This window comes from Ascaphus truei, chromosome 5 (assembly GCF_040206685.1).
Source record: "Ascaphus truei isolate aAscTru1 chromosome 5, aAscTru1.hap1, whole genome shotgun sequence".
In the NCBI taxonomy this organism is placed as follows: domain Eukaryota; kingdom Metazoa; phylum Chordata; class Amphibia; order Anura; family Ascaphidae; genus Ascaphus; species Ascaphus truei.
This window is the reverse complement of record NC_134487.1, coordinates 137,468,313-137,612,491: the sequence shown is the minus strand read 5'-3', so window position 1 is coordinate 137,612,491 and position 144,179 is coordinate 137,468,313. Positions and strand designations below refer to the sequence as shown.

Sequence of the window (144,179 nt, the reverse complement as noted above, 5' to 3'; positions counted from 1 at the left end):
ACCCACTATATCCTTGGGAATCCGTATCCCGTCATTCTATATGCTGCCCTACCTCATCCATAATGATTAGATCAGGGTCCTTCCTGTTTGCCCGATCCAACTATGCTCTGGAGTTTCTATTCTGAGAACTCCTTGCTGAACACTCGCCTGCTCCTCTTCTGGTCAGAGAACAATCTTTGCTGATTACTAGGGACTCTAGCTATAAAGGGCACGTTCCTTAACTGAAAACAATAAAGCTGAAAAGACATCCGTAATACAGTTACTGTACACTTAAACATAACTTACATACATAACTTACTGTCACTTCTCCAGGAACCTGATTCTAGAACACTGGGGGGTGATATACTGTATATATATATATGTGGCCTAAGGGGCAAACTAGGTCTAGTCCAGGGAAGCACAGCTCCCTGGACACTACCTGCTCTGTTGCTGCTCCCCTTCCGACTGGCGTGGTCCCTGCAGCGCATCAAATGTATCCTTATCTTCTGCCGGGGTTCTAGGCGCCCTATTGGCTATATTGCACCACATGTCTGCATCCCCAGTGGCTGCTGGGAACTGTAGTTCCCTTGTGGAGCCTGTTTCTGTAATGGCCGCCGCTTGCGCTATACTGCACATGCACAAGCTGCCTTTGCGCGGCTAATTAAAGATGGCAGAGCCCTTACAGGTGTAACGGTGTTTCTGGCCCGGCCTGACCCACCCAATCTCACATTGGCCCCTGTGGTCTAACCGGACCCCATTACAGTGTAGATATGCCTGATGGTGCACCTGTTGGCTACAGGACTCCTGAGTCTCCCGCATGATGGTGTGTGGGGAGGACCCGTCAGACAGGCAGCTGAGGTAGTGTGCTCACCTAGTTCCAGTGCAGCGCCTCCACCTCACCAGGGTCCCTGCGTCCGCATGGGGATGATCCTGACGAGGAACTCCTCGGTGGTGCAACCTCCTGTGTAATCATTGGACTCTCACACACAGGGGTTTCTCTGATCAGCTCCATCTTTATTGTCACGGTGGGCATAGCTGCCCTCCACAATGGGGTGTATTTAGCCGATCATCTCGCCCGTGCTCCCCTTTGATAGGTATGTCACCTAGATGAGGGATTCACTATTCCCGCAGGAATCACTGCCCTGTGCCAGGTCCCTGGACACAGTCTCCCATGGAGTTACTAGAACATAACTGACACTCTAGCAGAACTTGAACTACTCCTCTTAGCCAAACTCCTTCCTCAACTCAGACTTCAGGTAGAACTTTCCTGCAACTAACTTTTAGACACAGTGCTGTGCCTTATGTAACTTCTGAGGCTGACACACCTCTGACATCACTAACCATGGAGTCAGAGCATGTGACCAGTCCCATCCATACACAGGGCACCCCACCAGGGTGTGAGGGAAAACCTCCATGATTACTGCTGGCATGCCCACACTTACCAGGCCTTGCTGCCAGCAGGAGAGATGACTGTAGGCATTTTACATGACCGCTACACAGGCATTTCACCGAGGAGCTTCGGTGACCACTTGCCACACTACCCCCTGCCGTAGCGCTCCCTGCAACTGTGCCGGGTCCGCCTGCCCCTCCGGCGGCACCCGACGTCTCCCTGCGCATGCTCCGGACTGATAGGTATAGGGGACCAAGGAGGACCTGGCTACATCCAATTGACTGAATCAATCAAAAGTTCATAAAACCCACAAATCCAGCAGCTGCTGTCCATCCACTAGTCATCTGGCGGCCATTTTGAGCTCATTCGTCGACAATGTGAAATCATGTGTTTCAAGGAGGTCATTCAACATCTTGGTATGTCTTGTTAACCTCCCCTATCAGCTTCGTAGAAGCATCTATTGTTTGCCATGGAGATAGTCTGTGTAGTGAAGTAAGGCTGTGGACATGGTGGACGAAGACCGCGCTGTTGCAATGAAGATGTCTTTAGAGTGTGCTCCCATGCGCGTATGTATGCGGGCTGAGCGCGCTAAATGAGAGGGGACAGTTTCAACTGTTTCTGTGCACGCTGGGCTGGTCCCATGACCCAAGACGACCCAATCACTGTGCAGCAGCAGAATTCAAACTGGTAAGTGTACTTGTCAGTTTTTTGTGAAATTGCCAAAGTCAAGTTGTGCCTTCTTTTAGTGCCTGTCTGTTAACCATGGATCCAGCAATGATTGAACAATTGATTACTGAGGTGTTTGTATAGATTCCTTATGGAATCAGCTTTCTAGAACTTATCATGACTGAAATGTTCATGATAAGCTCTGGAAAGAGATAGCGCAGATATTGTGCATAACAAGTTAGTATGTCATGGAACAAGAATCACATCTCTGTTTCACCCCCCTCTTTCCTTGCAGTTTCTGCCTGTCAGTTTCTTATTTTCAGCTGCATGGAGCTTGCATACACACACTGTGCCTGTGTGATATGTTACAATGTTGCATTTCTTGCCTCTAGACACGTAATCAGTGAGTTGCTACTGCAGCTTCTGAGATCCTTCTCAGAATGGGCTAGTCTGCCCTCTCCCCCTCTGCCTTGCTCACAGATGGTCTGATTTGGAAAGGGGGCTGAGTTAATGCTATCGGGGGCTATTCACACATCAAAACGTGACCCTAGCTTCAGAATAGTAGAAAGAAGACCGTGTGCTTTGGGAACACACACAGAGGAGCTGCTACCCACAGCCATTATGCTAAAGGATCAAGCAAGCAGCTTACACAGCAAATAAACAGCAGTCTCTCACCACCACAGTACAAGCATACTGCTCCACATTGCTACACAGAACCACCAGCCTCTATACAGCAAACAACTAGACTTTATGCTAACACAGTAAAGTCTCTGCACACAGCCTGCAGCAGCCTTTCAAACAGCAAGCAGCTTACACTGCACACAAGCCTACAACCTCAGTCAAGGCACCAGCACTACAGTCAGACTGCAATATACACAGAACTTTGATTGTCTTTTCTCTGTTTGAGCCACCCTCTGCACAGCCCCATAGTGAGGAGCTAACATCTCACTTACCCCTGCGCACGTCCTCCCGGCTAGCGCCACCAAGGGCCATGCCACCGGACACCGCCAGGACACGGGTCAGAGCCACCGGACACCTGTGAGTACAGCTACCCCTACGCTGAACGCTGCAGGACACCACTCGGCATCATCTGAAACAGTTGCCCATCGCTGACACAGGTAAAAGACCGCACGCCACACGCACTGGCTAAAGGCCTACACACACCTACAGCATGGCAGAACTCAGAGCCTCACCAGACATCACGCAGGAGAGTGACCACTCAGACACAGAGACCGCTGCGCAACAGCAAAAGGCGCAGGCAGACGCAAGGCCTAAACGGACAGTCACACTGACACAAAAGGCCCGCGAAAAATATGAGACTGACATTGAAGCGCACCGCGCTAAATTAGAGTTGGCCTGGGAAACAACCACACTTGGGATATGCAATATCGCTGGTGCTGGTAACAATGTACAACAGCTCGAGCAGGCAATAACCCAATTGAAGATAGATCACTCGCGCTACCAAGCACTGTCACAGGCATATTTCACCTATCTAACAAGAACTAACACGGAAGATAGCCTGCGAAAACGCGACCTGCAAAAGGCGATCGACCTAGAACGTGATGGCATCGCGCAGACCGCCATCACGGACGCCCAAAGCGAGAGAAAAGAGCTCCTCCTGGAGACCGCATCGCAGCGCTCATGTACATCCAGGCACTCATCAAGGTCAGCAAGATCAGCGCAATCTAACGCGTCCAGCGCAAGCACAAACGCTACCAAGGCGCGAGCCGCCGCAGAGGCCGCACGTGCCAGGGCCGAATTTAGTCAGAGAGAGGCAGCCGTAAGAGCAGGAAGAGCGCGCATAGAAGAGGAGAAGCAGACAGCCGCCGCTAATGCCGCCGCTACCGCCGCCGCTACTGTCGCAGCAACTACGCGTAGGAAAGCCAAATTTGATGCGGAACTAGAGGCACTTAATCAAGAGAAGGAAGCCACCCCCGCTATAGCCCAAGCTGAAGTCCTAGAAGCAGCTGCGCAACAGAACGGCGGGGAGCAACAATACAGACAGATAGCCTTAGAGGATCCAATCCAACTCACTGAAGACTACGTAAGGAGTCTCTTCAGTGTAAACACCAGCGCGCCATCTCAACATGGAGGGAGTGACTCCACAGACACCGAAGACTTGCTAGGTCCACGAGGAGAAGACGCTGCTCCGTCAATGGTGCATGCTGCCTGGGATAGCCAAAGCTGCAACAGTGATCCACACGCCAGCGAGCACACGGATGCACTACAACAGGCTCGCCATCCAGGTACACCCACACGGGAAAACACAGCCCCTCACACCGACCAGCAGTCATCACGCGTCCACGCCAAGGAAGAGGCGACCACACGGACCCTCCCAGCAACTACCTCAGCATGGGACCAACACGCCAATGCCTCAGGCCTGACAGGCATAGCCAAGTACATGATCCGGCGTGACCTGGTGCAAATAGGACTCATCAACTTTGACGACCGTCCTGAGAACTACCGGACGTGGAAGTTCACGTTAAAGGACGCAATCAACAGCCTGGGCTTCTCAGAAAGGGAAGAGGTCAACCTGCTATCCAAATGGCTGGGAAACGAATCCAGGGAGCACACGAGGAGGCTTCGGACGGCAAACGCGAACCACCCCCAAGTAGGTCTTGACCTAGTGTGGGAAAGGCTAGAAGAGTGCTACGGTAGCCCCGAAGCAGTCGAGGATTCGCTCTTCAAAAGAGTCGACAGCTTTCCCAAGATCACAACTAGAGACTACTCAAAGTTACGAGAGCTCGGGGACCTGCTGCAAGAGCTGGAGTTTGCAAGGAAAGACCATTCCTTAACAGGTCTCAATGTCTTGGACTCAGCTCGTGGAGTGAGACCCATCTTGGAGAAGCTACCCTACAATCTCCAAGAAAGATGGATTTCACAAGGCTCCAAGTACAAAAGGGAGAAGCAAGTCGCCTTCCCCCCATTCTCATTCTTCTTGAGCTTCATCCGCGAAGCGGCAAGGACAAGGAACGATCCCAGTTTCATCTTGGGTGCGCAAACCACACACAGTGCAAGCAGCCTGAGGAATGAGAGACCAATGGCGAGATACGGTAACACTCAACTCCCATCTCGGTCCACAGGACGGACGTGCCTCCCACAACCCAAACTATTCCCGATCAGTCAGTCGCCGGAGACGAGGAACCAAGGGACCCAAACAGGGAATGTCCCATAGACAAGAAGCTACACCCACTTAACAAGTGCTTTGGGTTCAGAATGAAGTCCCTAGAGGAACGCAAGAGGTTACTTGGAGAATTCAGAGTCTGCTTCATGTGCTGCGGTTCCACGACTCACCTAGCCAGAGACTGTAAAGAAGAAATCAAATGTACAGTGTGCAAAAGTGACAAGCACGTGACATCTTTACATCCAGAGGCGCTGACACTCCACCAACTCAACAACCCATCCTCCGTAGCGGAGCATTGCGGGGAGGAAGGAGAAGGAGAGCCAACATCCGTCACATCTCAGCGCACTGAGGTTTGCGGAAAAGAAAGTGACAAAATGTCCTGCTCCAAAATATGCCTTGTCGCAGTGCACCCCCAGGGACAACCTGAGAAGGCTATTCAGATGTATGCAATCCTCGACGACCAAAGCAACAGATCATTGGCGAAGACGGAGTTCTTCAACTTATTCAACTGACAAGACAATTCCTCACCCTATACCCTCAGAACCTGTGCAGGGTCAACTGAGACAACAGGGAGAAGAGCAAGCGGTTACGTGATACGTTCAGTGGATAACAGAGTGAAGATAGCTCTCCCCACACTCATCAAGTGCAACCACATGGCCACAAACAGGGACGAGATTCCCACACCAGACATGGCACGCCATTACCCGCACTTCAGAGGAATAGCCAACTACATCCTGCCGGTAGAACAAGGCGCCAAGATCTTGTTGCTGCTCCATAGGGACATCATGAGGATACATAAAGTCCGTAAACAGCATAACAGACCCCACAACGCGCCATACGCCCAAAGACTTGACCTAGGATGGGTGATAGTGGGTAACGCGTGTACTGACAAAGAGAACGGACAAGACTATGTTGACGCCCGCAGAACGGTGGTAACAGAATGTGGACACACATTTCTCGCTGAACCATGTCTTGGCCATCTCCAAGTGACAGAAGGGCCAAGTGAAGAGAAAAGACAAGGTCATACCCCTGAGATCAACAAAAACATCCTCACATCAGGGGGATGTGACAATGGCCTAGGATGCTCAGCAGTCCATACAGCTAAGGATGATGAGTCGATTCCACCGAAGGAAGAAAGTAACCTCCCAAAGGTAACCGACAAAGGGATCGTCCAAAAGACAATAAACAAGCGGACGATCCTCCCGCGAGCAATGGCACGGCTAAGATGTATAGTTGTTCCTCTCCACAGAGTATCAAGCGACAAAGCAGCCAGCTGTCACAGCTGGCATAGCCGCAAAAGATTGCGCCCTGCAGGTAAAACCACAGAGACAAAAGGACTGTTCTTCCATAAGTTTAAAAAGAAACAGTGCCAGAGACTTTCACAGAGAGACATTGTGGTGAACCCAGCTAACCTGGACCAGTTCATCCACCCAACATCCTTTGCTAAAAGACTTTGCCAAGGGATTTCAACGCCAGTGGTACCGGCCGGTATCGCCTCGTTATGTGGCCATGGACTTTGCATTATTATGTTATGTTTGTTTGCATTGCACATATGTTCCACATATTCAAGTTATATAGTGGTATCTCCAGATACCAGACGGGGAGTGTCATGGAACAAGAATCACATCTCTGTTTAACCCCCCTCTTTCCTTGCCGTTTCTGCCTGTCAGTTTCTTATTTTCAGCTGCATGGAGCTTGCATACACACACTGTGCCTGTGTGATAAGTTACAATGTTGCATTTCTTGCCTCTAGACACGTAATCAGTGAGTTGCTACTGCAGCTTCTGAGATCCTTCTCAGAATGGGCTAGTCTGCCCTCTCCCCCTCTGCCTTGCTCACAGATGGTCTGTCCCCAGACTATCTTGTTACCCAGAATACACTGGCACTTCCTTCCACGTTCAACACCGGCTGAGTGAGTACCTCTCTGTTACCCTCCAAAGGCCATTTCTTTCTACCTGCTTCTAACTACAAATCACTACAACACACCATCCACAAGTGCCTGTATTTACTGCTGTTTTCCAATAAAGTGAAGGAAATATTATAGGACTTGGAGTGATTTGGAAAGGGGGCTGAGTTAATGCTATCGGGGGCTATTCACACATCAAAACGTGACCCTAGCTTCAGAATATAGTATATGAATTAAAAATATTTTTAATGTAATTTTTTATTTTAATAATGGAAGTTTTTTTAAAAATATATACAGTATATCCCTCTATAGCGTATTTATGTTCTTGCATTAATGGTTTTTTAGAACCCCCTATAGCATATGCATGTTCTTTCATTAATGGTTTTTTATTACCCCCCCCATAGCGTATTTATGTTCTTGCATTAATAGATTTGTATTACCCCTCTATAGCATATGCATGTTCTTGCATTAATGGTGTTCATATTTATCCAAATGCATGTTCTATATAATTATATAATGAATGTATGTTGTATCTTCAAGATTTCATTTTTTGAAATGTTTATTGATGTACCATGTTTTTGTTTTTTTAGCTGAAGCCGCAAAGGAAAGTGGAAAAACCTGCGGGATTCATTTTGGAGGGAGCTTAAAAAAGTTAAGGAGCCACGCTCAGGGATCCCAGGACCAAGCAACGCGGAATTCTCGCCAGTCTGGCCTTATTTTCGAAACATGACATTTCTCAAAAACTGTATAAAATCTAGAAGAGTCAGGGTGTCAGGAGGAAACCATTGCTGAGTGTTCATTTACTGAAGATGACACTGCATTGAAGTAATCTTTGAAAGAATCACGGATGCATTTGGCGATTTTTCCTGGTGCATTATTTGCTCTATTTCTATGTGGTGAAGTAGAAAGTACAGTTACACGATCCATCATAGAAACATCGTTAGTGCCTTCCAAATCTATAACCACATTAAGTAGTGTAGCCCCTGTAAGTAAGAGCGGGCTACTTATCCTTCTCCTACTGGAATAAGTCCTGGTAAGGGCAGGCGCCAGTAGTAACCATGGGTTTTCCCCCCTCACCAAGCCCTGTCTGGAGTGATAGAGGTAGGCCCCTGACTCTGTAGCAGGCCTGAGACAGAGGGGAGGTTCTGCTGACATCACAAGGGGCAGGGCTGGATCTATTTAGTGGGCTGTCCTGTGTGTGTCTGGGTTCAGTCTGTGGATGTTGGTGTTGGATTTGGAGTGTCTGGCTGGTGTGTCAGAATCTGGAGGGGAGAGTAGCAGTCCTGTATGGTGACAGGAGAAGCCATGCTGAGAGTGCTTGGATGAGATCCTCTGAGCCCCTTTTAGTAGAGCGGACAGAACTATAGAGGTGGACCAATGCCCCTCACCCTGTTCAGGGGGTGAGGGAAAGACATCTAGCCTCACCCAGAGGACCTACCCTTGGGTGGAGGCAGGGGTATTGCAGCCCCAACCAGGCCATCCTGCCGGGTACATTTCTGGAGGAGAATGAGTGGAGGAAAAGACCCTGTCGTGTTCATATATTTGGAGTTACTGCTGCCAATGAACTGCTGCTGTGTGTTTTCTAAGAGACAATAAAGACACTGCTGTTTTACACAAAGAGACTGTGTGAGAGAGCTGGATCATTCGCCCTGGGACCAGGGTTTTCTCTATAAGGGTCCTATCCCACATCCCTGGGACCTATGGAGATGGAGGCGCTGCACAAGAACCACTAAAGATGAAGGCCATTACCCCAGAAGCCTGGTCCTGTTGTCCCCCATACCACTGCGGGAGGCCCTTCTGTTCCAAGCAGGTACGCACCACTATATGCATGTAGTCAGCCCTCAACACACCTTAGAGGCATGATCTGTGTCAGGGGGGGGGGGGGGGGAACATGGGCTACATTTGGCGGCGAGTTGCTGAGATCCAGAACAGGACAGGCTTTCAGCAAGGCAGAGCGGGAAGAGTGAAGTGCACCTTCCGTGCAAGTACTGGAGAGAGTAGGGCATGTCATACCAGGGGTAGTCAGGGGAGCGTGGATTCCCGCACAGTACGCCCTGGGTGCCCTAAGAGGGTGATGTAAGATGGGTGTGAGGCTATTGCTGTCCTAGTCCCTTGAGGCAGATAGTGTGAGGCAACTGGGGGGGTTAGACTGTTAACTAGTCCAGGGACCATGGCCCAGGGCCTGCACTATGAGTGGCCAAAAGTAGGAGATGCCTGTACTTAGGGAGATGCCTGGTACACTAGCCAGCACCCACATAAAACACACCACAGAGTACTTGTAGGAACCGTCAGCGAGTGCGGTGCACAGAGAAGGAGTTCTGCCTAGCCTGGGGTATGCCACATCATACTAGTGGGTAAAGCATGCAGAGAGCATCAGAGAGTGTCAGTGAGTACAGTCAGTGTCTAGGTACGAGTTTTACACTAGACACTGAGAATAGTGAAAATATACATTTGGTGGGCTCATCAAAGATGGCGGCCATCACTACATGTGCTCCGCGGAGCAAGAAAGAGTCCAAAATGGCGACAGCAGCGCCATGCACGGCCCAGCAGTTAGCAGCCGAACTAAAATGGCGATTCCCGCCAATCCTGGAGCGCGCACGTGAATCGTGCAAAGAGACTGTCAGAGAAATGTGGAGGGAGATGTGCAGGGGTTTGGCGCCAAACCCAGATCCCCTGGAAAAAGAGCGGAGTGGCGCGAAAGCCGAAAGCCCACCCACCTGTGCTTTGACTGGCCAACAGACAAGGCCACGTCACACTGAGACAAGGAGTGCCCCTCCTCTTGTTTCCACCAGAGGGAGGGAGCACAAGGAGAGCCAATCAGGAGCGTCCTCCCCAGCGAAGGGAGGGACAGGAAGTGAGAGCGAGGAACTTCACTTCTATCTGGCATTCGAGGAGCAAGGAGCTGAAACATTGAACTGTTCCACCCCTGAGCAAATCATGTCAGAACTGAGCACAACAATCTTCCAACTTCCAGGAGGCTTCCTGGTGGTGGAGATCGAGGGCCGAGAGTACCTCCGGTGCTAGTGCGTCCACTGCAGGACACCCGGGACGGTAGCAAGCACCAAAGCACGATGCCCTCAATGTGACACGTTCTACCTGTGGCCTACCGAGCCATGGCCAATGATCAAGACCCCCGGGGTGCCTCTCCGGGAACACTAACGGAGGTGGCGGAGACGACCGACGAGGCTGCCCTAGTTCCCTGCACCCCTGCTGATATGGGAACCAAGGCCCAGCCAACTACAAAGCCGAGCGGAGATCCGGCGGAGAAGAGCGCGACCGCAGTGGAGGTACCGGAGCGGGCCCGTTTCGTACCACTATCCACTGGCGGGGCCGCAAAAGATCCAGGTGACTCCCTTGCAGAGGATCTGATCAAGTCGTCTTCAGAGGAAGAAGATGGCATCGCATCGGTGGCGATGCGCCTACCTGCGAACCACCCCAGCTGTAACAAAGACGGCAGTCCACTTACCGGAGAGATGGAGCAGACGAGTCCGGTCACCTCTCGACGGTGAGTTCTGGTGCGGCCTGAGGCCCGTAGAAGTCCCACGGCCGTGGTGACTTCCAGTGCGGCGGAGACGGCGTCCAAGACAGCTTCGGAGGAACCAGATGTCGTCCCTCGGCAGCGGAGCGGTAAGGAGACTCCACCACCCCCTTACTCCCGCAAGGCAACGACGGGCCCTGCAGAGAACGAGAGATAGGCTTGCGGCCTACCTGACCGTCCGTGACCGGATGAACCACCACCGCCCCTTCCGGTCCTCTACGCACTTCCAGTGCATGACCACGGAGCGGGTGGAGATTCCGCGGGCACCAGTGATGACGTCACTTCCAGTTCCGGTTGGCACAGAGGCCCAGCGGCCATCTTTGCGGCCCGGGGAGCCGCCATGGCGACTGCACTGGCCACCCTTGACCGCCACGGCGTCCACAGAGGATCAAGGGGCTCAGCGGAGAGAGCAAGCAAGAAACTGCCCACTGGTTGCGGGATTGCCCACTTGCTGGACATTGAAACAGACACTGCTCCAGCCCCAGTCCATAGCGCCCTTGCTCCGGCCCCTGCCCCGTCACGAATATTACCACCAGGACCTAGCGGGGATAAGTCAATAAAATACCCCAAGTACTCCAAGGACTTACGGGATTGGGAGTTAAGTGATGAGGGATCTGATGGGGAGGTACCGTATGATGCTTTGATACGTATACCTAAACATGTACCTTTTTCTCCTGTGTCTAGAGGGAGGGACGGAGGGTCCCATAATACTGCTGAGGTTGAGACTGCAAGCACGGTGGTTTCCAAAATGAACCTTACTAGGTACTTCAACGCCAAAGGGAGAAGAGATTCCTCGCGCTCTACAGAGGCGGGTACGTCCGGTGTCTCATCGCAAGCAGAGTCAGAGGTAAATACTGGTAGTCCCTTATCAGAGTACGAGCACCGTGACAAGTGGTGGGCACCCCTGTTCACTGGGTACCACGAAGGTATGGACCGCACCAGGTTCCTGTTGATCAGGAACAACATAATTGACCATTGGTGGGCGGTAGGTGTCTTTACTCCCCAAGAGGTAGTGGATGAGTTAGAGCACCGTTTCCAAGAGATAGAGCAAGGGATCATCATGCCTAAGGGGCCTAGCATACTGTATGATGATATTGCTCCCATAGAGCCGGAGTTTTGGGTACTGCCAAGCAGGGCGGGTCCCAAGAAACTACCTAAGTTGAGCCGGGCTGACAGAGCCATAGTGTTCAGGTTTAGACAGTCCCATTGGTACGAATATACTTATGTGCCTGAACCCATAATGAGAGAGATTGAACAGAACCGAGACAGTTGGATCCGAGCGGCCGTACAGGAATATTTAAGAACCAAGTTTGGTAAGGCGGATTACCATAACAAGGACCGTATCAGTGAAGTGGTCCGGGCTTGGAGTGTGGGGAGGTGCATATACATGCACAGCGTGATATACCGGCCAGAGTCTGGGTTGGTGCAGCCTTATTATATAATGATCACTGACCATAATGGGAGAAAGGTCAAGAAGCCAGACCCAAAGCACTATCATTAGAGTTCTCCCCGTTGGGAGTGACCGTACATTACTGTTGTTATACGCCACCTGGTGGTTGGCTCAAGAAAAGATTACCTGCCATACAATGTGTTTGTGTTTCCCAGGTTTGTTCTCCGCAGGATGGTGCTGCTAGAAGTAGGTCCAAGTGGGGACCATTGGATTTCACCAGAGGGAGAGTGTAGCCCCTGTAAGTAAGAGCGGGCTACTTATCCTTCTCCTACTGGAATAAGCCCTGGTAAAGGCAGGCGCCAGTAGTAACCATGGGTTTTCCCCCCTCACCAAGCCCTGTCTGGAGTGATAGAGGTAGGCCCCTGACTCTGTAGCAGGCCTGAGACCGAGGGAGGTTCTGCTGACATTACAAGGGGCAGGGCTGGATCTATTTAGTGGGCTGTCCTGTGTGTGTCTGGGTTCAGTCTGTGGATGTTGGTGTTGGAGTGTCTGGCTGGTGTGTCAGAATCTGGAGGGGAGAGTGGCAGTCCTGTATGGTGACAGGAGAAGCCATGCTGAGAGTGCTTCGAAGAGATCCTCTGAGCCCCTTTTAGTAGAGCGGACAGAACTATAGAGGTGGACCAATGCCCCTCACCCTGTTCAGGGGGTGAGGGGAAAGACATCTAGCCTCACCCATAGGACCTACCCTTGGGTGGAGGCAGGGGTATTGCAGCCCCAACCAGGCCATCCTGCCGGGTACATTTCTGGAGGAGAAGGAGTGGAGGAAAAGACCCTGTCGTGTTCATAGATGTGGAGTTACTGCTGCCAATGAACTGCTGCTGTGTGTTTTCTAAGAGACAATAAAGACACTTCTGTTTTACACAAAGAGACTGTGTGTGAGAGCTGGATCATTCGCCCTGGAACCAGGGTTTTCTCTATAAGGGTCCTATCCCACATCCCTGGGACTTATGGAGATGGAGGCGCTGCACAAGAACCACTAAAGATGAAGACATTACCCCAGAAAGCCTGGTCCTGTTGTCCCCACATACCACCGCGGGAGACTCAGGCCCTCCTGTTCCAAGCAGGTACGTACCACCATATGCATGTAGTCAGTCCTCAACACACCTTAGAGGCACGATCTGTGTCTGGGGGGCGGGGGGGACATGGGCTACAGTAGTATAGCCACACATTTTACAATACGGGTTGCATTTGGCACAGACATTTCTATAGCTTTTAATAGTAATCTCCATATCGCTGTCATAATACAAAGGCACACTCCACACACTGTCTGGCTCAGGACAGTCTGTAATTAAAAATATCTGCCTCTTTTGTTAACCCTTTTCTAGAATACGGCTTCATGAGGTATTTCAGCAATGGATAGGCCTCATCGGCTAACAGTACATGAGGTAACTTTTCTCTTGCACTTGATGGCAAGGTTTTAGCAGCAGGGAACAGTCATTTCTTTTGTTCAATAAGCTGATAAAGTGATGATGCTCTAAACACCCCACCATCGCTTTGCTTTCCGTATGCTCCAACATCAATTGCTATAAATCTACACTTTGCGTCAGCAACAGCTTGCAGAACAATTGAATGGAAATGTTTGTAATTGAAAATCATTGTGCCAGATTTTCTGGGGTGCTTTATTCTAATATGTTTGCCATCTATACAGCCAACACAATTTGGAAAATTCCATTTGCACTCAAATTCCCTAGACATATTTTGTAAGCTTTCAACACTTGGAAATGGCATATGTTCAGCTTGCAATGCATTGTAAATTGCCTTTTCCCATCTTGAATGAAAATGCCAAGGCACGAAAGGGTGTTCCAGGCGATAGAAATCTATAAAAATAAATAAATATTAAGTTATTTTATAATGTTAAAATCGATCACTGCAGCACTAATTTTTTTTTAATGTTGCCCTGGTTCCCCCATAACAAAAAAGGGCTAGTGGTGCTGCTGTTACTTGCTGGCTCACAGAAGGCCGTAACCAGTGGGAGCCTGGGGTGATCGGATGTCCGTCTCGGTGCAGCGCCTCCACCTGAAAGGAATCCTGACGCAGCAGGATAAGCCCCTCCCAGGAACAATATCAGTAATACACACATGTATATATAATATATATATATACACACATACACACACACACACACACACACACACACACACACACACACACACACACACACACACACACACACACACACACACACACACACACACACACACACACACATATATATATCCATGTAGATATAAATATACATATATACAGTATACAGTATACTGTACGTACATATATATATATATATATATATATATATATATATATAAAACAACCTTTACTGTACACACCATAAACAGTACCCTGTACCACACAGTATTATAGGCCCCAACTTAGTACCACCAATGAGTGTCCCCAAAGTATATAGGGTGCCACCTATACATACACATATATAAAATACCTACTCCCAATGCCCATCCGAGAGGTCTAACAACCCATCCAGGTCTATTACCCCCTTCACTCCCCCCCTCTCTTCCCAATAAACCTGGTAGTCTGCCTTAACCCCTTCATTGCCTCAGCGGTTAGCCACTAGGGTAATGAAGATGCTTACATTTTATTTTTATTCATATTGTGCGTGATCAGGGGTTCTCCTGAGCTGAACAAAGTTGATTTCAGCCTCGGGGACCCCCTGCTTCTTGAGATACAGGCCCCGTTATGAGGTTCCGGTATCCCCGCCATGTTAAAATCCTCTGCGCACGTGACCGTGACTTTAACATTGCGGGGATACCGGCACCCCATAACGGGGCCTGTATCTCGGGACACAGGGGGTCCCTGAGGCTGAAATCAACTTTGTTCAACTCAGGAGACCTCCTGCTCATGCGCACTATGAATAAAAATAAAATGTAAGCTGCTTCGTTACCTTAGCAGCTATCCGCTAAGGTAATGATTTTTTCTTAGGGGGAGGGGGGAGGGAGTTTGATACTAGTGTGCGGGCGCAGGGGGTCTTCTGAGCTGAACAAGTTGATTTAAGCCTCGAGGGCCTCCTACTTCCCAAGATACAGGCCCCGTTACGGGGTGCCAGTATCTCCTGCAATGTTAAAATCCCACGGTCACATGACCCACAGGATTTTAAGATGGTGGGGATACTGGCACCTCATAAGACGGCCTGAATCTCGGGAAGTAGGGGGTTCCCGGACCTAATATCAATGCGGTTTAGCTACGGAGACCCCCTGCTATAATCATGAAGTGTTAAAATTTAAATAAAACCTCCGCGATCGCCTGTTAGAGGCGAGCAGGTAGTGTGACTGATTCAGCTTCTCTCTTACTGCGCGTCTCTTACAGACAGGTAGACCCCGGTAGGATTAACACAGGGACTATTCATCCCACGGGCAGTACAAAGGACTCGGGGCCATCCCTTAAGGTTGGAGGAAAGGAAATTTCACCAGCAACAAGGGAAAGGGTTCTTTACAGTAAGGGCAGTTAAAATGTGGAATTCATTACCCATGGAGACTGTGATGGCAGATACAATAGATTTGTTCAAAAAAAGGTTGGACATCTTTTTAGATGGGAAAGGTATACAGGGATATACCAAATAAGTATACATGGTAAGGATGTTGATCCAGGGATTAATCCGACTGCCAATTCTTGGAGTCAGGAAGGAATTAATTTTTCCCCTTAATGGGGTTTTTTGTTTGCCTTCCTCTGGATCAATAAGTAAGTATAGATATAGAATAAAATATCTGTTGTCTAAATTTAGCATAGGTTGAACTTGATGGACGTACGTCTTTTTTCAACCTCATCTACTATGTAACTATGTAACTATATGTGTTAATCTGGTGGGTCATTAGCCTGTCGCAGCAAATGTCGAAAGGATCTCAGGGAGATCTCGAAAACTAATTCGAGAAATGGTCGGATAACGGCTGCTGCATCTGTATAATATTTGTATTAAAACATAGACAAATCAATTCTTACTTACATGTATGTTAATAAAGGCTGACTCTGGTCGTGGTCCATAGGTGGATGGCATTCCATCTACCAAGGGTTAGACGGTGACCTTCAGGAATAGCAAGCGGACAACCAAGGAATAGGAAGAGGGGAGCTCAAATGGACTGATGGCGCGAGTAGAGAGTCAAACCTGATGTCTCTTCTACCCAGAATTCCGTATGTGTTTCGGGCTCTGAAGGTACTTTGTCGGTGGGGGGGGGGGGGGAGAGGGGGCTTAGAGAGGCGACAGAGCTTATTTGAAGAGCTTGTTTGATTACAATTGGCTAAACAGTAATTGGCACATTCCAAATCATACAAAATAAAATCTCAATTAGAAATATGAATACAAACATTAAGCATAAAATAAGGAGGGGAAGAGTGTCAATCTATGGAATTTATTCTAGTAGCTTCGATAAGTGACTTATCGAGAATTTTGGGCACTTCTCGAACGCGTTTACAACTGATGCTAATTAGGTAGATATTCAGGTATGCGTTTGGGAGGCCCCACCCTACATAACGATCAGAAACTTTGTGAGTTTGGTGTTCCCCATACAGGTGTGTGGAAACATGTCATGCCACAATCAAAATAAATCTCTGAGGAACTCAGAAAAGCAGTTGTTGATGCCCATTGGTCTAGAAAAGGGTTACAAAACCATTTCTAAGTATTTGGGACTCCACCAGTCCACTGTCAGACAAATGGAGAAAGTTCTAGACCACAGTCACTCTACCAAGGAGCGGTCGTTCTACCAAAATCTTTCCGAGTACAAACCGGCAAATCATCCAGGATGTCACAATGAACCCCAGAGTAACATCCAAGGATCTGCAGGTCCCTCTCGCCTTGGCTAATGTAAGTGTTCATTAATAAACTATCAGAAAAAAACCGGAACAAGGATGGTGTTCATGAAAGGATGGCCCGGAGGAAACCACTACTCTCGAAAAAGAACATTGCTGCCTGTCTGACGTTCACCAAAGAGATAACCATACGGTCAACAGATTAACCCAAAAAAGACCTAACTGCACTCACTATTAACACAAAGTATGGCCGGAAATATTAAATCCATGGGTGCTAATATCCCATAAGTCCACTCACAATGAGTAATGAAAATATTAAAAACAAATTTATTAGGTTAATTAAAAGGTAGGTAACAAACAATTACAAAATAATAAAAAATTGGGGGAGGTCACTAGGGTATGACACCAATGTACACACTATATATAAATAGTGGTATGCATATACAGGGTGACAATGGTAAATGGTGGTGAATATTTACTGTTGCTACACCAAATATAAAAGATAAGTCTTGTCAGACATAAGGTGATTAGGACATACGTTATCCGCACATAATCACAATCTTCCAAGTAGATAACCAGTGGACAGGCAATAGGAGCACATATAGTAGGACAAAATCCTATGTGGATATAAAGCTCAAAACTGCTCCACTTGCTGTGGACTGACTGCAACAATAATATCTAACAATAATGTTGCCCGTTGGTGCATATACACCAGTGAACCGCCGTGTCACAATTCCACGAGATAGTAATGTATCACTGCTGGTTGTAGCTTTCTTGTCTGATGTCTGAGTCAATCGTAGCGTATAACAATTTGTAGCGATCAAGTAATATAGCCATCTTGCTGAGTGACAAGGGTATAAGCGTATGGTATATCCGTTGTATAGAGAGATAGTTTATGAGACATTCCTAACATACAATCTTAGGCTGCGCGTATAGTGCCCGTGTCTGCGACTCGTGATGTCACCCGTAGCCGCTAGCCAAAGTTGTATTTCGCTTTGTGGCGGCATCGTGGGCGACCAGGCCATTGATTGGTTCAGGGGCTGTCACATGAGGCGACAGCCCCTGAAAAATCAAATATTTCCGGCAGCAAAAAATTGCGTTGCCATGTCCCCCTGTTGCTGTCGCTTACTATAAGCGCATGCGGCGGCGACAATGCTTTAGTCCTCGGTGTAAATCACATGGCTGTATCTAAGCAAAGCTGTCAGCACCAAAAGTGTGCTTACTAATCAAAGCAAAAGTATGCAACAGTTGAGTGTCCCACAATAATCAGTGTTCCATGTGGGTATATAGCGTAAGGCAACACTAATATCATAAATCCAAATTTAAACAAATGGATCCACCGTTAGTGTGTCACGGGCGTTTGCAAAATCTATGAGTGTGCCTTAAATATACCTGCTATCAATAAAACACATAGTAATCACTGATAGTTGTTCGTTGTGTTTCTGGTGTTTGTACTTAATTATTTACTGATAAAATGCTGGCTGCATCCATCTACAATAAATCTTTAAAAATAACCTCAAATAATTGGTGTGCATGTGTCCCCTACGCTACTCTGAGATATTCTTGTATTGTAGTGAGTATAGTCGTCACTGCTTGCACCCTATTTTTTTCAATATATGTTGCTGTTTTCCTTGGAGTTCAATATTCTACTAATTCTACAGTAGCGGGTGTGAGAATTGGATGCAGGCTCTGCCCCGTCAAGTTCCAGTTGCCCGATTGGCTCCTGTATGATTCTTGCCTGCTGTGCAGCCCGGAGCCTGATTGGATTAACCTGTTATTTAGGCTCAGCCCTTCTACCAGGAAATTGGCTGAGCATAAACCTTCATGACGTGTGCTGGTCACAAGCATTCTGCCTTGCCTTGTTTTCCTTCGATTTCGTTGCTATCTCCTATCCTTGACCCGGCTTACTCTTGACTACTCCACTCTCTCCAACCCTGGACCCGGATAGTGATCTCTATGACCCATACCTCTCTACCCCTCAACCTCGGCTTGCCTATGACTATCCTGCCTTTTCCTACCCTGATCCGGCTACCCGCAACTATGAGTCCCTAATTCAGAAGCGGCTTCACGGCTTAAAGGTTGGTGTTTATATATCCCACCTCAGCCTTGCGGTTTCGTCCAGTTTGTGATGAGCATCTGTTACAGCGGGTCCTGAAGAGACAGGCCACTGCAGGGTCTTAGTAAAGAGGGATCTTCTTAGTCCAATCCGCAGCAATCTCCATGTCAGGAATCGGCATTCTCCACGCTCCCCACACAGAGCACTCCCTCCCCGCAGGGTGCCCCTGGACACACAAAACAATCCTGCCTTATCGGCCTCCACGGCTCCCCGCCCCTGCCGCCGTCGCGGGATCACTCCCCTCGGCGATTCCTCTGCTCAGCGCCGGGCGCGCCCACGCCCTCCTGCACGCACACCTGCACCATCCACTGTCTCGGTTCACGCGCGTACACGAGTTACAGAGCACGCTCAGTCTGCACACTCTTATTCCCGTCCCCCGGACCTCAGGCTCCGCCCCCGCACACTGCACGGGCATACTCAGGTTACCAACAAGACTCACCTGGCCTGTTATGCCTGCACCAATCTGCAGTGTCTCCCTGTAGCTCTTCCTGTCCCGCCTCCGTTCCTAATTGGATCTTCCTGCTTTATCTAGTTCCTCTCTGCTCTCAGTCTTTGCTCGACATAGTCTCTGTATGGAAGTACTTCTGGATTCTCTCAGTGTTTTCACAGGTTCTGACGCAGCTCGTACGACTACCCCCTCTGGCTCTCGATCTCGGCACTCCTTGGACAACACACACTCTGGTAACCCCTTGAACACGGCTTGGACTACGACCTATCTCCACTCTCCACTCTCCACTCCCTGACTTCGGCAAGGCATCCTTCACTCTATCTCTACAACCGGTACCAGCAAGTATTGTCTACCTTACTACACCTGGCCTGGCAACGCTTCATACCACACTCCGGACACGCTCCCTTTGCTGCGGGTGCGTGTATTACCACTTCCCCCTTCAGCTCAGGGGACGGGTCTGGTCTGCGGGCAGCACCGGCGTAACATTATGTCGAGCCCACAAGACGCAGACCAGACTGAACTTCAACAGTTTCTCTCCAATCTGCTTCAGCAAAACCAGGCCATGGCGGATCAAATTGTGGCAATTACACGCCAGGTCGCAGTACTCTCAGACAGGGTACCGACCGCGACACCGCCAGATGTAATCCCCCACTCCGCAAGCGCAGTTAGCAGCTCAGATGTAAGGATTCCTCCCCCCAAGCCTTATGCAGGTAAACCGCAAGATTGTAGGGGTTTCATAAACCAGTGTGAGGTGTAGTTTGAAATGGCCCCCCATCTCTACAATACTGATCGCAAGAAGGTAGCCTACATTTATAACCTCCTCACTGGCAGCGCCCTGGCTTGGGCTTCCCCGGTTTGGGAGCGACGTTCTGACCTTACCCAAGATTACCCGGCATTTAAAGCCGAATTTCAACGAGTATTCAATTATCCCGCTCGTCGGGAGATGGCATCTGTTTCTCTCCTCCAGATCACTCAGGGATGGCGAATGGTGACACAGTATGCTGTGGAATTCCGGACTCTAGCAGCCGAGACTAACTGGGGACAAGAGGCTCTCGTCTCCGTATTCTGGCAAGGCCTGGCAGATCCCATCAAGGATGAACTCTCTCACCAATCCAGGCCGTATCAATTGGAGGTCCTCATTGATTTGGCTGTCCGAGTGGATCAACGTATCCAGGTACACCGCTCAGAGCGTCAGCGCACTCGCTTCCATAACTTTCAAGTTCCGTTCTCCAGTACTCCCAGCAACACTCCTGCTTCCCCAAGTGCTACCATACCTCTCCATCCTGCACTGGACTTGCCAGAGCCAATGCAATTGGGGGTACAACGTATCCGCACACCGCTACGGCAGTTCCGCCACGCCGGGGGATTGTGTTTCTACTGCGGATCCATGGAACATCTGGTTCGGGAGTGTCCACTGCGTCCGGGAAACGGGAACACCCAGTGAGTACAGAGGGGCTCTCTCTGGGTGTAATGTCTCCACGTCCCCTTTCTAAAGGTGAACTCCCTAAGAAACTTACATTTCCAGTCTCCCTTTCAGGCGATAAGTTCAAGACTTCTATTTCATTGACTCAGGAGCTGGAGGAAACTTCGTGGATCTTGAATTCGCCAGGTTAAACCGCATACCACTCGTGAGAAAGAAGGTTCCCATCGCACTCGTCGGTATCGATGGATGTCCACTTACCCCGGCCCACATCTCCTTAGAGACGGCTCCCTTGCTTCTGTCCTCACATCTGCACAAGGAGATCTTAGTTCTCGATGCCATTCACGCTCCTGGGATACCCATCACCCTTGGTCTTCCTTGGCTACAGCTTAACAATCCTCTCATTGACTGGACTTCCTCTGCTCCCATTTCCTGGAGGCCGAGGTCAGACGAGACTCATCAACTGCTGGCCAATACCTCTGTTCCGGAAGTTATTCTACCTTCCGTTTACCATCAATTCCGGGACGTTTTCAATAAGGTACAGTCAGACCTCTTGCCGCCACACAGGACTTACGATTTTCCGATCGATCTAGTTCCTGGTTACTCCCTACCCAAGTCCACGACCTACCCCTTGTCGTTACCAGAATCTCACGCTATGGATGAATATATATCTCAAGAATCCAAAGAAAGGCTTTATTCGTCACTCCAATTCCCTAGCAGGGGCTAGGTTTTTCTTCGTCAAGAAAAAGGACGGGTCGTTGAGGCCTTGCATCGACTACAGGGGTTTAAACCACATAACTATTAAAAATCGTTACCCCCTTCCCCTTATTACCGAACTGTTCGATAAATTACAGGGGGCCAAGATTTTTTCCAAGTTGGATCTACGTGGTGCCTATAACCTGGTGCGCATCAGGAAGGGGGATGAATGGAAGACGGCCTTCAACACGCATAGCGGACACTACGAGTATCTTGTAATGCCTTACGGCTTATGTAATGCTCCCGCTGTCTTCCAGGATTTCATAAACGACGTCTTTCATAAGGTACAGTACTCAATATTTTTGTTATTGTATACTTGGATGATATACTGATTTTTTCCAAAGATCTCCAGGACCATATATGCCACACCTCCTACGTCCTTTCCCGTCTCCGTGAACACCATTTGTACGCCAAACTGGAGAAGTGCACCTTTCATCAGACCTCTACTCCGTTCCTGGGGTACATCATTTCCGATGAGGGGTTTATGATGGACTCTGGTAAATTTCAAGCAGTCACTGAATGGCCAAGACCCAACTCTCTCAAGGCCATACAATGTTTTTTAGGGTTCGCTAATTATTATCGTAAGTTTATACGGAGTTTTTCTACCATTGTGGCACCCCTTACTGCGCTCACAAAAAAAGGAGCTGATCCTTCTGCTTGGTCACCCGAGGCCATCTCCGCCTTCGAGACACTCAAGGAAGCCTTTATATCCGCACCTATTCTCCGTCATCCCAACATTGAACTTCCCTTCGTCCTGGAGGTCAACGCTTCTGATTGCGGCGCTGGTGCCGTTCTTTCTCAGAGACCCACGCCCCAAGATAAGTTACATCCCAGTGCATATTTTTCCAAGAAATTCTCATCTGCCGAGAGGAACTATAACGTGGGTAACAGGGAACTTCTGGCCATGAAGATGGCTCTTTAAGAGTGAAGACACCTGCTGGAGGGGTCGAAAGAGCCGTTTACTATTCTCACGGACCACAAGAACCTGTACGCTCGACGCCTTGGTCCACGACAGGCTCGTTGGGCTCTTTTTTTTTTCTCGCTTCGATTTTCACCTTTCCTATATCCCCGGGACCAAGAACGTAAAGGTAGACGCACTCTCCCGAATACATTCTTCTGAAGAGAGGCCAGAGGAATCTTTGGAGACTATCCTTCCGCTTGAGAGGATTCTCGCCACGTCTTCTTTCAAGAATCTTGACAAGATTTTGCACTCCCAGAGACGCATTCCCAAGGACTTGGTCGTTCCCGACAACAAACTCTTTGTATCTTCCAAATTTGTTCCAGAGGTCCTGTCTTGGGGTCACTCCTCTAAATCTGCAGGTCATCCAGGTTTTAAGAAGACCACTGATCTCATTCATTGGAATTTCTGGTGGCCAAGGATGTCTCAAGATATTCTGGAGTTTACCCGCGCTTGCCCCACGTGCGCTCAAAGCAAGACTCACCGTCAAAAGCCTCAGGGTTTTCTGTTACCCCTTCCAGTTCCCGACCGCCCCATGTCCCACATTTCGATGGACTTCATCGTGGAGTTGCCCAGGTCCAGAGGAATGAACACTATCTTGGTGGTCGTGGACAGGTTCTCAAAGATGTCCCATTTCATTCCACTTAAAGGATTGCCCACCTCCCCCGCCCTTGCTGATATCTTTACGGAGCAGATTTTCCGGATTCATGGGATGCCAGCGTCAATTGTTTCTGACAGAGGTTTTCAGTTAATATCCAAATTTTGGAGAGAGTTTTCACGAAGAGATTGGGCATCTCTTCTTCTTTCTCTTCCGCCTATCATCCTCAGTCCAATGGACAAACGGAGAGAATCAATCAATCCCTGGAGAAGTACCTGAGATGTTTCATATCCGATTTCCAGGATGATTGGGCTCAACTCCTCTCTTGGGCAGAATATGCCGTCAATTCTGCCAAAAACGAGTCCACCAGTGAGTCGCCCTTCTTTATAAATTATGGGTTCCACCCTCCATGTCTTCCCATCCCCAACATTCCTTCTGGAGTACCAGCATTTCTTCCCTCCAAACCGCATGGTCCAGGATTCAGTCTACCCTTCTCAACTCCTCCCGCAGATCGAAACTACAGGCCGATCGTCGTCGTCGTTCGGCGCCCAGTTACAAACCAGGGGATTTGGTATGGCTCTCCTCTAAGAATATCCACCTCAAGGTACTATCTCCTAAACTGGCACCTAAGTTCCTGGGTCCCTTCCCTATTTGTGAACAAATCAATCCCGTGGCATACCGGCTCCAACTACCACCCAGTATGAAGATTCCCAATGTCTTTCATGTGTCCCTCTTAAAACCATTCATCTCCAGTCACTTCTTTCTGGATCAGACTCGTAAACCGGATCCCATTACTATACAAAATAACGAGGAATACGAAGTTCACTCTCTTTTGGATTCTCGCCTATCCAGGGGTCAGCTCAAGTTCTTGGTGCAATGGAAGGGCTTTGGCCCTGAAGAGAGATCCTGGGTACCTTCAAAGGACATTCATGCCCCGGCCCTTCTTAAGTCCTTCAGGAAAAAGTTTCCAGAGAAACCGTTCTTGGACCGTCCGGAGGCCATTCCTGAAGAGGGGGGTACTGTCAGGAATCGCCGTTCTCCACGCTCCCCACACAGAGCACTCCCTCCCCGCAGGGTGCCCCTGGACACACAAAACAATCCTGCCTTACCGGCCTCCACGGCTCCCGCCCCTGCCGCCGTCGCGGGATCACTCCCCTCGGCGATTCCTCTGCTCAGCGCCGGCGCGCCCACGCTCTCCTGCATGCACACCTGCAGCTCGGTTCGCGCGCGTACACGAGTTACGGAGCACGCTCAGTCTGCACACTCTTATTCCCGTCCCCCGGACCTCAGGCTCCGCCCCCGCACACTGCACGGGCATACTCAGGTTACCAACAAGACTCACCTGGCCTGTTATGCCTGCACCAATCTGCAGTGTCTCCCTGTAGCTCTTCCTGTCCCGCCTCCGTTCCTAATTGGACCTTCCTGCTTTATCTAGCTCCTCTCTGCTCTCAGTCTTTGCTTGACATAGTCTCTGTATGGAAGTACTTCTGGATTCTCTCAGTGTTTTCACAGGTTCTGACGCAGCTCTCGATCTCGGCACTCCTTGGACAACGCACACTCTGGTAACCCCTTGAACACGTCTTGGACTACGACCTATCTCCACTCTCCACTCCCTGACTTCGGCAAGGCATCCTTCACTCTATCTCTACAACCGGTACCGGCAAGTATTGTCTACCTTACTACACCTGACATGGCAACGCTTCATACCACACTCCGGACACGCTCCCTTTGCTGCGGGTGCGTGTATTACCACTTCCCCCTTCAGCTCAGGGGACGGGTCTGGTCTGCGGGCAGCACCGGCGTAACACTCCACTGGTTAACCCTTAAATATCTTAAGCCCCTGGTTAGACAGACTGACTGACCTGGAGAAGTTAGGCTATCTGCACATATGCTGAATAAATCCTCTATACGTTTTAGTTAAATTAATACTTGTATTACCTCCTCGTGCCAAACTGTCCACAACTATGCTGTGAAACTGTAAATCTACCAGTGACTGCACCACAGAACTCCTTCAGGACTACTCCAATTTCGATAGCCATCTGTGGAAAGCGACTACACCCCAGTGCTCTTCACCACAACTAACAAAAACTATATGTATGTATGTACGGTATATCTTTATATAGTGCCATCCATGTATATAGCGCTTGTGATGGAAAGGGACCCAGGGACCAGCATAATAAAGGTTAAGCCCTTCCCTGGCCTGCTCCCATCCTTCCCTGGGGATCATCTGGCCACCAGACCCCAGAGCTACATCGTTTAACTATACCTTTAGCCCCTTGCATACCCTGTAACCGTATTCTTTATTCCTGTGTGATGTAACCGGTACCTAAGTATAAAAATGTGATTGTGCATACATATACAGAATAGCCACGATCTCTGGACATGCACGGCTGAGAAACTCATTGTGCAGCATGCATACGCGGAGAACTGGCTATTGCTGGGACTAGAGGGGAGATGCAGAGGTCAAAAGGTATAGTGGCTTGGTGCAGAGATAGCTGACGGGGGGCCATCTGCCTGAAAAGCAGAGCTTTTGGCTGTTCCCCCAGATGTCGCGGCACCAAGCCCAGCGGGTGATATCCTGCCGGCTGGTGAAGCCGTTACTGAGCTCAATTTGGTAGGCACTGCTCCCATAGCCCATTCGTATTTCCCTCCAAGCCCTTTAACTTGCCTTTGCCAGCAGTGATTGGCCAGTGTCAATGAGCCTTCACGTTCTTATTGGTCCCCGTGCAGCATCTGTGCTGTAATTGGACGCCGCACCATGATTTCCAATGGCAGCGGGGAACCTATGTAAGAGTTTGATCCAGCATGGAGGTGGATTAAGCTCTGTGTTCCAAGGCTGTGCCAGAGACACCTGAAACAAGGCTGGGAGCCTAACCAAGAGGAAGATTTAAAAGTGCTTCTGTGCTGCAGGACTGTGAGTTGACAAAGAAGCAAAGAGCAGGACTTTTAAGCGGGGAATTTGAAAGTGCTCAGTCATGAATTGCACCAGAGGGGTCTGGACAATCCCTACGCCCACAGGAGTAGAAGCAAACCCTGTGCCTGGCACGTAGGTAGCTAGGATCCTCCTAGTATTCCCTTTTTTGGTGAGTGTAAGCTCTGATGGTGATTTTATGCTGTGTTTGCTGGCTCTGGGCAGAATAAATACTCTTTATTTGAACTGCTTTGTCCTGTCTGGTGCCTTACTCCTGGTTTGAAGTTTTAGTGTTCCGTGACAGCGGTCTACTGCAGTATATATTTTTACATTCCTGTCTCACTGCTTGCCATTGAATGCACAAATTTGCCAATAATTCCAGGTTGAGGTCGAACCAGTCCTTTTTGTTATAACTCCAAACCAAGGAAAAACTGCACTAATATCTATACTGGGAAAAATGACAAAATATATAAAATAATATAAATATACCATAAACCTTTTTTACATGGTGTCTAAAGAGTTTTGTTTAGTGTAGCCACACTTTGAATGATGAAGAGCCCTGCCACTGGTCTTTTATGGCAAGTTATACACTGGGAGGAAGGGATGTATCACCCTATTATTAATTTCCTGGAAAGGACATGAGCATTTAACCCCTTATCTGACAGAGGGATGACTGAGTCCCTCATACCAGTGGGGCAATGTGTTGCAGTCTTCCTAGGAACAAAGGGGTTAAATCTCTGAATGATGCTGTTTCATGTGCATTAAAACAAAAAGTACTTATCATTCTGTCCTAATCTCTAGTGTATTTACAATTCATGTTATTCCCAGTCCACGTTTGTTGTGTTGTACTCTATTTGATTGAAAAGTCGCTATACTGTAGTGTACATGAAGAAGATACTCCCTCCCCCCAGCTTCATAACTGGGAGAAAAAAACAGAACCAGCCATGGAAAACAATGACATTGTATTTCTTGTCCTGTTATTATTCCACCAACTTTACAGCTGAGAGACTTTGATAAAAAAGGATCCCCAAATCTTTAAATATCTTTATTAACAACAAATGTAAATTTACACATCCAACATATGAAAAAAAGGTTCACTTTAATGTGCCATTAGTGAGGGATTTAGGTGCTTTCCAGTGAGAACATCCCATGAGGCACCTTGACAAATAATTGTTCACATCACTTTTTTCCATTAAAACACTGATTTTTAGCATCAACTATCTCATAGAATTCAACATTATTCCACTGATAGAAGTCAGTATTTTGTCACAATGTCAGTCGTTGGAGATTGAAGTCTTTGATATGCATACACAACATAATTGGTAATAAATTCTTTCTCATAAAAAAAATTAGCAATTCTAATTAGCTGAAAATTCAAATCATCAACTGCCTCGAATGGCACACCTGTGATCACGTGACTTGTATGTGTGACAAGGGTTAATACACACAGCTATCTAGCTGACACATACTTTCTCTCCGCAGGGTCCCTCAAATGTGTAATATCTCCCCTCAATTCATCACAAATATAACCTGCTGCCACCATCAAAAATAGCATCAAATTCTACTTGCAGAGTTTTTGGTCCCTGTTTACTAAGAAAAATATGTGATTAGAACACAAAAATCTACTGTAGAAAAATGTGTCCGAAAATGCAATTACTCTTCAAAGCGTGAAAGTTCAATAAAAATAACACATGTATTTTTAAACTGTAACTTGTAACTCAAGTGTTTGTGTAACAGATTATTAAAATAGTGAATGTTTTTAAAGACATTATGACATTATCCAATAGGGGTAGTTCAAAACAGAGCACTCACCTCGTCAGAACTAGGTTTAATAGATGCAGCAATTATTACAGTAAGTAGGCACCAGATATATACAGTAGGCCTACCTGCTGAATAGGTATATTTGGACAGTATGCTTGTAATGCAGTCACATTAGTGGGTTAAAGCTGTAATTTAAATGGAAATGTATTTCTGAGCATGTGTAGGTCAAAGTTCCTTGTAGCCGCATTGGCTCCGGAGAAATGCCGATATGTTGTAGGTTGTGATACTTTTTAGTTGAACAATATTAGATGAAATCATAGTATACAGAGCTTTAGAAACCTCACTAAGGCCTGGGACATAGTCCAACAGACCACGCTGAGCCGTGCTGAGCCGCGCTGAGCAGATGAACTTACCCCCTTCAGCTGTGATCAGTGCGGCTTTAGCAGCCGCTTCCACACGCTTCCGCATGCGTGCGGAGGCTCAGAAAATTTCAGCAGACAGGCAAGTTTAAATTACGGCGCTCAGGGGAGCAGAGGAATGGTCACGTGACCGCAAACATCCAATGGGAGCGAGGGACTAGCCCCACCTCCCACCATGCCTCCGCTCTGCCTCCGCCACGCCTCCGCCCCCAATGCGTGCTCACTGCCTCGCCTGCCAGGACACAAAAAAGCACAAGATTGAGCAGGCGAGGCAGAGCAGGAGCACGGCTCAGCGCGGCCCGAGGCACCATGCCCGAGGCCTAATGTATTCTTCAAGTTTAATTTAAGAGGTTTTCGAAAGGCTTTGTACACTAGAATGTTGTCTAAGGGCAGTGGTTGTAGTGTGGTGGTTCTAGGGGGCACAGAGTCAGGGCTGGGAAAATTGCGGGGGTCGGTGCAGGGTAGTGTTGCGGGGCCTCTTACTTCCTCCTACGCGACATACCCATCCCCATTATGTACAGTTACGGAACATATAGAGACACTATTTTATAGATTATCTAGTGACTAAACAGCAACACTGAACACAGATGCTTTCTCATGTATTACATATCCCCCCACTCACTAATTTTATGTTTAGTGATAGATGTTTTAGCAACATTGTAAATACACGTTATATTTTAGTTGTGGTGTGCAGTCAAGTACATTTCTTTGAGGGTCTACTCCAGTGGTTTTCAACCTTTTTTTGGTTAAGGACTCTTTCATCTCATGTCTGAGATCAGATGCATAATGAGGAACCCTAACCCTCTCTAATAGCGCATCTGAGATCAGATTAAATGTAAGGAACCCCAACCCTCTCTAATAGCACGTCTGAGATCAGATGTAGTGTAAGGAACCCCAACCTCTCTAATAGCGCGTCCGAGACCAGATGCAATGTAAGTAACCCCAACCCCCCTAATAGCGCGTCTGAGATCAGATGCATTGTAAATTCTTCTGTATTTGGTACAATTTTCAAATTGCCTGAAAATTGCAGGAAACCATTTAGGGATGTACGGGGAATCCCGGTTAAAAAAAAACATTGGACTGAGAGGTGCATGCGCAGCGGCAAGGGGCATGGAAGCTTCAACTGACAGCTCCACTAAGCCCCAGTGTTTAACAGCAAAGGGAGAACGATACAACCAAACGAAAAAGCTTAAGAATATCAGGCAAAGAAAGACAACACACTAAGGATGACAACAAGGGCTCAAACAAAGTGAAAATTGTCTAATTTAGTGAGCTTCTTCCAAAAGAGGGAATCAGCGCGATCAACAGTAGGAGCGCAGGACCCGGTACATAGTGAGGGCTCCGAGTCTGAGTGGGAAAAGGCAGAAGAAAACATTATGGACATCGTGAAATGAATGGTCACTAAGAATGACATTAAAATATTATTCAGTGACTTAAAATCACTATTCCAGGCAGAGATGCAGGAAATGAGGAGACAAGAAGGGAATAGAAGTGACGAGTTGGTGAAGAAGCCCTGAATAAAAATGAAAAGTCTTCAACTTACCTTAAGGGCCATGTTGCAGTGCTCACCGAGAGACCGGAGGACTCTGAAAATAGAGATCGTCAGAATAACATTAGAATAAGAGGGGTCCCAGAGGCAATCACGTGGTTGATTACGTTGTCTCAAGATGGCTTACCTCTGTGATGCCAGAAAAGACTGAGGCTGAGCTGGAGCTTGAACGATGTCACAGGGCCTAAGGTGTAGGCCTAAGCCTGGGCGATCCCCCAAAAGACATATTAAGATTTCATCACTTTAAAACCAAGGATGGCCTGAGTAAAATCACGAGAAGAACTAACAACATTGTCTTTGAGAAAATACACTTACAAATGTTTCAAGACCTTTCCCCCCATCACCCTTAACAGGCGCCAAAAATTGCAGCCTATAACTAAAGTTTTAAGGGAGAAGGGGATCCGATACCGTTGGATCTTCCCCTTCAGTCATCTGATCATTAGAGAAGGAAAAGCAAATGTCATAAAGGAACTAAAGGAAGGAGATGCCTTTCCAAAGAAATTGGACCCAAATTCTGCCTCAGCTCACCAGGCTTCAGAGAGACTTTAAAGGCATAGAGTGACGATTTTTGCAGCAAACAAGGAGTTTTTACTTACTTTAAGATCTGGACCGAGTTTTTGAGCTTGTTCGGAGCCTCAGAGGTCTATCATTGGCTACCGTGGACGGCTGGAGAGGCAAGACGGCGAAGAAGATGGATCCGGGGACAGAGAGTGTTGGTAGTGAGGACCCGAGGAGGACATCGATTCTACCAGCGGAAACAGACCAGGTCATCATCAGCAGAGGAGGAGGTGTCGGGCGAGCTGTCTTCCTTTCTCTATTCTTGAATCCAGGGAGAGCTGCAGTCTGGATAGAGAGTGGCAGAACCAGTGGAGTTGAGGGATCTATTCTAAGTCGACTGGAGCTGGTGAGTGTCAGGATCGCCGCCAGGCTCCGCCCCTAGCACGCGTCACACGGCTGTACCTCTGACATTCACAGACCACTATCGGTGCGCACGCAGCTGCGCAATGCTTCATCCGCGGAGGCGCGCTCCCGCAGTATCACCACAGCACCCACTCTGCGTCGCACTCCTCATAGGCGAGCACGCCACACGCCAACGAACACTAGCAACATCAGCTGTGTTACACCAGTAGTCAATCCTGCACTACCCTATCGGCTCGTGGCTTATGTGTGAGGTCATCATCTGATAGTTCCTGATTGGTGCTTTCCCCTTTAAATACCTTCCTGTTTCACTTTCACTTTGCTGGACATAAACACTGTTGTGCTGTGCTTGCTGCTTCTTGGATCTTGCCTGTTCCTGTGCCTTGCCTGACTCGTATTGTGACCCCTGCTTGTACCTGGACCTGTCTCTTCTCTACCCCTGGACTTCGGCTTGTTATTGGACCCCCGCTCTCTCCTCTCCTTGATCACGGCTTCGGATAACGACGATTCTTCTCTCTCCAACCCCAGATCACGGCAAGGACCACGGCTTCCCCGAACTCTCCTGCCCCGACCCAGCTCCACGACTATGACAACGCATTCCGGACCTGGCTCCGTGGTTGTAGGGCGGCGGTTATATACATCCCCACCTCAGCCCCGCGGTCTAGTCCTGTTTGTGGTGAGCGCAGCGTGACAGTGAGTAAGCTCTGTGCGGAGAGGGGCCCGGGGAGACAAGGGATGCAGCTCGCTGAGAGGATGACTGTCCCCCTGACCGATGAGTCCACATACTGTTGCTGCGGGAGGGGAATATATAACTTTGCGGGGATGGGGTTGCAGGCTGGGGACGGAAAGGAGTGCTAGCTGTACCCCATTAATGGACTAGCGTCTGCACCCTGCGTGTCTCTGTTACGCCGGGCTCCCTGCTCGCCTTCTCCAGTCATTCTCCACCTGTCCATGGCAAATATAAACATATACCCAAGGCGGCCCTCCCCACGGTCCGTCCCGATGCGAGTGGACACATTCAGACCTCAATTTTCTGAGAGAGGTGGGAGAGGCCAAGGTCCTGGGATACAGACCTCTGGAGCCGATACTTTCTAGTAACTATGTGAACAAGTAGCCACATCCTCATTGCTCGAAGGCCGCAGAGATGCAGTGCGAGCTTTCAGATCCTCAAGGCAGTGAGAGCTGGGGGTCCTTGAAGTGGGGGGCTTGCATGGTACGGGGGAAAGAGCACTATTACGCTTAGGCTGCACTTTATAAAATTAAAGACAGTGGTGATGGGCATATATCCACTTGACAAACATATACTGGACATTCACATGGTAGTTAGGGTTGCTTTGAAGATATAGAACCAGAATGTATTAGACATCCTAGTTGAAGAATACTAAGTGAATCAAAGCTGTATGTTCACTGAAGTGATATCTGTGTCATGAGAACATATGAAGAGGAAAAGATTAGGCCAAATGAAAGTTTAGTTTGATGGTTGTGTTTATTTTTGATGTTTAAAATTGTAAAGTATAAGCTACAAGTGTTATATTATAAGGTTATAAAACTGTGATGAAGTGCGTATAGATGGAAAATGGATAGTACTGCTAGATATATAGGTAATGTGAGAAATCTGGAAGGAAGGTTCTTTCATTATGCTGTATGGATGGACCTACTGCAGTCATTCTCCCTCCACCAGAGGTAAAAGAGACATTTCAACAGGTTAGTGTTAGGACCTGCAAAATTTGGTTAAGCCTTGACATTGTCTTGCAGGCTTTTAACGCTTTTGCCATAGGGTTTAACTAAATGACCCTTTATATATATTATTGAAGTATTTAACTATCTACTAATTACTATATATTTTGTCAAATTGGATGTACCATTGAGCTTTTCTGTCTTTTGGTGTATACATTTGGCCACGCCCAGTAGCACTCCTTTTGACATAAATAAATATATATATGATGTGGTGGGTTTTAGGGTTAGAGCTTGCTGGGGTTGTGTGTCAGATAAGAAAGAACCCAGATATATAAAGGGTCCAAATTAACACAGATACATAAGGTAGCCTTGTATGCTGATTACGTGTTTCTAACTCTGTCTAGGCCCCTTACTTTCCTGCCCAGCCTATTCAGTGTGTTAAGCTTGTTTAATAGGATTTGAGGCTTTAAAATAAATAACGCAAAATCGGAGGCCTTGAATATACATTTACCACAAGACATAGAAAAGTTGATAACAATCAATTTTAATTTTAAATGGCATGCACAGGTTATTAAATATTTGAGGGTCTTGCTTACAAGCAACTACACATCTTTATATCAAGCAAATTACCCTAAATTATTGCAGACTTTGAGGGAAGACATTAGAATCTGGTCCACTTATAACATTTCATGGATTGGAAAGATACATTGTATTAAAATGAATTCACTTCCCCGTATCCTCTATCTTTATCAGACCCTCCTAGTACCGGTCAGACAAAAAGATATCCTTTCCCGTTAGTCCTTAATCACTAAGTTCATTTGGTGCTTGAAAAAGCCAAGAATAAAGGGAAGGGTTATTAAGCGGCTGACTTTGGCAGGTGGATTAGCAGTACCTTGGTTGCTGTCATACTATAGAACTGTGTCAAATTTACCAATGGCATGTAGATCCCAGCCTTAAAAGATGGGTGGCATTAGAAATGGAGGTATGCTTCCCATTGGATCTGAATAATATAATTTCGTCTCCAAAGTCAACAATCAAATTCATTAAATAGCCGCTATCCTCGATTTCCTTAGAAATTTTGGAGACCACTAAACTCAGATGATCGTTAACATCTAGGGGTATGCTGATGAAGCCCTTTTAGACAATCCAGACTTTTCTCCGGGTCTGATCGGTAAAGATTTCACAATTTGAAAACAGAGAGGAATTATCCGTCTCAAAGATTTGGAGGCTAGAAAGAAATAACAAAACCTTTGACCAAATCCAGTCAGAACAAGATTTGCCCCATTCAGAATTTTTTAGATACCTCCAATTAAGAGCATTCTCCAATAAACAGTAACCTTTCCCCCCATTAACACATTTCGAAAGGCTCTGTATTTTAGTAACAGACACATGTGGTCTCACATCTCAGATGTATAAAAAGGTGACCTGTTCAAAATGGGAAGAGGATTTAAGGGAAGTCCTGTAGGCAGAAGAATGGGACGATATATTCATGGCGGCAGCCAAAAGCTCAATATGCACGACGCTCAAGGAGAATGCATATAAAGTTTAAGGGGCCAATGCAGAGAACTGCGAGAATGGCCATTCGCCATTCTTTAAACTCTTCATCTTTTTGGCGGATTCCCCTCGCAGTATGCAGGAAAGTGCGCATATCTGGGAGAGGAATCCAGCAGAGAGATGGCGAGCCCTATAGTGTCATTGCTGTGCATGCCAATAAATATATGAAACTGAAGGGGTTACTGGTGTATTATTTAGTTATTTATATATATATATGTGTATGTGTGTATATATATATAAATATATATATATTGTAGTTAGCAGGGATGGGTGCAGTGTGTAAGAGCCCCCCCTGCAACAATCCGAGCCAGGAAAAGGGACAGATTTTTTTTCTATGTCCCTTTTTGCTGCTCAGCACCACTTTCTTGTTGGCGGAGCGATTTTGAGAAAATCTCTCCATTTTATAGCCGCGATCAGCGCCGAGATGCTGATCGGGTCTACTAGAATACAGCGGGGTTTTAAATTGGCGAGATATTGCATCTCACCACCCGCGCGGCGAGATTTTTTTCACGACAAAAAAAACCGCCGGATTTTCCTCATCTCGCCAGTTTTTCGCCATGTACTGAATTGCTGTAGGCATATTTGGCAAAAAACTGGCGAGATAGGGCTTCTCGCCGCTTTCTGCATTGGCCCCTAAATGCGTTGATATCTCACCTCACTTAAACTTTCAAAATTCATCCCTGGATACTCCCCGCTCTGTCCTAAGCAGTGTGGGGAGCAAGCCGATTTGTTTCACATGCTGTGGTCTTGCCCTGAGGTTGCATCCCTCTGGAAAAAAAGTAAATAATTGGTTACAGAGGATCTTGGGCCTCACAATTCCATTGGACCCTGGCTATTCCTTCTCAATAGACCAATGCTGGGCCTATCCAGAGAGTAAAATAAACTTGTTGCGCATTTCGCAATTGCAACGAGATGCGAGATCGCAGCATTATGGAAACAAAAGGATTCTCCATCAATTTCTAAAATTTGAAACAGAATGTGGTTTGTTTGTCAGATGGAAAAAAGTAAAAGTATGGTGAATGACACCAACTCTAAATTCCAAAAAGTTTGGTCACCATGGCTGGCCCAATCAGATATCACAGGGGTGAGTGAATATGGCCACAATGTTTCTCTTAGGCCCGGGCCATAGAGGGGGGGAGCCGGGCTGCGCCGCGCTGAGGCTCGCCTGCAGAAGCTGTGCGATTCCACGCACATACAGGCGAGCCAGCGTCCGCGATCGGAGGTGGGGGGAGACTGAGGGAGGCGGGGCAGTGACGTCGCAGGGCCAATCGCCCGCGACGCACTGACGTCGACGTCACGGCGCCGTTGACGCAGTCCCACTCTCATTGGAGGTTTTCAGCCGACAGCGCGCTGAAAAACAGCTTGGCGCTCGGCTGAAACCTCCAACTCCTCCGCACGCCTGCGGACGCTCGCGCGAGCCCCCTCTCAAGGCATCCTCATTGAGGATGCAGGGGCTCAGCGCGGAGCGTCAGCACGCCTCAGCACGGCCTGTCCATCTATGGACACGGCCTTATAGTGATAGGTGCATTCTCTTTGGGCGGAAGGCAGAGAGAGCGAAAAGAGAGACGTGCGGGGTCTGGTGGGTGGAGTAGTAGTTGGCCCGGGACAGAGAAAGGGAGGGGGGGGCAGAGAGGGAGTGGGAGAGAATGAACATACAAAAACAAATTTGATTTGGAGTGAGGGTCCCACGTGTCCCTTACCCCCATCTCCACCCCCAAGTTGTGACTTATATTTGAAATATGCTTTCTTTATTAGAATTCATGTTATAAAAAATGAATGATATTGTATTTATGATGTACAAACCTGAAATAAAATGTAAGTTACAAAAAAAAAAAAACCCCTTTGGATTACTCAATAGTGTCTTTTCTTGTCAATTACCAATTCATAGCACTGCGCCCATAAAGTAATCACATTGCTTCTTTTCAAGTAGTTATTAAGTTGATCAACTTTTTCTGTTCTTTTTTTTTAGCAGATACAGTACTATTAGTTTCTTTTAAGTCTCTCAGACCACGGTGTAAGAATAAACTCTATACAAGTGCACTGCTAATACTATTAGCATACTGACTCCTCTGCCCACAGCTAACAGCCATGGCTGGAGTTGGCACTAGCCCTGGTGTGTGACACACTCTGTGCGCACAGCACATGTACAGTACACGTGTCCGGCAGCTCACACACGACTCCACCCATGTGGGTGTCTTTACATCACGTGCTAAGGACGTCCCCCCCACCGTGCGGGGCGGCCCTATGACAGCTGCTACCTCCTTCCCGGGTCCCCGCTCAGCCCGCCCTGATCACTGATGATCTACAGTACAGCGGAGGACCGGCTGCAACGAGCCAGGTGAGTACCGGGGGGGCGGGGGGGTACATGGCACAGGCGGAGTGGTCTCATAACTCTCACTGCAGACCCGGGAACTCTGTGCAACAGGGTGACGAGTGGGTGCATGTGACATGTGTGACAATGATAGGGGGGCGGGGAGTGTATCTGAACATGATGCTGCTCCCTGCCCAGCATCTCTATTTTGGGGAGCATCATACTTGACACCGAGTTGATAGCAGCAGGTGGTGTCCCAGCTCCCGGGTGCCTTATTGCCTTGGCAGTGACATTGCTCATTGCATCAGTTACTCAGAGAAAACTTTACTTGGGAAGTGCAGCACTTGGTACATGCACACAGCATCCCACGCTGACATGTGACAGGGGGTTATCATGATCGCTGGTTTTTACTGACTGTTTTCCTAAATACAGACCTGGTTTAACGTCACCAATCCCTTTTGTTTGTTGAGTGTAAAATGTAGTACACATTTCTGTCTAAAAACTATTCCTTTCCCCTGATATCTGAGTCCCGTTATTCTTGTAATATCACTTGGTAACTATGCACAACTTAAGTATTGGTGTCCCTATATTTCACACCTGGTTAGAGAAGCACAGTTTTTGAAGTTGTATTAAAGAATAATGCAGCAATGTCTCTGATCAAACTTTGCGTACACAAGTTCAGTGTCGTTCCCTGTTTGCTTTTCAAATGCACCTGTCTGGAGCTGACTGAGCAGGATGGGCAGTGTCACTCCCAAGAATCAATGCTAAGCTACAAGTCTGCTGGCATTCACTTGTATGTCTCCCTGTGTGCCACATTCAATATACTAGGTAGGATGCACAGGGACTGTCTCGGAGCCAGCAACTTGGGATGCCCCTAGCAGGGGTTGAAGGGTTAAAGCATAGTAAAGCTGGGTGCTAGGACAAGAAAGTATCTGAACAGACACAAAACTAATAAATCAGTGGTGGCCAAGCACACCAAAAATAAAAAAAATAAAATGAATGAAAGAAAGGTTATTTAATGACGAAACAGTCATCCAAGCATCCAACGTTTCGGTGCAGGCACCTTCACCCCTGATGAAGGTGCCCTGCACATTCAATATACTGCCATAGAGATGTATGTTAGATGTGTATTAGTTATATTGGTGGCTGTGCAGTTGTACTGTATGCATCAACTTTTTAAGAGCCAGAGAGGCTCGTCAATGTGCAATGACCTACAACCGAAAGGAAATATTTGTTGTATAAAGCATGACCATAGCGAGCAGTGTTGTTATCTCTGAAAGGTAACATGGGTTTTATGTTTCAAGCAATCTTCTGATCATTCTCACATTTATGAATACAAACCACGTAGCTCAAAATAGGGACCCTGTTTACAGTAAATGATTGGGCCAGGTGAGGAATGAGAAGGATGTGTCAATCATTGTGACGGGAGAGGTGTGAGGAGGAAATGGGAGACTGCTATTGGCGATTTGCAAAATTGGCAAAGTTTGGGCTTTCATGGCCTCAGAAAAAGCGTTCAGTTGCACTAACTTAGCGAGAAATAGAAATGCCACCTTAAAGTCGTTCAAAATATTTTTGCCCCATTTTTGCAAAGTTTTTGCAAGACAGTTGGGAAAGTATGGACATTCTGCCTAAATCTGGTTATGCTAATTCAGAAAAATGTAAAGCAAACTTTTCTCTGCAATAAGTTACACAAACTTTTTCACCACCTCGTGATCTTATCAATACATTTGCATGACTCATGAACATTCAATAAACAGACCAAGACAGCTTTGTACACCTCCTAATTAGCATGCTTCAAACACTTACAATGTAATGAGATTCTTTATGTAAGCCTATGAATTGCTTGGTTGTAGGTTTTACAGCTTGTTGCCACTTGCTGAATTTAATTAGGTCACTGCTGCAGATTTAAGAAATTAAAAGTGCATATTCTTTAATAATAGGTTGGAGCAAAATTGGATTCTTCACCTAGATAATAAGTGCTGGGCAAATGTAACCCTTTTGCTGCCGGAGGGTCCTGCAACACATTGCTTCGTATGGCACCCTAAGGCTGCGCTTATAGTGTCGTCGACGGTGACAGCGACGCGACATCGCGGCGAAACAAATGCATTGCCGCCGTCGCGTGCGCTTATAGTAAGCGCAACGTGACAGAGCGACGGATTGGTCGCGTTCGCTTAAAGTAATCTATATTTGATTTCCCAGCGACAGTCACCTGACCGGCGTGTCGCCGTCACTATAAGCGTAGCCTAAGGAACACCATGTACTGTAGTGCCTTTCAACCAACAATATACACAATGCAATATGATAATGTGAAATGATGTGTTCAAGTAACCCACATCACACCCGTTTCCAGTGTGCAGTAATATATGTGCGATGCCACACAAAGAGGGTTGGTACCGAGTATTACTATTTTTATATGTCAATCCTTCTTATGAATATAAAGCGATATACTGTATTTTTAGAGGATCTTGACCCTTTCTATTTTGATACAGTAGCATAAGACATTTTAATATGCTTTTCTTTGCTTGCAGGTACTGTATCTTCTTAAATTAGGATGTCCCCATTGACCTAGATCCCCATTCTCTATAAAACTGGGATAGTACTAAAAGAAAGTCTTCATGAGTGCAGGAAACGCCACTCCACGTCCTCCAGATTCGCAGCCGGTGAACGAGTTACATCACTTTTATTTAGCAGTTAATAAGCAGCACAGCTAAACCTTTCTCTGTGCTGTGAGAGGAGGGAGAAATATGAGAAGGAATAACTGTGGTAACTACTAATGTTGGCTTGATATTATTGCATTTTTAATTCTTGTTCAGACCAGTGGGATTAACCATTTATTGTAGCATATTCTAGCTGCACATTTGTCCTTGTAAGAGCACACAGTTTGACATGGTCATAAGTCACAGAATAACATTTGACAAGTAGCTGTATTCTGTATCACAAATCATAGTTTAAACAGCGTTTATAAAAAGTTATAAACCGCACAGTTAGGCCTTGTTCAGGGTGCCAGCTGCAGGAGTTGGAGGGAGGGTGGGAGGGTGGGAGGGAGAGAGGGCGGCAGTTTGCTGGGCGATGTGTGTTCATCCCCAGCAGACTGTTTCAGGAGTTGAGGAGGGGGCGGGGCTACAGACGGCAGCTTAGGGATCCAAGTTGCAGTCATGAAATCATTCTCAAGAATGATTTCATTGGCTGCCGAGGTCCCAGTGACGCTGCTCAAAAAACGAAATTTTCATTTATTGAAACTGTAGCCAGCTTCAACTCCTGGCTTCGGAGACAGGGCAGCTGCTACCCTGACAACCAGTATTCAATTTGAATACTTTGTGTCCCACGGCAGCACGCCCTCCCTCCGAAGCCTTGCACCCTGAACGAGGCCTTAAACAGCCAATCCGCATGGATTACACAGGACTTTGTTGGAGAGGGACATACTTTAAGTGGAGTCTCAAGTTGTATATACAGTATATCAATTCAAACAACATAGGGAGAGATGTGCTCCAAAAGCACATCTGAGGTACCTGGGATATATGCTAATAAGCTGTGCAAAGTATATTTAAATGAGTCAAACGCCACACCTCCATAAAATATTTACATAAAGTCCAGATGCTGAGAAACATCACAGTCACATATTATTTATTTATACAATGTTTTACCAGGAAGTAATACATTGAGAGTTATCTCTTGTTTTCAAGTAGGTCATGGGTACAGAGTTATGATGAGAATATATGGTTACATTAAATGAGCAGAGGTTATAAATTCAATTTACAGACATTTCATGAACAGTTAGAGATGAAATGATTGTGGGCGTATGTAACAATTTAAAATGTGAAACAGCTGAAGTATTGAAAGAACTTAGACTGGTGTCAACTTTGAGAGTCTCTGATAGGTTGTTCCAGTTGTGAGGTGCACGTTAACAGGAGGACCAAACGGATTCCTTCTTGAACATTGTGACTGTGAATAGTCTTTTGGAGGTGATAAGTGCTGCGTGTGGTAGGGGTGAGGAGCTTGTTCAGATAGGTGGATAGCTTGCCCTGAAAGTATTTCAAGGCAAGACAGGAAAAATTTACCTTGAGCCTGGGCTCAATGCACAGCCAATCTAGTTCTTGGAACATTTCGCAGTGATGTGTGTTGTAGTTACAGTACATTGTAGGACAAAGCTGCATATTGAGTTGTAGAGAGTGTCTAGTTTGTTAACATCTTCCAGGTATCTCAGATGGATTCCTTTTTGTGCACAAGGCACATTGAACTGAAAACCAGGAAGTGGTCTCCTTTTAAAGGAACCCACAGGAATGGGGCTACTGGTGTGAGCAGTGAGAAGTAGAGCTTAAAAGTTTGCTGTGACAGTGTGATACCCATCAGCTGGTTTACCTCACACTATTAGTGCTGCTCACAGAATAACAGAGGATGTGGGTTCTGATCCTGTTGGTTATAACACCAGTTCCCCCTTCATCACATGGGGCCTTGGGCCAGATCCCCGCTGGCTACTGCAGCGCCAACTGTGGCAGACGCTGAGGGACAAGATCCGCCCCACAATGGGGCCGGGCCTGCTGCGAGGGGGGGCCGCCGCGCTGCGCCGACAGAAACTCCTGCTCTCGAGTCGCGACGGAGCGATAGGCCTCGCCCCCCCCGGCGGTTCAGCCAATGTGGGCGTACCTCCCGGGTGACGTCACGACCGCGCCCCGTCACTCCCCCATCACGCCCCCCTGTCTTTCCCCCTGCAGCTCTCTGCAGACCGGGGGACTCGGCTGCAGGCGCGTGTGCTGCGCAGGCAGCGTGGCCGCAGCCTTAGTTTTGTCAGTATTGGTCTGATGGAAATATTTTATGAGGTATAGGTGTGACTCATTTAAATATACTTTTGCATATGTCAGCTTATATCACTGGAACCTTACGTATGCTCCTTTTTGAGCATAGATGTTATGTTATGTTTTGAGCATAGGAGCCCTATGTTATTTAAAGGAATGTGTTTCTCACCCCCATCTCTCTCCCTCCCCTCCTGCTTTCCCCTCTCCTTTTCCAACTTTCCCTCTCCTTTTCCCTCTCCTCCTCCTTTTCCCATTTCCCCTCCCTGCTCTCCCCTTTCATCTCTCCCCCTCTCTCTGTCCCTTTCTCCTCCTCTCTCCCCTCTCTCTCCTCCCCTTTCTCTTTCCCATCTTTCTATTTCCCCTCTCTCTCTCCCCTGCCTCTCTCTCCTCACTATCTCCCCCTCTCTCTCCCCCTCTCTTACTCTCTCTTTTCTCTCTACCCGCCCTCTCTCCACCTCTCTCCCCCTTTGTCTTCCTCCTCTCTGCCCCTCTCTCTCCCCCTCTCTGCTTCTTCCCCCCTCTCTTTCTCCACCTTCTCTCTCTCCCTCTCTCTCCCCATCTCCTCAATCTCTCTCCCCTCCTCTATCTACACCCTCTCTCTCTTCCCCCTCCCCCTCTCTCTCCCTCCCCTTCCCTCTCCCCCTACTCTCAACCCCCCTCCACTCTCAACCTCTCTCTCTCCACCTCGTTCTTTCTCCCCACCTCTCTCCCCCACCTCTTTCTCCCCCAATCTGTCTCCCCCAATCTGTCTCCCCCTTCTCCCCTTCCTCTCTCCCCTCCCTCTCTCCCCCTCCTATCTCCACCCTTGCCTCTCTCTCTCTCCTCCATCTGTTTTTCTCCCCCCCTCTCTCCCCTTCTCCTCCACCCTCTCTCTCCACTCTCTCTTCCCCCTGTCTGCACCCTCTCTCTCCCTCCCTCCCCCTCTTTCTATCTCTCCCTCCTCTCTCTCTTCCTCTCTTTCCCCCATCTCCCCACTTTCTCTTCTCTCTCTCCCCCATCTCTATATCTCCCCTCTCTCTCTCCTCTCTCGCACCCCCTCCTCCATCCTCTCCCCGCCCCTCTCTCTCTCCTCTCTTGCTCTCCTCCCCTATCTCTCTCTCCCTCTCGCTCCCCCTCTCTCTTTCTCCTACCCTCCCTCTCTCTCTCTTTCTCCTTCCCTTACCTCTATTTCCATCTATCTCTCTCTCTCTCCCCACTCTCGCTCTCTCTTTCCTTCTCCCTCCCTCTCTTTTTCTCCCGCCCTCTCTCTCTTCCCCCCTCTCTTTCTGCATGGTTTAGACATGAGAGAAGGGCTTACAGAATAACCAAAGGGCTCTTTCTACACTGATATGAACAACTCACAGCTACAGTACTAGAATATGCCCCATGTCACTTTTGCAGAGCTTGTCTCTTACACTGGCGACACACTTTATTCGAGCTCGGCTAGTCCCACGAATTCGGGTATACCCGGGTGTATTGAGGTTTGTGACTGTTTTCTGCCCGAGTGCATTGGGTTATTTTCCAGGCAGGGATTGAAGCATTTTATTCCCGCTGGCTGCAATACTGCACAGTATATATATATATACTGCATTACAATTCAGGAATTTATGCCATCTGGTAGACACGCAAAGCATTGCAGCCTATTAAATCCTAATCATTATCATTTAACAGATCAGCCGCCCGTCAGCCAGGCATGAACCATGGCTGGGAAGGCAAACGCAACGGGGCTTGTCAGAGGTGAGGAGCGGCGCATTCCAGGTATCTGCCAGGTACATACTGGGTATTTGCTCGAATAAAGTGTGTCGGTGCAGTACATATGGTTGTGATGGAAATGAAGCACCGTGAGTGTGTGTTTGCCATCAGATCCTCTCCCCAGCTAGTTTGCTAACTGAGTTTCATAACTCAGGGATTATGGAAATAATGAAATTAGATATCTCCAGTAATTGACAAGCATCCAGCGTAAATACCACGTTTCTTATTTGTATGATTTGTTGTTGGCCTGATTATTTTTATATTAGGCTAGTTTTCCTTTTAGGCTGAGATAATAGTCCGCACTGGTGCGCGTCCGAGAGCTCATCACATCGCGGGCGCCTCTTGCCTGAGTGATATGTGAATTCTGATGGAAGCGATTGGGGAAGCGTGGCGGGCGTGTCACGAGGCTGGTTCGCCATGATTGGCTGAACCGCTCATGTGATGCGGCCGTCACTTGGAAAGACAAAAAAATTTGTCTTTTCAAAGCGCGCTCGCGCCATCGCAGCTCCGTCGAGCACGCACACACCCGCACTAGGGGCAGCCTCATAGGCATTCAACTATTTGTTGTTGCCTGAGCGCCATCGCACAGAGTATAATTATTGCGGCCTTAAGAAGAATCTATGTTTGTTTGCAAACGCATCCTTTCCATATACAGTACTTGTAACCCTTTTGTTGCACTACACTGGCTCTGCAGTGTGTTGGAAATGTGCTGGCACACACATCATTATTTTGTTTTAAGCATATTTTTTTTTAAGGGTGGAGTCCTAATTTTGAAGTACTGCTATAAAGATAAGAAAACTGCATTCTGTGTGTATGCAAGATCTTCAAAATATCTTACATGGAACTCATGCAAACAAGGGTCATAGTTACTAGAGATGGGCAAACTGGTCCAAGTCCCTTTCCTGAATTTTTTTAAATCAAATCCGATCCTCCCCCACCAATATCCGCCTGCGAATTGGGTACTAAAAAAGCCAAGAGGATTAATCCGAATCCACCATTGGATACAATCCAGGTGGATTTTTAAGGAGAGAGTGAGACTTTCAATGTAGCAGTTGTGTATGTACTGTATGTCCCCTCAACCCTTCTTCCAAATAAAGGGAGATATGCCTGTGCTGAAAAAGGAGCAGACCTGAGGTACCCGGCAGGTATATATGCTAATGGTATGCAAACTATATTAAAATGAGTCCCATCCCACACTTCGTAGAAGGATTTCCATACCAACTATAAAGCGTTGACGAGCCTAAGGTACCAACCTAATGACTGGAATGGTGTCAGACCCAACAGAACTAGAACCCACAACCACTGCTTTTCTAGGCCAGGGGTGCGCACACCGGTGGGTGCGCCCCCCAGGGAGGGTGCGAGATTCACTGAAGGGGAGGGGTGGGGGGCGGAGGGTGATCAGGGGTTACAGAGGCCCTGCGCGCTTCCCGAAGGCATTTAAATTAAATGCCGGGGGAAGCAGCGATTGCCTCTGTAATTCTCTCTTACCTTAGTTCAGACGTCTTCCACGGATCGTGACGTCACGACGCCAGAACGTCAGAGCCTCGGTAAGGAGGGGGCACGAGGAGAAGGGGACAGCCGGCAGGGGGCCCAGGGGAAAAAGATTGCGTTCTCCGGTTCTAGGCCGCAGCTGTAATGTGAGCTAAACCAGCTGATGAGTAGTATCACTGGAACATCCTACTTTTGAGCTGCTCACTACTCACACTAATAGCTGGATTAGCTACATGTGCATATCACAGTTATCTCAGGCGTGCTCCACAAGGAAAATTAAACGTAACCATTAAGTGGAAGTGGACGGCTTTTAAAGTAAGCCATGGGGGGAGGGAGCTACTACAGGTACTGTATATGCACTTATTGTGGTGCTATATGAAGGATATGCACAAAGGTGGCTACGGTATAAAAGAACAGGGACAAAAATATTCACTGTGCCATCTGCCAGAGTGCCAGACACACACTGAATTTAAATACGGTATTTTATTTTAAAATAGATAAAACTCAACAAACTACAGGAAGTGATTCCGCTGGCTTCCCACGGCACACACAGTGTTAATGAGTTAACAAGTGTAAAGCACCTTATGAGGAATGGAGTATGGTGTCAGACCCAACAGGATCAGAAGTTGTACCCACACAACCTCTATTATTCAGTGTGAGCTAAACCTAGCACCACTGTCACTGCATACTTTTGAGCTCTACTTGTTATTGAGTGCTCATACCTGTACAAAGCACTTTAACCTCTTCTGAAATAGAGCACCATATCTAATAAGTAGCCCTCTGCCATGAGACACCTTCTGACACAGGAAGACACCTTCCAGTCCATTTATTTCAATAGACTAATGCAGCGTTTCCCAAATGGTGGGTCGCGACCCGGCATCGGGCCACGGCACCAAAATTGCCGGGTCGCAGCGAGGCTGGCCGCGCGGTGTCTCCTCCCAGCCCCCCGTCCCGCCGCTCGAGTTAAAAAAAATAGCAGCGATTCCCCCTGCGGTCCCGCGCGCATGCGCAGGGCAAGCAGGGACCGCTCCCTTCCTCCCCCCCGCTCCCAACGTGGGACGGAGGCGGAAGTACTATCTCCTCTGCGGCCCGCTTCCTCCCGCGACCCGCTTCCAGAGCTCACCTCCCGTGGCACCCCCTCCCGAGCCCACCTCCCGTGGCACCCCCTCCCGAGCCCACCTCCCGGGGCACCCCCTCCCGAGCCCACCTCCCGGGGCACCCCCTCCCGAGCCCACCTCCCGTGCCACCCCCTCCCGAGCCCACCTCCCGTGCCCCCAAGCCCACCTCCCGTCCTGGGCAGCAGGGGATATCGGGGGGAAGCGGGAAAGCGTCCGGCCTCAAGGTAAGTCACCCCACCCAGTCACTGTCACCCACCCAGTCACTGTCACCCACCCAGTCACTGTCACCCACCCAGTCACTGTCACCCACCCAGTCACTGTCACCCACCCATCCAGTCACTGTCACCCACCCACCCAGTCACTGTCACCCACCCAGTCACTGTCACCCACCCAGTCACTGTCACCCACCCACCCACCCAGTCACTGTTACCCACCCAGTCACTGTCACCCACCCACCCAGTCACTGTCACCCACCCACCCAGTCACTGTCACCCACCCACCCAGTCACTGTCACCCACCCAGTCACTGTCACCCACCCAGTCACTGTCACCCACCCACCCACCCACCCAGTCACTGTCACCCACCCAGTCACTGTCACCCTAGTCACTGTCACCCACCCACCCAGTCACTGTCACCCAGTCACTGTCACCCACCCACCCAGTCACTGTCACCCACCCAGTCACTGTCACCCACCCACCCACTGTCACCCACCCTGTCACCCACCCACCCACCCACTGTCACCCACCCACTGTCACCCACCCACCCACTGTCACCCACCCAGTCACTGTCAAGTCACTGTCACCCACCTAGTCACTTTCACCCACCCACCCAGTCACTGTCACCCACCCAGTCACTGTCACCCACCCAGTCACTGTCACCCACCCACCCACTGTCACCCACCCACCCAGTCACTGTCAAGTCACTGTCACCCACCCAGTCACTGTCACCCACCCACCCAGTCACTGTCACCCACCCAGTCACTGTCACCCACCCACCCAGTCACTGTCACCCACCCAGTCACTGTCACCCACCCAGTCACTGTCACCCACCCACCCAGTCACTGTCACCCACCCAGTCACTGTCACCCACCCACCCAGTCACTGTCACCCACCCAGTCACTGTCAAAGTCACTGTCACCCACCCAATCACTGTCACTGTCACCCACCCAGTCACTGTCACCCACCCACCGTCTCCCACCCACCCAGTCACTCACCCACCGTCTCCCACACACCCACCCAGTCACTGCCTCCCACCCAAGTGTCCCAGTCCCCCCTGAGTGTGTGTGTATCAGTGGCTGTGTGTGTGTGTGTATATATCAGTGTGTGTGTTTGTGTGTGTGTGTATCAGTATCAGTGTGTGTGTGTGTATCAGTGTCTGTGTATCAGTGTCTGTGTATCAGTGTCTGTGTATCAGTGTGTGTGTATCAGTGTGTGTGTATCAGTGTCTGTGTGTGTGTGTGTGTAGCAGTGTCTCTGTGTGTGTAGCAGTGTGTGTGTGTGTAGCAGTGTCTCTGTGTGGCTGCGTGTGTGTGTGTCAGTGGCTGCGTGTGTGTGTTTATCAGTGGCTGTGTGTGTATCAGTGTGTGTGTGTCAGTGGCTGCGTGTGTCAGTGGCTGCGTGTGTATCAGTGGCTGTGTGTGTGTGTATCAGTGGCTGTGTGTGTGTCTGTGCAGGCCCTATAGGCCAGTATAGGCGATAAATTTTTTAGTGGGTCACGAAGGAGAAGTTCAAAAATAACCGGGTCACGGAAAAAAAAGTTTGGGAAACCCTGGACTAATGTATTCCTGCACCTATGGAGCCTTAGGCTAAGGTCCCGTTGCACGCGTCCGCACGGCTGGCTTGCTTGCCGGCGGCGCGTGCAACTCGCTGTACCGCGATCTGCGGTCTACAGGATGCTTTTCTCGGAGCGGGGGGGGCGTGGCCAAACGGGTCGGGGGGGGCGCGGCCATGACGTGAGGGGGCGCAGCCATGACGTGAGGGCCCGGAGCGGGAGGTGGGAGGATTGACTGGGAGGATTGACTGGGAGGATTGACAGGGAGGGGGGGCGTGGCTTGAGCGGAGGGACCCGCTACTCTTCCCCCCCCTCCCTCCACGGGCTGCCACGGGCTGCAGGTAAGTAAAAAAAACACACACACGCAGGCACTCATACATACACACACACACACACACACACACACACACACACACACACACACACACACACACACACACACACACACACACACACACACACACACACACACACACACACACACACACACAGGCAGGCACTCACGCACTCATACACACACACACAGACAGAGACAGGCACGCACACAGTCAGGCACACACATACACACACTCATACACACACACACACACACACACAGACAGGCACTCAGGCACACACATACACACACACACAGGCACTCAGGCACACACATATACAGACAGGCACTCACCTGCTTTCACTCCACACTCCTCCCCGCTCCCCGAAGCCTCTCCTCCCGCAGCCTCCCCTCCCCATTGGCTCACAGCCACACCACGTGACGCGTCGAAGCTAGGAAACACCATTCTGTGGTGTCTCCTAGCGGCTGACGCGCCACAGCGTGTGATCAGCTGTGCAGCCAGTGGGGACCGGGACCGACTCGCGAGGATTCCCCTGCTGGTGGGGAACTCGCTACATTGCCGCCCGCGCCAACGAGCGCAGCGGGTCCCAGGCCTTATGTCAGAGCACTGCTTAGACAGAGCACTGCTTAAATATGACAGTGGTGCACTGCAAGCTTTGCATTAGCTGGTTTAGCTCACACTGCTAAAGCTGCTACTTAGAAAAGCAGCGGTTGTGGGTTTTAGTCCTGTTGGGTCTGACACCAGTATACTATTTCAGTCATTAGATGTCTTAGACTTTTCAACTCTATATGGTTGGTATGAAAATCCTTTTAGGAAGTGTGGGATTGGACTCATTTAAATATACTTTGCAGAGCATTAACATATCTCCCAGAGTACCTCAGTTGTGCTCCGTTTTCAGCACAAGCATATCTCCCTAATTTATTTAGAGGGAGGTTTGATATATACAATCTTTTCTTCCCCCCTCCCCAATCAATGGCAGATTCAAATTTGCAAATAAAAGTGCCCAACTCTGATAGTTACTTGACGGTGCCTTTATAGCTTAGTAAAGATGGCCAGTGGAGATCTCAAACCATTGGCCAGGAGTCACCCAAGCGTGATGCAGTGTATTATTTCCAATCTGGCGGTAACTGTCATTTAAGTCAATGACAGTAACTGTGCAGATCGAACGTGATATCCCTCATCATGTTGAGTTCCGGCAATTGTGATGCGTTTATATTTACTCCACAAGTTCAACACATTAGAATTCTTGTTGGTCGAGACTTTCTGTATGTTTTGATGAGAGCTAATGATATAAAGTAGAGGTGAGCTGCTGTTTATTCTATTTTTGATCTAATAATGCCTAGTACGTGGAACAGGTAAGGTGGAACAGGTAAGCACCTTTCTTGCCCTTCCTATGCAGAAGGCAAGCCTGTTTTTTTAAACTTTTTAACTGCTGTAGCTCTTGGTTGCACAAACTGTTGTGCCAAACCTTATAACACTGGTTATCAGTTTTAGCAAATATTTGGTCTGCTGTAACAGGGCCTTTCCCTCTCTGCCAAACATATGGGCTATGACAGGGGTGAGCAAACTCCCTGCGCTGCACCCCCCCTCCCCGCCTGCTCTCCTCGGTCGAGCCCCCCCTCACCTCTAATGTTGCGTCATTTGACGTCACATCTCCATGGTAACAGGTGTTATTTGACGCCGCGTTGCCATATAGACGCGTGACTGAAGCCGGGTAAGTAAGTTTACAGAGGCCTCGCACTCTCAGCGCGGAGCCTCTGTAAACGCAGCACCCCCCCAGAAAAGTCTCCCCCCAGTTTGCGCACCCCTGGTCTACGATATGGAGGCTGAGTCCTCAACTCTGAGCACACACTCTCTGGGAGTTCACTGTAGGGTACAAGGCTGCAGCATGGCTAAGGGACAATAGAGCAGTTTCCTGCATTACGTATTTAGTGGTCCACTGTGACCTGCGATACATTAGAAGTGGCCGAGTGAGGCAGAGCCACATGGCTTTTAAAGAACATTACAAATGGAAATGAAAATAAACTAATACGGTTTCCATTTCCGCACTTGCTCAGAGTAGTAAAGTTCTCCTGATCCCACTAGTTGAATGCCAGCTCTCTCTGCTACAGTAATACATGGTGATGGTACATGATGTGGTATTATTATTATTATTATTATTATTATTATTACTACACAAGTTGTCTGTATTCCAACAATCATTAAAAGCAGAGGTGAATTTAAACAAAACAAAAATCCTGCTTTGTGTTAAAGTGACATCCACCCCGCAGAAGCCTTTATGAGTTTAACTCATATAATGTTAGTATCTTGCCTACTGAACATGTTCTGCTCTTTTAAAAATATATATATATTTTAATTGTTCAAATTGTTGATTTTCCAAATCTATTGTGTCGGAGGTTACCATGGTAACCTTTAAAGTTCCCTGGGCTCTGAGGAGAGCTCCATTTTTCCTATGTAATATTTCACATAATTATATCTCCCGAACAAAGCATCGGATTTTCAAAATGAAAAAAAAAACCCCCCACTCAGTGGTGTAACTAGACATGTGCGGTCCTCCGGGCAAAAACATTTCAGGACCCCCTCATGTCTCTTTCTCTCTCTTTTCTGCCCCTCAAGTCTCGCTCTTTCTTTGCTCTCTCTTTACTCTCTCGCCTCTATCTCTCTATCTCTCTTTGCGCTCTCTCCTCTTTGCGCTCTCTCCTCTTTGCTCTCTCTCCTCTTTGCTCTCTCTTTACTCTCTTTTTTCTCTCTCTTTGCTCTCTCTTTGCTCTCTCTCTCTCTTTGCTCTCTCTATCTCTCTTTACTCTCTCTTTCTTTCTGCTCTCTCTCTTTGCTCTCTCTCTCTCCCTCTTATGTATTGCTCTCTTGTACTTCATTTTCTCTTTGTGTCTTTTCCTTCCTGTATCCTTTCCTTTTCTTCTCTGTTTTTACCCCTGTGATTTAATCCTTCCCTTCTCCCTCCCCTCTCCCCCCCTCCCCCCTCCCCCCCATGATTGGTCAGTTATGCCCCGTTCTTCTGGGATTATTACTTAATTAAACTTTATTATGCTAATTTATTTTTTACCTGGTTGCAAAAATATAGCAAACTGAGTGACTTCTGCACAGTGATACAGAGTTGTTTAATATGACAACGTTTTGTAATGTTGTGCTTTTTACCATGAACATACTGGTAGACTTGGTATTACTAGTGTATACCCATTAAAACCAGTGACAAAACAATTGCAAGTATTGTTAAGCCATTTTTTCTATCTTGCCAGTTATCCGTGCTGAGGATACTTTTTGCAGGTAAGATATAGGAACCCCCTTGCAACAGCCTGAGTTTGACAATAAAATGTATATATAAATGTATGTGTGGGTATGATAATAATTGTATGTATATATACATACATACACACGATCAGTGCAGCTCCCTCCTCCTGTCAGAAGTTGAGAGCGACTTCCGGCGCCGATAGGAGCAAGGAGGAAGGATCACAGTGACCAGGCAGCTGCTGCTGCTGAGCTAGGAAGCCGCCGGGTCATTGCTGCGTGGGGTGTCGCCACACTGCCGGTCCTGGGACAGCTGTGAGAGTTGTCCCAGCTCTCCCCCCTGGTGGCCACGGAACCCCTGAGGGGTGCTAACAGAACCCCGGTGGAAAATGACTGGTCTAGATTGTAGCTGAGTTAATAATTTACGCACTTAAGATATATACATATATACTCGTATAGTTACATATCTAACTACTTGGAGAACTTGTGTCAATTACGGACAGATAATTCCTGTGACCGTTCTCTTTACATCTCAAATAGTGATGTACCGAGTACCCGGAATTACCCTTTACCCTGCGTTACCCAGCAGGTTTTCAGCTACCTGGACATTACTCGGACCCGGCAACTGAGAAGTGGGCCTGGCGCCGGGTAATACCTGGCGTCGGGTAATGTCAGGGTAGCTGAAAAATACATCATTACTTACCTGCTGTCAGCGACGGAAGGCGAGGAAGACCCGTGAGGAAGACGGCGGCGACATCAAGGAAGGTCAGCAGAGGTCCTGTGGCGGTGGCAGCATCAGCAGTGTGTGTTCAGCCGGCTGTCCAATAGGAACGCTTCTGTTCTTGCTCCGGTTACATGGTTCCCCAGCTCATAGTGCTATGGAGTCCTGCAGCTCCCGCGCGGGCTGAACACACACTGCTGATGCTGCCACTGCCACAGGACCTGTGCTGACCTTCCTAGATGTCGCTGCTGTCTTCCTCCACCCCCAGGTAAGTGCCAACTGGGTACTCGACCAGGTAGATCATTTAATTTTGGCCGGGTACCCGTTACCCGTTTTTTTTTTTTTAAGTAGGACCCGGTCCAACACTTGTCTCAAAGGCAGCTCCTACTGCAATGTTGAAGGAGTGAAGACAAAGATCACAGGGTAAGCGAAGAGATAGAGTGTAAAGATATTAATATATCCCCGGTGACAGGTTAAATATACCTCCAAATCCACCCCCCCTGTGCTGTTGTAACACCGAGACACCCCCCCTTCTATCTTCCAGGGACAATCAGAGCTACGTGAATATCTGTGCTCCCGGCACAATATCCTTTCTACTGTGTTAGTTAATAACTGAGCTACATTCTAGACATTATAAAGGGTTCAACTTTATGGAACCATCCCTCCTATCAACCTAGTGACTGTCTCCCAGTACAAATACAGTACAGGCTATTGTACCTAAACAGTGGGTTTATTTAAAACTCCTTTTCTAGACTTGTGAGCATTAGTTTGACTCTACTGACTGTTGCTTAAAGACCAGGTTTTTAGTTAGTTTGTCCTTGTTGTGTCCTGTGTACTGTTCTCATATATTTTTGTGTATTTATTTGAAATTATTATAATAAAACAAATTATTTTTAACCTTTGAAAGCACTTCAAACCCAGATTAGGATTTTGAGTGCAATCAGAGCAGTGATCTTTCTTCTCTGTTTCCGATACCTTTTGCAGGTAAGGATTTGACTGTGCTTTCTTAAGGTCCTATACATTTTGTAAAAACCGGCAGGGATTTTTTTTAGATGCAGGGGTGGTAGTTCACCAGTACTTAAGTGTAAGATCTCAACCCCTAACCTAGTGAGACACAACCTACTGTACATGAGTGGAGACCTGTATGTCTTGACAGTAAAAGAGATGAAAATATGACCGGTATCCATCTGGTGCTGTTGTTACTGATTGCTGTCCGGACATTCAATTGAGTACAGGTATATTGTTTTTTCCCCCACTGTCCTGCTTTTGGATCGTGCACTTAGCGTAGCAAAACTTCTTTAGACCGACTTAGCTTTTTGGATCACACATCAAAGCAGAGAACAAGTACAAGAATTTCAGGTTTGTATATCCTTCTCAAACACTTTCAGTTCCTTCTGGGATTAAGGTTGGATTGCAGTTTGTGACCCTGGAGGTAAAATACACACCTGTTGGGTAATAATTTAAGGAGAACAAATAAACACATTATTCAAGTTAGCAGAAAAGGTCATGTTTCTTAAATATGACCTGTTATTCACTGATCATGTGTACCGTGGCACGTTATCAATTATTCTTATTATTAGCGCTTAATTGTACAGATATTTTCAGTTGGAGGATAAATGCTGGGATTAGGAATGACATATAATATCAAACAGGGGATTTAATTCAGTACACACACTAATAAAAAGAAGTATGCCTGTGGTTGCCGTGATAATGCCATATAGTATGATATTACATGTAAGCATTAAAGCAGCAATCCCCACACAATGTTTTATTTTTTACCTTGCCTGATTAAGGGGGTCCTTTAACCACTGGGGATCATGTGGTTTTCTGTAAACGAGATTTTTTTTTTTGTAGTCACCAATAGAAATTTGCAACGTTGTCTCCCAATGACTGTGCATCTTTCTATGAGTCACCGGAGTGAGCCTTGATGCCACCATTTTGTGTTTGGTGGGCAACTGCTGTTTACTTAGCAGAGACACGGGGACATTGGCCCTCCTTGCACTTTCTGCTGTTTTTACTCGCTGAACTTTATCCTGTTTGTTTTTTTTGTGTGAGACTCAATGGATATTTCACGTTACCATTTTTTTAATTTAAAGGTTGATGTTTAGATGACAATGCCTGGATTCAGTGAAGGTCAATGTAGAATAGCTTTTTTTGTTTTGTTTTTAAATGGTTGTTATTAAAAATGGTATTGTGGCAATATTTCTTAGGGTTACCGTTGTATTCACTAAGAAGTATTTATTCATAAATGGGTAGTTATATATTGCTACAGTATTCTCCAGACACACAAAATGTGTTAATTCGGTGTTAAATAGCCATGGCAATGCAACTGTGGAGGGGTGGGAGATATCCTACTTTTCTACAATAGGGTTACTTGCAAACCCAATGGCAAAAACATATTTATTTATCTATGCCTGAGGCTATCAATGCATTGCAAAGGAATGCCTTCAGGTACCAGAAGGGTTAACATACATTATAAACAAAAAATAGAGGAAGTGGAAGGTGGAACACAACGAATGAAGGGAAGGGCTGGAGGCAAAATATTAAAATAGACTATTTATTAGGCACGAGAGCCAAAAATACAGACACACATTTAAAACACTCTGACGCGTTTCCCGCCGTGGAGGCGCTTTATGAAAGAGTAACACACGCTTCATTGAACACTGTTTAAGTAATGGTCAGTCAGAAAGTAACGACCCCTGAAGAGAATTAATTATGCAAACATAATCACACAGACGTGAGGGACAAAACGCCTATTGGATAAACCAAATACAAACAACTGACCAATACAACAGAGTTTGGTGAGATATATTAAAAAACGGATAGTCCCGCCCACTAGCCAATCACTAGTGACTATTCCAGGAAGTGGTGAATTAACCAACCATCCAATCGGAACCAAGTAGGGGTATATATATGGACAATGAAGCGTTATGCTACATTTCGGACTCCTGACGAAGCTGCCACGCCAGCGAAACGCGTTGAGTGAACTAGTAGCAGTCCAGAAGTGTGCCCCGAATGCCCCAGAGCTTGTGTGGATCCATTCTGTGATCGATCACGAAACCGGAAGTGATGCGACGGGCCGGACCGGAAGTGACGCGACGCGACCTCGGTAGTGGGGTGGACGGTGTACACTGATGCTGCGCATTGATTTTTACGTTTCTATGCACATGGTGCTCATGTAAGTGCAATAACAATTGCTTTTTTGAATATACTGATAGTGAACATACAATGTTGCACTAGAGTTGTCTTTTTTTCAATCGAGGGTTTGTTCTGCTGACACCAGGGAGTGTATACTAAGCAAGACCCCCCTGCAAACTGCTGAGTCTACATATTGCATTTATTGCTATTCAATGCTGTATTTCAACTGGGAGAATGTGAGTTCCCAATCATGATTCCTGTATAGATTGCTATATTTGTTTAGACATACTGTACCACACTATTTTATACTTTCTTCCTTATATATGGTGAAACCTGCGCTCCCCACAAGCTTCTCCCCACCATTCAAGAGAGGAGAAACTGGATCTTCTCCCAAGAGGGTTGAGCAGCGAAGTTCGCCATTCTTATTATTATTATTTATGAGCACTTGTGATTATTGATATTAATCACTAATCACTATATACTTATTTATTTATTTATATATTCACTACACCTTTATTAGAAGCGCCTCACATTTTTTGTTTTACACTTATAATTTTATTTGTCAGATCCGTTATTAATTTTACCTTGGCCTTCTTTCTGTGGGATGCAATTGATATAAAAGTTCCCCTGATTGCTGCCTTATGGGCTTCCCACAGTACCGCCGGAGATTCGACTGTACCTACATTGAGAGCGAAATACTCCCTAAGAGCCGCTTTAATTTCTTTTTCTACTGCCGGATGGTTCGGTAGGGAGTCATTCAGCTTCCAAGTGTAGGAGGTCAATTTTTGAAATGGGGTTGAAAGAGTTAGTGTGATAGGGCCATGATCTGACCAAGTAATGGGGCCTACATCCGAATTGGTGGAGGCTTCCAGGACATTTTTGGTAGCAAAAAAATTGTCTATACGACAGTATGATTGGTGTGGCGCTGAATAGAAGGTGTAGTCTCTTTGGCCCTGGTGTTGGATTCTCCAAATGTCCATTAAGGAGTATTCCCTAGTGATCGCTTTGAATTGTCTCTCCATTTTCTGGGAGGAAGCTCTTTGTGAGCGATTTAGAGTTGAGACTCTATCCTCAGTGGAGTTTATCACCATATTAAATTCCCCACCTATAATCAAAGAGGATAGTAGTTAGGATCAATCTTCTCTAACACTGTTTTTAGGAATTCTGTTTGATTTTCATTTGGCGCATAGATGTTGACCAGAGCGGTCGCCGTACCCGCAAGTGAGCCATATACCATTAGAAATCTACCCTCTGGATCTGAAGCTGTTTTGTTAATATTGAATGGGGTTCCTTGTCTGAGTAGGATAGCTACTCCACGTTTTTTTACTATTAAATGATGAGAAGAAACCCGTCGGGAATACATTGCTAATTAATTTGGGCAGCTCTTTAGATGCAAAGTGCGTCTCCTGGAGGAAGATGATATCTCCCTTAGACCTTTTCAGCTCCTGGAGCGCTAGTCTTCTTTTTCTGTTATTGTTCAAACCTCAGCGGCCGTTATTTTAAGGCATCACAGCGCCGTTTTCGTGTGCGCTGCTGTACTCCACACGGCATGAGCGCGGCCAATCACCCCAGGCACACGTGTTTATCGTGGTTGTTTTGTTTGAATTTCATGGATTGTGTGCAATTATATGCAATGAAATGAATGAATTCTAATGTGTACAGTACTGTGCTACTGTGTCAATTTCAGGTGTTTAAAAGCCAGAACATTAAAATGCCATTCTCTGCACTCGCCTGCACTCGCGTCTTTAGGCGATACGGTTCGAAGTAATCCCGCGCCATGACATGGGTATTCCGCGGTATACACCGCATGATTTGTTAAAATAAGGCCGCTACATCTGTATTTTAATTTTTTAGCTCCAGCCCTTCCCTTCAATCCTTGTACTGTACCTTCCACTTCCTCTATTTTTTGTATACCTATTGGCAGTGCTCGACAAACCTATACATTTGCTCGCCCCGGGCGAGTGGATTTAACCCCCGGGCGAGTAAATATTGGCCCAAGCAGCACACGTTTGGTACTAGGTGGCGAGTAGATTTTTTTGTGTGGCGAGTAGATTTTTTGGTGATTTGTCAACCACTGCCTATTGGTATTGAAGCACACCCTCCGGAATCCAGGCACACAGCTGCCTATTTGCATTGTGAGTGTTCTCTCTGCAGCAGTGTTCCGGTCCTTCTCTGCCAGTGTGGTCACGGCACCCCACTCACCAGCAGCGGTACTGCGGGATGTGACAAAGGCGCCCGATGTGAGGGGATCTGTAGCTCTGTTACCACAGGACTCAGCTCATGGGTGCACGAATCATCTTGTGTTTCCCTGCTGTTTGCTACCTCCGGACGGAGTTCAGGTGAGGTGGTTGCGACATTACCCCACACACAATGGGCTTATTGAATGGACTTATACTGCCTTAGCTATCATGATTCCGGTTTTCTCTTTATGATTATATCTCAGCGGTTTCTTCTTTTATGATGGATATATGGACATTGTTAGACACATCAAATGTTTGTAGCACCAATTAGGGCTTATCCCACTTTTTTCTACTATACATACTATATCATACTACATCATTAACACCCTACAAATACAACACAACAAATATTCATAAGTGCACATTTTAAGCCTTTAGTAGCCCAAAAGGCCAGCTAGTGATGGTTTGACCATGAACAGCTACTTTGACTACTAAGAGTTAATAGATCAATATGTTCTACAATGTTACAGTTATGTATTTTTATCACCTATTCTAGGTTGACTGGTATTATCTTGCCTATGGCTTTAGTGGCTATTATAGCATATTCAAGATATGTCTAATGCCATTCTGGGGTAGGTGATAAAAACTGGCAATATTTCTTGGCGGTCGCCCGATATCTCTATGTATTGGAGTTTAGTGAATAGCCTATGATTAAGTAATTTGGTGTTAGTTATGTAACCCCCTCAACTTTTAGCTCTCAGACTGCAGTTGAGGCTGAGGCCTGAGACCCTGTTAATTTTTTACTGGGCCACACGTGGACAACAGTCAGACGGCAGGAAGAATACAGACACAGTATGGGTGATACAACTAGTTTACTTATATCTTACTAACTCTGGTACCTTGTGATCCTCTGCCGAGCATCAGTACACACAATACACAAATACAACACAATCCCCAATAACGCTGCGCGGGTGTGAATCAGTGTCAGTGGTGTAGTAGCCACCAAATCCTGGGTAGGTTGGCTTGTGATGGTGCCGACACACCATAGGAGCTTGTTGTGTATTAACTGTTGCAGTTCTGTACTTTGAAGAGATGCTTCGGTACCACTGTGCTATATAGCTGTTGAAGAACCCCTCCGGCGGTGGTTGATCTCTGGTCCACATCTGGGACTGTAGCTCTCCGCTCCTGCTGCCACATGTACACGTACACTCTCTGCAATCCTCGACCGAACCTGATAGCACTCAGGTCTGCGGAGATCTGACTCAACATGGGTTTCCCCCCCCCTCCTTTTTTTAAAAGCTCCTCTCATTACTTATGTGAATGCTCATTTGCAATACAGTACACGTAGTCCACATTTTTCGCAGCAATTAAATATATAGTATTGCTGTGTTACTAAGCACTACAGCTTTAGTGCATACAGCGTTACATTTAACACTGATTTTTGGGGAATATTGCACATCAATAGCAATATTGACATTGCGTGAATCTAGACCAGTGTGCCTTCCTTTACTTGTGCATTGCATGAAGTGATGTTTAGGAACTTCTTTTCATGGATCATGAAAACGTTATTGAACTACAATTTGCAAATTGCCTTGATATCCTGGCCCACGTGCAGTTACGTATAGACTGAAAGAGTAGGGGAGCACATGGTCAGATCATAAAACAGATGGTATATACACACAGGATATACTTATGATAAATAAACAACAGGATATCCAACAGGATATCACAAATCTCTGTGATATCCTGTTGTTTATTTATCATATGTAATCTGTGATATCCTGTTTATTTATCATACGTATATTCTGTGTGTATATATCATCGGCTTTATGATCTGACCCTGTGCTCCCCTATTCCTTCTGTCTATACATTTGTAAGGATCCACAATAGATCCTATTGGGTTGAGCTGCAGGAATCTGACTCTCCATAAGTGGCTGCATTATTGGGGTGCACATAGGGGACTTCTGTGCGGTAGTATTGGTTATTATTATTCCAATCTCATTTAAGTTTACCTTTTTGAGTTAGCGCCCTAGTTCTTTTGACCACGTGTAGTTACGCCAATGTTTTCTGTTGCAGTCTAATGTAAAAGAAAAAAATATATAGGAGTCTAAAAATACTAAAAATTCACAGGTCTTATACTGGCTCCCCAAACATGTTCCAACCCTATAAACATCACACTGAGTTTAAAGTGCAAGTCCACGTAACCAGTCAGAAAACAACTTTTTGGAAGAATGTAACAGTCAAATTAGCTTCCCAAAACAAATGGAAAATATAGTAATAGCTAACATTTGGCAGCTTAAATGAAAATAAATAATAATGACAAATGTAATTTATTAGGGGCCCCTTTAAAAAGGCACATTTTGGGCAATCATGTGGTTCCCTTATCCTTAGTCCACCCTGTCCTTCTCAGAGATCCAGTACAGATCAGGGGAAGGGTAGCGTGGGGACTCTGGCTGTACAAGCACTTGCTGAACAGACAATGATATCGCTAAAAAAGAAGCAACAAGAGGAAACCAAACCCCTGGTCTTATCTCACCATGCGTACAAACTGCACAGGGCGAGCTATTTAAAAATACTTATACTGTAAGTGTCAAATTTGGGTAAAAAAAAGGCACCCGTTATCCAGATGTACCACCCTAGCCATGTCACTGCCATTCGTTTACTTCTGGTCCTTGTAGGGATTGCCCCTCTTAGGCCTGGGACATAGTGTGTTGGGAGTGCGCTGAGGCGCGCTCCTGCTCTGCCTCGCCTGCTGAAAATGGGACTTTCCCTGTCCTTGCAGGCGAGGCAGTGAGCGCGCTCAGAGGGCGGGGCGTGCCTGGAGGCGGAGCGGGAGGCAGAGCTAGTCCCCTGCTCCCATTGGATGGGAGCGGTCACGTGACCGCTCCTCCGCTTCCCCGAGCGGCAAATTTCAAACCTGCCTGTCTCTGGGAAGTTTCTCAGCCTCCGCACGCATCAGCGCGCATGCGGAGGGAGAAACTATAGCTGCGCTGATTACAGATGCAGGGGCTTTGTGCATCTGTTCAGCGCGGCTCAGCGACGCTTGGGCTCACTATGTCCCAGGCCTAACGCTTTGAGTGCCCTGTGGCTGCAGTATTTCTTGGACTGTTTTAGCTTGTTTGCTAGACGAGATCTGGCACGCGGGAGAACGTAAGAGGAGTTCTCCTGCTCCATTTCCCTAATCAGTGACCGAGCGATCAGGCCGTAGGTCTGAGGAGCGGTCAAGTGATCACCATGTGCTTTTACATTCCAAGGGTTAAGCTCCAGTTATCATGATATTAGACTTACCTTAGATAGTGTCACTTTCTGCTTCCTCCTGTCTCATGGATATACCTAAAACGTTAGTCTGTTATATTTTACAGCTTGTACAGCTACAGAAATACAACAGGACACGTTTTTTTCATAGACTGTATTTCCAGGCATTATTTACAGTGTTTACAAGTGAGTCATTCTCAAAAATGTATGTTCAAGGGACTCATCTGTCAAATCATCCATAAAGAGAACCTGGGAGTTTTTTGTGGGTTAACAAAATGTGGAAGAAATGTACTTATGAAAGGGATTTCTTGGTTCTAACCCAGCGTTTTGAAACCTTTTCCTCGGGACACCCCAGCCCACATTCTGTGGCATTCATTTAATCTCAAATTCAAGTCAAGCTAACACCAAAATCTGTATATGTTGCCACATATGTTTGTTTAGTAGGATTGGAACATTTCTTTGATTTGACTGGATAAAATCCCAGTTGGGAATTATTTTTCAAACAAAGGGCTTTCTGTCAGTGTTGTGTGAAGGAGTGTTTCATTGCGCATAAGAGATTTTCTTGTGGAGCAGGTATAAAAAGACCCAGTATAAGCAGATAGCTAAACATCATAGAAAAGTGTATCATTTACTTCATGTTACTGCTGCTGACGTTTAGACTTCTGGGAGCCGGTAAACAAACAGAAGGTGTCATGCTGTATATGCTCAGAGTTTTTGGCAGGCATAAAAAATAAACAGGACTAAAGAGGGGAAAAACAGTGCAACACAACAAAAAAAATCCAAATGTAGCGGTAGAAAAAGCCCAAATCAGACTCACATGGTATGTATTAAAGTAAGGCGATGAATACATAACTTTTTCACATGTCACTGTGTTGGTTGAATAGTATTTTAATTTACAAGTGAAATTTGTGCTTTAACTGCTTGACTTATGTTCAATAAAAAATAAACGCAAGGCGTCTTGGTGCAGGCATTATTGGGATCCGTCTAATGCAGGGGTGCGCAAAGTGGGGGGCGCGGGCGGTTGCATCGGAAATGCCCGGTGGCCGCGTGAGGCCTCTGCAACCTCAACTTACCGGGATTCAGACGGCTTCTGGGTGCATCACCATGGCAACGCAGGGTCAAATGACGCCGCAGGGTCATGTGACGTGACACATCACAATGGCAACGCGTGTCGAATGACGCTGTGGGGTCACGTGATGTCACATGACCCGCAACTTCATTTGACACCGGTTTACCGGCAAGGGGGGGGGGGGGGCATGAGCGCTGTGGTTGCCAGGCAGAGGGGGGGTGGGGCGCAGTGCAGAAACTTTGCGCACCCCTGCTCTCATGTTCAAGTTATAGGTAAAAAGTCATATTTAGGAGAGTTTGTCAATGATTATTTCCTATATTTCAGCAGAGTCTATGAACTGTACAACATATTTCCATTTTTTATTCTTTTGATACTTTCCATTTGGAACAGAGCAAATACTTGTATTTTTTTCAGAGCAAGCAATGGTTAGAGGATCTTTATATGCAGGATTTCACAATCTGACTGCAAGTAGGAAAGAGACTTATGCATTGTCCATAACTGCAGCACCTGTATTAGTGAGGGTCACGTTGGCTGTTCAGCTTAATCATTTTTGCCATATAATAAGGTTTGAAAAATGCTATAAATATAAAAGCAAAGCATAAAGGAATCTGCATGAATTGCAAGCGTTGTAGCTTTAATGATGGTGTGCCTTGCTATTTGTATGTTGGGTCATACACCAGTAAGTAAATAGAAAGAGATAAATGAAATAAAGCTGTGACTTTTTAAATGCATATCATTAATATAATTTATTTCTAATGTGCTCAGAACAATGCAGTGAAAGACAAAATTAAGCATAAAAAAAGAGATTAATATCAGTTTACACATGATAATTAAAACTACACTTGCCTAGGCAAGAAAGAGGACCCCTTTACAACAAGCACTCGTATCGTGATTGACGTGAGGAAATAAAATAAACCTTTATTAATATTTAAGGGTAAAAAAAGTGAAGGGATAGACACACAACAAAAATTAAAAAAGTATTAAACAAATACTTTATCAGTCCTGTTTATTGGACTGGTTTGAATATAGGGAACCTTCTAAGGTCTGGCACATGCAGGATAGATGTATAGCTTGTGCCGCAGTGTGGTATAGATGTTAGCTCCGTTATAATATCTGTCAATGATGTACCGGATAGATAGTTGTATATATATAACACCACAACTGATTCAATTGTTACTCTAGAGGAGTACACATTAATGACTAGGGAGTAGTCCGTGCACACTATCTCAGACTCACATACTGGTTATTTCAGAAAATTGTTGTATCCAGAAAAAGTACTCAGTATATTATAGAGTAAACAAAATAAATAATAATAATTAAAAAAGTCCCTATTGACGACGCATAATATTAAAAATGGAACACTAGAGCTACTGTTCATTAATACACCATGCCGGGTGGTAGCTCTGCTAGTACTAACTGACCGATGCAACGGCTCGCTGCTATTCAAAATAGATCCCCCTCCACCCGGCTAGTTAATGTTCTGTGGTGTTCACTAATACGCCACGCCGGGAGGAAGCTCTGTTAGTTTCATTTGATTAATGCAACGTTGCCTCACGGGATTCGGTCCCAGTCACTTAGGTACTATCTACCTTGGTACACTCTAAATCTGAGTATATTGCAGATCTCCAATTGTTATACCTATACTGCATATATGGCTAATAGATAAATAGTGACCTATATGGGTGTATTTGGGCGAATAGATTGTAATACACTATTGATACACTACCATTTGTGTTCACGCCCACTCAATATTTGGGCGGCACCAAGGGGACACATATACCCTATATATTGGTCACAGTTACTATTTGACTCTGAGGTATCACTTTGACACATCGGTTGATACACCAGCAAATACACTGAGTTACATACTTACCTTTATTGCTCCATATGTGCTGTTTCCACGGAGGTTCCTGAGAAGCAGTTAACAATTTATCGTGTACTATATATATGTTTTACTGCTTCCCCACAGGCTCAGGCACTTTATGGCAGCTATTAATCACTGTTAATGTGCCTTTTCAGGGAGTTTCTGTATATCTTATACCATAACCTAAGGCTCCCTGTTTTGAAGCCTGATCTCCCTAGCTACACAGTAGCTCTAGTGTTCCATTTTTAATATTATGCGTCGCCAATAGGGACCTTTTTAATTATTATTATTTATTTTGTTTACTCTATAATATACTGATTACTTTTTCTGGATACAACAATTTTCTGAAATAACCAGTATGTGAGTCTGAGATAGTGTGCACGGACTACTCCCTAGTCATTAATGTGTACTCCTCTAGAGTAACAATTTAATCAGTTGTGGTGTTATATATATATATATACAACTATCTATCCGGTACATCATTGACATATATTATAACTGAGCTAACATCTATACCACACTGCGGCACAAGCTATACATCTATCCTGCATGTGCCAGACCTTAGAAGGTTCCCTATATTCAAACCAGTCCAATAAACAGGACTGATAAGTATTTGTTTAATACTTTTTTAATTTTAATGTGTGTCTATCCCTTCACTTTTTTTACCCTTAAATATTAATAAAGGTTTATTTCCTCACGTCAATCACGATACGAGTGCTTGTTGTAAAGGGGTCCTCTTTCTTGCATAGGCAAGTGTATTTTTTGTTACCAATTCTTTACCCCTGGCACCGTCCTTTAGACAGTAGCTTGAGCTATTACCACACTCCCCTTCCCCTCACTTATTACACATGATAATACAAAAGGTCAGGAGCTTTGTGCTCCAAGGAGCTTACAATGTAAAAGATAAATGGGTATAGAGTGCCAATAATGCGTTAATTCTGTCAAACAAAGCTACTTCATCCACTTGCTATCTATTAGCCTTCAGTAATAGAGAAACCATTCAATACAGGTTTCTACATGGTACTGTATTTCTACAGGGTCTAGCTGACAGGGTAGTGTGATTATGAGATAGGCCAAATACATTTTGGGTATATGTAGGTACAGGTAAACCCCGTTATAACGCGGTCCTCGGGGTCCACCCCGAGACCACCGCGTTAGTAACGGGGTCGCGCTAATTTAAAAAAAAAATGGCCGCCGCATTAGCGCATATTCACCCCGCGGGACAGGAGATGGGAGGGGGGATGTCCCTCCGGTCCCGGCTTCCCCCTGTCACCGCGGGACAGGAGATGGGAGGGGGGATGTCCCTCCGGTCCCGGCTTCGGCTTCCCCCTGTCACCGCGGGACAGGAGATGGGAGGGGGGATGCCCCTCCGGTCCCGGCTTCGGCTTCCCCCTGTCACCGCGGGACAGGAGATGGGAGGGGGGATGCCCCTCCGGTCCCGGCTTCAGCTTCCCCCTATCACCGCGGGACAGGAGATGGGAGGGGGGATGCCCCTCCGGTCCCGGCTTTGGCTTCCCCCTGTCCAGTACAGTCTCCGGAAGACCGCTCACCCCCCCCGCCGCAGCACAGGGCCCTCGCGCCGCAGTACAGGGCCCCCTGGCCCCGCCGTAGCGCAGGGTCATCCTGCCACCCCCCCATGCCCCCCGGCGCTGCACCGGGCCATTCCACCAGCCCCCGCAGCATCGGGGGCCCCCGCAGCCATCATCCCCCTCCACCGCAGCACCACCCCCACCGGCACGCAGCGCCCTCCCCCCCCCCCTGCAGCCACATGCCTCACCAATCATCCCCAAGGTAAGGCTGATTTATGTATATGTGTATTGGGAGGGTGTGTGTGTGTGTGTGTGCAGTGTGCAGTGTGTGTCAGTGTGAGCAGTGTGTGTGCAGTGTGTGCAGTGTGAGCAATGAGCAGTGTGTGCAGTGTGAGCAATGAGCAGTGTGTGTGCAGTGTGTCAGTGTGAGCAGTGTGTGTGCAGTGTACAGTGTGTGTCAGTGTGAGCAATGAGCAGTGTGTGTCAGTGTGAGCAGTGTGTGTGCAGTGTGTGTCAGTGTGTGTCAGTGTGAGCAGTGTGTGCAGTGTGTGCAGTGTGTGCAGTGTGCAGTGTGAGCAATGAGCAGTGTGTCAGTGTGTGCAGTGTGAGCAATGAGCAGTGTGTGTCAGTGTGAGCAGTGAGTGTGCAGTGTGTGTCAGTGTGAGCAATGAGCAGTGTGTGTCAGTGTGTGTCAGTGTGAGCAGTGTGTGCAGTGTGAGCAATGAGCAGTGTGTCAGTGTGTGCAGTGTGAGCAATGAGCAGTGTGTGTCAGTGTGAGCAGTGTGTGTAGTGTGAGCAATGAGCAGTATGTGGGCAGTGAGCAGTGTGTGCAGTGAGAGTGTGTGCAGTGAGTGCAGTGTGCAAAAAAATAATAATTTTTTTTTTAAATTTAATTTTTTTTTAAAAAAAACATAAAAAACGGGAGCCACGGGAAAACCGCGTTATAACCGAATCGCGTTATAACGGCGTTTACCTGTATTAGGCAAATCTTACTAAATCTTTTTTTTAGGGCAATTAAGAATAGCTAATATTTTTTGAGTACGTAGTCTATATGATTTAGCCATGGTTTCCAGCTACTGTACTTTGGGGATCTGTACCCCTAAAAGTAAGTCTTGTTTAACAAAAGGTATTAAAACAAAATCTGTGTTGCTGTAATTGTCACCATATTTATGAAGGTTTTACTACTTCGCATTACGTACTGTACTGGCACCATTACTTTTAGTGTTCATTGTTCATGCAGGAGAAAGACCAGGAAAGTGAGAAAAAAAACATATATTCTCAGAAGCACAATATAAAATATCATGAAGAGTGAAACTGTTTAAATGTTTCTTATTATTGCACTAAATTTTGATCATGTTTGTGAAGAAGCTTTTATTTTTTTCATTCTTATTTATTTTATTTGTAGCCTAGACTCCGGCCGCTACTTATTTTTCTTTGCCCTACCAGTGTAAGTCCTGTTAGGTACAGGCAGAGAAAGTGTTAATTCCCCCAGAGGGCCTTGTTTGCTATTGCAGCCTTAGATTCAGTAACTGTATCTAAGGGCGGGCCTAGCAACAGCCAGAGGTACTGGCTGGGTGTCATGCTGGATTGTGATAACCTGTCAGTATCAGACCTGCCCTGTTATGGGGCAGGGTTGCAAGCCCAACCACAGAGTATACATACTGTCTCTCTCCCAAAAGTGGGTGTGTCTCTTTCCTCCCTCTATGGAGTGAGCAACAACTTTCCAATGTCCCATTAGGGGGCATTAGGAGGAGCACCATGCAGGAGAAAACTTGTATGGGCCTCAAGCTTTGAAGTGACTTCTTAGGGGAAGCAAGGAAAGGGATGTACCTTCTGTGTAAGATCCCAAACACTGCAATAAATACCACGGAACCATATACCAGTGTGATTCACTGTCTTGGGCTAAAGAAAGATGTCCGTCTGGACCATCTTACTATCCAGAGGATCCACGCTGACTGGAGGCGCTGCAACCAATGAAAAAGGTACCCTGTAAATCCCGTCCTGATGATTCCCCCACACCACAGCGGAAGTGCTCATCCCTCCTGTTACCTCACAGGTATGCACCATTCTACACCAAAGACACTAGTAGCTGACCAAATCTCACTTAGGGTGGGGGTAAAGTATAAGCAGATTAACCCTTTCCACGCATTACACTTTCCATTAATTTTGGATTAGAGAGTTGGAATTCAAAATATGAGTATATACAGTAAGTACACATCATCTTTCCATATGGCTTAAATCTACATCGCAATCATGTTTCAGTTCACAGAATTCTATCCAATGTGTCAGGTTTGTAGTTGCATTTAGGTTTTTTATAAATGAGATAAACCTGTATACTATATGTCAGTGATTTTCAACAGGGGTTCTGAAGCAGCCAGGTGGGAGAGCTGGGACAATTGCCCCAGCTGTCTTGGCCCGGCAGAGCAGTGGCCCCCCACGCAGCAGTGACCCGGAGGCTCGCGAGCTCAGCAGCAGCTACCCGGTCACTACGAGCTTTCCTCTCTGGAGCTCCCGATAGGAGCAGGGATCAGCGCAGCACCGCAGGCCTCAAGGTAAGAGCGTGCGCTCTATCTACAGTTATCACGCCGGCAGCTCCCTTTAAAAAATGTTTTCTTTTTAAATCATGTTTGTGTGTAGAAGGGGGGGGTAAGAGTGTGTGTGTGTGTGTGTGTGTGTGTGTGTAGAAGAGAGGGGGAGAGTGTGTGTGTAGCAGAGAGAGGAGGAGAGTGTGTGTGTGTGGAAAGAGTGACAGTGTGTGTAGAAGGGGGAATGCGTGACAGAGGCAGAGCGCGTGAGAGAGGGAGAGCCTGAGAGGGACAGTTAGAGAGAGACTGAGAGGGAGAGCGCAAGAGCCTGAGAGGGAGAGCGAGGGACCCTGAGAGGGAGAGAGTCTGAGCCTGAGAAGGAGAGAGTCTGAGCCTGAGAGGGTGAGCCTGAGAGGGAGAGAGTCTGAGAGGGAAAGAGCCTGAGAGGGAAAAAGCGAGAGCCTGAGAGGGAGAGTGCCTGACTCTGACAGGGAGAGCCTGAGAGGGAGAGAGCATGAGCCTGAGAGGGAGAGAGCATGATCCTGAGAAGGTGAGTCTGAGACGGAGAGAGCATGAGCCTGAGAGGGAGAGCCTGAGAGGGAGAGAGTCTGAGTCTGGGAGGGTGAGCCAGAGAGGGAGAGAGTCTGCGAGGGAAAGAGCCTGAGAGGGAAAAAGCGAGAGCCTGAGAGGGAGAGAGTCTGAGTCTGAGAGGGAGAGAGTCTGAGTCTGAGAGGGAGAGAGTCTGAGAGGGAAAGAGCGAGCCTGAGAGGGAGAGAGTCTGAGAGGGAGAGCCAGGGAGGGTGCGCCGGAGAGGGAGAGAGTCTGAGATGTAGATGGAGAGAGTCTGAGATGGAGAGGGAGAGAGCCTGAGAGGGAGAGAGTCTGAGTGAGAGAGTGAGAGCGTCTGAGAGGGAGAGAGTGAGAGCCTGAGAGGGAGAGAGCCTGAGAGTGAGAGCCTGAGAGGGAGGGAGTCTGAGAGGGAGAGAGTGAGAGCCTGAGAGGGAGAGAGCCTGAGAGGGAGAGCCAGAGTGGGTGAGTGTGAGAGGGAGAGTGTAAAAGGGGAAGAGTGTGTTTGTAGAAGAGAGAGGGAGCGTAAGGGGGAAAGTGTGAGAGGGGTAGAGGGAGCGTAAGGGGGAGAGTGAAGGGGAAGGAGAAGAGCTGGTCTAAGTCTGGGGTTCCTTAGCCAAAAAAAGGCTGAATATCACTGCTATATGTCTTACCCTCAAATTAAGACTTCTGAGTTAAGTTAGACTTTTCAATTCAGATGCTTCCCAAGCATAACTGAAACCACTACCTAGAAAGTTTGTGTAATCTTCTTTCCTTTCTGGTTTAATAACTAAAAGTTTCAGAAAACTATGCAAGTTACAGAGCACAGCAAAACATTAATTTCAGTCTAATGTGTAATACAGCTTGTGCAGTGTTATGAATAAGCCCTTAAAAATCATGTTCATTTAAGTTATTTAACAGTTGCTATGGTTGGTTAGTGTATAAGAGTCGTTCGGAAAGGCTCTTTTAATAAACGTTAAGGAACATGTTCTTGTGCAGTGTTTTTCAACCTTTTTTTGATTAGGGAACCCAGAATTCGAATGTGAAATTCTGGGGAACCCCAACCCTCGACCCCCCTCTCGTCACCCCTCCCTCTCGTCGCCCCCATATGCTTCCTCTCTCTTACACACACACTCCTCCTCTCACAAACACACACACTCTCCCCGTCACTTACACACACAAACACGCACTTTAAGGGAGCTGCCGGTGTTGACAGAGTGCTCTCACCTTATCCTTCCTCTCTCGCCTGTCAGCCGGAAGTTGACGCGCCGTTGGAGCAGGGAGAGGAAGCAGTGACCGGGCGACTGCTGCTGAGCTTGGGAGCTGCCGGGTCACTTCTACGTGGGGTGCCGCGGGGCCTGGGACAGCCGGGAGAGTTGTCCCAGCTCTCCCCCCTTGGTGGTCATGAAACCCCTGAGTTGTGCTCGTGGAACCCCGGTTGAAAATCACTGTTCTAGTGTAACAATGTATTATAGTGAATGGTTTGGTATTCAGTTGCCATTTACTAAGGAGTGATATTTGTAGAACATAGCCACACACATCAGAACTCGTACCTACCTTATTTGATACTTCAATGACTTTATAAAATCTCTACATAGACAGGAACTACAGATATGCTGTGTCATATAGCAGACCTTATTGAAGGTGGGGGAGATGTGTAATGGAGACACGTTCTAGAGCCTGGTGTGTTTAGAATTAAGAAAAACAGTACTTTCGTGGATCAGCATAATAATGAACATCCGTACTACTTTTTATCTCAAAAAGCTTCTTCTTTTAATGTACAAAAAGTATTAGCAATTATACAAAAATACTCAGAAAAGTGGATAAGCCGACACATACTGTTACAAAAACATCTACTGCACCGACACACTTTATTCGAGCAAATACCCAGTATGTACCTGGCAGATACCTGGAATGCGCCGCTCCTCACCTCAGACAAGCCCCGTTGCGTTTGCCTTCCCAGCCTGGGTTCATGCCTGGCTGACGGGCGGCTGATCTGTTAAATGATAATGATAAGGATTTAATAGGCTGCAATGCTTCGCGTGTCTACCAGATGGCATAAATTCATGAATTGTAATGCAGTATATATATATATACTGTGCAGTATTGCAGCCAGTGGGAATAAAATGCTTAAATCCCTGCATGGAAAATACCTCAATGCACTCGGGCAGAAAACAGTCACAAACCTCAATACACCCGGGTATACCCGAATTCGTGGGACTAGCCAAGCTCGAATAAAGTGTGTCGCCAGTGTAGCAACGTTTCAAGGCCCCCTGGTTTCTTCGTCAGGCTTTCGAGTTTATCATTATCTTTATCCATTTGAGTGCTGATCCATTGTGGTATTTTCTATTAAGTTGTTTGTACCTAGCAATGTGGGTACAGGATCTGAGCACCTGAACACAAGACGTTTGGGACCACTGAGGAAGAGGACTGGGTTAGTGCAAGTTCAACACATTTTATTGTAGAATTAGGCAAGCCATAGTTTGACCCATTTGGATTTAGATACCGTTTGTGCATAAACCCTATTTTGAAAGAATAAGTGCTAGACGCTAACCCAGTGCCTAGTCACTGTTCTGAAATGGTTTTATCCATTGCATCATTTAACTTCATTTTCCTTCTAAAGCAATAACTTATTTGTTCATTGTTCATTCATTATGTTAGCAGGTACTCACCTAGGAAATGCACAAAGTATGTTAAGGACGCCTTCAATTACTGAAATTAGTGTACTGTGTTTGCAGGAAAGTAATGGATGCTAGGTAACATTACATACTCGGGCCATAAGAGTCTGTAAGTATGTACAGTATGCGTATCATATCTGCCTATACTACAAAAGCACTTTAGGAACGTAAAAATAGTGCTATCCTTGCCAACATGGGATGTGCCAAATGGTTGTTTATAAATCAGATACTAAATGACTCTGTTTAAGCACACCAGCATCCATTCAATTGTATTATTATTTGATTTGTTAGCTAATGACATAATGCTTTTGTATTCTGGTTTTTATCTTATATACTGTAGCAGCACAATATTCACTATCCTTTAGAACGGCATTTAGTCATTACGCTATGTAAACAACCTTTCAAAAAGACGCATTTGATTCAATCAAGAGTGTATATAGTGAGTTGCAGAAGTGAGTTACAAGCAAAAGAAAGCTTCATTAATAATGTATATTTGGAAAGTTCAAAGCACATTGTACAATCAAAGTTCTCCATAAAAGAATGCTACATGCTACAAATCTAATAATGGAGACGGAATAATTTCCTCTTCTGTTTTTATAAGAGCTAATTTTATAACAATGTGGCTGCAAAGTTCGAGGCCGTAATATTGTGTCTCACAAAGAGAGAGGTACATTTTTCATAAACTAGTCTAAACAACTGCCTTCTCCAGCTTCATAGTGTTTGCCATGTTCACACAGTTCATGTGGTCTCCTTCCTCATTTCAATACAAATGCTTTTTTGGTAAATGTGCCACTGTCTTGATTAGTACAGCATTAGTAATACTGTACATTCTGGGAAAGGAAAGCAATGCAGCAACAGGAAAACACGCTGTGCCTATGTACTAACATGTTTTTCAAAGGTTTGTTGCATCAAAAATGCCAGTGCTAAAACAAATACAACCCTTTATAAAATGTGTGAGATATATATATATATATATATCTTTTGACATATGACACATTCATTGTGTTGTTTGAAATAATTTGTTCTGAATACCTGATTGATACAATTTACATTAAAACAGAATTATGTGTATTTATTATTTATTTAAAACTAATATTATTCAATCAATTATTAGTGCAATATTATTTAGAATAGCGATTCTGTGAAAATACTACATTTTTTTGACCTATATAGTGAAACATTCATGCAGTGTTAAGTCATTTTTTGGTGGGTTGATAGATAGCAACTTCCATCAGCGCGAACACTAAGAAGAGTCTTTTTAGTGTTTGCGCTTAGTTGAACTTGGTGAATGATTTTGATGTACTTTTAATTGGGTTTGTGATGGAAAGAAATATTCTTTATTTAGTACATTTCTGCGTGCCAACAAATGAAAAAAAAATGTTTTTCATCCTTAATAATTTTTGATGCACCCTATGCTAATGGAGAAATTTGAGGTTAGCAAGTGTAATTTAAATTGGGTTTGACATGCCAATTTATAAGACATTTTTTTATTCCAAGTGTAAGCTTCTAAAACAATTGTGTTATTGCAGCTGCAATGGATGATTCACCTATATACTTCATTCGTCAGACATGCATACCTAAATAAGGATAGACTAATGTATCAATTATGTAGATAGTTACATGTATTTCATTTCACAAATTGCATGACAAAAGATAGAGAGAGAAATGATTGCCACGTTGCAATTTTGTACATAATTATAACGGTATAATATGGACGCTTTGTTACTTCTCACTTACTTCTTATATGTGATATACCAGAGGTTCCCAGCGGTTTTTACATTGTGCTCCCCCTGATTGAAAATATTTGTTCTATGTACCTCCAATTAATAAATGTTATTGCCTACTCATCAGACTATTGCTAACAAAACTACAGTATTTGACTGATCCCAGGCAGTATAGTATAGTATCCTGAGCATGTGGCCAGGAACACACGCTTAATATGGCCCCAAACTGCACCTCAGTGTGTGCAAACAGCATGGTTGGAATAGCTGTCAATGACTGCGTGAGCTTCCAAAGTCATGCCCCACAATAGTGTGCCGCAGTGGATACAATGCATTGTGGGGAGCGACTTTGGAAGCTAAGGTGCTGTCCCCACATGGGCTCAGGAACCGACTATACGGCCTTGCATTCACCATTGAATTAATTTTGTTAGCAAACCCCTTGGAGACACCTCATGAATCCCTTGGGGAACTCCCTGTTGGGAATCATTGTGCTATACAGTAGCTCCCTAATTCAGGGTGGGCAAAAAATATAAACAACTTAGGAGCCGGCCAAAATTTGTAGGAGCCAGAGTTTTGTAAAAGAAAATACAAATAAAGGGTGGCTGTCATGGCATTCCCCTCCCCCTGTCTGTAGCTCTGAGTGTCTGAGTGTGTGTGTGTGTGTGTGACAGGTCAGTCAGCACTGAACTGCACCGCAACACAAGGGTTAGGAGTATATTGTTAGGTGCCCGGGCATCCAGGCGCCAGGGTTTTTCCATGCCTGCCCCTAATTCACAGAGGAATGAACACTGAACATTAAAATATCGTCTTTTTATCAAGGCAAAGAAAGGTTTGTACTGATACTGCAGGAAAGCCAGTTATGGGAACGTGGATGACGACCCACAGTCTGAAGAGAGGCAACAACCCACAATATATATTACAGGGAAAATGTATTCATTGGATATACTCGTCAAGACAATTTTTTTTAACCTATTTTTCCTCTGTCCTGAATTTCCTCTTACCTCTTCCATTGTACTTTGTGTCTCGTTTGCTAACACCTCCTCCTCTGTCGATCTCTCTCTCTGGGCATACGCCAGGGTTCTGTCTAGGGACCTCTTCTCTTTTCTCTTTACACTCTCTCTCTAGGTGACCTTATTACATCTCTTGGGTTCAAATATTACCTGTATGCTGATGACACACAAATTCACTTTTTAACCCCTGACATTACACCTGCTGTACAGACCAAAGTTTCTAAATGTCTATCTGCTATATCATCCTGGATGGCCCTTCGCGGACTCAAACTTAAGATGTCAAAACAGAGCTCCTCATACTTCCTCCCAAGCCTGGCCCTGCTGCCCCCTTCTACATTACTGTTGCCAACACTATCATACAACCAGTATCACAAAAACACTGCCTAGGTATCAAATTTGACTCCTCCCTCACATGCACAATGTAGTTTTTTCCTCCATAATATTGCTGAAATCCCTCTCCTGGCTTCCTATTAAATCCTGTATAATTTACAAAATTCTCAACCTCTCTTTTAAGGCTATAAACTCTTTTGCCGCTCCTTATATCTCAGTCCTAATTTCTCACAATGCACCATCCCGACTCTTGCGATTTGCTCAAAGACGTCTTCTGCCTACTCCTTTTGTAGCCAAAGCCCTCTCCTGCTTAAAACCTTTCTCACTGACTGACCCACAACTCTGGAATGCCCTTTCCTTCAATATCCGACTAGCACCCTCTCTCTACACTTTAAACACCCATCTTTAAACATACCTCTTTAACTAAGCATATGGGTAGCTCCATACTGCTGCGGCCGAGTTTATTTGAGCATTTGCCCGTTCTCGGCCGCAGCAGTAACCTGGCGCGCGCCAGAGGGTACCGGGCGCGCGCCGAAGACACGGAGGAGCGTCCTCCGATCGGGGCTTTCTCCCGCTGCCGGGTCCGCCGGGTCCCCCGGACCCTCCTGCCGCCGTCCCCCACATCGCGGGACACCAGGGCTCCCTCGGGGAGCCCTGGACGCGCGTGCAGGGGGCGCAGGCTCCCGATGACGCGCGGCACGCCGAGGGAGTGCGGCTAGCATGCCGGGGCATCCCCAGGCTTGCGGAGCTAGCCGCACTCAAATAAAGTGTGCCGGTAGTGTAGCTTGGACCCTTGCAGACGCACTTATCAGAACAGTCTTACTGTCTCTGAACGTACTTCCTATGTATCACTTAGATTGTAAGCTCTTCGGGGCAGGGACTCCTTTTTGTATTGTTACTTTTATGTCTGAAGTGCTTATTCCCATGATGTGTTATATTATGTCACATGGATTACTGTTGTGAAGTGCTATGTACATACAGTAGATGGTGCTATATAAATAAAGATATACATAGATACATACTGCTGCGACACACTTTATTCGAGCAAATACCCAGTATGTACCTGGCAGATACCTGGAATGCGCCGCTCCTCACCTCTGACAAGCCCCGTTGCATTTGCCTTCCCAGCCTGGGTTCATGCCTGGCTGACGGGCGGCTGATCTGTTAAATGATAATGATTAGGATTTAATAGGCTGCAATGCTTCGCGTGTCTACCAGATGGCATAAATTCATGAATTGTAATGCAGTATATATATATATACTGTGCAGTATTGCAGCCAGCGGGAATAAAATGCTTCAATCCCTGCCTGGAAAATAACTCAATGCACTCGGGCAGAAAACAGTCACAAACCTCAATACACCCGGGTATACCCGTATTCGTGGGACTAGCCGAGCTCGAATAAAATGTGTCTCCAGTGTACATGTTATGGGCTTTTAGCATCAAATGTTTTTTAGTAAATTGGCACATACAAGTGTGATACCCATGATGCACAGGTGTAAATGGTATGTCCAGAAAGTGTATAGGTGCGCGGTGGTGACTGACAGGTTAGTCACTGCTAAGTGGGGAGTGTAGAGAGAAGGTAGGAGCGAGGGGTGGGGGAGTTAGCAAGGTGGAGAGCTCCAGGACTTTGACCAACCTCTGCTTTTAATTGAGGCAGTGTCAGTATGCTCTGTGTGACAGTGGGTCAGTGTGTGTTGATAATTACCTATCAAATATTTGAAGCAGCCACAAGAACAATATATAAGAAAAAAACTGCAATGTGGGAAAGAGAGAATTGGGAATTGGATTGGGACAAAATAGAATCCAATATTTGAATATCTTCATCTTTCTGTTTATTAGGAAACCCGAACAACATCAGCATGGAAACAGAGGCTAATGAAGATACCAAACCCATCCACAGGGGTTATGGTGCTCACCCTCCTGGGACCATACTTCTGGACGAGATGGAGAAGAAGACCACCAGATTAAAGACTCGCTTAACTGAGAAGATCAAGAAAAATTGTAGCTGCTCTCTTGCTAAAACCAAAGACTTCTTCTTCAGTTTCTTCCCTGTTCTACAGTGGCTGCCCAAATACAAGCTGAAGGAATACCTTTTGGGTGATGTAATGTCTGGGTTGATTGTGGGCATTCTGCTGGTCCCTCAGTCCATTGCTTATTCACTCTTGGCAGGACAGGAACCAATCTATGGCCTTTACACCTCATTTTTCGCCTGCATTATTTATTTCCTTATGGGAACCTCTAAACATATTCATGTTGGTATCTTTGGAGTGTTGTGCTTGATGGTGGGAGAAGTGGTGGATCAGGAGCTACAAGCAGCAGGGTACGACACGCTGGACAGCCACCTTTCCTCAGTTGCAGATGTACTTGGTGGAAACAGCACACACAGCCCACTTGATGTAAATCAGACATCAGGGATGACATGCGACAGGAGCTGCTATGCCATCACAGTCGGTGCCACTGTTACCTTCATGGCTGGAGTGTATCAGGTATGTTATGGGTAGGGGAAATGGGCAGTAAATAATATTTAAAAGGATCTGACAACATTTAAAACGGATCTTGGCAATGACTAGGAGAGGTAGGACAATCAGCTCATATCTGTTCAGCAGACAATATTTAGCCTATAGTGTAGAAGATATTGTAGGCACTGAAGAGAGCCCTCGCATCGACTTGCTTCACATACTGTGGTTTAATATTTACAGATCAACATTTCAGTCCAAACCGAAACTTCGATCTGTAAATAATAAAGCACTGTTTCTATTTTAAACAAGTCCTCATGAGTGCTGTCTTCTGTACCTACAGTATGTTCTACAGTTCGCCGGTATCCTTCTTGCTTCAGACTGAACCCGTAGCAATACAGCAAAAGTGTGAGTGCTCCTTCTTGCAACTATATTTATCCTGTGATACGCAAACAGGTCTTTGTGAGTGAATTAATGTTACCTGTGAGCTATGTTGAAGGCAACAAAAATATAACAAATGGGAGAAAAGCAGCACATGTTAATAAAGACGCAGAAGAAATGATACTGTGTATAATATTCTGTGGGTGCAAGCAAAGAGTAATAACATTCTGCGTGTGCAAGCAAAGAGTAATCACATTCTGCATGTGCAAGCAAAGAGTAATAACATTCTGTGGGTGCAGGCAAAGAGTAATCACATTCTGCGTGTGCAAGCAAAGAGTAATAACATTCTGTGTGTGCAAGCAAAGAGTAATAACATTCTGTGTGTGCAAGCAAAGAGTCATAATATTCTGTGGGTGCAGGCAAAGAGTTATAACATTCTGTGGGTGCAGGCAAAGAGTTATAACATTCTATTTATTTATAAAAATGTTTTACCAGGAAGTAGTGCATTGAGAGTTACATCTTGTTTTCAAGTATGTCCTGGGCACACAGTTATAACAATACATGGTTACATTAAAAGAACAGAGGTTAAAGCATCAATTCACAGACATTTCATGGACAGATAGAGTTGGAAAATTGGGTACAGGGGATAAAGGCCTGGTGAGCTTCAGATTGAAATAGAGAAGCTTTAACATCACCAAACATCAGCAAATGACTCATACCCGTTGGCTGCCCTTCAGCTGTGCCAAAGGCTGTCCGCCTTTGGGGCCATGCAGATGTACACTGAAGGGGTTCAGATTGAATGCAGCTGCAAATGCAAAGTTCTTTGTCCTCTTGGCTCATTAACATTCCAGTGGGTAGGGTTGACGTTCCACAAAGTACAAGCAAATGTTAACCATTAGCACGCTGGTCCTGTGGAGAGAGGAGCAGCTATTGGGGAGCCCCATCAGGCGTCCGCCTATGGTGCAGTGCAGAGGTACAGTGAAGGGGTTCAGATTGAATGCAGATGCATTCTTTGGGTGCAGACAAAGAGTAATAATTTTCTGTGGGTGCAGGCAAAGAGTAATAACTTTCTGTGGGTGCAGGCAAAGAGTAATAACTTTCTGTGGGTGCAGGTAAAGAGTGATACAATTTGCTCTGTTGACAATCTGCTGCACATTAGCAAAAAAAAATGAAGATGCATTTAATATTATTTGCATACATCCCATTAATGTAATTGTGATAATAAGGTAATATTTTATATATTCGGGGCAAACATTTCTACCATTTCTACACCAGTGTTCTTTTTCACAATAAGGACTTTCTTTGCTGTTTTGCTTTATTCTTTACGTATTCCTTGATCTTTGCACAGTCTGATTGTCCCATTTCCATCACAGCAGGGCCCAACAAGAAAGAGTTAGTCATCAGTCCTTTCAAATAAACAAGAGATGGGACTAATTAGTGGTTTATTTAGACCTCACTTTAACATCATCAGTTGCTTTGTTTCTACAACATCTGTTATGAAAATATAGCACTATAAACATCACATTTGTATAAGTAATACTGTTTTCATTGTTATCTCTCAGAGAACATTTAACTTTGGATTTTACTTATTAGGAAATTGCCCTCTATCTTATTTTAATCTAGTGAGCAGACAAATCCTTACATGCAAGCATGGTTTTCCACCACAAGGGGGAGCCCTGGGAAATGAGAACTCAAGGGAAACAAGCACACATTTGTACAGCACGCATATTTCTCTTCATATACTGTATTTGCCAGCTGAGAACGCAGTACTTTCCAGGTTGGACATTAAGATAAAGTAGAAATATCATAAACAATGGGTAAGGGAACTTAAGATGTACTGTGAGAAAGCGAGGAGTACTGTAAATAATTAATTCAACAACAAAATTAATATCTTTTCAATAATGCATAATTTTGTTCTATAAACATGTAAAGATAAACAAATAACTGTCAAGTAAAAAATGTATATTTTGGAGTGATTTCTTTTTGCCTGGAAGGCACTGTTCAAACTGCTTGGAGGAGTTACAATGTATGCACATTTGAGACCACAGACCCACAAGCCACATGTTCTCTCTCATTTAGAAAACCCTTTCTAACATAAAATGCTTCAAAAATGGAAATAAACATTTCAAGCAGCAATATGGATTGTTTTTCTCTAACAAAAGTATTGCTTTCCACTTTTCAGAAAATGTACAATATTTTCATGCTTTCCAGTGTAAAATATTTTATTTACTTTATTTATTAATTGCTTTATTATACCCATTTTACAAGGAAAGTTATTAGTGATGCAGTCTGGTTTCAAAGTTTGTCCCGGGATAGAGAGAATAGAAACTGTAGGCAGGACCGCCAATAGAAATCTTGGGGCCCAGGACAAATTAAAAGGGCAGGGCCTCCCCTGATTAACCCCCCCCCCCATCTTCCCATGGTAATCCCCACATCTCCTTCCCCCCCCCCCCCTCGCCATTAATCCCCACATCTCAACAGCGTATTGCGTGTTCCTTAGGGGTGGGAGAACGAGATATGGGGAGAGGGGAAGGAAGGAGAGAAGGGGGATAGAGAGGGGGAAGGGAGGGAAGGGGTGGTGGAAGGGTGAGAGAGGGGGAAGAGAAGGGGGAAGGAGAGGGAGAGGGGGGAAGGAGAGAGGCGGGGAAGGAAAGAGAGGTAGAGAGAAGGGAGGGTGGAGCGTGGGAGGAAAGAGATGGGGAAGGAAAGAGGAGGGAAAAAGAGGGGGAAGGAAAAGGAGAGAGGGGTAGAGAGCGGGAGAGGTGGGTGGAAGCAAGAGAGAGGTGGGAAGAGAGGAGTGAGGGTGAGAGACAGGGGACAGGGATATTGGAAGAGAAGATCTGAGTGTGCCTCACTGCCTACCGGCTGCCCTGGGGGATTGAGGGGCCATGTTAGAGCCCTGTGGAGTGGGCCTGCCGAGCTGCCTGCTGAAAGCTGCCCATGGAGGTGCCTGCCAGGTAAACCTCCCTTCTACCAGTCTACAGCATGCTGCCTGGACAGGCGCCACCAAGGACACCTTCCAGCAGGCCACCTCTGCGGATCAGGCCGGATTAACTTTGCCGGCATGGGGCCCGGGCCCCTTTGCTCCCTGGCCCGGGACAGGAGTCCTAGCGGTCACCCCCTCTCGGCGGCCCTGACAGTAGGAAAGGAAATAATAAATCATTACACACCTGTTTGAAGTGTGATAGTGATTGCAGGTTGTCAAACCCAGAAATCAGGGGCCCAGTAACAGAATGTGGAACATTCAAACCCATGGGACAGTAAGTAAGTACCACTGTTCCACAATGCCCATCCTTAGTGACTGTCAATTCTATCAACTATTCTTGTTACTCAAGTCTTTACATCCTCATTTCACTATAAATCTCGTTTTTATTGGAAGAGAAAGAAAATAGAAAAGCAACATGTTACCGTATGTGCACATCCAACATTGATTCTCTGGCAATTCTGTTTAACCCTTTGGGTGTCTTAAGACAGGGGTGCGCAAACTTTGTGCGCTGCGCCCCCCCTGCCTGCCAGCCAGTCATTTGACGCCGCGTTGCCATGACGACGCGTCGCCGAAGACAAGGTAGGACACTGCAGAGGCCTCACGCGATCCCCCAGTTTGTGTACGCCTGCCTTAAGGCAGCGGTGCGCAAACTGGGGGGCGCTCGCCCCAGGGGGGGGCGGGAGATTTGTGGGGGCGCGGGTGGTTGCAGGGGTCCCGCGTTCCTCCCCAAGGCATTTAAATGAAATGCTGGGGATCGCGTGAGGCCTCTGCAACAGTAGCACTTACCGGGATTCAGATGCGTCTCCATGGCATTTGACGCAGCGGGTCATGTGACTTGACGTCACCGGCGTCAAATGACGCAGTGGATCATGTGACCCCGGAGCATCATTTGACGCAGCTGGCAGGTAGGAGAGTGGGCGCGAGACCGAGGGAGGCCAGGCAGGGGGGCGCAGCTTCAAAAGTTTGTGCTCCCCTACCTTAAGGTGTAGTCACAACGTCATGAGCTAAGTCATGTCCAAAGAAAGCTTTATTTTTATTTTATTTTGGGGCTTGGATCTCACTCAAAGGGTTAATTGAGTTCTCATTGCCCTTTGTATCGTCTGTTCTTGTTTGTTCTTTCTTAGTATGTAATTCTGCTTATGAAATGTATATAATTGTGTTCCCCCATTGTACCAGAATATGTTGTCGCTTTATCAATAAACGGTGTGTTAGCAAATATTATATAGTTACAGTACTATTAACAAATGAGTGACTGTTGCACATTAGTAAATACTCTATGCCCCTAAGAATTAAATGATTACAATAAAGATGGTCACAGACAATAGAAGTACTTGTATAAAATAGGTGTTAAAAACCTTTCAATGACTCTTGCAATGCTGGTATAAACACACTGATTTATATTTGTAAAAAGTGAGGTGTGAGATCATCAGGACAAGCCAATGTCAATGCTTTTTGATGACTTAGTAGACAGAAGAAATGCATTTGGAAGCAAGTTGAGTTGGCTTAAAGCTGTTTGGTTTTCTGTAGACGTGACACTGTTTTGGCATACACAATAGTTATACAGTATAAACAGCTTTGACTAAATAATCTATCATTACAGTGGGGCAGTAGGGTCATTGTGGTTACCCAACCCAAGCCAGCAGACAAATTGATGTAGTTGTTTGTTTGGGGATAGTGAGAACCTTGGCCGTGACACACCTGTGTGACTGCATTCTGTGCTTTTCCAATTGTGGTGAACACACGAGGAGCCCTCTTTAGTTTTGTATGGGGAAGTATCTGAGAATATTGCTCTCGTACCGTACTGTGTAATCCCCCTGCAGCCGCAGAGTGACCTTGTAATGAAAGCCGTCCAGCTCTGACCCAGCATTCCCCTATTGCTAACAGATGCAAATCCCCTGCTTCGCTTTTATTCAAGTACTAGTTTAATCAGTATAATCTGGTGATTACAGAACTGGCCCCTAAGCGTCAGGCTCGAGGGAACCACATTCACGTCACTGGATTTGCAACCTAGAGCCTGCCCTAAATTATCCTTCATACTTCACAGTGTTAGGGATAGGATTGGTTTTGACATGGCAGAAAGATTTCAACATGCTGTACATGCAGTGGTGATAATCACACACCCATAAACACATTCCCAGATCCACAAATACTACTATTCATATGAATGGGTAGCTGAGGAGTACTAAGGGCCTTAGCATTGTTAATCATTAAAAGGTGCTAGTATCCATCAGCAAAGGAGTAACGCTGCAGGGGATCCCATTGAGAGGGATGGACCCCCAACCCCCACTCCTCCCGCATTGACATCGCGACAGACACTGTCCCCAGCACTGCAGACTTTTGCTTGTTCATCTGCGGCGCTGGAGACAGTAAGTCTTACTATATCTGTAAGTTTTTGAGACCGCTGAGGTCTCTTTATCAGTTGTGTAATGATTGGTAATCACATACACTGCAGGGGTCCTCAACTCCTGTGCTCAAGACCCTCCGACAGATCAGGTTTTCATATCCCAGCTTCAGCAGGGATATTGACTGAGCCACCTGTGCTAAAGCTGGGATATCCTTAAAACCTGACCTGCTGGAGGGTCTTGAGGACTGGAGTTAAGAACCCCTGTATACCAGTGTTTTTTTTTTTCCCCCCCTAAAATATTTTGATTTCAGATGCAAACCCCTTTGAAAATCTATTGTTTGTATAATGAACAAAAATAGATGATTTAACCTCCCTTCCACACTGGGGATGCTTGTAATTGTACCAAACTCTGCACACTAACTTGTTCACTCATCCTTAGACTGTTTTCCTTTCACGCCATAGAACAAATAGTCAACCATACAGCGAACACCCCCTGTATAGGGGCCTTTCATGGCCAAAGACATATTGGGAAAATATATTTTTTGGTGATTTGTCGACTACTGTATATATATATATAATCACCACGACTATTAAGGTTATGGTGGGTAAAAAAAGTGACTAAAACCCTCCACAGTAAAGCATAAAGCAACTGTAAATATTCCTGCTGTGTTTAAAGCAGCATGCATTGACTAAGGGTTGCTCATGTAATGTGAGCATGAGATAAAAAGTGGCACTGTGTGCTCATTTGCATGTCATTTCCCAGAATCCCTTGCTGCAGTGGAAGTGCTGTTTGCTGGGTGATAATGGTGAAAGACAGGGTTGCAGACCTGTCTAAGACATGCAAATGAATATACAGGAATATTTACAGTTGCTATATATATATATGTATATATATATATATAATACACCAACAACCCCTATACCCCCCTAACATACAGTACATATATGCACAGCAATGATACTATAGGCCGGCGGTGGCCTTCGGGTTTTCCCCACAGGTGTCCCCGCGGGCCTGCAGTACCAATTCTGTGCCCCCCCAAAATAATTAAAAAACACAAATACTTTTAAATAAATACACCCCCCCCCCAACACATACAGTATAGTAATGGGCAAAATTACTATTATCCACATATGGATAATAGTGCATTTGCCCATTTCAAATACATAAAGCACAATAAATACATATTGCACTCACCCTTGTCCAGCTGCCACGATGAAGGCCATACTCATCTTCATCCCCATCCATGCCCCCCTCCGATGCTGCAAAACATAAACAAGAATAATAAAAGCCAATGTAATTTCCCCTAACCCCTTAATCACCTTAGCGGTTATTAACCGCTATAGTCATTAAGGGGTTAACCCACCCTCACCCACCACTCGGGAGGCCTATACACCCTCCCCCCTTAACCACCCCATGAGGCCTAACCACCCTCAACCACTACCCACTTGGAGGCCTACCCACCCTGGCAAGGGGACAATACCCCCTTCACCCACCCCCGCTACCCACAATAAACAGGACTATATTTAATAAAAAATACATAACCCACCCCTGTGCCCCCCCATAAATACAAGGTTTATTCTTTTACATACAAGGCTAATACCCCAGGCCCACGGAAGTCCCTGGTGGTCCTGGCGGGTGTCCGCCGGCCGCACAGTGGCCCAGCAAAGGGTTTCACACAGGGTCTGGAGGCCTACGGGTGGTCCCCGTCAGGCGCCGTGTCTCTCCAGGTGGTCTTCGCGGGTCACCGCGATCCCCAAATGGGGTCTCCACGGGTAGGCTCGCAGGTGTCTAGGGGGCCCCGGGTCAGTCCCACAGGTGTCTGAGGGTCCTCGGGTGGTTCCCACGGGGGTCTGGGGGCCCTCGGGGGGTCTCTATGGGTCTGCGGGGCCCCCACAGATGTGGGGCCCCTGGTCCTTCCCCGTAGGTGTTCCCCGTGGACCCGGCAGCCTTGTAACCGTGAGCGTCCGAGGAGACCTCAGGTTGTCTCCAGAGTCCCTGCAGACCTAAGGAACCAAATCTGTATGTAAAAAAAATAAACCTATCCTATACATTTAAATAAATACCACCCCCCCCCCAAACACATACAGTAATGTGCAAAATAACTATTATCCAGATATGGATAATAGCTTTTTTGTCCATTATTAAACACATTAACTCGGATAATAAAATAAATATAGTTCTACTTACCTCATCAATATGAAGCCCCTTCGCCAGCAAGAGCCCTCTGTCCTCCGTTGCCAAAAAAATACATAGCAAATACATTCTGTATCAGTTAACCCCTTAATCACCTTATCGGTTAATAGCCGCAAAGGTAATTAAGGGGTTAAGCCACACTGCCCCGATACCCATCCTTCACCCATTCATTTGTACAGTGGCTTCATCATGCCTATATATGTATGTGTGTATGTATATATATATTATGTGTGTATGTATGTGTTATATATACATATATACACATGATTAAGTAGATAGGCCTGTAACTCGGGAAATCAATGCGGTTCAGCTCAGGGGACCCCCTGCTCCCGTACACTATTATTAAAAATACATTAATGCTGCTTCATTACCATAGCGGATAGCCGCTATGGTAATGAATTAATGTTTATTGATATGGGTGTTTTACTCATAGTGTAGATGTGCAGAGGGTCTCCGGAGCTGAACCGCTTTGGTTTTAGGTCCGGGGACCCCTGCTTCCCGAGATACAGCCCCCTTTATGGGGTGCCGGTATCCCTCTGCTTTGTTTACATTCCGCGGTCACGTGATCGGGACTTTTAAATGCAGAGGGATACCGGCACCTCATAAGGGGGCCTGTATCTCGGGAAGCAGGGGGACCCCAGACCTGAAACCAATGCGGTTCAGCTCCAGAGACCCCACATGTACATTTACACTATGAATAAAATTTTATTACAAATATTTTGATTTGGCCGAGGTTTGCGCCGAGAGAGTGGCGGATCTCTCTCTGCTGCAGACAGATCTCGGCAGGGGATGGCTTATCGGCAGCTTATCGGCAGGCAGACTATCTCGCCACCGTCTAATTGCCATGTTTTGAAATGTTGCTCTTGCTGTGATTCGCCAGGGATTCGGCCCTTTCTGCATACTGCAAGGGAAATACGCACAAAACATGGCGAGTTCAAACCCCTGGCGAATGCAATTTTTTCGCTGCTTAGTGCATGACGCCCTCAGTGTCCAATTTTTTAAAATTCCATCGTGAATCTGACCCCAAACTTTTAAAATATATAGGTAGTGAGCAAGTGCCCATCGATTGGAGAGGGGGCAACTGCTTGATCCAATTAGCCAGAAGAGAAACATTCTGGATTCACAGATTGCAAACACTAGTGCCTAAGGCAGGGGAGCGCAAACTTTTGCAGCTGCACCCCCCTGCCTTCCCTCCACGGGTGCTCGCGGGGCCTCCCTTACCTTGATGTGGCGTCAAATTAAGCCGCATCACGTCACGTGACCCACAGCGTCATTGGACACGAGTGATGACGCCGGCAGGGTCAAGGTAAGTAATAGCGTTGCAGAGGCCTCACGCGATCCCCCGACATTTAATTTTAAGGCCTTGTGGAAGAGCGCTGGCCACCTGCAACTACCCGTGCCCCCCCCCCCCCTGCCCAGAAAAATCTCCCGCCCCCCACTTGGCGCACTGCTGGCCTAAGGGGCTAAATGTCGATATAGACATTGGTGCTTTTTTGAACTGATTCACCTATGTATCTTTATTCATTATTCCCTGTCTCTCTTTTAGGCATTGTGTCCTTTTTATGTGTGTATTTTTTTTAGTTTTTTTTATATATTGTATATTTTATCATATTTTGAATTCATTAATAAATGTATAAAATTAATTATGCTTGCCAGATATGTTATATCACAGCAGTATTTACGTCACTACTGATCACACGATCCTTTGGGGATAGTACTATGTATTGAGTGATATCCATTAATTATTCATTCAATTAGTTAATTAATTATATGGGGTATATATTGTGATACCATCACTGTCCTGTAGGAGCTGAATAGGGCAGCTATAGGACTTTTGCAGCACACAGAGTTAATCTTCCCTAGAGAAAAGCAGTTAAAAACTCTGAGCTCGTCCCAACTGGAAAACCATAGAGGTCTTGTCCCCTTGTCTTGCTGGCAGCATACAGTCCTTCTGTGTGCATCAAGACATCTTCTTTTCCCTTGTTCAGCCCAGGTGTGGGCTAAGGAATCTCTCTCCTGAAACAGGAGGCTTTTCTAAGAAACTTAATTGGCCAGGTAGAGTCAGGTTAATTGCCTGCTGCACTTAACAGATCGCTGCTGGATTTTGAGAGAGTTTCTTCAACAGGGATAAGTCCCTGTTACATACCTCCCCTGTTTGTGGGAAGGGCGGGTTTACCACGGCCGAAGCCCATCCTTCCACTCTCACTTAAGATATCTCTGCGGCTGCAATGAGAGTGGATGGAGGAAGAGAACCCTCAGTCTCATGGAGATTGGAGCCCTTTCTCCAGGTTATTAGTGTCTCCTCCAGAAGGTGCTTGAGATCAGCACTCCTCAGTCGCTTGAGGAGGACTTTTCCCAAGAACACTCTTTCTACTGACCGCGTGGTCGTGAGATTTCCCTTGCTCAGGTCTTGCAAAGCCTCTGTCAGCTTACTTTTGAATTCTGTCTGATGTCCGGAATCTATTTCTACTATCCTAGACTCGTGCCATTTCATGGTATCACTTAAAGAGTATTCAAGAATAGCTATTTGAGTTTTCAGATCTTGAAGCTGTCCTTCTGCACTTCTTTTTACACTCAATGCAGTTGTCAGTTCAGCTTCTTTGGAATTGAGATGCAATTCCACATCCATTTCCAGAGAATGTCCTATCTTTTCAGCTTCATCAGATAAGGATTCTTCTGCTTTGATTCTGCACTCATACCTTTGTTTGTTGCCTGTTGGGCAGCTGAAGGTTTAGCTAGTGCTTGCTCAGACGGTTCAAACTTTGCAATCTCGTTTTGCAGTTGAGTGGTGTCCCCAGCTCTCATTGTACCCTTGTTTTCATGGGCTTTAGTCGCAGTGGGATACCGACGCTTGGGCAGGGCCAAAACCTTTTCCTGTAGTGGAGACACCTGTACTTTACTGGTCCGCAGAGCCCCACTCTGTTTTAATTCTGTAACCTTTTTCTCCAACTTCATCTTTCTCTGAGCTTGCTTCCATGTATCCTTCATTATATTGTGGAGCACTGTGAATTTCTTCGTTAGGGCTGCAGCTGCTTGCCTCAGTTTCTGGACCTTCTTGTGCTCCCTCATGTACTGAGTCACCTGGCCTCTAAGCTTGGCCTCTAGCAATGCTCTGGTGATGCTCAGGGTAGCCTTCAGTTTCTCATGCTGCTCTGCGGGGACACACTGGGTAATCAGATGTTCCGGCAGCACTTGTACTTCTTTAGCAGCCTGCAGATTTTCTTCCTGCAGAGATCGCTGCTTCTCCTCGGAATTCTAGAGGTGCGTACGCAGACGTTGCAGTTGGTTCTGCAAAAGGTGCTCTGCTCGTGTGTGTTGCTTCAAACTTTTCATCTTTCAATAGTTTCTTTAATTTTTGTAGCTGGTGCAGCTTTTCCTTCTTTTCATTGATGTGGTCTGTCAAATCAGAATTTTCTTCTTTCAGCCTTGTATTTTCTCTTTTTGCAGTCTTTATAATATTCAGGGCCTCCTTGTAGTCCTCCTTCCATTTACGCACTTCTGATTTGAGACTTCCGTTCTCCTGGCGTGAGACTTCTATCTCTAGGTTGAGGGTCTGAAGCTCCTTCTGAGTGACTTTGACATCCATTTTAAGACTGAGGATAGCTTTTTGAGAGATGTCCAGCACCTCAGCGAGATTGTGAAGTTCCTTTTTAGAGACTTTCAGTTCTGTAAGGCAACTGCTGATCTTTGTGTGAAGCATCTAGTGCTATGCGGAGAGTATGAACCTCATTCTGGGATATGTTCAACTCTGTCCGGACACTGTTGACCTTCTGGTGTGAGGCATTCAGTTCTATGCGGAGAGAGTGAACCTCATTCTGAGAGACTTCCACCTTTCTATGGCAATTGTGAACCTCTTGCTGAGAGACTCATTTCTTTCAGTGCCTCCTCATACTTCTGTTTCCGGTTAGCAATCATTTTGTTAGATTTGCTCTGTTTTTCCACCATGGTCATGGTGGCATTAGTAGTGCTTGCTGTATCTAGCACAGTCTTGAGATCCTCCAATTCTGTCCTGGCCAAAAAATAAATTGCAAGCACATTCTTCTTTAGCTCTGCGTTATTTTTCTGTAGCTCTAAATAATAATTTATGTTCAGTTTCAATTGTTCACGGAGCATATCACAGTCATGCCTGGCAGTTTGCAGGGCATCTTCAGGGCTGGTCCAAGGATCATCACTTATTGGTTCCGGCTCCGCTTCCCTGGTATAGTTTGAGTGTTTCTCACTGTTAGCACTGGACAGAAACTTTATTGGGGTACACGACCACTGCTTTGGGTACTCTGGATATTCTGTCATCCGCGGGATGAATTCTCGATTTGCTCTTGGCTGCAGGGCATCTCAGACCCCCTTTTTCTCTGCGGGATCGGCAGATGTGTCTGTTCCTTCTACGGTAAGTGAAGAACCGCTTTTCTTCTTTTTTTGCCTCTTTGTTTTGGACAACTCCGTCCCATCAGGGATACTGGTGTCTCCTCCTTTATTTTAACTTTCCGTAGTTTCACTGTATCCGTCAGGCTTTTCTTGCAGTTGCGTTAGCTGGCGTAGATATTCAGTGATCTGCTGCTCCCACTCTTGCTCCTGCTGATCACATTCGCCATCATAGAGAGCAGTCTTTTCGGTACCTACCGAGTTCAGGCATCCCCAGCATTCTTGGGATGTTTTGTGGGTGTGACTCTGTTCGGGTTCCCCATAAGAGATGTCTTTATCCTCATCCATAACTTTATATGACCGGAAGGGCCACTCTTCCGTGGGGTAGGGTTCATTAAAGGAATGCCACATCTTGACCTCCATTTTGGAGGTATCAGGTGTATTTTCCTTCCTGACCTTGGAGGCACTATTGCAGCTGTTTTCTCTGTATTTCGCTAGAACCCCAATTTGTGGTTGTCTTACTGATGGGCAGACTTTGCATGTAGAGTTCGTAGCTCTCACAGGCGTCTCTGTAGACTTTTTCTTCTTTACTTTGGTATGTTTTAAAACACAACCGGTACTGTGCACACATTCTTTCTCATCAGTGATACTGGATGTGCACTTGCTAAGTAAAACATCTGTCCCTTCCTTGTGTCCACAGCACATTGTTTGCTGCTGCAGTTCCTTGGCTCATTGAAAAAAACATTCCTCTGGCTGCTTACCTTTTTTTGGGGCCACGTAGAGGTCATCCTCATCGTCCGAATAAGGCCTGAAGAGACACTGCTCTGTGTGGCTTGGCTGTTTACACCAGGAACACATTTTCTTCCCCATTCTTCCAGTCTATATTTGACTTCAGCTGGGCGGCCATTTTAAATTCCCAGGTTTTTTTTCCTTTTCTTTCAACAGTGGTGGGGTAGACTCTGGTCACAGCATCAGTACCTTGTTTGGGTCACCGTCTATCGCAGTCCTCCCAGTCCAACTGTGGCATTGTGGCTTTCTCCAGTGCAGTGTAGTTTTCCTGTCTGGGTGTGTAGCCCTTTAATTCTGGTCACTGCTGCATGCGATTCTTTGTTTTATTGCTCAGGCTGTTTGCAGGAACTTAAGCAGGCAAAAGCACAAAAAAAATTCACAGGCAGTCTCCGGGGCCCCTTTAAACTTCAAGGCCACCTCTCATCTCAACTTCTGACACCATATGTAAGAGATGTGTGCAGAGGTATGCAATGGAGACTGTTTTAAGGTGAAATTAAAATAAGACTTTATTGCGCCTGTTCCTTTAAACACTGCAAACACCAAACCTACTCCACCTTGGGGAGAAATCGCTAAACATTTTACTACAGCCCCATCTTGCTGGGTGGGTAGCTAATCTGCTTTCCACCCCAAATATGTGTGTGTGTGTGTGTTTGTAGAAAAAAAGAGGAAAGCGCCCGATCCTAGTGCATTAAGTCTAAAAATGCTCTGGTGATGCTCAGGGTAGCCTTCAGTTTCTCATGCTGCTCTGCGGGGACACACTGGGTAATCAGATGTTCCGGCAGCACTTGTACTTCTTTAGCAGCCTGCAGATTTTCTTCCTGCAGAGATCGCTGCTTTTCCTCGGAATTCTAGAGGTGCGTACGCAGACGTTGCAGTTGGTTCTGCAAAAGGTGCTCTGCTCGTGTGTGTTGCTTCAAACTTTTCATCTTTCAATAGTTTCTTTAATTTTTGTAGCTGGTGCAGCTTTTCCTTCTTTTCATTGATGTGGTCTGTCAAATCAGAATTTTCTTCTTTCAGCCTTGTATTTTCTCTTTTTGCAGTCTTTATAATATTCAGGGCCTCCTTGTAGTCCTCCTTCCATTTACGCACTTCTGATTTGAGACTTCCGTTCTCCTGGCGTGAGACTTCTATCTCTAGGTTGAGGGTCTGAAGCTCCTTCTGAGTGACTTTGACATCCATATTAAGACTGAGGATAGCTTTTTGAGAGATGTCCAGCACCTCAGCGAGATTGTGAAGTTCCTTTTTAGAGACTTTCAGTTCTGTGAGGCAACTGCTGATCTTTGTGTGAAGCATCTAGTGCTATGCGGAGAGTATGAACCTCATTCTGGGATATGTTCAACTCTGTCCGGACACTGTTGACCTTCTGGTGTGAGGCATTCAGTTCTATGCGGAGAGAGTGAACCTCATTCTGAGAGACTTCCACCTTTCTATGGCAATTGTGAACCTCTTGCTGAGAGACTCATTTCTTTCAGTGCCTCCTCATACTTCTGTTTCCGGTTAGCAATCATTTTGTTAGATTTGCTCTGTTTTTCCACCATGGTCATGGTGGCATTAGTAGTGCTTGCTGTATCTAGCACAGTCTTGAGATCCTCCAATTCTGTCCTGGCCAAAAAATAAATTGCAAGCACATTCTTCTTTAGCTCTGCGTTATTTTTCTGTAGCTCTAAATAATAATTTATGTTCAGTTTCAATTGTTCACGGAGCATATCACAGTCATGCCTGGCAGTTTGCAGGGCATCTTCAGGGCTGGTCCAAGGATCGTCACTTATTGGTTCCGGCTCCGCTTCCCTGGTATAGTTTGAGTGTTTCTCACTGTTAGCACTGGACAGAAACTTTATTGGGGTGCACGACCACTGCCTTGGGTACTCTGGATATTCTGTCATCCGCGGGATGAATTCTCGATTTGCTCTTGGCTGCAGGGCATCTCAGACCCCCTTTTTCTCTGCGGGATCGGCAGATGTGTCTGTTCCTTCTACGGTAAGTGAAGAACCGCTTTTCTTCTTTTTTTGCCTCTTTGTTTTGGACAACTCCGTCCCATCAGGGATACTGGTGTCTCCTCCTTTATTTTAACTTTCCGTAGTTTCACTATATCCGTCAGGCTTTTCTTGCAGTTGCGTTAGCTGGCGTAGATATTCAGTGATCTGCTGCTCCCACTCTTGCTCCTGCTGATCACATTCGCCATCATAGAGAGCAGTCTTTTCGGTACCTACCGAGTTCAGGCATCCCCAGCATTCTTGGGATGTTTTGTGGGTGTGACTCTGTTCGGGTTCCCCATAAGAGATGTCTTTATCCTCATCCATAACTTTATATGACCGGAAGGGCCACTCTTCCGTGGGGTAGGGTTCATTAAAGGAATGCCACATCTTGACCTCCATTTTGGAGGTATCAGGTGTATTTTCCTTCCTGACCTTGGAGGCACTATTGCAGCTGTTTTCTTTGTATTTCGCTAGAACCCCAATTTGTGGTTGTCTTACTGATGGGCAGACTTTGCATGTAGAGTTCGTAGCTCTCACAGGCGTCTCTGTAGACTTTTTCTTCTTTACTTTGGTATGTTTTAAAACACAACCGGTACTGTGCACACATTCTTTCTCATCAGTGATACTGGATGTGCACTTGCTAAGTAAAACATCTGTCCCTTCCTTGTGTCCACAGCACATTGTTTGCTGCTGCAGTTCCTTGGCTCATTGAAAAAAACATTCCTCTGGCTGCTTACCTTTTTTTGGGGCCACGTAGAGGTCATCCTCATCGTCCGAATAAGGCCTGAAGAGACACTGCTCTGTGTGGCTTGGCTGTTTACACCAGGAACACATTTTCTTCCCCATTCTTCCAGTCTATATTTGACTTCAGCTGGGCGGCCATTTTAAATTCCCAGGTTTTTTTTCCTTTTCTTTCAACAGTGGTGGGGTAGACTCTGGTCACAGCATCAGTACCTTGTTTGGGTCACCGTCTTTCGCAGTCCTCCCAGTCCAACTGTGGCATTGTGGCTTTCTCCAGTGCAGTGTAGTTTTCCTGTCTGGGTGTGTAGCCCTTTAATTCTGGTCACTGCTGCATGCGATTCTTTGTTTTATTGCTCAGGCTGTTTGCAGGAACTTAAGCAGGCAAAAGCACAAAAAAAATTCACAGGCAGTCTCCGGGGCCCCTTTAAACTTCAAGGCCACCTCTCATCTCAACTTCTGACACCATATGTAAGAGATGTGTGCAGAGGTATGCAATGGAGACTGTTTTAAGGTGAAATTAAAATAAGACTTTATTGCGCCTGTTCCTTTAAACACTGCAAACACCAAACCTACTCCACCTTGGGGAGAAATCGCTAAACATTTTACTACAGCCCCATCTTGCTGGGTGGGTAGCTAATCTGCTTTCCACCCCAAATATGTGTGTGTGTGTGTGTGTGTGTTTGTAGAAAAAAAGAGGAAAGCGCCCGATCCTAGTGCATTAAGTCTAAAAATGCTCTGGTGATGCTCAGGGTAGCCTTCAGTTTCTCATGCTGCTCTGCGGGGACACACTGGGTAATCAGATGTTCCGGCAGCACTTGTACTTCTTTAGCAGCCTGCAGATTTTCTTCCTGCAGAGATCGCTGCTTCTCCTCGGAATTCTAGAGGTGCGTACGCAGACGTTGCAGTTGGTTCTGCAAAAGGTGCTCTGCTCGTGTGTGTTGCTTCAAACTTTTCATCTTTCAATAGTTTCTTTAATTTTTGTAGCTGGTGCAGCTTTTCCTTCTTTTCATTGATGTGGTCTGTCAAATCAGAATTTTCTTCTTTCAGCCTTGTATTTTCTCTTTTTGCAGTCTTTATAATATTCAGGGCCTCCTTGTAGTCCTCCTTCCATTTACGCACTTCTGATTTGAGACTTCCGTTCTCCTGGCGTGAGACTTCTATCTCTAGGTTGAGGGTCTGAAGCTCCTTCTGAGTGACTTTGACATCCATTTTAAGACTGAGGATAGCTTTTTGAGAGATGTCCAGCACCTCAGCGAGATTGTGAAGTTCCTTTTTAGAGACTTTCAGTTCTGTAAGGCAACTGCTGATCTTTGTGTGAAGCATCTAGTGCTATGCGGAGAGTATGAACCTCATTCTGGGATATGTTCAACTCTGTCCGGACACTGTTGACCTTCTGGTGTGAGGCATTCAGTTCTATGCGGAGAGAGTGAACCTCATTCTGAGAGACTTCCACCTTTCTATGGCAATTGTGAACCTCTTGCTGAGAGACTCATTTCTTTCAGTGCCTCCTCATACTTCTGTTTCCGGTTAGCAATCATTTTGTTAGATTTGCTCTGTTTTTCCACCATGGTCATGGTGGCATTAGTAGTGCTTGCTGTATCTAGCACAGTCTTGAGATCCTCCAATTCTGTCCTGGCCAAAAAATAAATTGCAAGCACATTCTTCTTTAGCTCTGCGTTATTTTTCTGTAGCTCTAAATAATAATTTATGTTCAGTTTCAATTGTTCACGGAGCATATCACAGTCATGCCTGGCAGTTTGCAGGGCATCTTCAGGGCTGGTCCAAGGATCGTCACTTATTGGTTCCGGCTCCGCTTCCCTGGTATAGTTTGAGTGTTTCTCACTGTTAGCACTGGACAGAAACTTTATTGGGGTACACGACCACTGCCTTGGGTACTCTGGATATTCTGTCATCCGCGGGATGAATTCTCGATTTGCTCTTGGCTGCAGGGCATCTCAGACCCCCTTTTTCTCTGCGGGATCGGCAGATGTGTCTGTTCCTTCTACGGTAAGTGAAGAACCGCTTTTCTTCTTTTTTTGCCTCTTTGTTTTGGACAACTCCGTCCCATCAGGGATACTGGTGTCTCCTCCTTTATTTTAACTTTCCGTAGTTTCACTGTATCCGTCAGGCTTTTCTTGCAGTTGCGTTAGCTGGCGTAGATATTCAGTGATCTGCTGCTCCCACTCTTGCTCCTGCTGATCACATTCGCCATCATAGAGAGCAGTCTTTTCGGTACCTACCGAGTTCAGGCATCCCCAGCATTCTTGGGATGTTTTGTGGGTGTGACTCTGTTCGGGTTCCCCATAAGAGATGTCTTTATCCTCATCCATAACTTTATATGACCGGAAGGGCCACTCTTCCGTGGGGTAGGGTTCATTAAAGGAATGCCACATCTTGACCTCCATTTTGGAGGTATCAGGTGTATTTTCCTTCCTGACCTTGGAGGCACTATTGCAGCTGTTTTCTCTGTATTTCGCTAGAACCCCAATTTGTGGTTGTCTTACTGATGGGCAGACTTTGCATGTAGAGTTCGTAGCTCTCACAGGCGTCTCTGTAGACTTTTTCTTCTTTACTTTGGTATGTTTTAAAACACAACCGGTACTGTGCACACATTCTTTCTCATCAGTGATACTGGATGTGCACTTGCTAAGTAAAACATCTGTCCCTTCCTTGTGTCCACAGCACATTGTTTGCTGCTGCAGTTCCTTGGCTCATTGAAAAAAACATTCCTCTGGCTGCTTACCTTTTTTTGGGGCCACGTAGAGGTCATCCTCATCGTCCGAATAAGGCCTGAAGAGACACTGCTCTGTGTGGCTTGGCTGTTTACACCAGGAACACATTTTCTTCCCCATTCTTCCAGTCTATATTTGACTTCAGCTGGGCGGCCATTTTAAATTCCCAGGTTTTTTTTCCTTTTCTTTCAACAGTGGTGGGATAGACTCTGGTCACAGCATCAGTACCTTGTTTGGGTCACCGTCTATCGCAGTCCTCCCAGTCCAACTGTGGCATTGTGGCTTTCTCCAGTGCAGTGTAGTTTTCCTGTCTGGGTGTGTAGCCCTTTAATTCTGGTCACTGCTGCATGCGATTCTTTGTTTTATTGCTCAGGCTGTTTGCAGGAACTTAAGCAGGCAAAAGCACAAAAAAAATTCACAGGCAGTCTCCGGGGCCCCTTTAAACTTCAAGGCCACCTCTCATCTCAACTTCTGACACCATATGTAAGAGATGTGTGCAGAGGTATGCAATGGAGACTGTTTTAAGGTGAAATTAAAATAAGACTTTATTGCGCCTGTTCCTTTAAACACTGCAAACACCAAACCTACTCCACCTTGGGGAGAAATCGCTAAACATTTTACTACAGCCCCATCTTGCTGGGTGGGTAGCTAAGCTGCTTTCCACCCCAAATATGTGTGTGTGTGTGTGTGTGTGTTTGTAGAAAAAAAGAGGAAAGCGCCCGATCCTAGTGCATTAAGTCTAAAAATACATTTAATAATTCCAAAGCTTTACAAATTAAAACTCACAAACGACAAAAGTATTAGAGCGTGTTATGAGATTTATACTCATGCTCCTCCGGCACTACTGTAGAACTCCGCTCCTCCGTTTCTCCGACTTGTCTGTCCAGACTCATCCCTCTGAGCCTCCGTCCAGCAGGAACTCAAAGTGCAACACAGCCGTCGGCGAAATCCTCCGGAAACACACCTCCGATGTAGCTTGGTTCCATGCAGGGAGCGAATTAGATGTGACCATCGATGTCCTTAGTTTAGGCAGTAGGTAACTTCGTATATACGCCCTTTGCTTAGCAGCACAGTGTTAACCCAACGCGTTTCTTCACAGTAAGTGATTTATATATATACGTGAAAGAACAAAAAGCGCTACAATTTATAATCACTCACAATGTGGTAAACAATAATAATACACACTCTATAATACACACAATATAATGGAGAGAGATGTACTCTATATTAAATGTATACTTTCCCTATTCTTTGCTGCCAGTAAGATCCACGACCACACAAGTGCCGAGAAAATTCATACGTTGCAGAAGGTGACCTAGGCGCACAAGAAAAGGAAAAAAGAGGAAAATGGGGGAACACACATAGAGTAGTATGTCTGTGCAATTGGAAATAAGGTGCTTAGATTGCACTTGCACGAAGAAGAGTATGTTTAGAACATTTATCCAAAATTGTGGATCAGGAACACTTTCAGGAATATCTTTCTCAGGCGTCCTAATAAACCCAATTTCTTGTTCTTGGGTCTTCTTATAAGTAGCAAGAAAAAAAGGGACAAGAAAAAAAGGGGGGATGGGGGAGCACTGGTGGAAGGCTGGTGTATGACCTAAATTGGTTGTATAATGCTCTATTACAAAGTGGAGGGTTTTGTAAGTGTAAAATATTTTTAACACTCACACGGCCTTGTGCGAATGCTGTCGCATCAAGGTATCTTTTGGACTCCTTTTTCTTTCTTTTTTTCTCTCTTCTTTCGTCACCTTTCTGTCTTCTGGATTCTTTCGCCGCCTTGCGTCTGCGTTCTTCTTCTCCTGCTTCTTTGATATTTGTCTCACCCTCGGAATAAATATATACACAAAATATATGAGCAATCTGTGATTATATCAGGAAGGTGTCAGGATATATAATAGGAATATAAATAAAACACTCACACGGGCATGTGTGCGTGCGCTTTAAGGGATGGTATCTTGGTCTCTAAGGGGCAGTCCCACTTCTTAATGTAAAGTTGAAGCTCTAAAAACAGAAAATCAAAAGCCACACCTTAGTACAAAGGTAGAAACAAAAATAAAATGTTACTACTCACACGGCCAAGTGTGAGTGCACACTTGGATATGGTATCTTTTTTTTTTGCTCCTTCTGTGGTCCCAGCTGGGAGAGGTCCACTGGTGCTGAACGTGAGTCCTCACCCCCCCCAATGGGTAAAAAAGTTCTGAGCCCGAAAAATTCAAGGCCAAGGTCTTTATTAAATGAACAATAAAACAACAGAACACAGCTAACTCAGCCCGTGAGTTACTCTGTGAAAAGGTAAAAAAAGCCAGTCTATAGGGAATTGAGCAGGACTTGTGGTACTGCAGCTGAACTCCCTCCGCGTCCGGATGTAGCGCTGCACGTCCGCGTGTCCTGCTCCCTACGGTGGCTTGATAGGATCAAAATTGCTGGGGGATTTTGAGCTACGCGTTTCGCCCTATGGGCTTCCTCAGGCTCCGTAGTTAGAACGAATTTTTCGGGCTCAGAACACCTAAGCACCTAATCTTGTTAACAGACTAACAGGAGACTGTTTCAATATCCATTAATAGCATTCTGTTGGGTTTGAGATTGTGTTGATCAGAGATTCCAATCAGTGTGTTATACCTAGAATATTCCATTTTATTCTCACCTAATAGTGAGGTTTTTTATTACACCAAATAGGTGTTTTTTTTCTTAAAATAAATAGTATTATACTAACCATCCTTGCTCAGTATTAAATTAGAAGATTTTTTATTTGGAAATTCGAGTATCCCAAAGATCCTGATCTACTTATAAGAAGACCCAAGAACAATAAATTGGGTTTATTAGGACGCCTGAGAAAAATATCCCTGAAAGTGTTCCTGATCCACAATTTTGGATAAATGTTCTAAATATACTCATCTTTGTGTAAGTGCAATCTAAGCACCTTATTTTCAATTGCACAGACATACTACTCTGTGTGTTCTCCCCTTCCCCCCCTTTTTCCTTTTCTCATGTGCCTAGGTCACCTTCTACAACATATATATATATATATATATATATATATATATATATATATATATATATATACAGTGTTCGACAAATCACCCAAAAATCTACTCGCCCAACCAGAAAATCTACTCGACACCTAGTCCCGCCCCTAGTCCCGCCCCCAACCCCACCCCTAGTCCCGCCCCCAACCCCGCTTTAAAATAAAATATATAAATAAAATACATTTAATAAATTCCTAGTCAGAACAACATTCGTTTTTGACAAATGTATTTATTGTATTACATTATACTACAATTAGTCCTTGTTACGTGTGTGTGTGTGTGTGTGTGTGTGTGTGTGTGTAAATGTCGGATCTAGAATTAAAAGCCAGGTGTGAATGACTAGTTTCCTGAACCCCTTAACCAGTGTCTGGATGCCCCCGCTTCACAATATCTAAAGCAGCAATCCCACCTGGGATCTTACCTGATCCCCTGAAGAAGTCAGTTAATCTGACGAAACGCGTAGGGAAGGTGTGCAGTGGACTTTCACAAACGCTTGCCACTGAACTGCTACGAATTTCTACCGATCCGGTGTCCAGTACAACTCCCGTGACGTCATCCGCTGGTCCGCGGCATCTACCGTCCCCGGTGGGAACCAAGGAGCATCTGGTGGTGTGTACCCGGTGAGAAACCATCGCGGAGTGCCTGATACGTCAGTTCCTGCAGGCGGTGAACAACGGAGGCAGCATTCTGATCCAGTGGAGTCACGGAGTGATTACAGCAGCAGAGCAGTAGCAGAGCAGCGTTTCCTGGTCCTAGGAGCATGAGTATATCTCATACAATGCTTTTAATTGTTTTATGTTTGTGAGTTCATTTTTATTGAGATTTTTGGGAATTAAATATATCGATTTTTGCACAGTAATGCACTAGGATTTGGCGCTTTTTTTCTTCTTTTATTTTTCTATGCAGGTGGAGAGGGAGTTTGTTGTGCCCTTTAAAAGAAGCTGCCTGTCTGTCCTATTAGTGCTACTGTTACTCCCCAATCATTGGACTTAATTTGTATGGACTCCATAGGACTATCTGCATCTAGCAGATTAAGGAAAGTTCACAGCACCACACAAATATATTTTTTTGTTTAAATTGTATTTAGTAGCTGTTTTTTATTAGACATTGACTGTTATGCAATATTGGTATATCAATTTCATTTTTTAAGGATATATTGGAATAATTTTTTATTTTTATATATTATATTTATTTAGCATTTAGATACCAATATATTTCTGGTTATTCATACACTAGCGCAGACCACTATTGTAAATATTATATATATATATATATATATATATATACAGTGTTCGACAAATCACCCAAAAATCTACTCGCCCAACCAGAAAATCTACTCGACACCTAGTCCCGCCCCTAGTCCCGCCCCCAACCCCACCCCTAGTCCCGCCCCCAACCCCGCTTTAAAATAAAATATATAAATAAAATACATTTAATAAATTCCTAGTCAGAACAACATTCGTTTTTGACAAATGTATTTATTGTATTACATTATACTACAATTAGTCCTTGTTACGTGTGTGTGTGTGTGTGTGTGTGTGTGTGTAAATGTCGGATCTAGAATTAAAAGCCAGGTGTGAATGACTAGTTTCCTGAACCCCTTAACCAGTGTCTGGATGCCCCCGCTTCACAATATCTAAAGCAGCAATCCCACCTGGGATCTTACCTGATCCGCAGTCCCTCAATGTCCAGGTACCCTCATTCCCGCAATGTTATACATTGGAGGGGAGGTGTTCCCTACCTGTCTTCTGGGTTAGGGGGGGTTCCGATGTCTTCCGTGTGAAGCTTGAGTCAGATCTGGAAGAAAGCAGTATAGGGCAGTTAAGATTTCGGTGTAGTATAGGGCAGTTAAGATATATAGGGTAAATAGGAGATCCAGATCCAGAGTGTGAGTGACAGAGAGAGAGAGGGTGGGGGAGAGAGAGAGAGAGTGTGGGGAGAGAGAGAGAGAGAGAGTGGGGGAGAGAGAGAGAGTGTAGGGGAGAGAGAATGTGGGAGAGAGAGAGAGTGTGGGGGAGAGAGAGAGTGTAGGGGAGAGAGAGAGAGAGAGAGTGTAGGGGAGAGAGAGAGTGTGGGGGGGAGAGAGAGAGAGAGTGTGGGGGAGAGAGAGAGAGTGTGGGGGAGAGAGAGAGAGTGTGGGGGAGAGAGAGAGAGTGTGGGGGAGAGAGAGAGTGTGGGGGAGAGAGAGAGAGTGTGGGAGAGAGAGAGAGTGTGGGGGAGAGAGAGTGTGGGGGAGAGAGAGTGTGGGGGAGAGAGTGTGGGGGAGAGAGAGAGAGTGTGTGGGGGAGAGAGAGAGTGTGGGAGAGAGAGAGAGAGTGTGGGGGAGAGAGAGAGAGAGAGTGTGGGGGAGAGGAGAGAGAGTGTGGGGGAGTGTGGGGGAGAGGGAGAGAGAGTGTGGGGGAGAGAGAGAGAGAGTGTGGGGGGAGAGAGAGAGTGTGTGGGGGGAGAGAGAGAGAGAGTGTGGGGGGAGAGAGAGAGTGTGGGGGGAGAGAGAGTGTGGGGGAGAGAGAGAGAGTGTGGGGGGGGAGAGAGAGAGTGTGGAGGGAGAGAGTTTGGGGGGAGAGAGAGTGTGGGGCAGACAGAGGAGAGAAACGGTGGGTGACACACAGAGAGAGAGAGGCTGGGTGAGTGACTGGCTGGGTGAGTGGCTGGCTGGGTGAGTGGCTGGCTGGGTGAGGCAGGGGTGACTGGGTGGGTGGGTGTGTGACTGACACTGACTGGGGCAGGGGTGACTGACACTGACTGGGGCAGGGGTGACTGACACTGACTGGGGCAGGGGTGACTGACACTGACTGGGGCAGGGGTGACAGACACTGACTGGGGCAGGGGTAACTGACACTGACTGAGGGTGGGGGGTGACTGACACTGACTGGGGGTGGGGGTGACTTACACTCACTGGGGGTGGGGGGTGACTAACACTGACTGGGGGGTGACTGATTGGGGGAGTACCTCTGGTGTGTCACACATTCTCCCATACACACAGACACACAGACACACACAGGGGGGGGAGGAAAGGCCGCGACCAGCACCACCACCACCACGCTCCTCCCCCACCCACCCGCGCCCATCTCCCGCTCGTGGGAGGAGGGGGGGGCAGGCCGACATCCCTCCCCCCCCATACCTCACGCGGTCGTAGTTTGGGGAGGTGGCAGGCACGTTGCGATGTGTCCCCCAGCGGGCGCCCCAGGGGACAGTCAGCCCCGCCGTGGCTGCCACTGCCCTGCTCCCCTCGCCGGCATGAAGCTTGTGGTCGAGCGGGCAGACGGCGCCCCCCCCACACCTTATGCTGCGCCGTCATGAAGATAGCTGGGCACACTCTCCCATGCACACACACCCATGCATACACACAGACACACACCCATGCATACACGCAGACACACACGACAGGGGGAAGAAGAGGAAAGGCTGCGCGACCACCACCACTACTGTCCCGCTCATTTCCCCCCCCCCCCCCCCGTGACCATATCCAACCCCGCGCGGGGATTGGCAGGAAGTCGAGGTAAGCAGGGACAGGGACAGAAGGGGGGACACCCCACTACCATCTCATGCCCCGCGCGGGGATCAGCAGGAAGTCGGGGTAAGCGGGGACAGGGACAGAAGGGGGGACACCCCCCTATCATCTCCTGCCCCGCGCGGGGATCAGCAGGAAGACGGGGTAAACGGGGACAGGGACAGAAGGGGGGACACCCCCCTACCATCTCCTGCCCCGCGCGGGAAGCGGGGAGGAGGCTTGCAGGAGGCAGGGAAGGATCAGAAGGGCCGCAGCATGCAGAGATTGGAGAGTACTTACTCTCCTATAGATCTCCGGCCAGAAACAATGGCCGCTCGTTGGGGGTAGGCTCATATAGAGCCTGGCCGCGCGCCTACAAAGCCTGGGAGGGCACGCCAATTAGCAATCAGGTAGGTGGAGTTTTTATTTTTCAGCGCGAGCAGGGAAAATTTCAGCGCGAGCAGGGAAATTTAAAAAAACAAGCACGTGTTCTGCTTGGGCCAATATTTACTCGCCCGGGGGTTAAATCCACACGCCCCGGGCGTGTAAATGTATAGGATTGTCGAACACTGTATATACAGTATATATATATATATATGCAAATATAACTGTATGCTCATCTGCATGTCTTAGGCAGGTCTGCAACCCCGCCTTTCCCCATTATCACCCAGCATACAGCACTTCCACTGCAGCAAGGGATTCTGGGAAATGACATGCAAATGAGCACACAGTGTCACTTTTTGCCTCAATAACCATTTTTAACATGGTTCACTATAGGCTTAAGCTTGCTGCATGGTCACAGCTTTGAGCACAGCCAGGGTTAAGGTGCATACCCAGAAAACCACCCACAGACAGCTGTTTCGACCTTGATGGGTCTCATCAGTGTGGGGTTGATTTTACTGGGAATGCAAGAGAGGCTATGGGATAGGCTAAACCATAATACTGAGTTAAGTTATGGTGAGTAAAAAAAGTGACAAAAACCCTCCACAGGAAAGAATGCACCTTAACCCTGGCTGTGCTCAAAGCTGTGACCATGCAGCAAGCTTAAGCTTATATATTACACGCAACAGTCCAAAAAGAAAGTCTTATCTGTATCTGGGGTTTCTGTAGGGGAAGGCCTCTCTGTTCTCCTGGGTCAGCATCCTTGTGTGATATGGCACTCTCTGTGTCCAGGTTTAGAGGTCTTGTCCCCTTGTCTTGCTGGCAGCATACAGTCCTTCTGTGTGCGTCAAGACATCTTCTTTTCCTTAGTTCAGCCCAGGTGTGGGCTAAGGAATCTGCAGTCTTTCTTTTCCTTGGTCAGCTCCCTGTGAGCTAAGGAATCTCTCTCCTGTTAGAAACAGGAGGCTTTTCTAAGAAACTTAATTGGCCAGGTGGAGTCTGGTTAATTGCCTGCTGCACTTAACCAGATCCCTGCTGGATTTTAGAGAGAGTTTCTTTAATAGGGATAAGTCCCTGTTACAAGCCGCCTGCAAAAAAAGGGGTGGGGCTAACGCGTTATTGCAAGTACATTAAAGCAGCCGTTCAAGCAATATCCTACATGTGTGTTTTTTTTAAATAAATCAGTTCTGTTCTATGAAAATACTTGTAGCATTTAAAAAAAAATGTTTTAAAGACATTTTTAATGTTTATAATTTAGGAAGCATTTCCAAAGTGACAGCTCCCTTCCCCTTCTGATAAACTCTAAAAGGCACAACAAAGACTCTGAGCCTGGCATGCTTTGGAATATTTGAGTTGTAGCAGGAGATGGAAAGGAGCTCGGTATTATGTCGACAAATAGTGCTTCAAAGCTGTCCTAAGTTACTCACAGTAATACATTCCCTGAGCGAGTTTTGTGGGAAAACTAACAGTTGAGACATAGCATAAAGGGATTCACTTCTTTAGCAACAGTGACATTTGAAGGGCTTTAGTAGTCTGCTGGTTAGGTGTAGTGTGAAACAAAGCAGAGAGCATAAGATATTATAACAGATCCTTCATGATCATATAATTGTATTTATCTTTCTTATATAGTGCTGACAGTTTACGCAGGGCTGTATAGTATATAGAACTTTACCAACATAATGCATCTGTCCTGTGGAGCTTACAATCTATTTGTGGGAGATAAAGTCACTTTTGACCATGGTCACAAGGAGAGCTGACACTGAGACATCACCACTGAGCTGCTGCTTTAGCTTTTTTGATGACCTGAGCTAAATGGGTTTTTATCGCTGTTATAAATTGGACATTATTAATGTGTACTTACAGTTTGTGCAGTAAGTTCTGTGTGGAAAGTACATGTAAAATACATGTGTTATTTGATGTAATACCATTTACTTGTCTGCATCAAATGTTAGAGGCATTCTTAACTATGATGCACATTGTTAATCAGGAATATTTTTGCCACATGCTCCAGAGTGGGTTATCCGAGCTCGATTCTGGATTAACTGCTATTCAAATCGATGGCAGGTAACGTGGGATCAGCTCTAAAATCTAATCATTTTGTGAATCTCAGTGTGAAAATCAAGACAAAGAAAAGTGCCTTTTTCCACCCCGCACCGTTTATTAGACAGAGAAATGTGCACAACCTGGTATAGTTTTTGAAAAAAACAATAGAGCATAGGAAGAAACCTAGTAGCCGCCTTTCAATGAATCGTTCAGTCAGTAGAATGCAACAGCTACAATAAAACGTTCAATTACTAAGGGTAACATTGTCTATTGTTACAGCTTTCAACTCCGCCTCAGTCTCCTACTGGAAACACTGTAGCAGATCTGTTTGTGATCATTTGTTACCAAAGCTGTTGCAATGCTGAGCTCAAAAAGAGGTGTGCCAGAGTCTGTAATAGCAACCAAAGGAAAGGACGCTCAGTACATAAAAGGGGTAATCCAAGGTTTTTTGTTGTTTTTTTTCCTACATTTATTATGCGTGCAACGCAGGGGCTTTAAACTTTAAAAACCCAGCTAGGTCAGCCGGAGCGGCTACAGCCACCTACGGAGGTAAGTATCTCTGGAAGCAGGGGGTCCCCGGAGCTGAACTGAATGGGGTTCAGCTCCGGAGACCCCCTTCTTCAATCCAGTGTAAAAAAAAATTTGCTCCTATAAAACTCATAAAAAATAGCATTGAGTTGGAAAAAAATAAATGCTGTAAGTATTTCCTAATACTACAGAACTGATTTATAATTAAAAAAAAAAATGATGTCTGTAATGCTCCTTTAAATACATGCACAATGAAAATGCCTCTCTTTTTGCCAGTGTTTCTGCAAAATTAACTTAGACCTCTTCGAAAAAGTTGAAAACAGAGAATGGACAGATTCCTAGTTTAATACATCCTAATATAATATGTACATACTGTAGCTCCTCTCCAAGTCCTATTGTAGATATTCATTAAATTGCAATCTGACATACATGGTCAAAATACTGCAGGTGCAACAGATATCTAAGAGATGCAGAGTAGCAGATTGTGACAATGTGCTTCCAAAGTTATAAAGAGAATGACGCACACGTTTGTGGAATCTTCTCTTTGGAGAAAAAGACACAAAAATATTATTACTTTCAGGTTAAAAATTAGAACTTTTACTCCACATTCTCATCACTTTCTGCCCTGTTAGACCTTTGCCCACGGATGGAAAAATCCCCCAAATATTGCCCCTGGTGCCATGCCCGATAACAGTGTACCCCTATCTTGCTTTGCTAGCACAGAGCAAGATCAGGCATGCTGAGATCTGCTGTGGCAAACAGGTAAGTCAGCGCTGCACTGGTTAGTGTGGGGAACGGGCAGCATTAAGAGCGGGTAGGAACAAGGCACAAAGGGTAGCGGAGGGGGCGGGAAAGGGGCACTCCAAGACTCTGCCCACACCTACTCTTAATTATAGACAGTGTGTTAGTGGAGAGAGGAGTGTCCGTGTGTGTCTACGTCAGTGTGTTTCAGATATAGAAAGAGCCGGCAACGGGCAGGGGAGCAGAGAGAGCCGGAACAGCCCCCCTATCCGATCCTGACGCTCAACAAATCTTTGGCTCCTAATAACTTTGGCTGGCTCTTAAGTTTTTTTATTTTTTTTTAATTCCCACCCCTGCAGCTTTACTTTCTCTAAGTGTCAATAGAAAAAAAAACACACTGTACACAGTGACTACAGTACCATTACTTATTATTTTTGGTAAAAGGAAGGCAGGGAAGGACAACACACAAAATAACAATTATTTTGTGGTTTCAGGCGGTATATGTAAATAATGTAAATATGTATATGTAAATAATCCGTAGAATTAAAAAGTGTAGCATACCTGCGTTAGGTTTATTTTTAAAATGCACTGATTAAATTTGGAAACGCCTCTGTGTACCCAGTTTATCTAATAATCCATACAATGTCAAGTCTGATCATCCCCTACAATTTAACTGTTCCCAGTAATGAGAAAGTTCAGTGAATTTGTATGGCAAAACAAAGGCAAACTCTCTGGAATCTTTAGGTACTGTATGTTCATGTATAGTCTGTTTAATCTTCCATGTGACTGTGGCATAAAAAGGCTTTGGCAGTCCTGCGATCCTTGTGCCACGGCTGTACCATGAGGTTATTTATAGTTAACTTGACTTGCTGGAAGAGAAGGATCGCAACTGAACGTGATGCTAGAAAATAGTTAAATAGCCACATGTGTATGTATCAAGACAACTATGTAGAAAAACTTGCGTATTTTCTTATTGTTTCTACATATTTAATGTAGGTACTTTATTCCAGTATACAAAACTGGTTCTTATTGTAAAGTATATTTGAAGCAATATTGAAACAATTTTGCAATACTTCAAAGTATGTTTTCCTTTGTACACAGACCACACTTCATTTGTATATCTAGTACTTACGTTACTGATTACCATTTTTTTTTAAATGTTGTGATTAACCTATGCTTCAGAGATATTTGTTTCAAACAAGGTACTGTTGTTTCTTAGGCTGCGCTTATAGTGCCGGCGACGCTGCGTCAAAACAAATGCATTGTCGCTGTCATCAGCGCTTATAGTGCACGCAATGGTGACTTCGCGACCAAGTGACAGCACTACCAAAAATCTGGTAGGCACTGTTATTTGATTTTTTCGGCGACGGGCTCTCCTTATGGCCAATCAGAGACCTTCTCTGTCCCTCTGCCTTCCCCTTTTATGACGTCACTGGCTTTGTAGCCAGCGACGTTGTTTAAGCTTGACTTACAACTATCGCAATGGCGACGGGTGATGTCATCTGTCACGTTGCCGGCACTATAAGCGCAGCCTTATGGTGATCAAGTAAAGGAACATGATACTTTTGCAATCTGGCTAAATTGATTTGTTCTTCTATTTATAGCCTACAGATCATCTAGTCAACACTGCATCTGATGGTCTTAACAGTTTAATAGTTTGTGTATAGCTGTAGTGCTTAATTTCAGTTCACATGACACAAAGAATAGGAATTGTATTGTATGTCTTTATTTATATAGCGCCATTAATGTACATAGCGCTTCACAGCAGTAATATACGTGACAATCATATACATATCAAATAATATAAATAACACATAAAGGGGAGAAGTGCTTCAGACATAAAAGTAACATTTAGGAAATGGAGTCCCTTCTTCCGAAGAGCTTACAATGTAATTTGTTGGTAGGAAGAACGTACAGAGACAGTAGGAGGGTGTTCTGGTAAGTGTGTCTGCAAGTGGTCATGTTAATGTATGAGGTGTTAATTATCAACCATGGAGCTACTCATGTTTCCTCAAGCAGGTTTGTTTTGAGGTGGGTCTTAAATGTGGATAGAGAGGTTGCTAGTCGGATATTGAGGGGAAGGGCATTCCAGAGGTGTGGGGCCTTCAGTGAGAAGGGTTTAAGGAATAACAACCTTTTGTGAAGGCTCTTATTTATATGCATGTAGAGTATAATTGCAATTAAAACTTAATAAAAGCCCATTTTTTCTTTAGTGTTGAGACTGCAACTTAAGGCAGCGGTGCGCAAACTGGGGGGCACAAGATTATTTAGGGGGGGGCGCGGGCTGCGTGCGGGGAAACCTGGGGGCGGGCAGAGCTGTGCACGGGTGGCCAGAAGCTCCGTGCTGAGTCTGCTTCTCTGCGTCTTGCAGAGGGGGCGGGGCCTTGCTGCGGGGGCAGGGCTTTCCTTACCTGCACACAGACATCCCCTCCTCCTTCTGTGTTACCTGTCCCAGTTTTCAGCAGCATGGAGGACAGGAGCAGGCTTACAGTAGTACTTCCTCCCGAGGTGAAAGTGTCTGACTTATGATTGTGTGTTGTGTCTGTTTGTCTGTCTGTGTTGTGATTGTGTGTGTGTGTTGTGATTGAGTGATTGTGTTGTGCCTGTGTTGGTTGTGATTGAGTGTATGTGTGTCTGTGTTGGTTGTGATTGTGTGTGTGTGTTGTGCCTGTGTTGGTTGTGATTGCGTGTGTTGTGATTGAGTGTATGTGTGTGTGGTTGGGATTGATTGTGTGGTGTGTGTGTTGTGAGTATGTGTGTGTAGTGAGTGTGTGTGTTGTGTCTGTGTTGGTTGTGATTGAGTGTGGGGGGAGTGTGTGTGTGTTGTGATGGAGTGTGTGTGGTGGTTGTGATTGATTGTGTGTTGTGTGTGTTGTGTCTGTGTTGGTTGTGATTGAGTGTGTGTGTGTGTTGTGTTGTGTGTGTTGTGATATTAGTGTGTGTTGTGATAGAGTATGTGTGCTGTGTCTGTGTTGTGATTGTGTGTATGTGTGTTGTGATTAAATGCAGCGGTGCACAAACTGGGGGGTGTACGGTGTCCAAAGCTTGATGCTTCGGGAGACAAACAAAATTGACTTTGAAGCTCGCTCAGCAGCAGTCAATGCACGCACACACACAGCCACACAAACACACACAAAAATAGCCCCAACCATGCCCGCCCGCTCGTGCTTGCAAAATTATGCAGGACACCCTGTGCTCATGCTTGGAGAGTTGGTGATGTCACCGCTCTCAGCGGCAGCATGGACGCAGGCTAATTTTGCAAGCGCGAGCTGTTGACAAGTATTTAGACATATTTGTATTTACATTGTATACCGTTTAATAAAGGTTTTTTTTTTTTTTTTCATGTGATTTATTGATTGATTGACAGGGGGGGCCTGAGAAATTTCATGGATGCAAAGGGGGGCTCAGCATAAAAAGTTTGCTCACCCCTGACTTAAGGAGTACTACATAGTAATGATATTGGAAGCTCTGTAAAGGAGAAGCCTTGTGCTTGTGGTCGGTGCAAGAAGCCTGGACTTTAAGTAGATTATACTGGGAAAAAAGAAAATAATTTACTGACAAATAAGAAGGCATACAAATGCATTACATTTTGCATTTCATGGGCAATTAACTTTGTAGGAATGCTGATTACCAACTTTTTTTTATATTACTGACTCACATTAGTCTCTACTACCACTGTTGGGAGACTGCTCTACAAATTCACCAGCCATTCTGTGAAGAAATACAGTACTGCCTCACATTTCCAGTCACCCACCCTCCAGCTTCATTGCATGACCTCTTGTTCTAACTTTCTGCTGGCTTTCCCAATTGCTCTGTTACTTTGCTTGATTACATTTAAATCAGATGAAATAATGGCTCCAAGGTCCCTTTCCTCTATAGTGGATGACATTATAGTGCCATTAAGCCTGTACTCTGGCTTTGAATTTTTGTGACCAAAGTGCATGATTTTATACTTTTTGCAGCTAAATTGTAGTTCCGAAACTCTTAACCAGTCCTCTAATCTGCCTAAACCTGTAATCCTTTTGTTTACCCCCCGGAAGTGGCAACCCTGTTACAGATCTTTGTGTCAACAAAAAAAAAAAGCCACAAATTCCCATTCCAGACCATTTGGCTGTCACTATCAAATATATTAAAGGTCATCTTCCCGTCCTGTGATTGGACAATTTACCACAACTCTGCCGCCTATCCTTTAACCAATGTGTTATTCATAAAACCATTTTAGGATCCAATCCCAAGTACTACAACTTATTTATCAGTCATCTAAAATCTATGTACAGTAGGCTACATTAACTGTTCCACCTTGATTTATCACCTTGTTCAACCTGCCAGAAAATTGTATTTATTTGACATAATCTCATTCCAGTAATTCCATGCTACCTGGAATCTTGAACATCTCTGGACGTTAGATACCCAAGAATTCTATATTTTATCAGTGTTTACATTAATTTCCCCACTACTGACGTCTGACTAACCTGGTGTGTAGTTACCTGCCTCCTGCCTACTTCCAACCTGGTGACTTTTCCTATCATCTGGAATTACACCCTTTAATATTGGCAGGTTTAATCATTTTCTTTATGGTGTTACTACTGTAGCAGCCCTTTTAGCTCTTTAATATCCTTGGATGTATCCTGTTGGCCCCATTGATTTGTCCACTTTCAGCTTTAAAAATTCCATTATGATTTTCTCCACGGCAAATGGACTTGTGTTCAACTCGGTTCCATGTATTTTCTGGTTCCCTAATTGTGGTCTCTATTTTTGCTGTGAAGACTGACACAAATAATTATTAAGGTTGTCTGTTATATCTTTGTCGTCCTCAATGTGACAGTCTTTTACCGTCTTTAATCCTTCTGTTCCTCCTTTTGTTGTTCTTTCATTTATATACCTAAACAGGTTTTGTCCCGCCTTCCTTACTGACTGGGCTATTTCCCCGTCTGTTTGGGCCTTTGCACATTTGTTACTTGCTTAGCCTTCGTCTTCCTAACCTGACATAGTTCTCTATCTTCCATCTTCTGATTTCCTTTGAAAACTATATTGGCGTTCCCCTCCTTGTGCTTTTGCTAAACTGCCTGATACAGAGATTGTTTGTTTGCTCCTAGTATGGCATTCTTTATTTTTTCCCACTGCTCTTGTAGTCCACTCAAATACCTCTACCCTGCCAAAGAATCCCTTAAATATTTCCCCATCTCTGAAAAGTAAACACTCCTAAAATCTAAACCTTAGTTTGTGTGGTAGGACTCAACCGCTGTATTTATACTACACCGCGCTGGTTCATAATGGACAAATTAGATGGGTGACTAAGTGGTACATATCTGCAGTCAAATGCTACTGTATATTTCTGAGTGGATATGCTTCACATATTGGGCAACCATTTAATATTTGCAGGTATTTCTGTTTCTAAGTTGAGAACACATAGTAAATGTAAACAATAGGCAATACACAATCCTTCTGTGCATTCATTCCCTTGTGCACTACTGTATATAGGATTACATGTTATTATTTATTTTGTTTATAAAATATTTTACCAGGAAAAAATAAATTGAAAGTTTGTTACCTCTAGTTTTCAAGTATGTCCTAGGCATAAAGTAAAGTTGGCATTAAAATTTACGGTTTAAAATGGGAAACAGGTAAAGTCTTAAAGGAATTTAGATAGGAAGCTGATTCGAGGGTAAATTGTTTAAGCAGTGCAGTGATCGAAACAAGGAGGAAGAGCGGCGAGAGTCTTTATTGAACCTTGAACATATAAGCAGGTTTCTGGAGGCGAATCTAAGGAGATAAGTGCTGGGTAAGTAGGTCTGAGAATCTTGCTCAGATAATTGGGTAACTTATCCAGAAAGTATTTAAAGGTACTGTAAGACGGGAAAGATGTACAAGTTCCCAGTGCTGCACCCAACTGGATTAATCACTGTATAATATTTTCCCCCTTTTACATACGGCCTAATTTATGCGATGTCTGTGATTTGATTTTCTTCTGGTTTTGTGAAAGTTTAATGAACATTTTTTAGCACATTCCTATTGATGAACATGCATGCTTTAATTAAATGGGATATAGTTTGGGGTATGCTCACTTTGTTTTCTTTTCATTTGCTCTGCAGGTGGCAATGGGATTTCTTCAAGTTGGTTTTGTTTCCGTGTACCTCTCTGATTCATTGCTCAGTGGATTTGCCACAGGTGCCTCTTTCACCATCCTTACTTCCCAAGTGAAATATCTTCTAGGCCTAAGTATACCACGTGCCAATGGGATCGGCTCATCCATCTACACTTGGTTCTACATCTTCCAGAGCATTCACTTGACTAACATTTGTGACCTCATCACCAGCACATTGTGCCTTCTTGTCCTGATTCCAGCCAAAGAAATCAACGAATGCTATAAATCCAAACTCAAGGCTCCAATTCCAATTGAACTGTTTGTAGTTGTTGGTGCAACTCTCGCATCTCACTTTGGTCACCTGAAAGATAAATATGGCTCCAGCATAGCAGGGACAATTCCTACTGGGTTCCTAATGCCCAAATCACCAGAGTGGAGCCTAATTCCTAACATTGCTTTAGGGGCTTTCTCTATTGCCATAATTGGATTTGCAATCACGGTGTCCCTCTCTGAGATGTTTGCTAAAAAACATGGCTATGAGGTCAAAGCCAATCAGGAAATGTATGCCATTGGTTTCTGCAACATTATCCCAGCTTTTTTTTACTGCTTCACAACTAGTGCGGCCCTTGCGAAAACACTCGTTAAAGAATCCACAGGATGCAAGACCCAAGTCTCAGGCATCATGACATCCTTGGTCATTCTGTTGGTTTTACTGGTGATAGCTCCCCTATTTTTTTCCCTTCAAAAATGCGTCCTTGGAGTTATAACCATTGTGAACCTAAGAGGTGCCTTTTTGAAATTTTTTGATTTGCCCAAGATGTGGAAGGTTAATAAAGTGGACACTGTTATCTGGTTAGTTACCATGTTTTCTTCAGCACTGATTAGTACAGAGCTTGGCCTTCTTATTGGCATTGCATTCTCTATGCTTTGTGTCATTGTGAGGTCTCAGAGGCCACGGTCAACTCTGCTAGGCAGGGTGGAAAATTCAGAAATCTATGAGTCCATGTCCGCATACAAGAACCTGAACACCACACAAGGCATCACGATCTTTCGCTTTGAGGCTTCTCTTTATTACGTGAACAAGATGTGCTTTAAATCAGCCTTGTACAAACACTCTGGTGTAAACCCCATATCAGTGTCAGCAGCAGAAAGGAAGAAGGCCAAGAAGAAGCAGAAACAGCATAAGCAAGACGGTATAATAGACATCAACATTACTCAGGGAGAAACTGTGCAGCAGCTCTACAAGGAGCAACAGCCTATTCATACACTTGTTATTGACTGCAGTGTCATGCAGTTTCTAGATACAGCAGGACTCAACACCTTAAAAGAGGTTCTGAAAGATTATAGTGACATTGGTATTCATGTGTTGCTGGCTCAGTGTAATGTTTCTGTGAGGAATTCCCTTCGGAATGGGGACTATTTTAAAAGAGGAGAAAGCAGCATGCTGTTTCACAGTGTGCATCAAGCGGTACAGTTTGCACTATATGAAAAGGAGCAAGAGGATGCCTATATTAATGGATCTATACTCTAACAAGGGGATAGTTAGGGACATGCACAGTAGTATGTACTGTATGCACTAATATTCCTTAATGCACTACCATCCAAGAACAAAGCTATACCTCTGAAATCTAGTATCTTAGCCTGATATACACCAGCAAAAACATAATATTATACCAGTATGCACCAATAGTCCCCATGGAAGTTAATTGATTTGGCCAACTGCATAACAATCTGTATGTTATTGTTTGTAAATCCTCTGTTAGTGAAAAATGGGTGTCATATTGTCCGGTATGAAAAACTTTTCTTGAATCTATAAAGTGCAGATTAGAATCTGTGTATTCCTCTTGCTAAAATAATAGTTTGAGAAGTGCGTGGAAGTAATTAAGTTCCTTTTGGTTACTTGCCAAGCACTGTGTTGCTGAGTAGAATTTAATTTTAATGTATCATTATTGCTTTTATTCATAACTCATAAAATGCATGTAGAATTATAATTCCTCATGGTTTCCCATGCTCCTGGTGTTATGAAAAACCCTTTTAATGTACTGTCTAAGTTTGATTTGTTATCTTAAATCAACAATGATGTCCTTTGGCATATTTTCACAGGAGTGTCACTGCCTCAACCACTTTACAACATCCAGTATGAGAGGCAGGATATTTTGATTATTCAAGTAAAGTAAGCCAAAATGATATTGTACAGAAATACGTTTAATGTGTTTTAATGTTCAGAAAATGTTTGTGTGCTTACAGTACATACACTGGCGACACACTTTATTCGAGCTCGGCTAGTCCCACGAATTCGGGTATACCCGGGTGTATTGAGGTTTGTGACTGTTTTCTGCCCGAGTGCATTGGGTTATTTTCCAGACAGGGATTGAAGCATTTTATTCCCGCTGGCTGCAATACTGCACAGTATATATATATATACTGCATTACAATTCATGAATTTATGCCATCTGGTAGACACGCGAAGCATTGCAGCCTATTAAATCCTAATCATTATCATTTAACAGATCAGCCGCCTGTCAGCCAGGCATGAACCCAGGCTGCGAAGGCAAATGCAACGGGGCTTGTCAGAGGTGAGGAGCGGCGCATTCCAGGTATCTGCCAGGTACATACTGGGTATTTGCTCGAATAAAGTGTGTCGGTGCAGTAGCAGAATATGTACGTAGTGATTGTGGGTGTATATGAAAAGTTGTAGTGTAAATATACTAGGAGCACCTAGGATGTGCATTTCTACAAGACTACATTATTACCCTGATGGTCTGGGTTTGAGTCTTTCCACATGCCAAAATATTTGTCTTCACATAATCATAAAACTGGTGTTTTGAAGCCTAATGCCAGGTCCCCAGTGGCCGCTGCGGTGCGTTCTGTGGCGTGCGTGCCACACTCCACAGCACAGCCCTCTATGGGGGAGGCCCCAGTGGCTGTATGCGCGGGCGTGCAAAGCGCTGTGACGCGTACGCTGGCAGGGAAGAAAAGAATTTTGTCTTCCCGTGCCACGATTCGGTCACATGCTCGGCGGGCAGCCAGTGCAAGGGCAGATGCACCCCCCGCCATGGCCGCACCCCCTCGCGCATGCCATCGCTCCCCTACAGACAGCAGATCGCGTCTGTAATCTGCACGCACCGCCAGGCGCGTGTGCAGAGCAGGGAGCACTGGGGCCGTAGCCTCAGTAAGAAAAACACTGTAAATAATACATTAAACCATTGTATAGGATAACACTTCTAAAATGATGGTGTTTCAGTAGTTTACAAACAGGTGTGTAGAATAGTGGGCTGGCAAGAAGTTGCCACAGGAAAACATTTATATTGTATGAGACTGTTAGGGTGATTTTTCTTCAATCATTAAGCTTGCTGTATTGGTAGGTGTACGGCAATATATAAGTGACAGAGAAAAAAGAAACGCTTACATCCAATTCCTATTCGTGACTAATTTTCAACACAGTTTAGTATGAATCTTAATAATATTCTGCTGGAATATCTAATGTCCACGTGCAACGTGATAGATCTTATATTAAAAAACATACAGGTGAGGCCTCAGGACGTCCCAAACCCTTTGATAATAGAGTATCTCAAAGTTCTCCAATCCTGTGCTGTAAAGCTGCAGAAAAAGACATCATCTGGCACATGGATCAGGGGAGAAATGAAGGAAAAACAATAGTGTGATATTATTAAGGAAAAAATGTGAGTGTAACTCCATTCCTCACTCTATTTTTATCTGGTTTCAAACAATATCACACTATTGTTTTTTTTCTTTTTCTTAATTTCTCCCCTGATCCATGCACCAGAGGATTTATTTTTCTGTAAGGCAATATATAACTTTGTTTCTCTATGTACTGTGTGTCAATTTGCAAAGTGGGTAATGTCAGTAGGAATAGTTAGAGATTATATGACATACGAAATATAAGAGTAGGGGATAACCTTGCTCAACCACACAGTAGAATGAATAGAGGGTGCTGCCCAGCATGGGTTTACTATGTAACCAAATGTAAGTACAAGCACAAAAGGAGAAAAATCCTTGCAATGGCACACACCTCAATAAAGATAAATGAAAAAAGTATATAAAAAATAACCTTTATTGCGTAATTAAAAAAAAGGGACAGGTACAAGCAATTGCTGTAACTGTCCGTTTAAAAAAAATATGCAATAAAGGTTATTTTTTATATACTTTTTTAATTTATCATTATTGAGGTGTGCACCATTGCAAGGATTTTTATTCTTTTATTCTTGCACTAACATTTGGTTACATTATATGAAATACAGCTGATAATGAAATTAATCAAATTCTGCATCTCTATTTTTAGTGTGCCTTTTTTTTTGTTTACGAAATCCTCCAGGTCTGAGATGATGTTAACCTTTATGGCTGACGCTAGCGTAACATGTAAACAATTTGATTAATGCTAAGCTTCTTACATTTGGTACAGGCAGCAGTAGAAACAGAAGCCCTCTCCTTTTCTGTGCTGTTTAGGCCTTTCAACCTTTAAGAACTGAAATGTAAACATTATTTGACTTGTGACTAAAGAAGAAAGTGGCCCTGTACACATGCAACCACCACACCTATGGCCCTCCTTTTAGCCTACAGGTGCGACTACGAGTATTCTAAAACTTGCCTCGGAAATGCTGGGGCAATATCCACTTAATGCTGCCAACATTTCTGTGAAATTTCTGCAGACAGACTAATGGCCCATCGGATTAACACAGCAGGGGTCCCAGGCAGTACCATTCAATTTGAATGGGACTGCCAGGGACCCCTGCTGTGTTAATCCATTAGTTTTTCTGCAGAAATGTCAGAGAAATGTTGCAGCATTAGTGGGGTATTGTTGGTGATTGCCCCAGATTTTCCAAGGCAAGTTTTAGAATACTCGTGGTCGCACCTGTAGGTGTTCCACAGTTGTCATAAAGATAAGTAAATATTACCATAAATAAGCTAATGATTTCTAATACAGCAAAAAGCTGGATGAATTGAAAGTAAGTGATGAAATGTGACGGGTTTTGTAACACAGAGGGAAAAAATTTTCCTAACACTTAGTAGCCTATTCATTAAACTGAGAATTTTGCCATGCAAAACAGCTCGAAAACAAAGTACAATTTGATGTAATAGAAATCTAGCGTTTTGCCGTATTCTTTAAGAATTATCTTTGCAGACAAATCAAGTCAAAAGACCTCTAATTTGCATGCACTTTTGCACAAAGTGTATCTAACAAGATTTTTTTTGAATGCCTCAGGAAGTCGAGCTTTGATGCTGTGACTTTCTGTGCGATACGTTATCTCGCAGCTCAGCCCATGAATACCTACAGTATATTAGTCATATTGCTTCATTTGCATACACAATTTGCATGTCCCACGGAATTGGACTGCTAGACGTAGTTATATGTGAGACCTGTTTAATGAATGCGGTGAGATGCTGTTTTCGCATGGAAATTACATTATTGTACTTTAATGGCTAGTCTCCTGAGTATGTTTGCCTGCTTATCTGTCACCTGCTCGCCTGTTCTTCATCAACCTTCTGTAGTAATCTGGGACAATTGTTCTTAATTTCAGAAGTGCAGCACTTTGTGTGCTTTAATAAATCCAGAATGCGACTAAACTATGGAGCACTTACTGCAACAAGTTTTTAAGGCAATTACAGAATAGCAAACTCCCGTTTAAATGAAAACCAAGAGCATATTTAATTTATCATGAAATGTCACTAATGTTGCATGTTAGAGAAGTACAGTACTGTACTGAAGGAATGAGCAGCATTTGCCTATGCTCTATTACTTCAAATTGCTTAAATTATACTATATTCTGTTTGGATACAACAATACAGTTTTAACAATTAATAACTCATACCAAAGTTAGATAACGTTCATTTTAAGAGTTTGGTACAATATGATGTTCCCTTCTTTTGAGGAAGAGTGGTGTTTGGGATTTAACTCTTTATTTGCTGTTAGGTTCCTATGATATATTTAGCTGTATACACTCATCTACTGTAAAATTAAAGCGTTTGAAACAGTGCCTTACATTGAAGAATAATGTAATATTAAAAATAACTCAGGGAAAGATCAGATGCATCCTTCTCAATTTAGGTTTGGCATTGTGTGTTTTATGCATATTTGTTTGTAAATATGGCTACATATGCAAGAATAGTGAAATTTTATGCTTAATTCCAGTAGAGTGCTGCCTGTGTCATTTGACTTCCATGCAGTTCTTCAAAGCCTGAATATGGCTCTTTTAATGCAGACAAGGCTTAACCTCACTTGCTCTTGCGGTGTCCATCTAAGCGTCACTCCTCAATGCTTTCTTGCAACTTTTGTAAGCAACAGTAGTAATCTTCAAAAACATCTGATTGTAGCACTTTGCTTTCATCTCTTTGCAAAATAGCTCTTAAAATACAGTTAACAATGATACATTTGTTAGAATGATAAATATTCCAGGGTAACCACATTATAGGATGTATTGCTCGCTTGGTATATCCAAGTAAGGAATCTCAGACAGAGCTTTACATTTGATGTCTAAAATTACATAGCTATATGTATGATACAACCTGTATAAATACACTCCAATCAGTGAATACGAATCCTGCACAATAAACATTTGTTTTAGTACTTACAGTGGGCAGGTAGTTTAAGAGATGACCAGAAGTAAAATGCACCCACCGTATTTTTTTACAAGGTCCAACTCCTAAGAGAGATGCTTCATTTTACTTTACAGCTGTAAATCATGTGGCCCACTCTGAGTACTGCATTTTACACTCTGTATTACTGGCAATTATGTATTTTAATTATCCTTCAATTTCTAAATTGATTGACATTTATTTTTATGGTGAGGTTCTAAATGATAAAGGGAGGGAATGTTTGATAGGGTTAAGAATGATTTGTGTGGGTTTATTTATTTTTGTTGTTAGCACTAACATGGTGGCTATTTTTCCACTTATAACTTTGATTTCTCTTCTGTTTATTATTTGATTATCAATAGTCATTTTTTGTTTATTGAGAGACTAATTTATAAATTATTGTGTATTGAACTTTTGGTTGCATGGGTGGATTGTGTTGCAAAGGAGTATTCATGATGCAGTCTGATGTCAGTGTCATTTTCAATATTAATGTCCATGCCTTGATATGTGAAATAAAGCATGCATAGGAGAGAAAGGGAAACGACTGTAGGAATATGTAGACAATTTGTGTCATAACATCCTTGAATAGAGAGACTAATGGTGGAAGAGAACAATTAGGGTCCTATTCTTCTCCACTATTACTAGAAAACTTTATAAGACTCGTATGCATTCATATTTCCTCCTTGTTGATCTCACACTGTATGCTTTACTTCCTGATAGCAATGCAATGTGCCTGGCAATTAAAACCAGATTTGATATTGATCAAGCTATTCTGTTTTTAGATTCAGTGCATCAAGTGATGGACACAATCAGAATAGAAGTAGGGTTCATAGTCCTCCATTTTGTCTGGCATGATTTGTGCCGGAAAATGCCCCACAATAGGAAACAGCTCGCTTTCTCTATGCTTTAGTGAGAGGTCAATGTGGACAAGAGATGAAAAATGTAATAATGAAAGAGAAAGTGAAAGAAAGACGGGCCAACTGGTTGACTCTCTTTAAAGAGGTTAAAGAGTGGTGATTGCAGGGAAAATGTGCTGTAGCCATTACCACTTTGCCAGTCATATCTAAATAGTTGGAATCAAGTGTCCATGTTTCACTTGTTTGAAAGTTGGTGACTCTACATAGAAAACAACCAAGACAAATGTAGGATTACTACTGACTAGTAAAGACTGCTGCTTTAATTGCCATAACTTTTATATAGTCCAAGTTAAAAAAAAAGTACTGTATACTTGTGGAATATGTTTTGTTGAATCAGCTTTTGTAAAACCAGTGCACTTGGCAAGAAGATAATAGTGCTGATTGTAAACATTTTAATTTGTTATGGAAAAAATACCTGCTTGAAAGGAAAGCAATATACTTTAAATAAACTTTAAAAACGTACCACAAACACAGTCATTTTGCTTATAGTGTAGCGTCACCTTATTTAAAAACAAATAGCAATATTTGGCAACTAAGCACTTACGTTATCAAAATGACATATGGACGGGATTCGTTTTTTAAAATTCTTTGTATTGTGAATTGAATTTTGCTGTCAGAACTGTGTACATTCTGACTGAGAAACAGAAATATGGCTAGAGAGTATTATAAGTAAAGAATCTGACTCTGAATATGATATCAGGAAATATGCACGATTGCTAACTTTACTCCCAGACAGATTGATGATAATAGTGTTTCAACCCAATGTTGTGAATTAGGCATTCCATCTACATCTGTTAAGGTGTAATATAATCTCCTTCTTTCAATAACTCATACACTCTTACACTTTCTCTGCTATTTTATAGCTTTTAGAGGCAACCTGTCAGCACTCTAACTCTCTAACTTGTTCTAAACAAATGTACAACGTATTTCTTCAGTAGCAACTTTTTGACCATCATGGTTTCTTTGTGGAAACCATAAATGCTTTGACGGCTTAAACAATAATGTCTGTGTATAGTGTAAGATCAGAGAATCCTATTTAATCCGGTTCTTGTACTTGTGTTGCTGGTTGACATAGGGGAACTGTAAGCTTTTTTTTGTTGATGTAGTAGCTTGCAGTGCATTGCTCCCACATTTAAGGTTCTTCTGCAGTGTATTTTCATACTATATTAAATATAATCTAGTATATTTTAGAGCTAAAATATATTTAACAAATATTATATTTCTAAGTAAATAGACTTGCTATTAATATAAAAAGGTTGGTAATAACAAGGTATTTTGTAGTGTTTTTAGTGCAGTATAATTGTTTTGAATAGATGTGAAACATCCTGAAACAGGTCATTAGAATATGCAGTTTGGGTGCATTAAGTCTCTTATTTCTTAGTAATAGTTTGGCCCAACAAAAGAAATGTTCCAGGTTGGCAAATTATTTCCCAATAACTATTAGCACTGCTGTGCAGAAAATATAATACATACTGATAATGGATACTGGAAAGTAGTTATCAGGTAAATGCAACATTCCAGCTTGGAAAGGCACTTCTTACTTGAAGGGGTGAATTTGTTTTTATTTTTTTATCGCTAATGCGTCGATTTCATCTGTCAAAATAGGTATTTTCAATTTCTTCTTATATATTTGAATGAGTACATCTTTTATAGAAATGTGTTGCTACAGAGTATACCAATGCTGCTTAGATATTAATGTTACAAAATGTGCACTCTGAATCTGCAATACTTTTTATATGCTATTTGTTTCAATTTTTGTGTCACATGCGCCTTAATGAATAAATACTTTCCTGTTTTGCCACGTATGTTTATTGTGTTATTTTTTACAGTACATGCTGCTGTAACACCAACTCTGCCAATCTCAGAGGGAGATCCGTTACAAAAGTCTGTTATCACTTTTGGATCATTGCTCGGGAAAATGAAAATGCAATATTTAGTAATATGTTACCGACTGAATGAAACATACCTTATCTTGTGAACACAGATAGACATACACAATCTCAGCAAGCTCAAAACCCAGATCCACAATATTATATATTTATATATGTGTGTCAATTGAAGTGCCACTGGGAAACAATAATATAGCCAACAGCATGGGATGCATGACATGTATTCGGTGCCTAAGGGGTTAAAATTTAGGAGCACTATATGAGGTACAGTACAGTTAAAAACCAGGAGTGCCCTAGTGAATATAGTGAAAAAAATAAAGTGCAACAAAATGTATACTTCCCACGCTTATTGCTCTAGAAAAGGTCTCAAGACCTATCCCCTGGGGAAGAAATCTCTCAATAGACTACTACATTCATTAGACAAGGCAGTGGGAATGAGCACCGCAATCAAGATCAGGCTGGGGGCAAGTGCTAATCAAAAAAAAACTTTATTACGGCATATAAGCCAGAAAAGGTAAAATTACATGAGGAGGATGTAAGGAATCCACACCTCAGTTTACTGCTTACCTTGCCTCACAGACCTGTGCAGTCCTGGAACACTCCCTCTGGTATCTACTGCAGCTGTGCAACCTATCACTGCAACCTAGCCTTGTATTCACTCATTGGAGCAGTGCCTTCACACCCCCCTCCGGGGATTGGCCCGCTGGCCTTTAAGTACTGCATCCCCACAATCCTCCCCTGCCGAGCATAGTCCTTCCTGGATGTCACAAGTGTTCTGCCACAAGCCCGAAGGCTTGGCTCTGTTGTGTACTAATCTCTCTAGTTCTATTCCCTAGTTCACGCAGAGTTCTGTTCCTGTCTCCTGTGCTGAAGCGGAGTACTCTCCTTGTTGACTTCAGCTCCCTGTTTCCTGAGACCGGCTGCTAGTGTCACGCAGCGGTCTGTTCCTGTCTCCTGTGCTGAAGCGGAGTACTCTCCTTGTTTACTTCAGCTCCTTGTTTCCTGAGACCGACTGCTAGTGTCATGCAGCGGTCTGTTCCTGTCTCCTGTGCTGAAGTGGAGGTTTCCCCAGTGTTGTCTTCAGCTCCCTGGTTCCTGGGGCCTGCTGCTCATTCTCTATTGCAGAGGCCGTGTCCTGGTTCCTGCGCTGAAGCGGAGGATTCTCCAGCCCGCTCAGGACTCTTGCGCTGAAGCACTGATCTACTACTGCTGCCTGACGGTGTGCCCACTTCGGTCTACCTATCACTTCCTGAGACCAATACCATGGGCCATGGTCGCCGCACGTGCAAAGTCCACTCCTGCGCTTCTTTGCTAAAGCGGGGAACTACTGACTACCTGTTGCCGAACTCCTCCTTGAACAACGTTTACCCTGATGTCTCCAGTCCTGACCAAGGCTTATCCACTGACGATGCTGGCTTCTCCAGTCCTGACCCTGCTACGTACGACTACGAACTGCGCAATCCGGATCAGCCTGCGCGGTCTAAGGTTGGTGCTTTTACAACCCCACCTCAGCCACGCGGTCCGACCCAGGTTTGTGGCGAGCACAACCGTAACAGAGGATCCTCTGACGTGTTTCGTCCACAGGGGGACTTTATCAAAGAGTGATCTATGGTAGCTGAACACCGCTATATATAGCCTCTCTTCCTCACGCGCAGGAGCGTAGCACCTCCCCTCTCCACCAATACAACAGCTGATGCATACCTATACTAATCTCCTCTTGAGGGGGAGCGTCACGCACCCACGCGCCGTATGTGAGCAACAAACACCTTTCCAATATCAACATGTGATACATTCCCCAATCACAGTGCCCTGATGCTATGGGCCACATTAAATAAAACATATATAAGGTGCAGTGTCCTCCCATTCAACACATAATGACAGGAAAATATCATATTATTAAAAGAGAAATAGCGTGTCCAGTCTACCCCATCAAACTGATACAAGTAAACAACATTTAATACTATTACAACAAAAATAAACAGTTAACCAAGAAAAAATATATATAACAAACCTATTTGTCAACGGATGTATACAGGTACCACATAATAGATCAGAATCATTTTCAAAGAGGATAAATCTATATACATACGCCTAAAACATTCTAATGAGGATATATAATCCCCAATGTGAGACATATAACGTATGCCACCCCAAAAGGAATACACAAGTTCATAACTAAAAACTTAACATTAACTTAAAAACAAAAAAAAAGAAGAAAAGGAAAAGGAATTTTTCCAAAAATGACGTAAATTAATATAGAAAAAACCGTAATCCATAAAACCAAAAACCTCCTATGCCAAAGAATAAAATAACAAATATATCATAAAAATTAAATAAGGAAGCAGAATTAATCCGGATGTATATGCTCGATCACTCAGTATAACGTAGCCAAGACTATGTGTTAAATCAAATGAGTCTCTCTATATCATCCATTTAGCAAGAAAGAACAAATTAATAAAATCTATACCACATAAGTCGCAATGAACACTAAACACAGAGCAGTATACATTCTAGTAAAGAGAGTTCACATATAATAACCTTGTTAGCAATCATGGAAGGAAAGGACCAACTAATGAAATGTTAAATCTACACAAATCTATAGAGCATCCTGCAGCAATGTGCAACTATTCTCAGAGGAAACCTTACATTAGGGATAATACCATAATCTATACTATGCATCATAAAGGTTATATATATAACATTCCACATCATATATTAAAAAATCATTATATGTACACACATATATATATATACATGTGTCACTTTTAAATTTATATTTATAAAAAATGGTCCAGTTCCCAGTCCACATTAATACCGAATGGATGGAGACTATCCATACAGAAGATCCAGGACATCTCTCGCTTATTGAGGAGGTTAAGTCTATCTCCCCCCCTCATGGCTGCTGGTATATGCTCAAGGCCTGAAAAAGAGAAGCCCTGGATCCCTCCCATAGGGCAAATGGAAAAATGCCTCGGGACTGGGTGTTTTTCTTAATTAAATGAACATGCTCTTGGATTCTGTGTTTTAGAGGCCTGATAGTCCGGCCAATGTAGACCTTTTTACATCCACATCTAAGTACATATAACACGTGGCTGGTATTGCAGTTAATAAATGTATAGTTTTGTATGTCTTAGGTTTGAAATACAAATGTAGGTCCCCTATCCGTGATAGTCTTCAAGCCCACATCTAATTTCAATGTGTCCCAATGTTTTGCAACAATAGATCGTATGGTGTTGGATTGTCCACTCTTTTGTGTAATAAAGAGCGGTATGGGTCTCGATCCTTTTTTATCCCATTGTCCTTTTCTAGAAATATTCATAGAAAGGAGATCTTCCCTTTCATAGATTTTACTAAAGTTAATGTCTCTGTGAGGTCCCTATCCTTGTATCCCCTTTCACGAAATCTCGTGATAAGTTTCTGAGCATATACATCGAAATTATACTCATTGGTATTTAAGGTCTGAATAAATTTATCCAAAGTAAGTGCATCACCCTCCCAAATAAAGATTAAGTCAACGATATAGCGTCGATAAAAAATAATGTGTTTCCTAAATAAATTACGATCACCATAGATGAAAAGTGATTCCCATAGTCCCATAAATTGGCGTACGAAGGTGCAAAAGATGTGCCCATAGCGGTGCCTATAAGTTGTAAATAAAATTGTGCATCATAGCAAAAATAATTATGTGTAAGTAGAAAAGTGATTGACTCTATAAGAAAAGTGCAAAGTGCTGGGGAAAGACTCGAGACATTCAAAAAATGCTGTCACGCACGCCACGGAGCAGGGTCCACCCCAACTCACAGCACACCGGAGAAGAAAAGCCGGTAGTGTAAGTATACTTTTCATACACAGGATGTCCTAAAGTGTGGAGGATACGTGCTGCCACGGGAGACTTTGGAAACCCGCCCAGAGAGTGACTGCCGGACGGAGTGGAAGCTCACCGGACAGGTTAGAAGGTTTTTTACCCGACATGTTGGAGCTCGCTATCACACATCACCTTCGTTTATAAATGTTGGGATACCCGGTATGTTCAAAGACTGTCATTATGTTTATTGGGGGATTGGAACCCTGCTCATATTTTATAATACAAGGACATTGATTACTCCACAGCACCACCGGTATTTAGAGCACCCAATAAGGGAGTTTTCCTTACTTACCTTGTTACTACATTCAGTACTTGGACCAGTCAATGAAATAGAGGTAGGGTGAGTGAGTTTAAACTAAGGAGGAGGACCCATAAACCTCCTAAACTATTTACAATAAGACATTCACAATCTTAGCAACCTCAAAACCCAGAGCCACAATATTATATGTTTATATGTGTCATATCTCCATCCACTCTTATCAAAAGGGAAAGAGCTGAACTTTTTTTTCATAAGAAGTAGATATTTTTTTCATTATATTCCATTAAAAGGACACATTGGTTTAAAAACATTTTCTGGACATCTTTCCATGACAGCACATACACAAAGGGATAAAGCCCCAGCTTGTTGGGAGTAGGACAACACATGTGGTTCCATCACTCGCTACAAGAAGTCCCTTGATGCCACGATACGTTTGTTTGGCTAGTGGGAAGCAAGCAGCCTAGCCATTGTGCTAAAAATGAATTTCCCCTGAATTTGTGGTATTCAGCAGCAGTCTATGCCCATCTTCTTACCTGAAGAAAATGTTGTTCCTGCTACGCATATCTGGTTGTGAGGGCCACAGGTATAAAAACTGGGGTTCCGCCTTGTATATAAGGCTTCTATATAATCTTTTAAGTTCTTGTGCTGTAGCAGGATATAAAGTTGTGTGTGATTCAGAAAGCAGGTAAGTGCCTTATTTAGTTTTCTTTTGGGCTTTTGTTGTTCTTGCCGTGTATTATTTAGGCCTTCACCCTGCCAGAGAGCTCAGCTATGAGCCCTGGTAAAGCCGCATGGCTCTCTGTAAAACCACATGACTGTGTGAAGCCGCATGCTTTTGATCGAAGCTGCTACTCTGTCTTTTGCTTGATGCTGCTTTTCCTCACTTGCTCCGAAGTACCTCTATCGGGTTTGGGTCATATACTTTCAGGAGTGTTGCCCTGTAGGGCTTCGTTTCAGAACTGTGAACTTTGGACCTATCTGTCACCATCCAAACAATTTCCAGATAACTATTTGGATTGCGTCCTTACAGAGAAATTCTATCCCAGGAGGTTGTGAAGACTTTTCTCTGCCAGAAGAGATCAAAGCTATTTGGTACCTCCCTGCAGCTTAGTACCCACCAGACGGTGGCCAGAGTTGTCCTATGAGGGACTTTGGACGCAGGGTACCCAATCGTCCTAAGTGTAGCGCATTCAACAAAATGAAATAAAAAGTGAGCTTAAGAAAGAATGTAGATTTTGAGTCTATGGACACAGGCACTAAGCCGAATAACGCTGTCACTAATAGCAGGTATCCTTATGTGAGGAGAATATAATGGTGTGTACCCTAGAGTAGGATTCACAGAAAGCCCCACCTAGTTTGCACTATTTGCCATATGAATGTATATTTGGATCGTATAATACATCCTATGACCCAATGTCTAGATAAATCGCCACTATCATTGAATTACAAATATTATAGATATGCAGTTACTATAACCGCTAAATATACCTATAAACACAGCGCATAGGTAAACAACACAGTGCTAAATAAAAATTCCTTTATTACAAACGGAAGACATCCCAGTTTAAAAATGTGCTACAACATATCTAAATAAGACCAAGAGGGGGAGGGCGCCAGCGCTAATACTGATGGTACAGGTAATGATGGCTAATACCATATCTATCAATAGCAAAAGGTGACCTAATAATAAGATAATGCCTCACATAGATATACAGTAGTTAGCAAGAATTATATAGACATAGATACAATAAAGGTAAGTAATTAGAACCTCCAAGATACAGGTATATCATGTGTATGCTGGGTATATCATACTAAGTAATATGTTGTCAAATAATTTGGCGACATCAATAATTAGTCCAAATATGCACCATGTAACTATTATGTCCCTCAAAGACGGTGCACAGACATACATTGGTATATTCACCTATCTATAATGGAATAAGGTGCTATTGTACACGGTAAATAATTGGCTGAATTACTCAAAGGGATAAATGTAATGATTAGCATACAGTACATCACATGATAAATATATATCCCTGCAGTAATGACTAACTCACAGTAACATATTGTAATCCCATTAATATATAGAGGTAATACAAATATATATATATATATATATATATATATATATATATAAATATATATATATATGTTTGTATTACCTCTATATATTATTGATTCAAAAATATATAAAGGTGTTTTTTGTTTATGTTTATACTGTATATATAAATATATATTTTTAACCCGTGTATGTTTATTTGTATTTGTGATTAATACATTTTGTTACTTTTGTATGCTAGAGTGCTATCAGGGGATTCTCTTTTTTCTGTGTTGGTTTTTATATATATATATATATATATATATATATATATATATATATACAGTGTTCGACAAACCTATACATTTGCACGCCCTGGGCGAGTGGATTTAACATTGTGGCGAGCTCCTATTGGCCCAAGCAGCACACGTGTGGTACTAAGTCGCGAGTAGATTTTTTTGTTCGGCGAGTAGATTTTTTGGTGATTTTGTCGACCACTGTTTATATATATATATATATATATATGTATAAACACCACAATTATTAAGGTTATGGTGGGTAAAAAAAGTGACAAAAACCCTCCACAGTAAAGCATAAAGCAACTGTAAATATTACTGTATGTTCGTTTGCATGTCTTAGACAGGTCTGCAACCCTGTCTCTCCCCATTATTGCCCAGCACACAGCGTTTCCACTGCAGCAAGGGATTCTGGGAAATGACATGCAAATGAGCACACAGTGCCACCTTTTGTCTCAAGCTCGTATTACACAAGCAAATCCTCAAGCCAATGCATACTGTTTTAAACACAGCTTTTAGACAAAGGCTGGGATGAGATGCAAAGCCAGTAAACCCACTCACAGACATGTTTCAATGCTTGTGTAATACACATTGGTATTTTAAAGTCCCGGTGAAGCTGGGTAAATGCACAGTGCTCTATGTATATCTCACCCGTAACCACTTTTTCCTTGATGATATTAGGATGTCCGTTGGCTGTGTCTCTCACCACAGGGAGACCGCAATTGTGCCAATCCGGATACAATTCCTAGAAAATTGCTGCAAGTGGTGCTGCCCCGATGGAGCGAGGGAAGGGTTTAATGTTACAACCAAACGTTTTGTTATTAGCCTTTGAAGATATGCAGTAAGGTATAACATGACATACATTGGTCACTTAACAGAAGTTTGTAGATCTGGCCCTTAAAAACTTTAGAGATGTAGCAGACATGGTTTTTTTTGTTTATCTTTAATTGTGACAATCCTTTTGCAGATCATATCATCAAATGGAAACGGTACATCGATGACGTAAAGGTGTTATGTCAGGTACACATGAAGAATTGCAAGATTTTCAGAAATATTTAAACAAGAATTTTGGAGGTTTATTTTTTACCGTAGAAACTAACCAGCAACAAATACTTCTGGATGTATTGTTTACAGTGCAACAGGGAGTATAAAACCCATGACAGTCAACAATCTTTTGCACTATTCATCTTTCCATTCACCGCATATGAAGACTACGTAATATATGTAGCACAGACCAGCTTTACGATTTACAGAACTCACAAATAATACAGAGTTGATTAGATAGAGGATTTCCTCACACACGGTTACATGATTATTCTAAAGAATCAAAATCAATTTAAAAAAAGTTAATTGTTGCAAAAAGCTCAAAGATACAAATACAGGGAGTGAAAAAGCCAATTATTTTGTAACATTCCACAGATTATTGATCACAAAAACAATAAAGACATTTGAAATAAAACTTTTTTTATTTAATTAATCACGTCTTGGTTTTGTCACTTTTATACAGATACATGTACTGTGTGTAGATAGCCTCACTGACACTAAAGGGATTAATGGCAATTTCATGTATTCTGCATACATGGGGAAGGCATTGTGTGCCTCAGGGAAGGGCGTAGGGGTGGTGAACACCTTGTTTACCATAGCTGTTGGTACTGTAAATCATTGCAGTGTAAGGGGGTAGGTAGTGTACTATTAGTCATATACTCTATTAATATCATGCCCTTACTAGACCTTAATGGCCAACCTGAAAGTTATCTATAGGTAGAAACGGGAAATGTGTGTTTTAATACTAGTGGATAAAAAAGAACAGGGATACAAAACAGAACATTACAATGTCGCTCTTGGTTTTATGTCTTGCCGCCCTCCAATCGCCAACACCAGAAGGGCCATTGAATAAACAATGCCCTGCAGGAGAACTATTGTCCTCATCACCCCTAAACAGCTTTCCTCTTTAGCTCAATGCCCTTGTGCACAGATATGTGTTGTGTACAGTTACTGAAATATATGTAAAGCTAAAAACATTGTTGTACCAGTGTAGAGAAACAGAATACGCTAATATTGGTGAAAAGCCACGGCACTGTGCATGTTTGGGGAGAAAGGGGTAACGTATGTGGAACCCACTAGGGTTTGAAAGAAAAAAAGTACAAGTACTGTATAAAGAAAAAATATTTTTTCTGGATGTCTGCACTTTTGATTTTACCAGTTATTCTGTGCCACTGTTGGTTTTGCTCCATCCCATTGAATCATCCACATTTGATTAAACAATGTACTGTAGGAACACACATTACCCTCCCCCTCCAACAATCATACTTTCTCTTTACTTGGTGAATGGCCTAAGCAGATTTACCCGTTAGCTTATTGCATATATACACACACAAACACACACACACACACACATATATATATATATATATATATATATATATATATATATATATATAGTCAGATAAGGCAGTTGGCACTCCAATAGGTGCTGGTAAGCCACAGGTGCACGTCCCATATAGAGAATGTAGTTTTACGTTACCGTTCCAAGGATTGGTAAACAAGAGACAGCACTCAATGTTGAAAATCAAAGTGTATTAGTGAAAGCAAAAATACATCCAGAAACCCAACGTTTCGGTCCTACAGAATGGGACCTTCCTCAGGGGGATACAAAGGGAGAATGACACAGTTCACCACATATTTATACATCAAACACTGAAAGTCAATTAACCAATCACCATCACCCAATTAAATTAACACAAGAAACCTGCAGCTCTGATGTCATGTGTTGATTAAGCTTACATAAGATACCTCCATACTGCTAATCACCCAGCTGTGTATTGCATCCATTGTCATGGTTACCAATGGGTGTGAGCTCTGATTGATATGTCAGGGGCAATAGGGAGAGGATATCTAAAGAATTAAAGCAGGTTGTGCCATACATTAGTGAAACATAATAAAACCAGGGACATATATATCAAACACTGAAAGTCAATTAACCAATCACCATCACTCAATTAAAATAACACAAGAAACCTGCAGCTCTGATGTCATGTGTTGATTAAGCTTACATAAGATACCTCCATACTGCTAATCACCCAGCTGTGTATTGCATCCATTGTCATGGTTACCAATGGGTCTGAGCTCTGATTGATATGTCAGGGGCAGCAGGGAGAGGGTTTTTAAAGAAGTAAAGCAGGTAGTGCCATACCTAAGTGAAACATAATAAAACCAGGGACATATAGGTGTGGGGGAGTGGTGGGGATCATGATGGAATGTACTGACATTACTAGAGGGCAGAGCCAGACTATGTCATGTGAACCATAAGTGCATATGGGAATACCACAATAAGTAGAACTTGCATGTAAACAAATAATGAATAAATATGCATAGACTTCTAAACAAAGGAGAGCAACAGAGGATATTATACCATGAAGCACATCAGTGAAATTAATGTGATTGTCCACACACGCACATGTCCATAGGTATCATCAGGATCTGACCTAAAGAAAACAACTTAGCTTAAAATCCTTGTTAAGCCCTTTTGGGGTCATTGTACTTAAATCAAAGATAGCTTTAGCTTCCAGCTGTAATAGTAGCTTATTCCTGTCGCCACCCCTGGTAGGGGCACGAGCCTGTATAATGGGCATGCATATTAGAGTTGCTAAACTGTGTCTGTGTTTCCTGAAGTGTCGCGCCACCGGTTGGTGTTTTAAATCATCGTCATCTTCAGCACCCAGAAGTGCCTTCCTGATTGCACATCGATGAATACTGATACGTTCCTTTAACATTCTCATCGTCTTTCCGACGTAGTAGAGCCCACATGGGCACTTCATGAAGTACACTACATATTTAGACTCACAGTTTAAATATTGTTTAATTTTTGTAGATTTGCCAGTCTGAGGGTGAGCAAAAGTACTTCCTGTTTGCATAAACTGGCAGTTGGTACAGCCATGGCATCTGTATGACCCCGGTTCTCTCGCCAGCCAGGTCTTTGCTGGCATGTATTTGTCAACGGGATCAGAATGTGTAAGCAGATCTCCCAGATTTCTGCCTCTTTTATAACAAAAAAGGGGTGGAGCATTAAAGTCTTTCCCAATCTTGCGATCATTAGCCAATATATGCCAATGTTGTTGTATAGACCTTTTGATATGTCTAGATGCAGTGCTGTAAGTGCTGACCACCTTACAGCGATCAGAATCAGTGGTCCTCATTGTTGGTGACAGCAGCGCCTCCCTCTTTGGGATCCTGGCTTTGATGAGTGCCTGCATACGTCTATTCCAGAAGCCCACAGATAGGAACACATTATTACATGCAACCAGCCATCATCCACCACCATTAAAAGCAGGTCTCCCGTTCTCACAACTACTACGTGTCAGGAGAATTGTGAGTGACCCCAAACTAGTGGAGTGTGCACTTCTGGAGATGGCCTCTCGCTTTCTAGAGAGGGGATATGATCCCAAAGAAGTCAATAAGGCACTCATCAAAGCCAGGATCCCAAAGAGGGAGGAGCTGCTGTCACCAACAATGAGGACCACTGATTCTGATCGCTGTAAGGTGGTCAGCACTTACAGCACTGCATCTGGACATATCAAAAGGTCTATACAACAACATTGGCATATATTGGCTAATGATCGCAAGATTGGGAAAGACTTTAATGCTCCACCCCTTTTTTGTAATTAAAGAGGCAGAAATCTGGGAGATCTGCTTACACATTCTGATCCCATTGACAAATACATGCCAGCAAAGACCTGGCTGGCGAGAAAACCAGGGTCATACAGATGCCATGGCTGTACCAACTGCCAGTTTATGCAAACAGGAAGTACTTTTGCTCACCCTCAGACTGGCAAATCTACAAAAATTAAACAATATTTAAACTGTGAGTCTAAATATGTAGTGTACTTCATCAAGTGCCCATGTGGGCTCTACTACGTCGGAAAGACGATGAGAATGTTAAAGGAACGTATCAGTATTCATCGATGTGCAATCAGGAAGGCACTTCTGGGTGCTAAAGATGACGATGATTTAAAACACCAACCGGTGGCGCGACACTTCAGGAAACACAGACACAGTTTAGCAACTCTAATATGCATGCCCATTATACAGGCTCGTGCCCCTACCAGGGGTGGCGACAGGAATAAGCTACTATTACAGCTGGAAGCTAAAGCTATCTTTGATTTAAGTACAATGACCCCAAAGGGCTTAACGAGGATTTTAAGCTAAGTTGTTTTCTTTAGGTCAGATCCTGATGATACCTATGGACATGTGCGTGTGTGGACAATCACATTAATTTCACTGATGTGCTTCATGGTATAATATCCTCTGTTGCTCTCCTTTGTTTAGAAGTCTATGCATATTTATTCATTATTTGTTTACATGCAAGTTCTACTTATTGTGGTATTCCCATATGCACTTATGGTTCACATGACATAGTCTGGCTCTGCCCTCTAGTAATGTCAGTACATTCCATCATGATCCCCACCACTCCCCCACACCTATATTTCCCTGGTTTTATTATGTTTCACTTAGGTATGGCACTACCTGCTTTACTTCTTTAAAAACCCTCTCCCTGCTGCCCCTGACATATCAATCAGAGCTCAGACCCATTGGTAACCATGACAATGGATGCAATACACAGCTGGGTGATTAGCAGTATGGAGGTATCTTATGTAAGCTTAATTAACACATGACATAAGAGCTGCAGGTTTCTTGTGTTATTTTAATTGAGTGATGGTGATTGGTTAATTGACTTTCAGTGTTTGATATATATGTCCCTGGTTTTATTATGTTTCACTAATGTATGGCACAACCTGCTTTAATTCTTTAGATATCCTCTCCCTATTGCCCCTGACATATCAATCAGAGCTCACACCCATTGGTAACCATGACAATGGATGCAATACACAGCTGGGTGATTAGCAGTATGGAGGTATCTTATGTAAGCTTAATCAACACATGACATCAGAGCTGCAGGTTTCTTGTGATAATTTAATTGGATGATGGTGATTGGTTAATTGACTTTCAGTGGTTGATGTATAAATATGTGGTGAACTGTGTCATTCTCCCTTTGTATCCCCCTGAGGAAGGTCCCATTCTGTAGGACCGAAACGTTGGGTTTCTGGATGTATTTTTGCTTTCACTAATACACTTTGATTTTCAACATTGAGTGCTGTCTCTTGTTTACCAATCCTTGGAACGGTAACGTAAAACTATATATATATATATATATATATATATATATATATATATATATATATATACATACATACATACATACATACATACACATACACAAATGCCAGTAGTAGATACAAATTGGACAATTTTAATAATGCAGGACAATCAAAAGTCCCTGAATATTATACAATACTGTATATAGTATATCGCGGAAACATATATGCAACAATGTATAAAAACAATAATGACCAATCAGATGCCCTAACTGAATTGAGGAGGATATATGATGTAGATAATAAGCACACATAGAGGGAACTACTGTAACATGCAGTAAGTAAACAGTAACAGTGATCAACACAATCCAGTGCAATATCTAGTGCTGTGTAAAAGGCAAATGGGTATTCCACTAACAACCAGGGAATATATGGGTAAGAAATTCATAACAGACAACATTGTAGACAGATATAAAAAACTGATCAAAATATAAAAAATAGACGATTGATGATAAATACTATTGTTGGTATCTATAAGTAAAAAAGAGTATGTTAACACCAATAAATAGATACATTTTGTGTTGAAGTGAAACATATATCCTAAACCACAATTTGAATAATGTTCTTGATTATGACAAATATGGAAGTAAAAGTAAATTGGACATATGTAGATACAATCACTAAAACATAGGTCAGGGTTCCATAGAAACTAAAAATATGAAAAAATATAAATATACAATTAAATCACATATTTCTTCATAAAAAAATGTTTTATAAATATTAAATATTGATATAAAATGTATTCCTCAGATATGCAGATATATAATGTAATGAATATAAATAATCAATGTAAGAGGAGATAGTGGTAAAACCTATTAAAATGTGGTCAAGGAATTATGTATACCCAGATACACCAGATGGCATTCTGACTAGAAATGCATCAATATCGATGCCTATATTCAGGTCCTTAGACTGTAAAGTCTGCAATTGATGGATCCAAAACGACTCCCTCTGTGATAGTTCCATTGCTCCCTCTCTGTGATGTTGAACCTGCTCAATGCCTATATAGGTGAGACATTTAGGATCTGAATTGTGGCATTTTTTTAAATGCAGTGGCACACTGTGGTTACTATATCTAAGCCAAGACTGCACCCCAAAACTGGAACAACCTACCAGAGACTCTCACATCCACCACCAGTTTAAGTTCTTTCAAATCTAAGGCTGTCTCACAGTTTAATCTGGTCTGTAACTGTTTCATACGCTCATAATATATATTTTCTTTAACTGTGCACGCAATGTCTTGTATATAATGTATACCCTGTTCATTTATGTAACTGTACTTGTAACCATGTATTATTTGTTTTACTCTGTGCCCAGAACATACTTGAAAACGAGAGGTAACTCTCAATGTATTACTTCCTGGTAAAATATTTTATAAATAAATAAATAAGACTGATATTTCTAAGATGTTCAAGAATCCTCACCCGAAATAGGCAGGTGGTTCTCCCCACGTACTGTCGCCCACATGGACATGTTCAAACATATTTACGTGCGCACTCCTACAATTGATAAAATTGTTTAATTTAGATAATTTTCCGGTCACATTAGATATGAAAGTATCAGTTTTTTTATTTCCATATTGACAGGCTTTACATGTGGTGCATTTGAAAAATCCTTTTGGTTTATTTATTAACCATTTCTCTGTTTCTTTTTTCTCTTTTATTGCTTTTTTTAGGGCACTGGGTGCAAGATTATCCTTAAGGCTTTGTGCTCTAGTAAACACCACCTGTGGCATATCTGGAAAAAAATCTGCCAGAACCGGACCAGGTTTCAGCACATGCCAGTGTTTTCTAACAATCTGCTGTATTTTGTTTGACTCTCTGTTAAGACGGGTAATGAATGGAATAAAGTTCTCTTTCATTTCTTTTTCTTTTTGTCTCTGTAAGTGAAAGATTTTTCCTATCTAATTTTTCTACTTTCTCTTTTGCTTCTCTAATTATTGATTTATCATATTGTTTCTCAATAAATCTTTTTTCAAGAATCTTTGCTTGTTTATTATATTCTCCTACATCAGAACAATGTCTTCTTATTCTCCTCAGTTGTCCAAAAGGAATGTTTTTTTAGCCATTTTTTCTGGTGACAACTAGAGTTCAGTAAAAAATTATTACAATCCACAGATTTCAAATATGTTCTTGTCTAAATAGTCTTATTTTTAATGTAAATACATAGATCCAAAAAGGGAATTTCAGTTTTGCTAAAATTAGAGGTAAAACTTACATTTAAAATATTAATGTTTAAATACAGAAAAAAATAATTTAAAAGTTCCTCATCCCCCTTCCATATAAAAGTGATATCATCTATATAACGCCGCCATAGGATCAGCTTTGCATCAAAGGGGTTATTATGGTAGATGAATTTGTTTTCCCATACCCCTAGAAATACATTTACGTAACTTTGCGCATACCTGGTACCCATGGCTGTGCCGCACAACCAAAGTTAGAATTGTTCATCAAATAAAAAATTATTATGAGTAAAATTTATTTTAGATGGAATAAAATTCATGTTATCTGTGATAAGTTTAAAATTTTCTTTTCTTTTAAGATCTTTCCAACAGCTTCACATCCGTTTTTGTGATTAATAACTGAATATAAGGATATTACGTCCACTGTACATATAATAGTCATCTTGCCATTCAATTTCTTTTAAAAGGTTTATAATGAGTCGTATCTATAAGAAGGTAAATTAGTGACATAAGTTTGTAAAAATGTATTTTAATAAATTAGAAGTGGCTGAGTCTATTCCAGCAATAATGGGTCTTCTTGGTGGTCTGGTTGCATTCTTATGAATTTTGGGAAGAAAATAAAAGATAAGGATTTTAGGAAATGTATAAGTTAGGAATTTAAATTCATGATCATTTAAAATTCCTATATTTTTACCCGTGTTGATCAACACATCTAATTCCTGTAGGAAATTCTTAGTCGGGTTACTATCAAAAAAATTTTTATGCCTGTAAATCCCCCAAAATACGTTGAGACTCTTCTAAATAGTAGGCCCTATCCATAATGACAGTCCCCCCAACCTTGTCTGCTGGGTTTATCACAAGTTTAGTATTATCCAAAATGGATTTTAAAATTTTAAATTTTAAAATTTCTCCCTGTTTCTTGGTTAAGTTATTTTTCCACAACACAACACAGACCCAGTGTCACCACCTCTACTGCCACTCAGGGAGACCGCGCAAGGTGGGGGGGGGGGGGGGAAACCCCACAGGGTAGCCTGTCACTGTCTGTAGCTATCAGAACTTACGTGACAGGAAGGCAGAAAGATAGTCTGGAGCAGCCATGGCTATATACTTATTGGCATCGATAAAAAGATTGAATGAACTAGGACCTACAGTAGGAGCAAATTTCAACCCTTTTATAAAACTGTCAGGAGGAGGAAAAGAGAAGAACAATCAGATGAGGAACAAGAGGAGGAAGGGACTGAGGTAGACCATACAGAGGGAATTTGTAATATAAGCAAAGTAAACCTGACAAACGAACAACTGACAATTTTCCTGACAGACTACATAACTTCCACTATACCTGAGTTGGTTACTCATAACAACCACAAGGCCTGCATTACTCACATTAAATGTGAGTGAGATTATGTCTATACATTTATTAAGAATACTGTCACTCTCTGTTGCACTATTGTTATAGTCTTTCTCCCCACTATATATAAACCTGGGAGTGCTCCCCTGACCCTCTGCCTGCATCACTTCTATGGATCTTGATTGAATTTATCTTAGGAGAAGCACCCATCAATGGACTATATTTATACCCCTTTTCGTATCACCTACACTACACCTACACTAGTGTGTTCACTTGTTGTTTTTTCTGTTACAGTATTTGCGCTTGATCCTTGCTCCTACTCCTAATATGTGGTGACTCTGTACATAATTTTTAGTTACGGAGTACCAACGTATAAAAGGTATAAATATAGCACCCCTTTGAAAGATAGGGGTAAAATAATGATTTGGGTTTGAGTGAAGTATGTCTGATACCCACAGAAGGTAGTTCATATTTTTGAGGAACAATCACGTCGACTGATGTCACATTTTTCCAAGAAAGGCTATGACACAGATTTAGTCCAGGGCTCATATGAAAAAGTGAGGGCTATTAAGAGAACAGAACTTTTGGCTAAGTCAAAGAACAAACATCTTAGTGAAAAGGGTAATATTGGTAACCAGAAAATGGATAAGAATTCCATCACGTGCAGTGCCAAATTCATCACCAAGTATAGTGTATCATGTGCCCATCTCTTTTTCTTTTTGTTAAGGATGTGACGTCATCTTCAAGGGTGATACGTCACATCCTTAAAACCTTATGGTTATATCACATGGTATTACAGCCAATGGGATTGAAAACAATCCCATTGGTTGCTGTACCATGTGATAGGTTACATCAGTTCACAAGCATGTGACAATATCCCTTAAAGTGATGTCACATCCTTTTGATATAATGTAACCTATCACATGGTATATCAACCAATGGGATTGGCTTCAATTCCATTGGCTGTAATACCATGTGATATGGCCATGGGGTTTTAAGGATGTGACATTCCCCCCTTGGAGATAATGTCACACCCTTTAAAAAAAAAACAAAAAGAGGTGGGCACATGATACAGCGTCCAATCAGATTGGAGCTGTACCATCTGAACATAAAATGTGACGTCACAGGCCCTATATAAAGGCTTGCACGCCTCATTTTAGACCAAGAGCTCGTCGGGTCAACATCTGTTGGATTTACCATGGGGCTTTGTGGATTGACAGATGAAGATAGAAGATTAAAAAAAAAGATAGAAATAATTACAGAAGATAGAAGAAGGTGATAGAAGATAAAAGAAAGAAGAATGTTGTTACCTGTTCCGGATCTTCAAGGTGGATGGCTTTGGATTGACTTTGATGACGTTGCGGTACAAGAGCTTGCAGAAACACCGGGATCGGAGGGTCAACGCTTCTAAAGGTAAGAAAAATATTGAATGTATGTAAATGTCTTGTTTTTTCAGGTTTTTTTTATATTTATTTATTTTTATGTTTGTGATTGCCCATTGACTGATAATGTATTTATCTGTGCCCGTTTAGGGTACAGATAAATTCAGTGACAGCCAATGCATTTTTTGGCAAATGCTTTTTTTTATTGATTGTTGTTTTTTCTTTTTCTGTTTATTGGTTGGCTTAAATTGTTTGTAATTTGGATGGCATGTTTTTATTTAATTTTCCGATTGTTTAGCATTTTTATTTAATTATTTCTTTTGTTGGCTACTGGTTTTAATTGATGTGTTGCCTAGTGGTTTTATTAATTAATTAATTAATTTGTTGGCTAGTGTTTAAAACTAATTAATTGCTTTGTTGGTTAGTGCTTTTATTTATTTAATTGATTGTTTGGCTGGTGCTTTTATTTATTGAATTGGTTGGCTAGTACTTTTATTTATTTAATTGGTTGGCTATTGCTTTTATTTCTTGAATTGGGGTGTTTAGGTGCGTGGGTATATCTTTTATTATTGTGTATTTTTGGCCTTCATGCTTTTTTATTAAGGGGTGACCATTGACTGCTATAGTGGCTTATCATGCCCATATTATATGTGTATGATGTACCACTATGCCAATCAATGGGTACCGGGTGGGTATAGGGGGCTCGGGTGGGTGATTAGGCCTCCCTGGTGGGTAGCGGGGGAGGGTGGGTTAACCCCTTAATTACTATAGCGGTTATTAATCGCTACGGTGATTAAGGGGTTAGGGGCTATTAGATTGTATTTTTTCTTGTATTCTTTCTGGCAACGGAGGACATAGCCCTGGAGTATGCTGATGAGGACGCCCTTCATGATGTAATGGGTAAGTAGAAAGTTTTATTTACTTTATTTATGCTGGCTGGCTAATGTTTTATTTAATAATGGGCAAATGAGCTATTATTTTGCCCATTATTGTACTGTATGTGTTGGGGGTGTGTATTTATTTAAATGTATTGCAAAAAACATTTGCCACAAGATTGGTACAGCAGGCAAGTGGGGACCCGCGGGGACCAGCCATGGCCCCCAGACACACACGAGGAACACCTGAGGACCCACAGACATCCACGGGGACCACCTGAGGACCCCCGGACAACGGTGGCCTCTGGTATCAATCATGTCGGGGCAGAGGAGGTGGGTATTAGTGTTTATTGTGGGTAGCGGGGGTGTGTGAAGGGGTATTTCGCTCTTGGTGGGTAGCAGAAGCGGTTAACACATTTATTGCCTTAGCAGTTATCCGCTAAGGTAATGGAGTTGCCTGTAAATGTATTTGTATTGTATGGATTCATGCCGGGTGTCTCCAGTGATGATATTAATGGGTATCAGCTCCGTAGACCCGCGGCATCAATCCGATGCAAGAAAAAAGCATTTTCTCAGCCGCAGGTTCTCACCACCTTCACGCCAACTTTTCCTGGCGTGAGAATTTTGGGAGAAACTCGCCATTCTAGAGCCATGATAGGCCTTGATAAGCTAATCACTGCTACTAGAATTGCACGAGTTTCAGAACCTGCCCTTAAGTTGCTTATTGCTGCTCTCTCCGTGATTTTTTTTTGAAGGCTCAAAATGTTGCTGATTCATTCTTTTATCGCCCACTTATAGACGCTTACAGAATCGTAGTAGGCATTTTAGCCGATAAGTGCTCGATACGTGGCTTATGAACGCTTAGAGCATAGGCCCTTATGCATTCGAGAGTCTTTTTGGATTTATCGTTTAGGCACACCACTGGGGCTCAATGAATGTATAGACATCAGTATCCTGAGTATCAGAGGTCCACTTTGGTTGCACTTTGTCGTTGCTGCTCCTTTTCATCTGGTTGCTGCTAGTTTAACTACCCTAGCCGCATTCCATAACTATACAACATCCATCATATAGTATATTAGTATGCGGCCATATCCTTGGTCACATTTAAACTACTCATCATTATATTACAGTCTCATTCCAATTTGCATCTTTGCTAAGTCTGATGCATTCTTAGAAGATTTTATATGCAAAAGATATTAAACTCTCTTTATTCATATGTATTCACTATATATAAATATATATATATATATATATGTGTATATATATATAAAATTGTGCATAGCGTAGTGTCTTCTATGAATCTTTGCCGTTTTATCATACATTTTGTATATCAATTCATGATTTTTATTCATTTATGAAGTTGACATAGATTGATTCTATTTCCAGCTCAAATTAGTTGTCATACAGTTGAAAGCTAATGTCACAGAGCTTTTGCTTGTTAGCAATTAGTTATTTTAATTTTGCATGTTTAATATTCATTTGATTGATTCACAAGCTCACTCGCAGTACTGTATTGGCCACAGCTGATCTTTGCATTTGATGTCAATGACTATTTAAACCCATTCACACTGTGAGCCAATCAGCCCCAGAGGAAGTCACTCACGTGGCGAAACGCGTCGTGACGTAGTGACGGTCAGCGTGGATGAACGGAGCTAGCGTTTATAGTTGTATCTATCAGCACCCATGCGGCAAGCAGCTGTACATATGTGACGCCGGTGAGGCAAGGAAATCATCACTGGCATCGGGGGGACTGAGGAACCCTGCTGTGGACCTCTGCCATAACAGATGAGTACACTTTGAGGCTACCTTAGGCGGATTTGGCATTCATCTCCTGTGAACAACCATTAGGCCTGTTCTCCAGCTGGTGACGTCTGCTTACAGCTTTCTCTCAAATGTGTGTTTTTTTAACCCACTATGTGAGTGCATGTCCTGGCGACTATCTGTCTCTTCTACAATAAATTTGCATACAGTATTATGCTATGGAGCTGGCACTTCTTTTTCTTTTCTCTTTGTAGGTATCCATGTGATCAGGCTAAGATCACCAAGAAGCTACAGCCTACTCCATAAGGGACTGTTCTCTGGAACTGGAATTCTCACATTATATTGTTGTATACAGTACACTTTATCGATTCACTGAACACTGGTTATCTTTATTATATTTCAATCACTTTCTACACTACACAATATATATATATATATATATATATATATATATATATATATATATATATATATATATAGCCAGAAAAGAGATGAATATAGTAGCGCCACTTATAAACCAACAAACAATAAAAAACCTTTGTAAAATGCTATGCTCAATGATAAAAAACAATCCTATAGTACATATGATTAAAACTTAATATTAACTAGATAAGACACTCTATTACAAAAATATGCAATTGTAATGAAAATAATAAATAAATAAAATGTCCAATTGTAATAGTCCAAACCCCAAATAGGATCCTGATTGGTTATATAGGAACTGATTGCAGGATCCAGGGGTCCACGGCTGCTCTCACATGGAAGAACCACTTCCAAGGCAAATTCTATAGAAACAAAAACAAAACAGAGAGCGCACGCCCCATAGTGTGATCCTGTACAGTTTAATGGGGAGGGGTTGGTGAGGGAGATTAAAAACACTTACAAAGTATAAGTGATATATAAGCAATTTGTGACACAATTATCACCACCGATGCAGGCCGTCCCGTGATGTATTGGAATCCAACTGGAACCCTTGGGCTGTGCATCCGACAGTGTCCTCGATCAAATGAAGTCCTCCACGCAATATGTCATCAGTGTAGGCCTCAAATCTGCGTGCTTTACGGCCGGAGCATGCAGAATCAGAATTGAGGCCTACTCTGATGACACACTGCGTGGAGGACTTCATTTGATCGCGGAAAAGAACGGACACTGTCGGATGCACAGCCCAAGGGTTCCAGTTGGATTCCAATACATCACGAGACGGCCTGCATCGGTGGTGATAATTTTGTCACAAATTGCTTATATATCACTTATACTTTGTAAGTGTTTTTAATCCCCCTCACCAACCCCTCCCCATTAAACTGTACAGGATCACACTATGGGGCGTGCGCTCTCTGTTTTGTTTTTGTGTATATATATATATATATATATATATGTTATATATATATATATATACAGTGCTCGACAATTAATTATAACTACACGTCCGTGGCGAGTGGATTTAGGCCGCTGGCGAGCCGTTGCTGCGGCTCTATAGGCTTAAGCTTGCTGCATGGTCACAGCTTTGAGCACAGCCAGGGTTAAGGTGCATACCCAGAAAACCACCCACAGACAGCCGTTTCGACCTTGATGGGTCTCATTAGTGTGGGGTTGATTTTACTGGGAATGCAAGAGAGGCTATGGGATAGGCTAAACCATAATACTGAGTTAAGTTATGGTGAGTAAAAAAAGTGACAAAAACCCTCCACAGGAAAGCAAATATGCAAATACAACTGTATGCTCATCTGCATGTCTTAGGCAGGTCTGCAACCCCGCCTTTCCCCATTATCACCCAGCATACAGCACTTCCACTGCAGCAAGGGATTCTGGGAAATGACATGCAAATGAGCACACAGTGTCACTTTTTGCCTCAATAACCATTTTTAACATGGTTCCCTATAGGCTTAAGCTTGCTGCATGGTCACAGCTTTGAGCACAGCCAGGGTTAAGGTGCATACCCAGAAAACCACCCACAGACAGCCGTTTCGACCTTGATGTGTCTCATCAGTGTAGGGTTGATTTTACTGGGAATGCAAGAGAGGCTATGGGATAGGCTAAACCATAATACTGAGTTAAGTTATGGTGAGTAAAAAAAGTGACAAAAACCCTCCACAGGAAAGCAAATATGCAAATACAACTGTATGCTCATCTGCATGTCTTAGGCAGGTCTGCAACCCCGCCTTTCCCCATTATCACCCAGCATACAGCACTTCCACTGCAGCAAGGGATTCTGGGAAATGACATGCAAATGTGTCACTTTTTGCCTCAATAACCATTTTTAACATGGTTTCCTATAGGCTTAAGCTTGCTTCATGGTCACAGCTTTGAGCGCATTCCCAGTAAAATCAACCCCACACTGATGAGACCCATCAAGGTCGAAACGGCTGTCTGTGGGTGGTTTTCTGAGTATGCACCTTAACCCTGGCTGTGCTCAAAGCTGTGACCATGCAGCAAGCTTAAGCCTATAGGGAACCATGTTAAAAATGGTTATTGAGGCAAAAAGTGACACTGTGTGCTCATTTGCATGTCATTTCCCAGAATCCCTTGCTGCAGTGGAAGTGCACGTGGTGGGGCGCGGCCATGGAGAATAGGTATGTATCGCATGGTTGCTAGGCTGTGTTTGATTTTTTTTAAATGTCGAGCAACCAGTTGGAGTTTTAAATTGTCTGTATCCGTTGTTTCCAGTAAGCCTTTCTAATTGTCAATCTATGTAGGCATATGAATTCTTTCAGCATGTGGGTCATTTTACCTATATAATGTAGACTGCATGGGCACCTGATGAGGTATACCACGTACCTGGTCTCACAATTCATATAGTCCTTAATTCTAAAGGGCTTTCCACTCTGTGGATGCGCAGAAGTTTTGCCTAAGAGCATGTGTTGACAGTTTGTGTAACCATGGGATTTAAGGACACCCGGTTTTCTGGTTAGCCAATTGGTTGTGCCTTCATATTTAGTCACTGGATGTATTTCAAAACCTTGACCCACCTAACCATGTACTGTATTTATGTCAAAAAGGAGTGCTACTGGGTATGTAAAAATGTATAAATAAAAGACAGAAAACCCCAATGCTACATCCAACATGACAAATCATATAGTTAATTACTTATCTGTTCTTCTCTCATAAGTGAGGGTCACTTAAGTGAGGGTTAAATTCTTTGGCCAAAGCATTTGTAAGCTTGAAGACCACATCAACGGGTGCCCTATTCTTCTGCAAATCCTAACACTATCTCTGCAAAATTTCTCTTTACCTCTCTAAAATGAATTTAACACCCCTATCCCATCTGGCAGGATATAGATGGGTAGTAGGTGTTAGTGCTGCTCACCTGTTGGTAAACTGGAGCCTGGCCCTCCGCGTATATGAAGCTTGTAGTATGAATATGGTGCAGTGCCTCCACCTGCAAGGGCCCAGCCAGAGGAATTCCCCCCCCCCCCCCCACAGGAACTTTTATTAAATGAGTCCACTTCAGGAGTGCCAGGAAGGGAAAAACTGATCTGGGATTATTGGAGTCTTGATGCAATCAGCAGAGAGTATAGTACATGCAGCTCTTTCGAATGTAATACCATCCACCTTACCTGGGCAGATGCAATGTTCCATAGGTGCTAGTACCTGGGGTAATTAATCCTCACCCTAACTGAAGGCCTGAGGTAATTATTCACCACCCTTCCCTGTACAGATAGATAGGCCTTAACAGGAACTGGGGCCTGAGGTAATTAATCCTCACCCTTACCTGGGTCAGATAGGCTTCAGCAGGAACTAAGTGCTTGAGACAATTAACCCTCATCCCTCCCTGGACAGATAGGCCTTAGCAGGACTCCGGATTTACTCATGCCCCTGACACAACCAAAGCTAGGGCAGGAACCAGAGCCACTTCAGGGCTCAGACTCAGAACCGGACACCTCAAACCCAGAGCTTACTTCACCCAGAGAAAAAAAACTGGCAACAAGCCAAAAGACACTGCACCACTTCGTATGAGACAGTGAAGAGGGTAAAAAAATTATTTATTTGCAGCGTGTAGCATCGTCAGGAGCTTAGTGAAACCCGTAGAGTCGCTTGCGTGACGTGATAAATT

At 44.2% G+C, this 144,179-nt stretch overlaps 1 protein-coding gene and 1 long non-coding RNA gene across 3 annotated transcripts; both read left to right on the top strand.

Moving 5' to 3' along the window:
• Positions 1–36,103: 36,103 nt before the first annotated feature.
• Positions 36,104–114,533, top strand: SLC26A2 (solute carrier family 26 member 2). 2 transcript variants are annotated; one of them, XR_012801738.1, is made up of 4 exons: positions 36,104–36,228; positions 75,095–75,741; positions 110,518–112,756; positions 113,161–114,533. XR_012801738.1 is itself a non-coding variant. In XM_075600940.1 (3 exons), the coding sequence occupies exons 2-3, from the start codon at positions 75,115–75,117 to the stop codon at positions 112,039–112,041; spliced, it is 2,151 nt and encodes a 716-aa protein (XP_075457055.1). In that variant the 5' UTR covers positions 50,707–50,727; positions 75,095–75,114; the 3' UTR covers positions 112,042–114,533. The 2 variants fall into 2 exon arrangements, 1 of the variants encoding a protein (XP_075457055.1); XM_075600940.1 differs by lacking the exon at positions 36,104–36,228 and adding an exon at positions 50,707–50,727 and having other exon boundaries at positions 110,518–114,533.
• An 11,927-nt stretch (positions 114,534–126,460) lies between these two features.
• LOC142495436 (uncharacterized) lies at positions 126,461–134,282 on the top strand. Its single transcript, XR_012801739.1, has 3 exons — positions 126,461–127,214; positions 127,336–127,388; positions 134,256–134,282. It is a non-coding gene; the product is annotated as an uncharacterized LOC142495436 (long non-coding RNA).
• Positions 134,283–144,179: the final 9,897 nt, after the last annotated feature.

Bases quoted from the DNA above. Each gene is read 5' to 3' on its own strand.
- SLC26A2 (XM_075600940.1), top strand. From the start codon at position 75,115: ATGGAAACAGAGGCTAATGAAGATACCAAACCCATCCACAGGGGTTAT. The intron at 75,742-110,517 runs GTATGTTATGGG...TTTGCTCTGCAG, and splicing joins TCATGGCTGGAGTGTATCAG to GTGGCAATGGGATTTCTTCA.